The sequence below is a fragment of the Heterocephalus glaber genome, unplaced genomic scaffold (genome assembly GCF_053883595.1).
Source record: "Heterocephalus glaber isolate CG9 unplaced genomic scaffold, H.glaber_assembly_v1.0 deba00001538, whole genome shotgun sequence".
Lineage (NCBI taxonomy): Eukaryota > Metazoa > Chordata > Mammalia > Rodentia > Bathyergidae > Heterocephalus > Heterocephalus glaber.
In genome coordinates this window covers 22,584,730-22,728,908 of record NW_028258333.1, presented here as the reverse complement: position 1 = coordinate 22,728,908, position 144,179 = coordinate 22,584,730, and the positions used below count along the sequence as shown (strand labels likewise).

The 144,179-nt window shown below is 36.9% G+C and overlaps 2 protein-coding genes, 1 long non-coding RNA gene and 1 pseudogene across 5 annotated transcripts; 3 read left to right on the top strand and 1 right to left on the bottom strand.

Moving 5' to 3' along the window:
• Nucleotides 1–53,799: 53,799 nt before the first annotated feature.
• On the bottom strand, nt 53,800–59,360 carry LOC101704092 (cAMP-dependent protein kinase type II-alpha regulatory subunit). The gene has a single exon (XM_013073527.3). The coding sequence runs from the start codon at nt 59,137–59,139 to the stop codon at nt 57,952–57,954; it is 1,188 nt and encodes a 395-aa protein (XP_012928981.1). The 5' UTR covers nt 59,140–59,360; the 3' UTR covers nt 53,800–57,951.
• A 22,006-nt stretch (nt 59,361–81,366) lies between these two features.
• Ranbp3l (RAN binding protein 3 like) lies at nt 81,367–140,434 on the top strand. Of its 2 annotated transcripts, XM_004848609.4 has the most exons (15): nt 81,369–81,958; nt 113,475–113,533; nt 114,409–114,448; nt 114,935–115,012; nt 115,803–115,877; nt 123,634–123,705; nt 124,034–124,173; nt 126,868–126,956; nt 129,175–129,259; nt 131,738–131,840; nt 132,256–132,380; nt 133,700–133,820; nt 135,554–135,696; nt 137,945–138,137; nt 139,684–140,434. In XM_004848609.4, the coding sequence occupies exons 1-15, from the start codon at nt 81,868–81,870 to the stop codon at nt 139,725–139,727; spliced, it is 1,458 nt and encodes a 485-aa protein (XP_004848666.2). In that variant the 5' UTR covers nt 81,369–81,867; the 3' UTR covers nt 139,728–140,434. The 2 variants fall into 2 exon arrangements, with proteins under 2 accessions (XP_087045422.1, XP_004848666.2); XM_087189296.1 differs by lacking the exons at nt 132,256–132,380; nt 133,700–133,820 and having other exon boundaries at nt 81,367–81,958.
• LOC147824509 (uncharacterized) lies at nt 81,965–90,788 on the top strand. The gene is made up of 2 exons (XR_015442236.1): nt 81,965–87,689; nt 90,528–90,788. It is a non-coding gene; the product is annotated as an uncharacterized LOC147824509 (long non-coding RNA).
• Nucleotides 91,433–115,012, top strand: LOC147824508 (mitotic spindle assembly checkpoint protein MAD2A pseudogene; annotated as a pseudogene). The gene is made up of 5 exons (XR_015442235.1): nt 91,433–108,005; nt 108,543–108,651; nt 113,475–113,533; nt 114,409–114,448; nt 114,935–115,012. The product of XR_015442235.1 is annotated as a mitotic spindle assembly checkpoint protein MAD2A pseudogene (transcript).
• Nucleotides 140,435–144,179: the final 3,745 nt, after the last annotated feature.

The window sequence follows — 144,179 nt, the reverse complement described above, 5'->3', positions numbered from 1 at the left end:
GACAAAGATGTGTTCCTGCTCTTCCCAGCTACATCCTGCTTCTATTTTCTCCTCTCCTGTCCCACAACAGCTGATCTGATAGACTCTTTAATAACAAGGTGGTAAGAGCTGTCCTGAGCAGAAACAGAACAAAAATTAAAATAAAGCCCCAAACACTGGCATACAGTTGAAAAATCCTCATTCAGGTACTGATTCTTTCACTGTGTGCCTAACCTGTCAGAGTTTCAGGTTTTGTCCTGTTTTGTTTTGTTTTGTTTTGTTTTGTTTTGTGGACAATTGAGATAAACCTACTCCAAGAAAATGAGTCTAAAGGGGAAGGAATTTCAGGAACTTCCCTGATGTTGTTATTGGTGGTGGGCAATTATTCTTCTCTTGCAAAGGGGGGTGGTGGTCTGGGGCTGTCTTGAAAAGGTTAATAAACAGGCTCATTTGTAATTCCAAACCATACCCATTCCTTGTCTCACACCTCCTAATTCTGCCTTGATTTGGAAGGAAACATGAAAGCTTCTGGCTGGAGGCAGAATCTGGAGCACTCATCCTGGGCCATTTCTATACAGAGCCAGCCTGACCACCCCCCTGCCCCTCACCCTGAAAGCACTATCCTGAAGGTGGTGCAAGGTTGGGTTTCCCAGGAAAGCTTCCGGCCTCCTCTCCAACTTCAGGGAGCCATGGTACCAGAGCAATGTGAAAAGGTCCACAAGATACTTCATGAAACAAGCGCCCAGAGAGAAAAGGAGAAAATGTCCTGACAATTCAAGAATTTTCCCAAAGACCAAAATGGCAGCACCAGCAGAGCTAGCAGGCATGTTCTGGCCTCTTTTCCTGTGCAATTCTTCTCCCTTTAGCCAAACTTCCACTCCACAATTCTGATCTTGGCATCAGTCCCAGCCAGACCAACCCCTTTCAAACAGTTTCAGGATGCACCATTGTCCAGTTCTCAGCCACACTCATACCCTTGTGATTCAGCTGTGACACTTTCAAAGTTAGACACAAAAGAGACAACATGATCCTTTTTGACTATAATATGTTGACATTTAAATTCTGCAATGCGTGTTTTAGTGGTGCTGCTTCACAAATAGAATTTAAATATGTGATATTTTTGTTTCCCAAACTTAATTCTCTAAGGAAAATGCCATGCTGTTTGTTAGTTTCTGGGCCATGATGACAGTGGGTAACCAGTCTATTTCTATTCTTTATGTGGTTGGCCACAGATTCTTAGTCCAAAAGCCAGTCTTTCTAACTAGCTTTGTGACTTTGGGAACATTGGTTTGTTTTTTTTCCTCTGTACTTCAATTCCATCATTTATAATTTTAAAAAAGGAACTGGCTCAAGTACTATCTTGCATCCCTAAGAGTTTGAACTTTTATCTTTCTTCGTAAACTGTCAAATGACCTGAATTTAATATATCCTTTGTTTACATAAGTCAATAAATATTTTATTAGTCTTTTCTAAACAGCTACTTTGTTAACAATTATCATTAGGGCTTTTGCAATGGAGATCAGATAAAGAGAACAGGCCATGTGTATCAGGTCATTGATTAAACAATAAGCAAGCCAGGAGAGGGCTCCCTAATGACTCTAGAGAAGTTGGAAGAAAAAGAAAGCTGGAAGGAAAACAGAATGGCACACAGCATTGGGAAGGGTTGATGTGGAGGCAACACACACACACACACACACACACACACAAGTACAGAGTGTAGTGGAAATTCCCAGCACTACTGACAAGGAATTTCCAGTTGTTAACTCTCTGCTTTCCAAACATTGCCAAGGACTTATTGTGTTTGCAGACTACCTAGAAACTTTGCTTTAGAAATTAAAAATTTTCCATATCCTTCTGTTATCTGAGTGCTCTTTCTACTTGGTTCATGTTGGAAAACCTCCCAGTAAAGATATGGCCAGAGTGGAAGCAGACAGAAAAGTTTGGGCAACCCTTGGGGCTTCACAGGGCAGGAGGGAACCTGGGTATATTGTCTGCTATTCACATGTGTCTTTTGGCCCAGCTCCACCTCCAGAACTCAGGGCTAAATCTTCAGGAGAAGTGACTATAAGTAAAGAGAAGGTGGGTCAAAAATGTATTGACAGTGAGACACAAGAAACTTTTCTTAGGATTCCATAAATAACGTATCAAACAAAAGGAGAAGAGAACAATTTAGGACAAATTTTTCATTTAATATCCCAGTGTGGTGGCATTTCAAGGACTTTAAGCCACCCATGGGGCCAGTTTCTTAAGAAAAGAGTGGTAACTAGTAGAGATTGTGGTAGTGCCCATTGGGAAGGGATGCCAGGTAAATACAGACTTCCCAGGTAAATGTGAATTTCAAGTAAACACCAAATAAATTTTTAATATAAATCTCACACAACATTTGGGCATACTTATATTAAAATTTATTTGTCATTTATCTGAAATTCACATTTAACTATGTCCTATAGTTTTATGTGTAAATGTAGCAACTCTGCCATAAGGGACAGTGGTGATTGAAAGAAGACAGAGTGTCCAGTAGGGTTCAACTATGCTTGGAACATGGGGTCCCAATGTGACATTTAGGCAGTTGGCATTCTCCCTTTCTGAACAAAAGACAATGCACTGAGAAGCAAAAATCTTTGGACCCTATCATATGCTTTGTGTCTCTGAGTCATTCATTATCCCGGGAGTCATGACAGCCATCTAGAGGCTGTGAACTATGAGTAGGAAGATGAAAAGCCAAGATACTAAGGATGGGAAAGCAAAAGATCAAGAAGAACCTAAGTTCTAAGGATGTTGTTAAGCTCCTTGCAGGGAGGACACAGCTGCCCAAGGTTGGCCAATATCTGATTAACATTCAAGTCCTATTAGGAAGGAAGAAGGAAAGAATGTTGGCTGAGCTGGCCATGAACAATGGCATTGACAACCATTTAACCAGCAGCCACGTGGATTAACAGTGCATTTGTGAACACTGTTTCTTTAAAGCCTCAATTATTGACCACAGAACCCTGCTTTTAAAAATATACATAGGTATTAAAAGTCTAGAGAAAAAGAAGGTAGGAAAGTATAATGCAGTAAAAGTACTAATATTTCTCTTTATTTTTGTTTTAAATTGACTACCATTGTGGTAGAATGTGAAGCATAGAAGAAATGTTAAAAAACAAAGTATCAAATGAAGTATTTTACTATAAGATCTCTGCCTATATAATCCTCTGTATCCACAGTTAAGTCACTTCATCCCTTTATTTTCCATTTTCCTCCTTCATGTATATCCCTGTCTCAGCCACTGGAATAGCCTTTCAGTAGTAAGAGATAATTTAAGAACACATAACTCCATAGTCCAAGGATGTAGTCAACCTAATCATTTATCAGTTGTTCTCTGAACCTACACTAAGGTTTACCTCCATTCATCACCACATTTCTCATGTGAACCATTGAGTGTTTTTATTGCTTAAGATATTGGCAGGTGCTCTATTACTTACAACTGAAAGCATCCCAACTGTTAGAGAAGCTGCCATGAAAGAATGTAAGACATTCTTTTCCAACTTTCAGAAATGTTTAGGGAAACTTTAGGAAACTGGAGGCCTAAGATGCTGGGTCATGGAGTGAGCCAACTGAACATGGGTCATACTTAGGAGTTATGTGAGGGAACATCCAACTTACATCTGGATTTCAGTACCCAGAACTCAGAGACCTTCCTTTATACTTAACCCCCCACAGTATTTTTATTGACTACTTAAAGGATTTAGTTGATTCAAGGAGGATATCCTCCTTGCTAAATCTGGAAGAGAAGAGGTGAAAAATGGTATGGTGAAAGAACATTGTGGTTTAGGAGACGATGTAAGAACAGAGATTTTGCTATATGTCAGCAGCACAGCAGGTTTGGTGTGTAGGAACTGGGTCACCTGAAGAGCACTGGTAAGGGTTTATTCTGGGAGGAGTATATGCTAAATACATTGCTAGGAGTTTAGGCCAGTCCACTGGGAATTATTGTGGTCCTTAAATATATAGGAGCACAAAGACAGAAATAGCATAAGGAAATTTACTAACCAACAGCCTGTAGACATATTTAAATTAAAATGAAGATATTGAAGACACAGAAACTAGTTATGAAGTGCTTACAATAATAGGGGAATGAGTAAGGGTCATGCTAGAAACACAGGAAGGAAAGAAATGAATCCTAGAAATAGTTCAATTAAATAATTGACAGAGGGCAAGGGAAGAGAAAAGCTAATGTCTATGTGATGTCTATCTACAGTAGATTTAACTAATGATCAACCTAGAACACCCAGCTGAACTGAGTCAGCATGGTTCTAGGCGTGGAAGACCCACCTGAGAGTTGTTGCCAACAACATAAAAGGAGAACTAGAGGGGATTGTGTGCTGTTTATTTTCCTAGAGAAGCTTGCTGTGGCTAGTTTTCTTGATACAAACTTGGCTGTTCTCATTGTCAAAGGAGCTTGGGTCCTCGCTGTCGCTGGGCATGGCTGCTATTCTCCTCAGGGGATCTCTGGTCTTTACCTTGAGCATTGCTTCCTGACTCCAGGGCAGATCTCTCAGCCTGGTAGCACAGATCCTTCACCCCATAGGCATAGATTTTCTAGCTTCCACCACTGGCCTTTGGGCCTTCCTAGTTTAGATCTTTGATACAGACTTGCATGAGACATTGCTGTGGGCTCTAGGCCTCTGGCTGGACTTGTGCAGGACATTGCCATGGGATCCAGATCCTTGGTGGGATTCTTTGGGTCTCTTGTGTGTAGACAGATCTTACACTCCTCTGCATTTACCTTTTTTGATGAATATTATAAAATAATCCTATAAATTATGTGTCTTGTGTTAAATCTATTCCCTTGGAAACCCTGACTACAACATTATTTTACACCACATATTGCCCCACATAGTCCTTGTGGGTTATACTAGTTTACTCATCACTGGGGGGCCCAAACTCTAAACATATACTGACATCATAGGGTGAAGAGTTCTTGTAGAGATATCTATAGGAAAGCCATCAGAGATATTCAGAAAGAGGCACAAGTCTGAAGAAGGTCTTGGTCTTGAAATACAATTCAAAATGTAACAGAAAAGTCAGGGAAAAACATCCCAGAGTATAGGTGGCATATATATATTGGCATTTCTTTGGCAAAATCCTTGATGTGGTGTTGTCTAGAGAATTCATCAATACAAAGGAGTCCCTTTAATGATGAGCTATTTGTGGGATGGGGGCTGCCTTTTTGTTGCCTTTAATTAATGCTATGTATTTAACTGCAAATTTGGCACCTTAGAGAAACTGTAGCTCATAGACAGATGTGGGAACATCTTTGGAGATTCCTGTTGAGAGTAATGCATTGTGATGTGGTGATGGGGAAAAAATGGAAGAGTATATAAGTTTTTCCCAGTCCCTCTTCTCTCCATTCTTACCAGGTTTCTTCAGGGCCAACTCACTGTCACCTTGCCCCACATCTGCCTGTTCTCTTGCCCATACCAGAGGCTGTGCATGTTCTATTTTCTCTTGATGCTGACTGTGATCTGGATCACATGGGAGCAGAAAATAAAGCCTTCACCTTGGATGCCTTTCTGAAGAGCAGAGACAACTTTCTTATAACTCTCTGGAACCCCTGGATCACAACAATAGGTCCTACATAACTTTCCCATAACTGTCCAGTGCTCAGAATAATGTTTGCTTGCTTGTTTGCCTTCTTCAGAAGCTTTGGAGATAGGTAGGGCTCTCAGATATTTGTGATCCTGGGAGGGATCATCTCAGTCTCAGAGAGAAAATGCTCAAGTTGTTGGATGCATAGGCTGGGTGGCAATGCAATCCTTGTGACATCCCCTTGCCCCATCTATTAGAATCTTGCTCTGTGGAATTTGGAGAGAACAAAGCCTACTATGACCTTATCTTCTACAATTTGTACAAGGAATTAGCACAGGTTTCTAAGTCTCTACTCTGATTCTGCTGCCACCTCCAATCTCTTCCAAGCATCACAAATACTAACATTTGCTTCATATTTCTTTTCCTTAAAAAGAAATCCTAAGCAATGTGCCCAAATGATACAGGAAATTCAGAAAAACCAGGAGCCTGCAGACCTGCCTTTTGATCTGGATTGTGCCTCTGGCCATTCACTGTGTGCCCTGGAACAAGGCACCGCTTTTCTGAGCCTCAATTTCCCCAATTGTTAGAGTGAAACCTTAGAGTGCTTCCTCTTCCTTAGCATTTCCATAAGGATTGAAGGAAGATATATATTTTAGGGTGACATACATGAATATAATATGATAGAGGTATATTATTGTCAGGCATCAGAACAAAATAATTTGTTTAAATACTGGAGCCAAGCTGCCATTTCTATCCTCTGGAAAATGATGATAAGGATGGAGATTGAGAGCTCTGAAATCCTGAAAACTCAGAAAACCAAACATTTTTTCATAAGTGGGGTGCCCAAACTTGTTTGATACCAAGATCAATGTGAAAGTTTTGATGGTCTCTGAAGAATCCTACTACCTGGTCTCAGATACCCAACTCACCCTGCTATGGGAGGCATGTCTGGGACCCCACATGTGTGGGTGCAGCTCTGCCTCCTTTAGAGTTACCTTTCTGGACCTCACTTTTAAAAAGCCCATCACTCATCCTACATGATAACAGGGTGCCTTCTAGTTCCCCCAAATCCCACCTCCTATGCTGCTGCCGTGCAGCTGTTATGCTGGTGTTGTGGAACCACACACTGGGTGCTCCTGGGCAGTCAGGCAATGTGAAAAGGAGAGCCTGCCTCTATTCAGCTCTGGGTATAATACAGCCAGTCCAAAGGGGACCAAGTACAAAATGTTCTGGGACTTTGTGACCCCAGGAAATATGATCTGCTTTCTTGACTCCTGGGTACTGAAACTATCCTGACAGTAGGAACAGGCTCTGGGTCATCCCCTGGACAAGTTCTGATATGACTGGGACAGTGTCGAGTCCAAGGAGGGCTAGCCTGCAAACTAGAGGACCACGGGCAAGGATGCCACAAATTGGTAAAATTCTGAGGACAAAGCAGCACAGTGACCAATACTAGAATTTTGGTTCATGGACAAAGAGATCCTGGTAGTGGCAAAAAGGACTGATGTAGGTGTAGGAGAGGAACATTGGGGAATGACTGGAGTTCAGGGCAGGACTCTAGTGCAGGAGGGAGAACAGAATGAGGAAGGGTGATGAGAAGAGGGGAAACAGCATAGAAACCTGGTGCTATGGACTGGCCTGCCAGGGCCGGGGACTTAGCTTGGTTCCACTGCCTGCCTTGCAAATACAAGGTCCTGAGTTCAATCCCCGGTACCAAAAAACAAAACAAAACAAAACAGACTGGCCTGCCAGAGGCAGGGTGGAAGCACCACAATCCTAAAATCATGGGCACCTAGGACTTTTCCTTGAAGCACCAATTGTTGCCATGCTGGCAAGACAGCTGGTCTCACCCCAATTTTGTTTTAGAAGCAGTGTAACTGATTAAAAACACTCATGTGCCCAGAGTTCCAGGTATTTTTCATAAGATGTAGGCAGATGTTGCTGGAAGGGGGGCTGTAGGAAAAGTTGTCACAAGGTCAGTTCAGCTGGCATATGCTTTTGCTCGCCATCTTTTCCCAATGTTTCTGCCTGCAGTGCAAGAATTTTGAAAGAGAAATAGCCATCTAGTGAGCTTGAAGCCTAATGCCACACACCGAGCTTGGTGGCACTGAAAACCAAATGAGGTCTAAGACTCTGCTGGCATGAAGTTACAGGACATCCCTGACTGCTACTGCAGCTTCTTGTCACATGAGAAAGATAAAACTTTTTTGGTTAATTGATTATAGTGGTGTTTCTGTTTTATGAACATGAATCTAATCATAACAGGCACACATGTCTACCTTACAAGACTGTTGCAAGGATTAGATGTTTTGGGAGACTCAGAGGGTTGATTTGAGCCCAGCAAGTATAGCTAGATTCCTCCTTTGGAGACCTTGTCCCATTTTAAGCCTCCATGGGTGGTGGAGACTTAAGCCACTGATACACTTCCTGTTCCAACCTGATTAACTTAGGACTTAGAGGGGATGAGAGTAATCCTGGTAGCACAATGGGGATGTGCCAGTAAATCCAGCTGCAAGGAAGCTGTTTAGAAAAAACAGGATAAGCAAGGCAGAGGATGACATCATGGCTCACTGAAAATCCATCCTTACTCCTAGGAAATATTCCTCTTCTTCTGTCCTAACAGTGGTGGGGATGTAGGGCACCTTCTTTACATTCCAAGTACACACTTCATTCACTGATTTTTTTCATCCATCCATCCATCCATCCACTGAATACTTTCTGCATGCCTGTAATGTGTCAGGCACTGTATTAGGTGATGGAGAAACAAAGATAGATAAAATGTAGTCCTTAGATTTAAGCACCTTTTATGGATCCCACATTTTTAGGAACCAGAGGTCAAAAGATGATGAATATATTTGATTTTAATATGAAGGAGAGAAAATCTTTGAAAACTGAACTTAACTATCATTTTACATCCTCTTATGCTGCAAAAATAATATTAACCAGATTTTGGGGAGATGGGGTATATTTCCAATCCAGAATGAAATGGAAAGTTACTGGTATACTCAGAAATAAGCTTACATAATTATGGGCTGAGGTCAGACAAACTATAAGGGTTCTTAATTTCTAGCATTTCCCTGGGCTGTGAGTAAGCTACCATTTGACCCAGGTCAAATATGCTGTCTCCTAGAGTGGAAAAATACCCAGATGGTGGAAATTTTATATTATTTGCCAGCAGTAAGGTGGGACTTCCTGTATCACTTTCTGGCCAGCTGGCTAAGAAGTTTTCTCAGCCCACCATTTTTTCAAGTAACTGCTCCTGAGTGAATGGTTTTATGGTATGTAATATAGACCATGCTTTGGAGTTCAGGTGCTGGCATCAGAGCACCTGCTTTTGAATCCTAACTGCTGTTTACCAGCTTGAGAGAAACCAGTAATTCTTAGGCATCTTTGAGTCTCAGGTTCATCAATAAAGTGGATGTAATAATTCCTACCACATAGGATTAGGAAGATTACAAATGGTATATAATGCAAAGGATGATCCGTGTTGGCTGTATAGTTAGAGCTGAGAACATGTTAATTGTGGGGAAAGTAGAAGGGGGAAATAGGAAATCTTTTCTTGGAGGGCAGACCTCTTCATGTTATCTCTTTCCTGACTTGTTGTCATCATCAATTGACCCCAGAGGTAGTTTAGCCTCTTTTCTCTGTTATTCTACCCTCATCTCCTGCAAGCTGCCTGAGATGTGGAGAACTACAATTATTTACCCAGAAGGCTGAATTTCAGTGCTCCTGAATGTACAGAGCTGAGGGTGAACATGTGGGGAGTTCTGGAGGATCTTCAGAATGAGCAGGCCCAATGCCCTGTAAGAGAAACCTGCTTTGTGAAGGAATGTGATGATTTTCACAAGAGCCCTCTCTGTCTCGTAGCATCACTTCCTCATCTATTCAAGAGAGATGATTATACTGATCTCATCTGATGATGGTGGGAATGAATGAATGAAAAGCACCTAACATGATGATGGAGGGTAAGTTGGAGCTCCATAACTACTGTTTCATCCTTTTCCATGACCCTACCCTGGTCTCACACTGCCTTAAACCAAACGTAGCACCGTCAGTGTACTGAAAACAGATAGTAGGAGAAATACAGGAGTCCACTCTTAGCTACAGTTGAAGTTAGTTTATCAGGAATTGATAATTGAAATTAACTTGTCACATATTTGTTTGTTAGGTCACAGGTCATTGTTTCCTGGAATAGTTCTTCTCAGCCATGGTTCACATTAGAATCACTGGGCAGTGTTTTAAAAACTACTCTTGTCCAGCATGCACCTCCAGGTCCCCTAAGAAAATCCGATTTTAATTAATAACACCTTGAGAGAATGAGCACCTCTTTGGGATTGTTTGTTTCTCTGGAAATTAAGAAGCAGAGAAGTAGAGTAATGTACTATATATTGCACATCTAGAGAAGGCTCCAGATTTGCTGAAGTCCAGACAAGGGCATTTATTTCAGTGGATGCTATCTTTAATTACAATTATGATATTATGTCCATTATAGATTTTTGACATTAATCTTGATTTTAAAAATATTTCATTAAATGTTATTTATTTTGATCACTGGAGCTTTTGGCAGCCCCTGAAATTTTGCCCTCAAAGCCATAGTCAAGTTTAGGAGAAAATCTCACTCCATTTGCCTATCTGGGAATTGCATTTTAAAAGCAATGGGACAGGACATCCTGTCCTTTTTCTTGGAAGGTCATGCTAAGCTCTTCCTTCACTTTTGTACTGTTTTCAGGAATGGTGATGTCCTGGCACAAGAATGAGGCTGAGCTGCTGGTCTGTGGCTGAGCTGGACTCAGGTCCAGTAAATTTCTCTGCAAGAAATCTTTTGACACCAAATTTAATACTTATTAGACTTTGGCTGTGTCTCTGTAGCAGCCTAGGTAGCAGACAAGATTCCTTCTAACAGGTGTGTTTGTTCTTGAACCTGCCACTTGTTTATAGTTAAGCTTTCCATGTTTGCCAGCTGGAAGTTATCAGCCCACACTAACCTGAACTGGGAAGTAAATGAATGGCAACACCAGGAGCATTCCTCAGATATTATTATATCACCAGCCATTGATTTGCCTAGGAGGAATACCATGTTTATCAGGTCAGGAAACAAGTGCACAATTTGTAAAGAAATATTCAGACAGAGTGGAGTCAGGTGAAACCTCTTTCTGGGAGAGTAGATAGGTATCACATACTGGAACCTGCAAGTAGACTTCATCTACCTCAGAAAGTGTCTCAGTTATCCCAAGGGAATCACTAAATTCTCAACAATTTTTCTAAACTCAACTTTACTTTATTAAAATTTCACTTCCCACTGGAGCATAAATTCCTTAAGGACAAAGATGTGAATTTTTCTCAGTGCTACATTCTTAGCAGGTAGAATGATGCTACATCCTAAATAAGTGCGAAGGATCACATTACCTTTCTGCTTACCATGCTTCAATGTCTTCCCACTTCCCTCAGGGTTAATACCGAAGTCCTTATATAACCTGAAGACCTACAACCTCTGCCTTGCTAATGCAATATCAAGTCTCTCTCTCTCTCTCTCTCTCTCTCTCTCTCTCTCTCTCTCTCTCTCTCTCTCTTTTCTTTTGCAGTACTGGAAATTGAATCTAGAGCCTTTGTACTGAGCTACATTCAATTCCAAGCCCTTTAAAAAATTTTTATTTTCAGAAAGTCTTGTTAAGTCACTAAATTGCCCAGGCTGGGTTAGACCTGCAATCCTCCTGCCTCAGCCTTTCAGTGTTGGGATTATAGCTGTGTACCACCATGTCACCTTTTCTTTTCTTTTCTTTTCTTTTTTCAGTACCGGAGATTGAGCTCAGGACCTTGTGCTTGTGAGGCAGGCATGGTGCCACTAAGCTAAATCCCAGACCTTTTTTAGACATTTTTTTTTTCAAAAATTACTTTTGTTTTTCTCCTGTTACTGGGGATCAAACTCAGGACCTTGTGCTTGAAAGGCAGGTGTGGTGCCACTGAGCTAAATCCCTGGACCTCCAGTTACCTTTTCTTCATTCACTGTGTTCCAAGCTTTGCCCTACTAGGCCTTTTCAAATGGTTTCTCCAGCCAGTGTTTTGTCCTTCCCTACATATATGTGCATGTCTGGGTGTATCAGAAACACACACATGCCCACATATGTGCATTTGTATACACACACATCAGGATTCTCTGCTTTTAAACATTTTGTCTCTTGCATTAAAGAGTCTATCTTCACAGAAACTTTTTTGTCTACCTAATTCATTCTTGTCCTCTTTAGTTTCATCTCTATCTCTTATTTCCATCATTGTACTTTCCCAACTTGGTAATTGAATATTTTTATTTGTTACTCTATTTATTTTATTTTTATATTGTACCCTAAAATTTACCAAGGAGAGAATATGATTATGTTAATCTCAAAGGCCCTGACATAGAGTAGGTGCTTACAAATGACTTAATGAATACATGAATGAATGAGCTTCTTTAGTGCATGTGACCCTATTGTAGACTCAAATATGAAGATGATGCTCTCCATTCCTGTGCTGCACTTAGGTGTGCTTTGCCCCAGTGGTCACCTAGCACTGTCCACAAGCTGTCCAGGCCTCTTCAAATGACCAACCTCAGATCCAACAGTCTAGATAGCATCCCCCTTAAGATACTACCAACTGAATAAGAGGTGCTGCACATATTAGTTTTTAACAGAAATGCATCATTCTAAGTACTATGGGAATTTAGGGCATCTTAGATAATTTATGGAGAAGAGATTTACATGAGGGTAGGAGTGGCCGTTAACCCCACAAGAGCAGCCACTAGGCCTGTCATTTATGGAGGTGACCAATTCTGACTTATCTATTATCTTTTAAACCACATTCATCTGGGATTTTCATGATATTTCTCTTTACCTTTCTTATCATATATTGATCATCTCAGACTTTTACTTCTTACATAAAATGGAAGTGAAGTAATTGTAAAGACACATTACATTACTAGCACTACATATTTACATTTAAGTGTCTCTGTATTACTTTTATAATTTTAGACTACTTAAAAGGTTATTTCACATGCTCTGTTCTGAATTTATATATTTCAATTGTATAGAGCTTTGCTCTCTGATGTGGTAGCCACTAATGTTATGCCAATATTTAAAATTAAATACATCAAAATTAAATTTAATGAATAATTCAGTTCTTCTGTCACACTTGCCATATTTCAAATGCTCAGTAGTCACAGTGGCTACCATTTTGGACAGTGCAGAGTAGAACCGCAGAAAGTTCCATTGAAAGATGCTGGTGTAAAGGAAAGGAGGGAAAGGAAAAACTATGAGAAAAGAAAAAAAATGGAAATGATGTCTATGTAAATAGGGAATGGCAGAGGGGGTGAAGGGCACACAGGTAATGGGGAAAAAATAAGAACATCATGTACAGGTACAAACACCCAATGATAAATGTAAATGAATTGTATACCTAAAATGTACCAATAAAAGAAAAAAAAGAAAGAAAGATGCTGGTGTAGAGTATGTAGGTTTAAAACATTTGAATGTAAAAACAGTGACCAACAGGGGTTAAGGAATTATGTTTATGCAATAAAGTTTTGAAAAGAACACTGTTGGGCTGTTATTCAAATATTGATTCCTCACTGGGGGAAAACTTTATTATGCTCACCAAGGCCTTTGGAAAATAGGTCTATGGAAGAAATATGTCCTTGAAATTTTATAGCTGTGAAGGCTGATAACTGAATTTGGCCACCTGGGACTTTTTAAAAAGCAACTAAAGAGATGGGCAAAATGCCCACTACGATATGTCAGCATCTGGGGCTATTTCTAAGACTTACCTTCCTATAGGAAATTTCCATAGACTTAACTCAAACCTGATTTCCTTTTTCCTTAATACCCATTCTCATTAAAAGGATTTTAGAATCTGGTCTTGGATAACTCCTGTTTGATGAACCACAGATAACTTAATACTAAAGCAAATATATTATGTAACCAGCCGAGGAGGTCATACTCAGCAACTGTTCTTTGAAAGACTTAGGGACTAAGTGATCTTTGTTACAACAGAGCATGATGTGAGCAGTTACATTTCTCTGCAATTATTAAATGTGTCCGGTATCAAGGTGGATCTTCAAATCCACATTCCTGTTGACCTACGGAGTGTGTCAACTTTGTCTTAACCATTATGAGCAAAGAATATCTGGGTTATTGGCTGAGAAGTGTAAGAATATAGTTATTTATGGTTTTTTTTAAGCAAATGCTTAGTGAGCACCTACCATGTGCTAGGTAATGGGATAAAGCAGTGAATAAGATAAGGAGACTGCCTTATGGAATACCACCTCAAATTATAGCCTTATCAACTAAAAGGTATAATAGATAATGTGAAATAGGAAGAAAAGGGACAAAGGGGAAGGGGAAGGGGAAATGGGAGGGGTAGGGGAAAGGAAAGGGAATGGAATTAATATGAGAAAATGGAAAAATGGAAACAAAGTCTTTGTAAATAGGGAGGGATGGAGGGGTTGAAGGGAGGGCAGGGGAAGGGGGAAAAATAAGAACCAAGAGAGATTATGTAAAGGTGCAAATTTCCAATGATGAGTGTCATTCTATTGTATACCTAAAATGTGCCAATGATTAGAATGAATAATTGATAATGTGAAATAGGAAGAAAAGGTCCAAAGGGGTAGAGGAAGTGGGAAGGATAGGGGAAAGGAAAGAAGGGAAAGGAAAAATTATGAGAAATGGAAACAAAGTCTTTCTAACTAGGGAAGGGAGGACTGGAAATGGGGAAAAAATAAGAACCAAGCTACATCATGTTAAGGTACAAGTTCCCAATGAGAAATGTAAATGTATTGTATACCTAAAATGTACCAATAAAATAATTTAAGGGGAAAAATTATAGCCTTATCTATGTTAAGAACAGACTTAACCAAAAATGAGTTGACATCCAAGGACCTTTTTAATAACAAGAATCAGCAGTGTCTCCAACAAGTAGTAAAGATAAATCCTTAACTGCATATTTAAAGCAGTAAAGATAAGAACATATGGCTGTGTTTTATATTAATTGGAGCTTCTCAAGAGAGCCCTTTAATGTCATTTAGGTCTGTGTAAAAGGAAAGAGGTAAAATATTTCTGTAACAGGATTCCTATAGGGGGCATTAATCACCACGTGAGCATATTGTCTTTGTTTCATGTTGCAATGACAAAATATCCAAGGCTGAGTAGTTAAACAATAAAGACATTTATCTGCTGATGACTCAGGTAGCTAGAGGGTCCTAACAGCATGGCACTGGAGTTCTGGTGAGGACCCCTTGGGTGCACAAGGAAGGGGCACATGTGCAAATAAAGAAGCAAGAGAGAGTCAGGAGAGGCACCAGTTTCACTTATAACCATTCTTGAAATTTCTCGAGACAGTGAAGTGAGAATGCCCTCTGGTAGACAGTATTATCCATTCATGAGGATGGAGTCCCCGTGATCTAATTACCCTCCTTAGGTCTCACCTCTTAAAGGTCTACCGCAACACTGCACACTGGGGATCAAGCTTCAAGCACATGAACCCTTAGGGACAAATCATATCTGAACCACAGCCAATGTAACTGCGGAGACCCACAATGTGCCTTCCCCCAAGCACCCAATAACATGGCACTGGGAAGACCTATCAAAATCTTGATCAAAGTTCACAGTGAAAGGGCAAGTTCACACAAATAAGTAAGACTATAGTTGCTGCAAACATGAACAGAAAGGGTGGACTAGTAAATCTTATTATAAATCTCTCTTTTTTATTGTATAAGCTTTCAAATGACACACTGAGATGTCATAATGATGTCCTGGTGCATAGACAGAAGGAGGAGCAAAGGTCCCACAAACTTTCCCATGCTCCTTAAATAAAACTAATTTAGGAAAGGAAGTGTATCCACTGATGGTCAGAAGTCAATGTAAGGAATGGTGATACAGGGTTTTAGTACAGCATGCGGATTTTGCTCAATGCTTCTACAAATCCATCCACACCAGCTCAGTTTATATTTTAGAAAATATCTGTTAAGTACAATGATATGTAACACTGAGCCCAAGTGTGGGGTACCCTCCTGCCTGGGGAGAGGCTAGAAATCATAATAGTTGTTAATAGTTAAAACAAAGACTGTGACTGAAAGTCATGGAAAGGTATAACATGAGAAGAATGGACTCAAGCATGCATACTTGAGTACCCCTAAAGTTTAAGGGCAGGACAAAAACAGATGTAGCAAGAGAACCAGCAGTGGTTTTTGCCAGAGAAGACAAGGAAGTAAAGAATTTAGAGGAGCGAGGGCTGGTTAAGACAGAGGAGGAACACAGCCAGCTAAAGACCTTCAACTATCCATTTAATTGGCAAGGGCTGAATAAAGTGATGTGAAAAGAACCTAGATTGCAAGAGAGTATGTAGAGAGGAGGAAATGAGGAAATGTGGATGGGATCAATGACTGCTTTTCAGGATCCCTAAAATGAAGTCCCATGTGGGCTTTGATAACAAGCTTTTACTCCTGGTTTGCTAAATTGTTGATGTGTGTCTTCAGACCTGACCTGCCTGGGCCGTAAGGATGGGAAACAACTACATCTGACCCTTTGATCTGAGGAAAGGTCCAAATAAACAAACATTCTAATCTTGATTCTTCTTTGGTTATTCAAACTCTTAAAGAAATAATGTTTTTGAAACCTTTCTCCATAGCAATTCTTGCCCATAAGAATTATGTCTACAGAGTGCAAGAAAATGAGTTGACATCTCTTCCTTTGAAAAGAATACTTTAGGGGTAGTCAGACATTGAGCCTTGCAAAGTAACCACCACAGAGGCAGGGAAAAGATTTCCTGGTCTGCCATACACTGGCATTGTTGCCCTTTGGGTAAATAAAGAAGATAATTAATGCACTCCAGATCTGCAGTATGGTCAGATGCTTTGCACAAACAGAGAAACACCCTGGAGATGTTGAAAGGAACATCTTGCGTCTTATTAAACAATTACAACCTCCAAGTTGTTCATGCAGATCAGCCACAAAAATGCCAAGAAAAATATCTCAATGATTATTTGTTCTATTTCACAAAGCCAAGAGTCCTAGGCTATCACAACACCCTAGTGTTTTCAAATATTTTATCAGCATTAGAGTCTTTTTGTGGCTTAAATTACATATAGATAGATAGATAGATAGATAGATAGACAGACAGACAGACTGCTGTGGTTGAAGCTGGGTAAGTTGGAGCTAAACTTGCCTCCTTGAAATGGAACACACAGTTTAAAAGAATGAGCCCTAAAAAAGTAGCTCACAACCCAGTCAATACATTAGAACAACCTAAGGAAAATCTTAATGCATTTAAGGATTATGCTTTAATTAGTCTAGGTGGAAGGTCTGTGGGATGATGTTTTTTAAAAAGCATCCAGTATTATTCTACTATGCAGTAAAAGAAAGAACTGTTGCCCTAGAGGAAAATTTTATTCATGAAAAATCTCCACTTTACTAAAGATTCTCTATTTATAGTAAAATACCTGTCAAGCCAACAATTAGAAGAAATACTGCTGTTGGCTAATCAAATATCTTAGTTAATTAGAGTTTGCAGGCTTAGCAAGAATGGAAATCCACTCTATATGGAATGAGAATATGCTGTGGATTAGATCTGAAATCCCCCCCCCCCCCCACTGCCAAGTCTCATGTATTCAGAGGTTGGACTTTTGGAACATGATGGGATCATGGGGGTGCTATACCCATCAATGGATTAATCCATAGCTAAACGTGCTGTTAGGAGGTGGGGCCTGATCAAAAGAGGTAGGTCACTTAGGCATGACCTGGAAGGGTGTACTCTTGTCTCTGGCTCCTCCTTTCTCTCTGCTTCCTGGTTGCCATGGGTGGAGCAGCTTTCCTGCGTTATGCCCTTCCATCCTGCCATTTCTGCCTTGGAGCCAGCCAACTATGGACTAAATCCTTTGAAACTGTGAGCCAAATAAAACTCTCCTCCTTTAAGTTGCAGGTATCAGATATTTTGTTCTGGTGACAGGAAGTGAGTGACTAATACAGAACAACAATATATACATCTCAAAAGACTATTTCTTTTTGGCAACATTTTAAGGAATCACTTTATGGATACATATTATGTGGCACACTCTGTACAAAGTGCTAATAGGGAAAAACAAATGATTCTTCTCCAGTCATTTGTTTTAAAGAGATATTTAGTGTTCTTGAAAGGTAGATATATATATAATATAAAACAAAATATAAGAACCAAAACACATTGGAGGAGCTTTGTCTTGTGGTCATTGTCATTTGGGTCAATTAAAGATGACCCGCAAATTGTAGCTACTCCTTTTATCAAAAATAGGATAGCTGTTTTCCTTTTGCCTCAAATCTGTACTGGCCTTGTGACCTTCTTTGACCAATAAACACAGTGGGTATGATTGTAGACCTAGGTTTTAAACCTGGGCTTAAAACAATTCAGTAAATTCTGTCTTTGTTCTCTTGTAGGATTCAGCCACCGTGTGAACTGGTCCAGATACCTCGGTGGTGATAGGGAAAAGTTTTAGATAACTTAATAGATTGAATATTAAGGTAGTTGTAGAAGCAGAATAAGTAATGTGTTCTTTTAAGATTTGCTTTTCCCATAACTCCTTGTTTAAGGTGACTCTGACTCTTTAACCAGTAACTTCATTAACCTAACAAAGTTACCATGCCAAGGTGAATTTACAATATATATGTGCTATCTTGTGTCTGTGACTTGTAAATGGGAACTGGAATTGTATTTACACATCAAAGACCACTAGAGATGAGATAATGGCTAAAACGTATATAAAAAGGGAAACGCTGAACAAAGGGCGCGGGGATACTAACCAGACCTGTTTTTGGCATTCCTGCCCACTCGCAAGAAGAAATGTTATTATTTTATCTGAATTCTATGTCTCCGTGTATTTGTTTCCAAGATTTCTGCAACAGTGGTGAGATGTGTGGCTGTTCCAGCCATCCTGAACAAAGTGCTATATATGTGAATAAAGCCACTTTAAAAAAGTAGACTTTAGACCATTATGTGAAGAAGCCCAAGTTGGTTGTGTGGAGCAGCAATACAGAACTAAGACATCCTGGCCATATGCTAGACCAGCTGCCAAGTGCCAGCTGCTAGGGAAATACAGACCTTTGACTCTATTCCAGAGACCAGTTTAAGAACTATTCCGTTAGCCAGAGTATCATGACTTTTTATTTTAAGTCACTAAGATTTATCATTGTTTGTTACACAGCAAACATAACTGATGCAGAAATTGGCCCTAAGCAGAGCTATCCCATCAAAAAAACCCTAAAATATGTGCATTGGTTTTGGGTTAGAGGTAGGCAGAGTTTGAAAGAGTTACAAGGAGGCTACTCATGGGGATTGGAAAAGCAGTGAAGTATTCACTATTGGAAACTGGAGAAATAAAGACACATTATGTAGCGCTGAGTCATTTGGCACCACTGTTGCCTATAGTAGCCTGAAAGATGTAAAACACATCAAAAATGTGTATGTCTGGCTAAGAGATGTTAAAAAAGTGTTGAAAGTGAAACTTGGCTTCTTTTACCCATCTATGATAAAAAGCATGGGAAAACAGAAATGAGCTGTTTTTTAAAAACAGAATTGGAAGGAAATGTTTCCATCCATGGACCTACTAGGTTAGAAATTTTATTAGTGACCTTTCTCTTGCTGAGGCAAAATACCCAACACTCAAAGTTAAAGAAGGAAAGGTTTATTTGGTTTACAGTTTGTAGAGCTTTCAGTCCATAATCAGCTGGCTCCAAGGCAGGATGGCAGAAGGAAAACAGTTCATGGCAGCAGAAGTAGCAAAAACAACAAGAGACCTTAACAGAGTATTTTTGCCCCTTCTATCTGATCCAGACGACTGGGATTAGGGCAGTGCCAAACTAATCACTCATGTGGTTTAGTAATCACATGCCCTTAATTCCAGTATCACACACTCTAGATTTAGCCACCTCAGAAAAAGCATGAGGCTTTGGGGGGACATCTTAACACAAGTCATAAAAAAAACTACAACTTTTTCATTCCCCATGAGGCAAAAGATTCTCAAAATAAGAAATGGTCTCAAGGTAAAGATTAAATCCAAGGCACTGACAATAAAACAGGGTTTCAGAATAACAATCAAATCAAGGATGCATGATCTTGATTTGTGATGTCCAACCTTTTGTTAGACCTCAGAAAGATAAAAATATTTAGAGCATTTCTCTATAGCATTCTAACTTCTCCTTTTTAAAAAAAGGAACCTGTCTCCCACCCACACCTCCCAGCCAGGAGCTGTCAGGTAAGGAGAGGAACGGCGGGCACCTGCAGCACCACCCCAGGGTGCCCCCCTCTGGCCTCCAGACTGCGCTTGGACCTGGATCCACACCTCAGAGGCACAGTGGCTCATAAAGGCCATTGTCCTGAGCTCCAGAAGATACAGCAGAAGAGAACAACAGAAAGAGGGCCTCTCTCAGGCTCCTTGATTAAAATTGAAGCCCACTGAAAAAGTGAAGAGAATCTCTCCAATAAAGGTGCATCAGACCACTGCAGTTGGTAAACTGGAGGGATTACCACCTCCCATCGGAGCCTGAACTATCTTCAGGGGAAGGGGAGCTAGAACCTGCAGTAGAACCTTGCAGAGTTCAACCCTGCAGGAGGTGAGGGAGCTCAACTTGGCCCTTGCAGCCAGAAATCAGCCTGAATTTCAAGGGTCTGCTACTGGTGTGCTGAGACTAATTGACTTCAATCTGCACACTGCAGCCCATGTTGTCTACTGTGACAGCAGAGACATACCACAAAGGAGGCCTTTCATTTTTATTTTTTTATTTTCAAAATTATTATTTTATCTTACTTTCAATTTTTATTTTTCATTTTTTTCTCTACTCTTCAATTTTTTTCTCTTTCTTCTTTTTCTTTTTTTAACTTTTCTTTCTCTCTTCTTCTCACTCTTGCTCTCTTGCTCTCCCACATAGTTCTTCATTTCCCTTTTTGTTACAGTTTCTAGCTTCCCTATTGCTGTTAGGTTGTTCTGTTCTTGTCTTTGTTCTTTCATTCTGTCTTTTCCTCTTGTCTTCAATAGTTTCCTGGAGTTTGCGTGATCTTCCTTACTTCTATATCACGTGCACTCTCTTGTGTTTCTTCATTGACTCCAATCAGTCTTATGTTATTCTTCTTTGCATCATCTAGCAGCTGCTGGATGGATTTCTCGTGTTCCTTTACAATGTTAAAGCAATTTTTCTTTTCCTGGTCACTAATTGCAATCTTTTCTTCTATATCTGAAATTCTATTCTCACATTGGTTCATTGTGCTGCACAGACTTTTGATGGAGTTTTTAATCTCCTGGAAATCTGTTGGCATCTGTTTTATGGATTCCATTTGTTTCCTATGTTGGGATTCCATCATGTTCCTCAGATCCTCAATTTTTTCATCTGTGTCCTCTCTAGATTTATTAATCATGTCTTGCACCATGAGCACAATTTTTGCTGTTATCTGAGTAATTATTTCTGATTTCATTTTTCCCAGATCCTCTTTTTTTTCCAGTTCAGAGAGTCCAGGTGGTTGAGTATCAGATTGTTCCATCTCATTTCCCTTTGGGGGTGCTGCAGGTGATCCAGAAGTCTGTTTTTGAGGCTTGTTTACATGTCTTCTCATTTCCACAGTGGGGGCGGTTCTGGTGCCCACGAGGCTCACCTTCTCTGCCCTAGAAGCTTGGGATGGCGGCAGGGGAGCTTCCTTCCGGGTGCTGGGACTGGCTCAGCTTCTCTGCCCTAGGAGCATGGGATGGTGGCCTCTTCCTCACTTCTAACCTTTTCCTATCCTTCTACCTATCTAGCCCTCCCTCCCCAACTCCTTCTAAGTCCCCATCTGAAGGGTAAAGTTGCTATATTGAAGAATTTATTCACTATAAACATATTTTGGGCTGGTCCTTGATTTTGATTTAATTCACATGGTTAACAGTAATACATTAATAACTACCACAAATTGTCATTTTCTAAACTGTGCTTGATACTACTATTGTTAATAATTGTATCACTTGGGCTAAGCTGTTGTGATTCACCTACTCAGTTATCCTTCCTAGTATAATGAAAATGAGATTGCCCCAGAGTCATTAGAGACTCAAAACCTAAAGGCCAGCTATATCTGGTAGACACTTCTGAAAAGCAATCATTCCATAAGGGTTCTAAATACAAGCAACAAAGATACTTATAATAAGCATTATCGAAGTATCAACCCAAGAATTTAACCAAGGACAGTACCACCAACAAAAATAGAAATGAGAAGACATCTAAGCAAGGCACAATCCCAGACTTCCAGCTCACCAAAGGCAAATTCTGGGAGAAACAAGGTGGAAAAGTCTGATAATCGACCACCTGGACATCCTGAACTGAAAGCACAGGAAATAACAAAACAGATGAATAGGGCTCTAGAAAAATTCAAAACAGAAATAATTTCCCAGATGACTACAGAGATGGTGAGCAGAATGAAAGACATGATTAGAGACTCTAGAACAGAAACATATATATATATAAAAAAAAGATGAGTTCAGGACTATGATGGAAGCCATGAATGCCTAGCATAGGAAAGAAATGGAATCCATGAAACAAATTCAAATTGATATCCAGGAGATTAAAACTCTATCAAAAGTATAGATAGCAGACTGAGCCAATCTGAAGACAGGATATCAGATATAGAAGACAGGATGGCAGTCAGTGACCATGAAAAGAGAGATCTCTTAAAAATAGTAAGAGACCATGAGAAATCAATCCAGCAGCTCCTAGATGATGCAAAGAAGAATAATATAAGACTGATAGGAATCCACAAAAAAGCAGGAGAAAGTACAAATGACATAAAAAAACTGTTCACTGACTTAATGACAGAAAACTTCCCAAACAGAGCAAGAGAATTTGACATACAGATAAGTGAGGCATATAGGACTCCAACTAGCCATGATCAAAAAAAAAAAAACAAAAAACTGTACCTAGACATATAATAATCAAGATTCCAGAAACTGAACAGAAGAACAAAATACTACAAGCAGTTACAGAAAAAAAAATCACAGGCAAAGGAAAGTCCATCACAATCACAGCAGACTTTTCAGAGAAGGACCCATGTGTAGCTGAAAAGAATATGTATTCTGATTTTGTGGGGTGGGACACTCTGTAAACATCTATTAAGTTCATGTGTTCAAGAGTTTGATTGAGTTCTAGTATTTTGTGGCTTGTTTTTTGTCTAGTTGATCTATCTATTTGTGACAGTGGGGTATTGAGTTCCCCCAGTACTATTGTATTAGTGCTTATATGATTTTTCACATCTGTTAGTATTTGTTTTATATAGCTGGGTGCACTAGTGTTTGGTGCATAAATATTTATGATTGTCATCTCTTTCTGTTGTATTGTTCCCTTTACGAGGATGTAGTGTCCTTCTTTGTCTCTCTTAATCAGTGTTGGTTTGAAATACACTTGATCTGCAAAGAGGATAGCTACTCCTGCTTTTTTGGGGGGTTCCTGACACATGTAGTATAGTTTTCCACCCTTTATCTTTCAGTCTATGAGTTTCTTTTTGAATTAAGTTTGTTTCTTGTATGCTACATATTGTTGGATTTTGCTTCTTGACCCATCCTGCTAGTCTATTTCTTTTGATTGGTGAGTTGAGACCATTATCATTGATGGTTATAAGTGATATGTATTGACTTATCATTGTCATGTCTTTTCTTTTTGTTGGAGTCTCCCCCTTTGCTTTTAATTTCTTGTTGTGCCCAATGGATTCATTCTGCTGGGCTTCCTGGTGTTGTGATCCTTGTTGTCTTTTCCTAGGATTTTGTCTAAAATTTTTTGGAGTGCTAGTTTGGTATCCATAAAGTTCCTAAGGTGCTCTTTGTCATGAAAGTATCTTAATTCTCCACCAATTTTGAAAGATAATTTTTCTGGATTGGAGGCTGTTTTCCTTTAGGGCTTGGAATACATCCCTCCAAACTCTTCTTGCCTTGAGGGTTTGCACTGAGAAATCTGCTGTGATTCTGATGGGCTTTCCTTTGTATGTGATTTGTTTCTTTTCTCTCACTACTTGGAGAACTTTGTTCTTCTGTTGGGTTTCTGGAATCTTGGCAATTATATGCCTATGTGTAGATTTTTTTGATCAAGGCTAGTTGGATACCTATATGCCTCCCTTGTCTGTATATCAAGTTCTTTTCCCCTCCTTGGGAAGTTTTCTGCCATCACTTCTGTGAACAGTTTTTTTATGTCATCTGCACTCTCTCCTTTTTCTTCATTGACTCCAATCAGTCTTATGTTATTCTTCTTTGTCTCATCTAGCAGCTGCTGGATTGATTTCTCATGGTCTCTTACAATTTTAAAGCAATTTTTCTTTTCCTGGTTACTAATTGCAATCTTATCTGCTATATCTGAAATTCTGTCCTCACATTGGCTCATTCTGCTGCATAAACTTTCAGTGGAGTTTTTAGTCTCCTGGAAATCTGTTTGCATCTGTTGTATGGATTCCATTTGTTTCCTATGTTGGGATTCCATCACGTTCCTCAGCTCCTCTGGTTTTTTAAATCTGTGTCCTCTCTAGATTTATTAATCATGTCTTGCACTATGGGCACAATCTCTGCTGTTGTGTGAGAAATTATTTCTGATTTAACTTTTTACAGATTGTCTTTTGTTGCTAGTTTAGGGAGTCCAGGTGGTTGAGTATCAGAGTGTTTCATCTCGTTTCCCTTTGGGGTTGCTGTAGGTGATCTGGAAGTCTGGTTCTGAGGCATGTTTACATGTCTTCTCATTTCAATGGGGCGAGGGTGCTGGTGCCCATGCGGCTCACCTCCTCTGTACTGGGAGTGGTGGAACATCAACCCAGAAGCCTCCTCTGTGCTGGGAGTGGTGGTAGGTTGGCCCAGAAGCCTCCTACTCTGCACTGGGAGCTGTGGCACGTCAACCTGGAAGGATCCTCTGAGCTGGGTGCCCACAGCAGACTTTTCAACACAAACCATCAAGTCAAGGAGAGCCTCAGGTGAGGTATATCAAGCCCTAAAAGAAAACAACCTCCAACCTAGACTGATGTATCCTGCAAAACTATCTTTCAAAATTGATGGGGAAATAAGATACTTCCATGACAAAGAACAGTTGAGAAACTTCAGGAATACTAAACCAGCACTCCAAACAATTTTTTTAAATTTCCTAGAAAAAGACAACGAAGGTCACAACTCCATGAGGCCCAACAGAGCAAATGCATCAGGCAAAACAAGAAACTAAAGGGAAAGGGGGAAAAATAAAAATGAGTCAACAACAGAAAAATAACATGACAATGATAACTCAATATATATATATCAGTTATAACCATCAATGTTAATGGCCTCAATTCAGCAACCAAAAGAAACAGACTGGCAGAATGGATCAAGAAGCAAGATCCAACAATATTCTGTATACAAGAAATGCACCTAGTTTGAAAAGAAACTCAGACTGAAAGTAAAAGAATGGAAAACAGTTCTCCATGTGACAGGAACCTGGAAAAAAGTGGGGATAGCTATCTTATTTACAGAAAAAGTAAATTTCAAACAAAAACTAATTAAGAGATAGAAAGAAGGTCACTACATCCTTGTAAGGGGAACAATCCAAGAGGAAGAGATGACAATAATAAATATTTATATACCAAATACTAATGCCCCCAACTATACAAAACAAATATTAAGGGATATGAAAAACCAAATGAGCATTAATGTAATTGTAGTGGGGGACCTCAATACTCCACTGTCACAAATAGACAGATCATCTAGAAAAAAAATGAACAATAAAATAATAGGACTGACCATGCTTTGGAACAAATGGACTTAATAGATGTCTACAGAATGTACCACCCCACTAAATCAGAATATACATTATTTTTGGCTGCACATGGGTCATTCTCAAAATAGACCACATACCAGTGCATAGAACATGTTTAAATAAATGCAAAAGATTTGCAGTTATCCCCTGTATATTATCAGACCATAGTGCAATTAAACTGGAGATCAATACCATAAGAAACCGCATGAACTTCACAAACACATGGAAATCGAATATCACTCTCCTGAACAACCAATGGGTCACAGAGGAAATTGAAGAAGAAATTAGACAGTTTTTACAATTAAATGATAATGACAGTGCAACACACAGGAATCTATGGGACACAATGAAAGGAGTTCTACGAGGGAAATTCATAACAGTGAATCCCTACACTAGGAAAACAAAATGAGCCCAATTAAACAATCTAATGCTGAACCTTAAGCTCATAGAAAAAGAAGAGCAAGACAAACCCAAAGGTCATACAAGGGAGGAAATTATAAAGATCAGAGCAGAAATCAATGCAATGGAGACTAAGAGAACAATACAGAAAACTCAACAAATCAAAGAGTTGGTTTTTCAAAAGAATAAATAAAATTGATAAATCCTTAGCCAACCTTATCAAAAAAAGGAAAGAAAAGGCTCAAATCCATGCAATTAGGAATGAAAAAGTTAAAGTCACAACAGATCCAGCAGAATTCCAGAGGACCATCAATACCTACTTCGAGAACCTGTACTCTAATAAAATGGAAAACACAGAAGAAATGGACAGATTTCTAGATACATATGAATTACCAAAGTTGAATGAAGATATAAAAATTCTAAAAACCCCAATTGCAATCAGTGAAATTTAAAATGTAATTAAAAATTTACCAACAAAGAAAAGCCCAGGTTCTGATGGCTTCACTGCTTAATTCTACAAGATATTTAGAGAAGGACTATTGCCATTACTCTTTCAACTTTTCAGTGAAGTTGAAAGGGAAGCAATACTTCAAAATTCATTCCTGGAAGCAAGTGTTACTTTAATTCCAAAACAAGGAAAAGACCCAACAAAATAAGAGAACTACAGGCCAATCTCCCTAATGAATATAGATGCAAAAATCCTCAACAAGATACTGGCAAACAGAATGCAAAGGTCATCAAGAAGATCATACACCCTGACCAAGTCAGATTTATTCCAGGGATGCAAGCATGGTTCAACATACATAAATCAATAAATGTATACACTATATATTAGTAGTCAAGGACAAAAACCATATGATCATCTCAATAGATGCAGAAAAAGCATTTGACAAAATTCAACACCCATTCATGAAAAAACCCTGCAGAAAATTGGAATAGATGATCTTTATCTCAACTTGATAAAGGGTATCTTTGAAAAACCAACAGCCAACATCATACTAAATGGTCAAAAACTGAAAACCTTCATGCTAAAATCAGGAACAAGACAAGGATGTCCACTAACACCACTCCTGTTCAATATAGTCTTGGAAACATTAGCCACAGCAATTAGACAAGAGAAAGAAATAAAATGAATAAAGACAGGAAAAGAAAAGGTTAAACTGTCATTATTTTCTCACAGTATGATACTCTACATAGAAGACCCAAAAAACTCCTCCAAAAGACTTCCAGACTTAATTGACAGATTCAGTAGAGTAGCTGGATACAAAGTAAACACTCAAAAATCAATAGCCTTCTTGTACACAAATAATAGACTCACTGAGACAGAAATTAGGGAAACAATCTTTTTCAAAATAGCATCCAAAAAAATGAAATAACTAGGAATCAATCTAACGAAGGAAGCAAAAGACCTCTACATCTTATTAAAAAGCTTCTGCACTGCAAGAGAAGCCACTAACAGAGCTAAGAGACAACCTACAATGTGGGAAATAATTTTTACCAGCTGCTCCTCAGACAAAGGCGTACTATCTAGAATATACAAAGAACTCAAAAAAATCAGACCCCCCAAAATATAAAGACCCAATTAAAAAATGGGCATCTGAAATGAAGAGACATTTCTCAGACAAAGAAGTAAAAACAGCAAATAAACATGAAAAAATGTTCAACATCACTGGTCATTCGAGAGATGCAGATGAAAACAACGCCAAGATTCCACCTCACCCCAGAAAGAATGGCTGCTATCAACAAATCAACCAATAAGAAATGCTGGCTGTGTTGTGGGGAGAAAGGAGCCCTTCTCAATTTTTGGTGGGAGTGCAGACTGGCGCAACCACTGTGGAAATCAATTTGGAGACACCTCAAACAACTAGGATTGGAAATCCCATTTGACCTAGCATTTCCTCTGCTGGGTATCTTCCCAAAAGAATTAACAGAATCATACCACAGTGATATATGCTCACCCATGTTTACAGTGGCACAGTTTGTAATAGCTAAAACTTGGAAACAGCCCAATTGCCCATCAAGTGAAGACTGGATAAAGAAGATGTGTTTTTTTTTTTTATAAAATGGAGTACCACTCAGCCATAAAGAATGAGAAACTAGAGACATTTATAGCTAAGTAGATGCACATTGAGGCCATACTCTTAGGTGAAATAAGAAGGACACACATGTGTAAATACCAAACAGTTTCTCTGGTGTGAAAAGCTAAAAGTATAAATAAGGATCAAAATGTATAATTGATATTGTGAAATAGGAAGAAAAGATCTAAAGGAATAGGGAAAATGCAAGGGGTAGGGGAAAGGAAAGAAGGGAAAAGGAAAAATATGAGAAAAGGAAAAAAATGGAAACAAATTATTCGTAAACAGGGAAGGTTGGATGGGGTGACAGGAGGGGCGAGGAATGGGGAAAAAATAAGAACCAAAATACATCATGTAAAGGTACAAGACCCCAATGATGAATGCAACTATATTGTATACCTAAAATGTACCAATAAATAAACTTAATAAAAAAATAGAAAAGGAGCCTGTCATGGAGAAGAAGTTTATGGATATGATTTATTTAATGAAGTGAATTTGTAACTTGATGTATCAAAAACATGCAAAATGTAAAAGGAATTGTATTGGTAAAGCAGCACAAGTTTGGACTAAAAGAGATAGGGCAGCACAAAATAAACTATGTGTAGGTAAAAACAAAGCCAAGAAATCTGCTCAAGCTATAAACATGACCTTTAATTAATGGAAATGAAAGAGGTTCTTGGAAGATAGAGCCAAGATCTAGAAAGCAGAGCCCAAAGTCATCAAGAACAGTGGATTCTGGGGAAAATGGAGCCAAACAGTCAAGTGAGAAATGGGAGAGTGGAATTGGACCTAATCAAGGAACACCCACTTCAGTAGGAGACCCTGAGAACTTATGTTCAAGTGAGATTAAAAATTACCATGGAACAAGGACTGCGATGGGCTGAACTTCCTTCTCTTTTTGAATGGAATATCCATCACTATTATCCTTCCCCTGAGTCACCTCTGTATTTTGGGTATATGATGAGGCAGATAATTCACTTTTTTATTCAAGAGTCTTTGGATGGAGAGGAAACACAATGAATGACTGTACCCAGGGTGCTATACCTTAGGAGCTTCACTCACATTTGGATCTGATTTAGGTGACAAAATCTTCTATCTTAAGTCTAAGCCTGGTCCCATAATAAGATAGTAGTTTTGAGGATTTGGGGAAGGGATAGAGTATTTTGTATGTCGGGGGGGGGTATAAATAACTTAGAGCTATAGTGTATTAAAGATAGCCGCAGATTTTATACTTTCTTTCCATCAAGTAATGGTACTTACTTTTTCACCCCCTTTCCTCTGGGCTGACATTGTAAGTTTGTTTGCTAGAATGTGGCAGATATAATGCTAGACTCCTCTAGCCTAGGCTAGATCTTAAGAATTGCCTTTATCAGAGTCTTGGCCCACTCTGTAAAGAAGTACAGCTATCTTGCTGGAGAGACCCTGGCCAGCCCCAGCTAGTCCTGCCAGATATGTGACAAAGCCCTTTTGGAATATTGCCTTGAGACCACTGTGTTGAGAGGAAGCCCAAGCATGTCATACTGAGAAGCTGCATGGAGGAGACTGCAAGTATTGCATCCAATGACCTCAGACTGGCAGGCAATGGAATGCAGTTATGCAGCTGATCCTGAATAATATTTTAACTATTATTTATGCAATACACAAAATCATGAGAAATAATAAATTATTGTTTTAAGTGACTAAACTTTGGGAAGATTTGTTTTATAGAAATGGGTAACTAACACAATTGTGAACTGTAATTACAGCATTCTAGATATGCAGAAGAGCCTTCAAACAGGTAGTCTTAGTTGAGAGTCTAAAGTAGATTTTCTGGTTTTGTATTAAAAGTTTTTCCCCTTGCATCTCAGGATAGCATCAACAAAAACAATACTAGGATTCTGAGAAAAATAAAGCACAAAGTAATGCAGCCTAGAGAGAAAACCTTGATTCCACTTATTATGTAAGTATGTCTAGATAGGTACAGTTATGGGGCAATATGCTTCATAGGTGTTTATCATGCACCTATGAGGAGTGGCAGGATAACCTAAGCAGAAGAAATCCTGTCACTAGTTTCTAAAAAGAGATGTGAAGATACCTAAATGACACAAATAATACTCAATTTCAGAGTATGTCCAGAAATATTAGGGACATATTCTTCCTCTTCTATTTTCTGGAAGAGGTTGTAATTCTTTTTAATATTTGGTAGAATTCTCTAGTGAAACTGTCTGGCCACAAATATTCCGGGGGGGGGGGGGCGTGTGTTGAAGTGCTTACTTCAATTTTCTTAATACTTATAAGACCTTTCATATTATGTCTTTCATTTTAGGTAAGTTATGGTAACCTTTGGATTTCAAAAATTGAAATTCCATTTCATCTAAGTTGTCAAATTGGTGTGAAGAGTTGTTCATAGTATTTCCATTTTATCCTTTTTAATGCCTGAAGGTCTTTAGTAATATCCCCTCCTTTATTTCTGGTATGAGTAATTTATATCTTTTTTTTCAGTTTTTCTAGAGTTTGACAATTTTATTGGTCTTTTCAGAGCACTGATTTTTTGATTCAATGATTTTTTTGCTATTGTTTTTCTGTTTTTAATTTTTTTGATTTCTGCTTTTATTTTCTTCCTTCTGCTTATTTGGGGATTATTCTAATCTTATTTTTATAGTGTCTTGAAGCTTTTTATTTTGTAGGAAGATACTATTTCAGTTAATATATGTTTGAGTTTTACTAAACACAGTATTAAATATCTAAAAATAACTATGATTATTTAATAACTATGTACTTTTACACAGCACATAAAACAGCTTCTTCCATATTCATAAGAAACCACAGAAGTACACCTAACAATAATCATAGAACTTATAAAATGTGTGTCTATATAAAAAGGTCAATCATACTAGCAGATATAACTAGCTATATCACTAGCTGCTAGTGTGCTGAAAGATGCAATTCAACATGGCTTATATCAGTAACATGAGAAAACCATCAATTTTTTTCCTGCTGCTCTAAAAATTTCCCCTAAGAGGTAACCCAGCAGTGGAAAATCCCCAGCATGAAGGTTCACAGAGTAAGTGTGGTAAACATATTCTGGTCACTAGATTTATCATTCAGTGATGTATAGCCAATAATAAATGGCTCTTTGAAAAACAAAGAATTTGAATGTATAAAGACTCAAGTTAGCTGTCCAGCTACATAAATAACAAAATGTGTTTCAAAAGGAATGATTGGCATATTTTCTTCTAATATTTGTAGTGGTGTTTATTTGAAATAACTTAGTATATTTTTAAGAGACAAACAACAGTCCACCTGATTAAATTTTAAAATCATACAATTATATTTTGGAGATGTATAGATTCCAAGAGCAAACTGGCACACAGAGTGATGAAAGCGTTTGTCTGGGTCTCAGCAGAGCCCGAGCTCCAACTGCCCAATCCTTCTCTACCAGTTTGTCAACAAATATTTGTTGATTTTTTTTACAGTATCCAGGAACTATTCCACATGCTAGGAGTCAATTACTCTGTTACTAGCACATATTAGGAATTTCCTACAGGAAAGTGTAGGCAGCACAGCTGGCCACCTCCAAATCCAGGCAATGAGTCAGAAGCATGGAATATCTACCCAGATACTCAGAGCAATGCCCTAAAGACTGGAGGCTCTTGGGACCACCCAATGGCCTAACTTTTTCCAGGACCATGGTATAAAATCCATGGAGCCATTTCGACAAATAATAGAAGTAATTTCCATTACTGGGTACCACATGTGAGCTGAGCTCTGCATATATAATGCCCAACACAATGAAGCCTTGGTTAAATTTTCCCTCTAAACATGTGCTAATAAATTTAAAATTTAAAAAAAGATTTCCCTCTAACAAGTAGCCAGCATTGTAAAGATAGAATTAGTAACAATCATTCCAACCCTCCTCTTCTCTCCAAACTATCTATAATCATCTCAGTTCTTCTTTTCATTGGGAAAATTTTCAAAATCAATAAAGTAAGGCTAAATTTAGGAAAGATTAAATCAACCCTTGTAAAATCTCTTGGTATAAACAGGCATAGCAAAACTAGTCATGCTTACATATCAACGCTGGGTTTTAAAATTCATTTCAAACTTTCCATGCAGTGTGTATGAATTGGAAGGTCACCAAGTAGTGAAGTACAAATATGAGTCTCATTATAATTTGTGCTTTCTGTACAGATTATTTTGACTAGCCCCCCATATCTTCCCAGCAACACAAGAACTGAATTCAGGACAATTTTGAAAATTCAGACTAATCCTAAAGTTGTTGTTTTAGTCCCTTTTAACTGAAATATAATCTCTCTCTAGTATGTATTCAGTCAAATGTGGGTATTATTATTATTATTGCCATTGTTATCAGTGTTCATCCAGTTCAGTATTCCTTGAGGTTTCTGCTTGGCCTTCCTTCTGTCTGACCTTTGAGCTTCTAGAGGTCCTTACTGGGACCATTCCTAGCAGTCAGCCGCAGAAAGGGAAAGCAGAAGCCTCAGGGCACTTGCTGAATGTTGGTGATGGGGATATTCTGCATCAGGCTTGCAACTGGTTCCAGCCTCTGTGTCCTTGTGTTTTGTGAGCTGTAAATCCTGAGGCATTTGACATGTGCCTCTGCATAGATTTGGGGTGTGGACACCTCAAATGTTCTTCTCCCCTTTACGCCAGAAACCTAGTCTTTGATCATTCTATGACTCTGACCTTTCATCAGGCCAATTCAGTCTGGGAATCAAGCCAGCTCCTACATCCTGCCAACTTTCAGAGCTCCTGCTGAGCTCACGGAAAGCTCACAAGCCTTTGCCACACACACCCCCACCCCCTGCCACAGTGGGAACTTGGGCTGTCTCCAGCCACTTTTTTCCTGTTTCTCGGCTGTACTTACTGACAGAGAGCACCTCTGAGAATCACCAGCCCTCCAGAAGGCTCCAAATAAGAAACACACCAGGTCTACCTTCCAGAATGTCCTCTTCAAAGCTTGTTGATGGGTTCTTTTAGTGCTCCTAATTTGAGGTTGCAGTGCTCTCCTTCTTCTCTATCACTGGAAGGCTCTACAAGCTCTCACCTCTCCCAGCCTCTTTTTATAAATCTTGGTGACAAAAATAACAAATCAGAGACTTTGGTTTGCTCCAATCAATGTTGTCCAGCACCTGGCAAGGTTTCCACAGAGCCTGGCCATGTACTGCTAGATTCTTTGTTCTTGGCAGTCATGATGGGATGGCAGGAAAGGGCGGGAGCCTTGATTGCCATATGTAAATGGTTAGTGTGCCTTTCTCTTCCACACACCTCCACTCTCCTTGAGACAGATTGCTATGCTGCTCGTCGTAGTTATGGACTCAAAAATAATTATTGTATCTGAGCAGATCTTAGAGATAATTTAATCCAATTCTCTTAATTCATAGGTAAGGGAATTGAAATCTACATTCAACCGAATACAAAATTTTATTTTCTTCTATATCTGGTTCCATTCTACCAAAAATTCTGGAGCACTTTAAGTAAAAAGAAGTAAGTGTCTGCTACTTCAGTACCACCTACAAATACAAGATAATCAGAATTACAGACTGAAATACTACATGTTATTATACACACAGTGTATATGAATGGGTTATTTCCAAGTTCCTGGAAAAAAAATCTTAAATATAAACACAATTTTCTTACCACTACATTTCCTTTTGCGGAAAATCTTAATTCAGCTGATAGAAATAAGAAAATGTAGATGCTCCTTGACTTATAATGGGTTTATTCCCTGATAAACTCATCATGTGTTGAAAGTATTGTAAGTCAATAGTACATTTAATACACTAACCTACTGAACACTATAGCTAAGCAAAACAGTGCACTGTAGGGTATATTGGTGTTTTCATTTTGAGACTATACACCTGACTGGGAGATATGACTGCTACCATTATAAAAACTAAACAAAAAATCATTACGCTAGACCATCTGTACCTGAAAAGTCAGACAGTTCCTTAGCAACACTGCTGTCCTCCTGGTTGGAGAGGCCTGGAAAGAAAGGGGTGTGGTTTATTATAAGGGGCCATAATGATTAACTCTATGAGTCAATTTGGCTGAGTTATATAGTAACTGAGTTATATAGTAACTATATAATAACTCAGTCAAGTTGACTCACAGAATGTATATACATTCTGTGTTTGGTTTTCCTGCAGAACCTTAACTGACTGTGGGAGAGCCATAGTAGCTTGATTAATTTTTCAGTGACTTGGAATGAGCCTGAAAATAGTCTGAAGCAGTGATGGCAAACCTATGGCATGGGTGCCACAGCTGGCTGTTTGTTATCACTGAAAGCTCTAAAAGGTTTGCCATCACTGGCCTAAAGAATGGTTCAACCACATCTCTTATCTCCCCCTGGAGAAACTCTGGCCTTCTTCCACAAGGCCAGGAACAAGAGATCCAAGTTACCAAGACAGATTGATTACTGGCTAGGGTACCTTAGGCAGTGCAAGATTGCCAAGAAATCCTTTGGAGCCAGTGGTAACAGAGCTTTCCCTCCCAAATCACTAGCTCTGGAAAGGAAAATCCAGGGAGACAATAATGATAGGTTCAGGGCTAGATGTGTTTTTGTTGGCTGTGCATTCCTTGATATCCTCTCTAGCTCCTCCTGACTGCCATTCTACCTTTATTATTTATTTTTTTCACACACTGTTCTTCATCCCGTCTCTTGAACCTGGGAAAATAGCCACAGAACACAACCTTCTGTTCTCTCTTCTCTTGTGATTTCCCCTCCTCCTTTAGCTTAAATCTTTCCCATGGATAGAATTATCATCAACTTCATGCTAATGATTCTACTATTATATGTTCCATTCTGATCTCTCACTCCTGGTCTTGGAAAGAGAGGGTACTCCACCCTTGAAAATCTTGATTTTAGCTTATCTAAAATGAGATGAATCACTTCCTCCACTTAAACGGGTTTTCCCTACCAAGTTTTTTATCCCTGTAAATAAGAAAACAGCTCTTCCAGTGACTATTGTGGGAATTATCAAAGCCATCTTCCCTTCAAGATATCCTGACATCCTGCTCAAAGAGCAGTCCCATAGCATGCAACCGAGAGTAGCGCCTGTCTGGCATGTGCCCTGCCCTCTACTAGGGTGAAGTCAACTGAGAGAGCAGGGATCTACCATTCTCTTTTTTCTCAACTAGGCTAAAGCTGAGCTTCTGAAATTTATTTCTTTGAAGAAAACTTTATTTTTAAAGTTCTATGCATGGAATACTTATTTTTTAATGAGAAAATGATCATTTTTATTCCTTTAAATAATTATTTTCAAAATTTAAAATGATGTTGAAAAGCATAAAACATGTAAATTATTACACTACAGTTAAACTATTTGGTAATCTATCTGAAGAGCCATACCATTTATACCATTTGACATAAGTATGAAAAGACTAGAATACAGAAGAGTTCATTACAGATCAATGAAAAAATAAAAAGCAATATTTAAACAACAGGAGAATGGTTTGGTAAATTATGCTTAAAAAATTGTCTATTTCACTAGATATTATGTAGCTATTATGAAAATTGATGCAGAAACCTAAAAATCTACAGAAAAAACCCAGAATATAAATTTCATTTATTTTGTGATCATGGCTGTATTAAAATTAGGCATGCATTTTATAAGAAGTAGAATGAAATAGGGAAAATTAATTTATTTAAGATTATAGAATATTAATCTTTTTTTAGTTTTTTTCTTTTATTATTAGTACATGTTTGCAGTACATAATGTTTTTATTCCTTGTATGGAGTTGGTAAATGTACGTAACACATCTTAATTCCCTTTTTCATCTTCTTTCCTTCTCCTATCTCTTTTTAAAATTTAATTTATTTTATTTTTATTAGCGTATGTATGCAGCACATAATGTTTACATTCCTTGTGTGTATGTAGTTGAAACATGCACATAACACCTCTTTTTTTCCATTAAGTTTATTGGTATATTTTAGGTATAAAATACAGTTACATTCATCATTGGGATTTTGTACCTTTACATGAGTATCTTGGTTCTTATTTTTTTCCCCTTCCCCTGCCTTCCCTTCCCTATTTGCAAAGGTTTTGTTTCCATTTTTTCCTTTTCTCATATTTTTTCTTTTCCCTTCTTTCCTTTCCCCTACCCCTCCACTTCCTCTACTCCTTTAGACCTTTTCTTCCTGTTACACAATATCAATTATACATTTTAAAAATTACAATATCAAGATCTAGAAGACACTACCACAGATTTTACAGAATTTAAAAGGATATAGAAAGCACAATACAAAAATCTTTTTTGAAATAAATTTGACAAATTCTAAGAAGTACCTTGAAAGGCAAATTCATGAAACTAACTCTGGAGGAAATATAAAATTTGAATAGCTCCTATTAGAGAAAGTATATCCCTAGCTTGAAAACCTACCTATATGACAACAACAGACTCATATACATTTTAACAGATAAATTATATCAAACATTTAAAGCAGAAAAAAGAAGGAACACTTCTCCCCTCATTTTAGGAACTCAACATTATGCTAATCTTAAAACTGGATAAAGATAATAGAAGAAAAAGGTATGAACATAGATAGAAATTTGTTTAACAAAACAAACTCTTAGAAGTCAGATCTGGCAGTATGTAGAAAGTAGTTTTATTATACGGATGGCAGTGTTGGTTCAGCATTGGAAGATCCACCCCCAACAGTCATCATTTTAACAGAGGAAAGGAAAAAGCCCTATGATCCTGTCACTAGCTGGAGAAAAAATATCAAACTAAATTCTACAGCTCTTTATGGTAAAAGTTATCAGAAGACTAGAAGTAGAACAGAAACTTCTCAACAGATTAAAAACATGTACTCCATACTTCCAGCAAAAACATCTTATATGAATGGAGAAGATACAATGCTTTCTCCCTAAGGTGGGGAACAGGGGCAGATATGCCTACTCTTCATCTGTCCATTAAACTTTGAAACATAGCCCCAAACCAAAATAGTTAGACACAATTAGGATAGGATTGGCAAGGTAGAAGTAAAATCTTTATATGTAGATGAAATGATCATCTACAGAGAAAATACTAAGAAATCTCTAGGAGCCCCTAGAACTTGTATTTGAATTTAACAGGATTAGAAAACACAAGGTATATATAAAAATTCAGGTCTATGTATACTTGCTATAAATGAAGAATTGGATATTGAAAGTTAAAAGGTTAGTAGGAGTACAAACGACCTAGAAAAGTAAAAAGAAATAAAAAACAGTGTTGGAAGACATTTAGTACATAATTTTAAGACTTCTTCTAAAGCTACAGTAATCAAGGCAGTGTTGGTCTAAGGAAAGATATATAGATCATTGGAATAAAACAGAGAATCTAGAAATAGAACCACGCATATATGGTCCACTGAGTTTTGAGAGATTATTTAACATTAACACTTTATAGAACATAAACTCAATTCAAGAGCAGAGGAAAAGATAGTGTTTTCATCAAATGGCACTAGAACACCTGTTGTCCATATATAAAAAGTTAACCTCAACCCTTTATTTCCATACATAAAAATAACTTGAAAGGATCTATGAACCTCAATATGAAAGACTAAAGCTATAAATCTTTAAGAAGAAATTATAAGAGGAAATGTTTATGAATTTAGGGTAGGCAAGAATTTCCTAGGATATAAAAACCATGATGTTTAAAAGAAAAAAATTGATAAATGAGATTCCATCAAAATTTAGAACTTTAAATGACATCATTAAGAAAGTGAAAAGTAGTCCTTAAAGTAGTGGCCATATTTATAATGCAGATAACCCATGACCAGAATATATAAAGAACTTTTACAGCTCATTAATAGGCAACCCAATTAAAAAGTAGACACAAGAAGATGATAAATAGCCAGTACAGCACAAGGAAAGGTGTGCAACACTAGAATCAGAAAAATACTAATCAGTACAATAACAAGATTGAATTATACATTCATTAGGGAGATGAAGTTAAAAGTTTTAAAGAACAAATGTCAACTTAGGTGTGAACCAGTTAGAACTTTCTAATACTGCTAATGTGAATGTAAAATGATAAAACCATTTTGAAAAACAATATGGAAATTTCTTGTATTATTGTTAAGACCCAACAGCCCTGTTCTTAAGTTTTTACTTGAGAGGAATGAAAACACATGTTCACAATAGATTTGTACATACAAGTTGAGTATTCCTTATCTGAAATTCTTGGGACCAGGGTGTTTCAGATTTTCATTTGAAATTCACTTGATCTGCAAAGAGGATAGCTACTCCTGCTTTTTGGGGGGTTCCTGTCACATGGAGTATTGTTTTCCACCCTTGAACTTTCAGACTATGAGTTTCTTTTTTAGTTAAATGTGTTTCTTGTATGTAGCATATTGTTGGATTTTGCTTCTTGACCCATTCTGACAGTCTATTTCTTTTGATTGGTGGGTTGAGACCATTAACATTGATGGTTATAACTCATACATATTGACTTATCATTGTCATGACTTTTTCTTTTTGTTGGATTCTCCCCCTTTGCATCTATTTACTTGTCATGCCCAATGGATTCATTCTGCTGGGCTTCCTGGGGTTGTGATCCTCATTGTCTTTTCTTAGAATATTGTCTAAAATATTTGGAGTGCTGGTTTGGTGTTCATGAAGTTCCTAAGTTGCTCTTTGTCATGAAAGTATCTTATTTCTCCATCAATTTGAAAAAATTTTTCAGGGTCCATCAATCTGGGTTGGAAGCTGTTTTCTTTTAGGGCTTGAAATACATCACTCCAAGCTCTTCTTGCCTTGAGGGTTTGCATTGAGAAGTCTGCTGTGATTCTGATGGGCTTTCCTTTGCATGTGATGTTTGTTTTCTCTCACTGTCTGTAGAAATTTATTCTTCTGTTGAGTTTCTGGAATCTTAACAATTATATGCCTATGTGTAGATTTTTTTGATCAAGGCTAGTTGGAGTCCTATATGCCTCCCTTATCTGTATGTCAAGTTCTTTTCCCCTGCTTGGGAAGTTTTCTGCCATCACTTCTGTGAACAGTTTTTTTAATGTCATCTGCACCCTCTCCTCTTTCCTCTTTGACTCCAATCAGTCTTATGTTATTCTTCTTTGCATCATTTAGCAGCTGCTGGATTGATTTCTCATGGTCCCTTACAATTTTAAAGCAATTTTTCTTTTCCTGGTCACTAATTGCAATCTTATCTTCTATATCTGAAATATTGTCCTCACATTGGCTCATTCTGCTGTGTAGACTTTCAATGGAGTTTTTAATCTCCTGGAAATCTGTTTGCATCTGTTTTATGGATTCCATTTGTTTCCTATGTTGGGATTCCATCATGTTCCTCAGCTCCTCTATTTTTTTTATCTGTGTCCTTTCTAGATTTATTAATCATGTCTTGCACTATGAGCACAATCTCTGCTGTTATGTGAGAAATTATTTGTGATTTCATTTTTTCCAGATCCTCTTTTGTTGCCAGTTCAGGGAGTCCACATGGTTAAGTATCAGAGTGTTCCATCTCGTTTCCCTTTGGGGTTGCTATAGGTGATCTAGAAGTCTGGTTTTGAGACTTATTTACATGTCTTTTCATTTTGACGGGGGTGGGGGGCGGGTGGTACTGCTGGCGCCCACATGGCTCACCTCCTGTGTGCTTGCAGGAGTGGTATGGTGGCCTGGAAGCCTTCTCTTGTGCACTGGGAGTGGCTCACCTGCTCTGTCCATAACACATCTTAATTGCTTTTTCATCTCCTTCCCCTCCTTCCCCTCCCTCCTCCCTCCATCTCTTGATCTCCTTTCCATTTAAGAAAAAATCTATCTCCCTTTTCCTATTATCTATCTTACATTTTGCTCTTTATTTTTAATTTGGCTTCTCATAAAAGAGAAAATATGCAATATTTAAGCTTAGGTGTCTGATTTATTTCCACTTAACATTATGATTTCAAGTTGTATGCATTTTCCTGCAGATGACTCAGGTTTGTTTTTCTTTATGGTAGAGTAGTACTCCATGGTGAGTAAATACCACATTTTCTTCATCCATTCATCTGTTGATGGACATACAGTCTGATTCCAAGATTTAGCTATTATGAATTGTGCTGCTATAAACATGAGTATATATGTATCATTAGAATATGATGTCTTTAATTCTTTGAGGAAGATAGTAGTAGGTGAAACCTGGGTCAAATGGAATTTCTATTTTTAGTTTTTTGCAGAATCTCTATACTGATTTCCATAATGGTTATAGTAGTTTACATTCCCACCAGCAATGTAGAAGGGTTCCTTCCTCCCTGCATCCTCATCAGTCAGCATTTGTTATTTGATTCCTTGATGATGGCCATTCTTTCTGGGATAAAATGGAATCACAGGGTTATGTTAATTTGTATTCTTTCTGTATTTCAAAATTCAGCATTATACAAGCAAAAGTTTTGAAAATTTTTTGACTATATTCATGGTAGAAAACATGATTTATACCATCAACTGACACACATGCATACACACAGACTCATGCATCAAATATGTACACACAGAGACCATGAATACAAACTATATTTCATTATATGATCATTCTAAGATACATACTTTTTCACATTTTAACATTTCTAAATTGATATGTGCCTTATGATGGATGTACTATAACTGTCAGCATTTTCTTTCTTAGTGATACATATATTGATGGGATGTTAGATAATCAGTGGTTTTAGATTTGATCAAATAGGACAACCCGAAAGTTTCAAAACACAATTACTACGTGTAATGTGTGGTGACATTTTCCCATCTTTTTGGCTTTGTTTTATGTCACTTTTATTTTAAATTCTAAAATAACTCATTAAATTGAGTTGGACAACACATAAATTTCAAAATTAGCAAACTATGGCCATATTTCTTGTATGGACCATGATTTAAGATTGTTTTTACATTCTTGAATGCTTGAGAAAAAGAAGAAGAGTATTCTGTGACTTGCAACAATTAAAAAATGTTTAAATTTCAGTTTCATAAATGTTTGTTGGAAGCCAGACACTCATTTGTCTACATATTGTGTACGGCTATTTTCTTGTTCCAAGTGTTAATTTCACACAGACTATTTGGCCACAAAATATGAAATATTCTTTGGTCATTTGCAGAGAAAATTTCCACCTCCTATAATAATACATTGTTATTCACTGCTTAAAAACATTTGAAGTAGTGACCAGAGCACACAGATCAAAAGTCTGGATGCAAATTCTGGCCCCACCATTGCTGCTACCTTTGCATTTGTAAAATGGATACAATGTTGGCCTCAGAGTGCTGCTATTAACGTTGTGTAGTCATTCATCTAAAATATATAGCCTATGGTAGTGCTTGATGAATGTTTGTTTAAGCTATGCTTCCCACTCTAAACCATATGTTTAGTGATGATTACTACCACCATGGAATCACTGCAGCCCAAGAAAGTCTTGAGGGCAATGTCAAAACTGGCCTCCTTTTCCTTCCTTCCTTCCTTCCTTCCTTCCTTCCTTCCTTCCTTCCTTCCTTCTTCCTTCCTTTTGTTTTGGTGCTGCTTTAGATCAAACTCAAGGCTTTGCACATGGTAGGGAAGGTCTCTACCACTAAACTACATTCCCATCTTGAAAAGTGTGAAGTATTTTATAGTTCACATTATACCTAAAAAGACACAAGCCCCCCCCATTTTATTACAAAGAATATCTATCCATGTTTGTTTCTTTCAATATAATAGTAATTTTCATTTCAACTAAAGTAATATTCTTGGATGATTTACCAATTTTCTTGAGACTTTGCGTATGTTCTTGCAAACTGTCACACATCTGCCTTTCCCAGTTTGAGAAGCATAGGTTATGCAATGATAGTTTTTTATGTTGTCACTGTTTTAAAAACTTTCTTTTGTGGAATCCATCTCTGTCATCTGGTTGTAATTAAGTGGGAGTGAAGAGAACCTCTTTTTTTAAAAGTGGCCACTCAAGCAGGGCCTCAGAATGAAAGATCTAAGTACCTACAAAAGCGTCATTGAAATATAAGCTCAGTCCTTAGTTGGCACCTCCAAAGCTGATTTTTCCAGAGTTACCAAAGTGATTAAGATTAGTTGGATTTACTGGGCTGATCAAGCTAATAAGGGCTCATGATAGAGGTCTATTTAAGAATTTGCAAAGATTGATTATCAAGTGCAATGAAACAGTATCATTGCTTTTCCTGCCTAGAATTAGCTTATGAGAGTAGGAATCCAGATTGCTCAGGTGGTGGTTGCTGCCCTGAGAGGTAAAAATGATGTTGTAGAAAGTGAGACATCAACTGAAGTCTAGCTTAACATGGGTTTATCTGCCAGATTCCAAAGAAATATGGATTTTCACTTTATAAGGGTCCTTCCTAGGGACTGATTGTGTGTGTGTCCCTCCAAAATTCATATGTTGAAACTTGATCTCCAAAGTGATGGTATTTGGGAGTGGTGCTTTTGGTAATAAGTCATGAAGTGGAATCCTCATGAATGGGATCAATGCCCTTATAACAAGAGACACAAGAGATAGGGTTTCTTCTCTCTGCTCTGTGAAAACTCAGTGGGCCAGAGGAAGGGGCTTCCCAGTCACCATCCCTCCAGCTGCTCCCAGCCCAGAGGGAAGGGTTTTTGGGCCACCTTCTGTCCCGATGCTCCTGGCCCAGAGGAAGGGGCTTCCTGGCCACCATCCCTCCCACTGCTCCCAGCCCAGAGGTAGGGGCTTCTGAGCTGCCATCCCACTGCTCCTGGTCCAGAGGAAGGGGCTTCCCAGCCACCATCCCTCCCGCTGCCCCAAGCCCACAGGAAAGGGCTTTTGGGATACCATCCCTACCGCTGCTCCTGGCCACTGTCCCACCTCTCCCAGCTCAGAGGAGGTAATCTGTGCAGGTGCTAACAGCCCCCCACCCCAGTTGAAAGGAGAAAACACATAAATAAGTCTCAAAACCAGACTTCCAGATCACCTACAGCAACCCCAAAGGGAAATGAGATGGAACACTCTGATACTCAACCACCTGGACCCACTGAACTGGCAACAAAAGGGGATCTGGAAAAAATGAAATCAGAAATAATTTCTCAGATAACAGGAGAAACCGTGCCCCTAGTGCAAGACATAATTAATAAATCTAGAGAGGAGCTCAGGAACATGATGGAATCCCAACATAAGAAACAAATGGAATCTATAAAACAGATGCAAATAGATTTCCAGGACATGAAAAACTCCACTGAAAGTCTACACAGCAGAATGAGCCAGTGTGAGGACAGAATTTCAGATATAGAAGATAAGATTGCAATTACTGACCAGGAAAAGCAAAATTGCTTCAAAATTATAAGGGGACATGAGAAATCAATCCAGCAGCTGCTAGATGATGCAAAGAAGAATAACATAAGACTGATTGGGCTCAATGAAGAAACAAGAGAGAGTGGAGATGACAGAAAAAAATCTCTTCACAGAAATAATAGCAGAAAACTTCCCAAGCAGGGGAAAAGAGCTTGACATACAGATAAGTGAGGCATATAGGACTCCAAATGGCCTTGATCAAAAAAAATCTATACATAGGCATATAATTGTTAAGATTCCAGAAACTCAACAGAAGAACAAAGTTCTCCAAGCAGTCAGAGAAAAGAAACAAATCACATACAAAGGAAAGCCCATTAGAATCACAGCAGACTTCTCAACACAAACCATCAAGGCAAGAAGAGCTTGGAGTGACATATTTCAAGCCCTAAAAGAAAACAGCCTCCAACCCAGATTGATGTACCCTGCAAAACTATCTTTCAAAATGGATGGAGAAATAAGATACTTTCATGACAAAGAGCACCTTAGGAACTTCGTGAATACCAAACCAGCACTCCAAAGAATTTTACACAATATCCTAGGAACAGACATTGAGGATCACAACCCCAGGAAGCAAAGCAGAATGAACCCATCTGGCATGACAAGAAATTAAATGTAAAGGGGGAGAACCCAACAAAAAGAAAAAGTCATGGCAATGACAAGTCAATACGTTTCCGTTATAACCATCATTGTTAATGGTCTCAATTCACCAATCAAAAGAAATAGACTGGCAGAATGGGTCAAGAAGCAAAATCCAACAATATGCTGCATACAAGAAATACACTTAATTCAAAAGGAAACTCATAGATTGAAAGTTAAAGGGTGGAAAACAATACTCCATGTGACAGGAACCCGACAAAAAGCAGGAGTAGCTATCCTCTTTGCAGATCAAGTAGATTTCAAACCAACACTGATTAAGAGAGATGAAGAAGGACACTACATTCTTGTAAAGGGAAGAATCCAAGAGGAAGAGATGACAATCAGAAATATCTATGCACCAAACACTAGTGCACCCAACGATATAAAACAAATACTAACGGACATGAAAAGTCATATACGCACTACTACAGTTGTAGTGGGGGACCCCAACACTCCACTGTCACAAATAGATAGATCAACTAGACTAAAAATAAGCAATGAAATACTAGAACTCAATCGAACTCTTGAACAAATTAACTTAACAGATGTTTACAGAGTGTTCCACCCCACAAAATCAGAATACACATTCTTCTCAGCTGCACATGGGTCATTCTCCAAAATAGACCACATACTCACACATAGAACATGTTTAAGTAAGTGCAAAGGAATTGAAGTTATGCCCTGTATATTATCAGACCATAGTGCAATGAAATTGGAGATCCATAGCAAAAGAAACTCAAAAAATTTCATAAACATGTGGAAATTGAACAACACACTTCTGAATAACCAATGGATCACAGAGGAAATTAAAGAAGAAATCAGACAGTTCCTTCAATTAAATGACAATGACAATACAACATATCAGAATCTATGGGACACAGTGAAAGCAGTCTTATGAGGGAAATTCATAGCAGTGAATACGCATATTAGGAAAACAGAATGAGCCCAATTAAACAACCTGATGCTGAACCTCAAGCTTCTAGAAAAAGAAGAGCAGGACAACCCCAAAGCTCATACAAGAGAGGAAATTATAAAAATCAGAGCAGAAATCAATGCAATGGAGACTAAGAGAACAATACAAAAAAAATCAATGAAGCCAAGAGTTGGTTCTTCGAAAGAATCTACAAAATTGACAAACCTTTAGCGAACCTCGTCAGAAAAAGGAAAGAAAAGGCCCAAATCCATGCAATTAGGAATGAAAAGGGTGAAATGACAACAGACCCAGCAGAAATCCAGGGGATCATCAATACCTACTTCCAAAACCTATATGCCAATAAGATGGACAACACAGAAGAAATGGACAGATTCCTAGATACATATGAATTACCAAAGTTGAACGAAGAAGGCCTAAAAATTCTGAACAACCCAATATCAACCAAGGAAATTGAAAGCATAATTAAAAACTTATCAACTAAGAAAAGCCTGGGCCCTGATGGCTTCACTGCTGAATTCTACAAGACATTTAGAGAGGAACTGCTGCCACTACTATTTAAACTCTTCAGTGAAATTGAAAGGGAAGCAATATTCCCAAATTCATTCCTGGAAGCAAGCATCACCTTGATCCCCAAAGCAGAGAAAGACCCAACTGAAAAAGAGAACTATATTCCAATCTCACTAATGAACATAGATGCAAAAATCCTTGATAAGATACTGGCAAACAGAATGCAGAAGATCATCAAGAAGATCCTATGCCCTGATCAAGTAGGACTCATCCCAGGGATGCAGGGACGTTTCAATATATGCAAATCAATCAATGTAATACACTATATCAATAGAGTCAAGGACAAAAAGCATATGATTATCTCCATAGATGCAGAAAAAGCATTTGACAAAATCCAACATGCATTTATGATAAAAACCCTACAAAAAATGGGAATAGATGGTCTCTACCTCAAACTGATAGAAGCCATCTATGAAAAACCAATAGCCAATATCATACTAAATGGTCAAAACCTGAAATCCTTCTCACTAAAATCAGGAAAAAGACAAGGATGTCCACTATCAACACTCTTGTTCAATACAGTTCTGGAAACATTAGCCACGGCAATTAGACAAGAGAAAGAAATAAAAGCAATAAAGATAGGTAATGAAGAAGTCAAATTGTCATTCTTTGCAGATGACATGATACTCTATATAGAAGACCTCAAGAACTCCACCAAAAGTCTTCTAGACTTAATAACCAAATTCAGTCAAGTAGCTGGTTACAAGGTCAACACACAAACATCAATAGCTTTCCTCTACACAAATGACCGACTCACTGAGAGAGAAATAGGGCAAATCATTCCTTTCACAATAGCATCCAAAAAACTGAAATACCTAGGAATCAACCTAACGAAAGAAATCAAAGACCTCTTCTCTGAAAACTATGGCATGCTGAAAAGGGGGATTGAAGATGATATCAGAAAATGGACAGACATCCCCTGCTACTGGGTAGGAAGGATTAATATAGTGAAAATGGCCATACTTCCAAAACTGCTATATAGATTTAATGCAATTGCAATTGAAATCCCAGCAGCATACTTCATGGACCTTGAGAAAACAATCCAAAAATTCATTTGGAGCAAGAAGAGATCCAGAATAGCAAAAGCAATTCTAGGTAACAGAGACATGGCAGGGGGCATCACAATCCCCAACCTGCAACTCTACTACAAAGCTACTGTGATAAAAACAACATGGTACTGGCAAAGAAACAGACCTGAGGACCAGTGGAACAGATTAGAAGATGCAGAAACAATGCCAGACACACTCAGCCATCTCATCTTCACTAAAAGAGCCAAACACCCTCACTGGAGGAAAGATAGCCTCTTAATAAATGGTGCTGGAAAAATTGGGTTTCAACTTGCCAAAGATTAAAACTAGACCTATATCTCTCACCATACACTAAACTAAAATCAAAATGGATTAAAGATCTAAATTTTAAAATAGAAACTCTGAACCAGTTGGAACAGAGGTTAGGTAGAACCCTTGAAGACATCAGTGTAGGAAAAGATTTTATGAACAAATCCTCAGTTGCCCATGAACTAGCACAAACAATCAACAAGTGGGATCTCTTCTTATTAAAAGGCTTCTGCACAGCAAGAGAAACCACCAGCAGTGTGAAGAGGCAATCCACAATGTGGGAAAAAAATCTTCACCTGTTTTTCCTCAGACAAAGGTCTACTATCTCAAATCTATAAAGAACTTAAAAAAATCAGTCCGCCCAAATTTAAAGACCCAATCCAAAAGTGGGCATCTGAAATGAACAGACATTTCTCAGACAAAGAAGTAGAAATAGCAAATAAATACATGAAAAAATGTTCAACATCACTGGTCATTCGAGAGATGCAAATGAAAACAACGCTGAGATTCCACTTCACTCCAGAAAGAATGGCTGCTATCATGCAATCAACCAATAACAAATGCTGGCGGGGCTGTGGGGAAAGAGGAACACTGCTCCACTGCTGGTGGGAGTGTAGACTGGTGTAACCACTATGGAAATCATTCTGGAGATACCTCAAAGAACTAGGACTGGAAGTCCCATTTGACCCCACTATTCCACTGTTGGGATCTTCCCCAAAGAATTTAATGAATCATACCACAGTGATATACGTGCACCCATGTTCATAGCAGCACAGTTTGTAATAGCTAAAACTTGGAAACAGCCCAAATGCCCATCAACTGGAGACTGGATAAAGAAAATGTGGATTTTTTATAAAATGGAGTACTACTCAGCCAGAAAAAATGAGAAATTAGACATTTATAGCTAAGTGGATGCACATTGAGGCAATACTCACAAATAATAATAATAAGTCACACAAATAGGACACACATGTACAAATACCAAATAGTTTCTCTGGTGTGAGAAACTGAAAGTGTAAATAAGGACTAAATGTATAATAGGTAATGTGAAATAGGAAGAAAAGGGGCAAAGGGGAAGGAAGTGGGAGGGCTAGGGCAAAGGATAGAAGGGAATGGGATTAATATGAGAAAATGGAAAACTAGGAACAAAATCTTTGTAAATAGGAATGGAGGGGTTGAAGGGAGGGCTGGACAAGGGTGAAAAATAAGAACCAAGAGAGATTATGTAAAGGTGCAAATTTCCAATGATGAATGTCATTATATTGTATACCTAAAATGTACCAATGATTAGAATGAATAATCGATAATGCAAAATAGGAAGGAAAGGTCCAAAGGGGTAGGGGTAGTGGGAGGGGCAGGGGAAAGGAAAGAAGGGAAAGGAAAAATGATGAGAAATGGAAAAAATGGAAATAAAGTCTTTGTAAATAGGGAAGTGTGGAGGGCATGAAGGGAGGGCTAGGAATGGGGGAAAAATAAGAACCAAGATGCATTATGTAAAGGTACAGTTCCCAATGAGAAATGTAATTGTGTTGTTTACCTTCAATGTACCAATAAAATAATTTAATTTTAAAAAAAAAGAAAACTCAGTGGGAAGACAGTTATTTGCAAACTAGAAAGATGCCTGCACCAGACACCAGATTTGTTAACACTTTATATTAGGCTTCCCAGCTTCCAGAACTACATATAAGAAATAAATGTTATTTAAGACACCCCATCTATGGCATATTTGTTACAGCAGCCCAAGCTAACTAATACATGGCCCAACACAAAAATCACTTCCTAACCTATGGATTATTATTGATGCTTTCATCTCACAGTCATCCTGTAGTAAACCTCCAAAGAGCAAGTGTTTTGTTTGACTCATTGCTATATCCTCAACTTTCCTAATTGCCCAAAAATGTATTTCTTGATGTTTTGGAAAAAAATATTATATAAACAAACACCAAATCTAACATCTCAGAATCCCCCAGCCTGGAAAGATGTTGTTCCAAGCAACAGGCAGCTAGTTCTAAGAGAGACAGCTGGAAAAATATTTAAAAGACCATAGTTTTCTATTAAGTTTTATTTTCTCATTCTTGGTATGATCACACTTCATTTGATAGGAACTTAATTCTGATAAATATAGATAAATTATATATTCATATATAAGTTTAAAGAGACAAAAATTATTGGAACATATGTAAAGGCAGAGAAAAATAGCAAATAACTTTATTAGAATGTCTTTATAACTTTGAATTTGGACAAGGTGCATCAGTGTAATAATATTTTTTGAAAAGTTATGACAGCAATGATTAATCCAAATCCTTCACGTTAGGAGATTATTTATAATTGAGTCTGTTGACATTTCCTTTTCAAGAGTGGGTTTTTGATACTGAGAAAGTGTTTGAGAAACCTTTTCAGATGAAATGAGAATTCATTTGATAAAAAATATTTTCAGGGTATGAAAATCCCATTTGTGTAGTCCTTTTACTTTATCACTAACAATTATTAATTTCTTTATTTTCATGTATCTGTGTACTTCCTGGTTCTGGTCAGTAGCCAGAGAAAAATGAAGAAAAGGCTTGGCTCCAGCCCAAGCAGAGAGCAAGCAGTGGGTATTTGAAGCATGTGAAATTCATGCTCTGCCTTATAGTCTTAGTTTATTATTTTGAATCCAGTTCATTGAATTTTTCCTAATATGGACAGCAAATCTTTAATTTTGGCTTAATCTTATTAAAATGAGGCAAAGATCAACAATGTACTTATTTTTCCAGGAAAATAAAATCTGGAGGAAGTCTAGGGAGCTCTATTTCAAAGGGATGGGGGAACAAGAAAGAGGTGGAGGGAGGAGGGATGGAAGAAAAAAAGAATTGAAGGGAAAAATGATGAAAATGGAACTTTTGCAAATGGTAGGAGATCAAGAGTTAGAAGGAGCGAGGTGGGAGGGGAAGGGTAAGGGATAAAAAAACAAAAGAAGAATTAAGATGTGTTATGTACATGTGCTACTCCCATAAATGTACTTATTATGTACTTCAACATGCACTAATTAAAGTAAAAAGATGCTAAGTATGTAATAAAAAAGCATTAAATAAAAGCAGTTGTTCATCAAAATTTGGCAGGTAACATTAAGGTATGACAGGCGCATTTGTTTTATAAAGGGGAAAAAGGATTGAAATATTTTTCAAAGTATTTTTTCCATTAGAATCAACAATGTAAATTTCTTGCTTTCATGGATTTATTGTTTTGTCATACAAACAAGCTGTACAAAGTATTGTTCAAGATGTTGCTTCTGGAACATTTAAAATTTCCATTTCATCTATTGGGAGAATTTAGCCCTGGTTCATCCAATAATGCTTCCATAGTGATGAGTCCAATAAGTTACCTGGACCCATGTAGCTCCTGCTGAGAGCCCCAGGCATGTGTAAGAATCCCCAGAAGCTTTGTCAATAAAACGTTGTGTAGGAAGCTTAAAAGGTTCTTGTGTCATTTAAGATCAGAGTAGGAATAAGACTTAGATCACTTACTCCATTAATTAAAAGTTACAACTCATTATAGATGCACTTGTAGAGCGAGAGGTAGGCTTTTAGTTCATAGTATTTTTTTTCATTGTCCTAGAATTTTTCTTCTTAATATCTGTGATCCTCATAAAGTAATGTAAAACTATGAGCTATAGAAGACTAGGAATCTCGGAATAGACCTTCCCTTGAAGCCATGGGCTTTGGTTTTTTTTTTTTTAATCATATTTTACTCCTTTAAGAACTTATTAGCAATAGTGAACACATCTTCCCCCTCCTTCCCATTGAGAAGTGGAAGAACAAGAGTGAGGGTGAAATAGAGAACATTCTATCCACAAGATAATAATCAAAAAGGATTTTACCTTTCACCTCTTGGTGAAAGAGCCTATTTGGAAGATATGACTCAGATGTCAAAAAAGTACAAGTTTAAGAATATTCTTATTGGTTTAAGAAGATTGGGTCAAAGGGACCCCAGACAACTCTCTTGCCCTCTTTCTACCATCTCTGGTTACAATAAGATGGCAGTCTGCAACCTAAAAGAGGGCATTAATGAAAACCTGATGATGTTGGTATGCTCATCTTGGACTTCCAACCTCCAGAACTGTAAAAAATAAATTTCATATAGATTTATCTGTTACCAGTCTATAGTAATTCGCTATTGCAGACCAAACTGACCAAGACACTAATCTTTCCCTCAATGAATTGTCTTTGCATCTCTGTTAAGTCAGTCTATTGGTTTATTCTATTTCATGACACTTTATTTCATTATTCTATGTATTTATATTGATACCAATATCTCACTGTCTTGATTTTTGTAGCTTTACAGTGAACCTTGATATCAAGTAATGTTAGTACTCTAGTTTTGTTCTGTCTCAAAATATTTTGGTTATTCTATTCCTGCTCAATTCCACATATCATAGTTAATTTGCCCATTTCTATCAATATGCTTGCTGAAATTTTGATTGGAATTGTGTTGAACCTATACTACAATTTGGACAAGAATGAGATAACAACAATATTGAGTCTTACTGTTCACGGACATAGTATATATCTCTGTAATTCAGGTTTTCAATTTTTCTAAGCAATGTTTTTTAGTCTTCAGTGTATAGGTCTTTGATATATTTTGTCGTATTTATCCATGAATGTTTCATATTTCTTGATGTTATTGTAAACAGTATGGTTGTCTTTTTTCACTTTATGATTTTGTTGCTATTATATGAAAATACAATGTAATTTGTATTCAATCTTATATTCTGCCACCTTGCTAAACTCACTCAACTTTTTTTATAGATTCCATTGTATTTTCTACATAAATGGCTATATCATCTGAAAAAAAAAGTTGATGTCTACCTTTTCAATCTGGAATATCTTACTCCTTTTTCTTGACTTAGTTCATTGACTAGAGCATCCAATACAGTGTTAAATTGAAGTGCTGAGAATGGACTTGCTTTTTGGGTTCCTGATTTTATAGGAAAAACATTTAGCCTTTCATAATTAGGTATGAGGTTAGATGGAGGTTTTTCATTGATTCCCTTTATACAGTATAGGAAGTTCCTTGAATTTATAATTTGTTGAGGATTTAAAAATCATTGTAAATGAAAATTGTCTTCTCATCTGCATCTGTTGGGCATATGGAATCTATTACCTTAATTTTTGTTTCAGTATAATGTGTTTTATCCTTACCGCTTTTAAGATTTTTTTCCTTTATCATTTTTTTGAACAATTTGATTTTGATGTGTCTTGGTATGGCTTTATGTTTCTTATGCTTGGATTTATGTATTTATAATTTTATCAAACTTGGAAAATTTGGGGCATTATTTCTTCAAATATTTTTTCTGCTCTCCTACTCTTAGTGACTACTATAAACATACATAAATCCATTTGAAGTCACTCAACAAGTCACCGATGCTCTGTTCATTTTTAAATACATAATTCATGAGGTCTCCCGTGTGATTTCTGAGTATAGCCATCCTTCTGAACCTGTGTGAGGCTTACCTCTACTCCTCTGGGTGATTCTGTTTCTGGCTATAGGTAGTTTCATGTGCATGTGCTTAACATTACTCAGCTGAAACTCAGGGGAAACTGCAGATCTTCAGAACTCTATCTATATATCTTTCTTCCTCAGTATTCCTGCCTGTATTCTAGCCACCTTATTCACTCCAAACTTTTAACTCCATCTCAAGTCAGGAAGTCTTCCAGACCCACCTGGGTTGCCCCACCTGCACTATGGATTTGATTATTGAGACAGTAAGCTTACCTAGGGCTTACCTCATTTGTCTCCCATCTTTCAGGAATCACGATTCTTCATTTTGTAGAAAAATCATTGTTTCATATATTTTCTTCATTTATTAGTTGTTTAAGGGTATGGGGTGGGGTAAATCTGGTTGTTCCTCCATTCTGGCTGGAAGTGTGATTTGGTCATAGCATATTTATTTGGAGAATAGGGCAGACATTGCTCATTAGAAAGAAAGAGAGAAGGCAAAAAGGAAGGAGAAAGTCTGGAAGGAAGGGAAGGAAGGATGGAAGAAGAAAATAATCTGATTTTAATGACATTGGGAAACAGCAAAAAAATTTTAAAAGTGTGTAGTTTTTCATGAAGCTAAATGTTTCATTTAAATGGCAATTCCTTGTAATAAGATGATCTACTTGTTACTTTTTAAAACAATATGAAATTCCAAAGTCTGGAAAACAGTGGTTGAAATTTGAGGCTAAGAAATGTTGAACTCCAGGTGGCTAAGAAATTATTGGTTTCTGAGGTGACAAAAAACTGAGAATTCTTTGAAGTTTGGCTGTGTATCACTACTCATCATTTCATTTCCAGTGTCCAGCACATAGTTGATGCTCAGTACAGGTTTATTGAATGAATAAAATAATTTTGTGCCTACCACATAGTTCCCAAGACTGCTGGTATTGCAGGTCCAGGAATTTTCCAGTGCAGCCCTCTTCTTAATTGATCTCCTTCATTAAAGTGGAAAGAGTGCAGCTAATTGGCTTTGATACAGGTTATTTCCCCAGCACTCCTCTGTAAAAAAGCTGTCATGCAAGGCACCTGAGACAAAGAGCCTAGTTGGTTTGCAGGGTCTTAGGCCATAACTCTAAGTAAAACTAAGAAAAAAAAAAAAAAAAGAGTAAAGCATGTACTGGTGAATCTGCTAAAGACTGAAACCACAGAACTGGCAAAAAATTGACCATGCAGATACCTGCCCTGTGGGTTACAACTCTGGTTGTTTACTACAATTACCTGAGTTGTTTTTAAAGCATATGGATGCTGAGCTTATATTCAGTGTTTCAGTCTCAATTAGGAGGTGTAGGGAAATTATAATTTTTTTAAAGCTTTAGATAATTTTATTGTGTAGAAACTGCAAATCACTGCATAAAGCCAATGCATAAATAATCCCTTTCTTCCTTTGCTGATCTCTCTGATTCAAAAGATGCTCTATTTTCTGCTAAGGTAATACCAATAAGAAGTATTCATTAGAGAAGCCCAAATCAAGACCACAATGTTAAGTGAAATAAATAGACACACAACCTTAAATATCACATCGTTTCTCATATGAGAAACCCAAAGTAAAAGTAATTTAAAAAGCAAAACAAAAGACAGATAGTAGGAATTAGCAAGATTGATCTTTTGCAAATGGAAAGGGATCTAGAGATGGAGGAGGGAGGGGAAGGGAGAGAAGGGGAAAGAAAAATAAAAAGAATTAAGATTATTAGGTACATGTATCAACTCCCTACAATAATGTACTGTAAACGTGTACTAATAAAAAAGAAAAGCAAATCAGATATCAGTAAAAATGTCATATCTTTATTTTGGCATCAATATCCATTTCACTTTTACAAGTCCTATTTCTGTTTTACAGCTGGAAAATAAAAGTTGGTAAGCATTGGCCTACTTTAGTACACCTACAGTCAAACTCAAGTATTACTATTTCAATCACAATCTAGGTCAAAACCTTTTCAAACTGCCTTCAATCCAAATTCTTATTGAATTTCCAGGGAAGAAATTTCATTCTTGACACTTTAAAGGCAGCGGGGGGGGGGGGGGGGGATAGGACTTGTGAACAGGAGGAAGTGTGAAAGCTGATTTCAGTCATTTCTCTCCCAATTCCAGCTGCCAGTGTCACCATCTAGTCTGGTCTCCTTAAGGACTCAGTACTCCCTGGGTACCTCTGGTGTTCTGAGATTCACCTCTGCTTCATTCATCCACACGATATTGGCCTACCTGGAGCCTCTGCTACTGGGACTCCTTTATGCCTATCCAAACTTTGTAAGCCCTGGAACAAATGGAGATTACACATCTAAAGTCTATAGTTCAGGGTTTTTTTAATGATTTGTCAGCCTTTATTAACCGAGAGTGAAGCCAAGCTCTAGAGTTTCCTTTTTAAAAATTCCAACTTTGTTTATGGCAAATAATGATTTAATTCTTAATGACTTTTAATTATAAATATGTTCAATACCATAAAACAAAAACTGCTTTCCAATCATTCTTCTGAGATTAAAATACAAGTTAAAACAGGTTAAAACAAGATTCACCCCAATGACTTAAAAAATAACTCCAATTGAAAGACATTTCAAACACTGTATGTAGAACTTAGGACCAAAATAACCTTAAAACATTTTTACCCTTGAGGTAGCACAATAATGCTGAATTAGGTATCATTTATTACAAGCTTTAAAAAACAATGAAGGCTCTACCCTTCAATCACAGTGGGCTAAATGATTTTCTGCAAATCCGCCATGAAGTTAGTGACAGTTATCTTACTATTTTTTTAAGTATAAAGATAGCCCTGCCAGTGTGTAAAGGAAACCCATGGAAAGGCTGCTTCCCATAAAATCGACATTACAATCACTAAGGAACATCAGCAGTCAAGACAGGAGGAAGAAGAGGTAATAATAGTGAAAAATCAAAACAACTTGTATCTTGGTAAGATTGATTTTACAAATACATGTCAAAAACAAAAATTCCAACATCAGCCCATTGAAAACAAAAGATAAAAGATGACATTTGTGGGTCCCTTTCCTTTGTCTCTATGCAAAATGCTTCCACTTTTTCTAAGCAGATTGTACTCTGTGACACAACACAACACGCTGTGTCCATTGTGCCCTGCCCAGAATCTGGGCACTTGGGACAAACACCATCTCTCCTGGCTGGTGGACTACTTCCCACTTTGCTGCTGAATTCACTCACTAAGCTGCTCAAAGAAAAGCTCTCTTCCGGTTTCTGAGACTATATAGCAATTATATACAATATAATTCTATATGACGACTATGAACCAAGAGGACAAGAACACACAAAACTTTCCTTCAGAAAATTCAGCCAAGAGAGTGTAAGAAAAACAGGGCCAAAAGGAAGGAAAACACTACAGGTTGGACCTTAAGCCTAAGCCTATCAGAAACATTGTGCCATCCAAAATCAACAACAAAGATAGGAAGGAGGGCATAAAGCTCCAACCCTTAGAAGAAAACATGAAACAACAAAGGAATCTCTTTCCAACATGCATTCCTCCCTGCAAGGCTCAGCTGTCAGTGCCAGGCTCGCTTGGCACAATGGGGATACCTCAGGCCTCAGTCAAACTCAGTCTGTTACCTCTGATTCTCCAAGCTGCAAAGGGAACTGGAACACTATGGTAATGGGTTTGCTCTTTCCCATTCATGCTGCTCCCTTTAATGCTTCCTTCAAGCTTGGGGGCCACTCTCTCACTCCTCTGACCCAGGGGACTCACATGCAGTGAGGGTCTGAACTGATAAGCCTATGTCCATTGGAGTTGGAGCAGCAGGACATGAACATGATGAATTCTAACCTGTAAAATGGTAACCATCAGTGTGTCAGGGTGTCAAGGATGGCTTTGTGAAAGGAAAGACATAGTGGGACTTGTGAGAAGGTCCCTACCTACCAGTAACTGGCACAGGATTCAGACCACCCTAACCAATGCTGGCATGAAGAAGTGGCAAGGGGCATCTTCTCAGCATTCAAACACAGTCCTAACAAGGTCTGAGGTTGGACTTCTGGGTCACTCTTGAATCCTAGTGCACCTGCTATCTTTGCAAGAAACAGGTGTGGTTCTTATCTTTTAAAGTACAAGACCTGCTTTCTCAATTTACTTGATAATAAAGCAACACCATAGAAAAGAAGAACCTTAGGAAAATGTGAGATCACCACATGTGCTTTCCCAGTGCCAGCTCCCTGTTTTGGAGTATTAGTTACATACAACCTTTCATGATTCTGAGAATTCCAACACAGGTTACCCAGGGTAGTCTGAAAGAGTCTTACTTCATGGATCTCTTGTAGCATCTCATTCTAAATCATTCTGAAGAAAAAAATCATTCTGAAATACAGCTAATTAGGACAATTCATTAAATTTTACCTGCTAAAATTAAAAGTTTACAAATGTTTTAAATGCAGGTTAAATTACTGTCTTTGCAGATGAGCAATTAGAGCCCCACATGTCCCAACATTTAATTAAAAAGATCTTCACAGTAATTCTATGAAACTGTAAATGATGCCTTTTGTTTTCTTTTGTGTGGTGCTGAGAACTGAATCCAGGGCCTCACGCTTGCTGGGTCAGTACACTACCACTGAGCTATATCCCCAGTTCCAATGATGTCAATTTTTAGAAACTAACACAGAGTTGAACTTTAGAATGAATGGCTGAGGCAGCTGACAAGCTCCATATAGATAAATACATCCCAAGGGGCATTCCCCAACAGAGAAAAAAAATTTTTTTTTTTTTTAAGACAGGGTCTCACTCTGTAGTTCAGGCTGGCCTTGAATTCACAGAAATCTTGCCTTAGGCTCCTGAGTGCTGGGACTACAGGTGTCCTCCACTACACCCAGCCAAGAAATACTTTCTTAAAAGAGAAGAGCAAAGCAAAGCTTCTAAAGAATTCAAAAATTGATAGTTCAACAACCAAACTATGCAACAACTCAAGGAGAAGGAATGGGCTATCTGTGCAGTACTTTTCTGCATACTGCCATTAGCTAGTAGAAGCAACTGGCAACAAGAAATAGCTGAACCTACTGAGGAAAGTACTTAGCTCAGATAAAGTAATGGCACCTCCAGACCCGGGCTACTTCTACTGGCACCATGCTCTAACCAAATGAACTAAATGGCCACCCCTGGCTCCTTATAAATGGATGACCATTCATTTATACAAACTGCAGAGGTTAAACAAAACATTCACCAAAAGAAAAAAACCTCTAACCCAGAAAACCTTTCCTTGCTCTCTACCACTAGTAAAATGTGCTGAATTCAATTATTTTTGCTCTAACATGGGTTCTACTAACCTCAGTCTGCTTTGGAATACTAACCTGCCATGCCTTTCCGTAAGCATCACCGTGGATTTGAAAACAGCCATAATGTGTGAAGCTGTTAGCAGGCCGAATAATGCCAGTGGACCGAGAGCTCCATCACATCTGATACCATTTTCTACTACAAAACCAAAGGCAGCAATTGTGAACACATTGTGGACTTTCTCAAAGGACAGATGAAGAGACTGAAGGCTACATTTCTTCCCTTGAAAAAGACGGGAGAAGGGTGTCTACAGTTATACAACAGGTTTCTGAAGACTTTATGGTAAATTCCAAAAGCAAGAGTAGCAGCAAGAGAGGAAAGGAGGATGTTTACACTTTGGACTTTATATCAGGCACTTAAATTGTTGGAAAGACATGCCATTCTAAACCAAAGATGCGAAAACTGGGTTGGAGTAATCATTACAAGTGGTTTAATAATGGGCTTTCCAAAGCAAAGTGGAGGTGTGGGTCAAACCTCTGCTCATCCTTTAATGCTGACCTTCAAATTTTCTAAATGCCCCAAACCACAGCAATCAAAGCAGTGGTGGCAACAGCAGGAACAGTTCTGTCGTGTCTATTTTCTGTATGTGTTCTGTGGCTGACCAGAAGGCTCTGGTCACTGAGACGGCTCTGGGATGCGGCATATCTATTGTCCAGGGTCAGTCAGATCCAAGCTGGACCCAAACAGCTTTACGAGCTGTTCTTCATAGTGTGAGATGTTCCTCTTCATAATGTCCATGCAGGGCCCCAGAAGTCTCTCAAATGCTTGAACATCCATAACTAAGCAGGTGACATTTCCAACTGCATATACTGAAGCAGCTCTAGGTTTGTTGGTGACCAGTGCAAGCTCTCCAAAGTACTGCCCCTTGTGGCAGCGGGCAATCTCAACCTCCTGGCTTCCAGCATCCTTGTTTATTTTAGTCTTGCTCCTAATCATGATGCGCACTTCACCAGACTCCATAATGTAAAAGCTGCCAGCCTTATCACCCTGAGTGATTATACACTCTCCATCCTTATAGTTCTTTTCTCCTATCACATCCACGATCTTCATTCGTTCTGACACCTCTAACGATTTAAGAAGTGGCACAGACTCAATAAATAATTCGAACATCTTCCTCTTTTTTGCATTGTTTTTCACTATGATTCTTCTGAAAGTCACCCGGTCCAATCCCCACAGGGAGCCTTCAGAGGTGGCGACAATGGTAGCAGCCCTCGGAGTATTGTACATCAGAGCTAGTTCTCCAAAACTACCACGGTTGTCATACTGACCAACAGAACGCGTTTGATTATTTTTTGTTACTAAAATGTCATACGTTCCCCTTTCTACGACATAAAAGTTGTCTCCATCATCTCCTTGATCAATCACATGCTCATCCACTTTGACTGTCCTTTCAAACATGGCATCCAGGACTTGAGAAAGCTGTTCCTGATCAAGATTTTTGAAAAGAAGAATATCTTTGCAAGCTTCCTGAAGTCTGCATCTCTGTTCATCAGTTTTAGGATGAATCACCCGAGGGTCAGTATCTTCTTCTTCCTCATCAGGGTTAAAAGCCTCTGCACAGACTGATACGCGTCTGTTAAATCTGCTGGGAACCGGAACTTCCAGGTCCTCCTCGACCTCCGAGTCGCTGCTCTCTTGGGCGTCAGGGGCCGCGTCAGGCTCGGGCTCGGAGTCACCTGAGGGGGCGGCGGCGGCCGGGGTGCGAACATCGCGCAGGCGGGTGAAGTAGTCCACTGCAAACTCCACGAGGTCGGGCGGCTGCCGTCGCAGCACCTCCACAGTGTAGCCCTGAAGCAGCTCCGTGAGCCCTGGCGGGATCCGGAAGTGGCTCATGCCGGCGGTAGCTTGGGGACAGGCCGCAACCTCTCCTTTCTCACGGCCCCGTGGGCGCCCGCGGCTCGGCACACGCGGCTCGTTCAGGCCTCCTCGCGTCACGCCCGCGTCGGCCGCGGCTGCGGTTCCGGTTCACGCCACCCTACGTTCTTACAGCCAGCCGGCCACTTCCGCCGCTGTCACCAGGCCGCTCCCGCTGCCGCGGGGAGGGCGGGGTGCGCCCCGGCTTTGTGACGCAGCCGCACGCGGACGTGCGCGGCCCCGCCTATATTTCAGAGTTTTAAATCCAGCCCACAAATTGCTACCGTGAAATGTGTCATTTCCTCCTAACTTGACAAGAATACCTGCATAAGAATAAATTAGAAAAAATATATAAAACCAAGTCTTAACAAACTATCAGAAATAATTGAGTTTAGCTTATATTTTATGACCCTGGGCATTCTCTTGAAGGGATGCCAATGTTTGGGTGATTAATAATTATTTTAAAAATATATATTTGCATCTTAAAATCTAAATGTTGGATCATTTCAAAGTCCTTAATTATGCAGATATAATCTATTTTTTAACAAATCAGTTATATTCTTGTGTCAGAATGGTCAAATGGATTAAAAAATAAAAGTAATATAAAACAAATGCATTTTGAGGAAAATTCAAAATACAGTAAATGTAAATGTATAAAAATACAGTTATTTTTCCTACATTTAAAAATGAGATTCATTTAAAGTATTCAAAATTGTTTATTAAAATTAAAAGACCTATTTTTATAAAAATAAAATCTTTTGATATACTTGTATTTAATGTCTATCAAATTTCCAATGAAAAAGACAAGACTAATGCTCCAAGCATGTTAAAACTAGGCCTACATATACATAAGGATCAGATGAATAGCTGTCATTTTAGCTGTTGAAAATAGTGGGCAGATTGATGAACATCTACAGATACACAAACCAGAAGAAGAAGAGAAAGAAGAAAGTGAGTAGGTTGGAGTATGGGAAAACTGGTATTTCATTATGAAAGAATCTTCTGTATTCAAGCTATTTGAGAGGTAGCCTTTACAAACTTCTTAGTCCTTTTCCCCTAAGTGATTCCAAGGATTTTCCAGCTGAAACTCTCTCTCCATGACAAAGCAGCACAGCCAGAAGACCCTCTGAGCTTTGGACACATTAATGCCTTTTGTTTAGAGGAAAAAGCAAGTGAAAATCTTTCCCTGGGTCCTAATGTCCACAGGAGAGGAGATGTTACAGGTTGTTGAATATTCTGTGCACTCTCAGCCTTGCTCTCAGATGTAAAGTGGTAGCAATATCACCTGTTCTGTAGTAGGCTATATTTATTGACAAATGCATGCCCCTGTAAAGACTGGTGTCCAGGATAGGGACCCTGTGACTAAGGCTTGTATCTGGTCCCTTTGCTTCTTGTGTGTCCAGGGAATGGAGGTTAGCTTAGTAAATTATCCTCCATCCATCCATTCAAATTATGAGATTTCTGGGGCCCTATTCAGATTCCCTGCTGCAATCACCTTGGCTCCATGAGAAACTGGGCATAATTTGTGTCTTCTCCTGACTAGCTTTGCCCTTTTCTGATGCTCCCTGCCTGTGTCCAAAGCACTCTGGTAGCCTTTGACTGGTCCTAGGCAGCCCTAGACATGTGAATAGGTTCTACCTGCCGCTTAGCACACTACAAAGAAGCTGATGCCAGTCCCCATGTTCACTCGTACCCCTGTGCTTCAGAGTATTGTCTGAGAATCCTTTTCATGAGGAGCCAAGGCAAGTGCATCCCTTTCTAAAGTGACTGAGAATGTGAAAGTAATGGCTGATGCTCCAAAATCTCTTCAGGAAGTCTCTCCAGCATCCCTCCCAAATCTCTTTATAAATCTTCCTCTGGCAGGTGGGAAGAAAGCACATCAGTTCTTCTGGTTCTCTCTAGTATTTCTGTATAATCCTTGCTGCAGTCCTCCCAGAACCCACACATCTATATTTCTGTCTATCCTGGTGACCCAGGAATGAGTTTGTAGCGAGACTAAGAATGTCAGTCTTGTAGACTAATGTCTTGAGTTATTGTCCCAGTTAACTCATTAACTTCTCCAGTTCTGTCTTTGGTGCAAAGATGAGGTGAAGCAAATGAGTAGTTCCAGCTTCTTAAAATGCCTTTCAGAAGTTACTACAAGTGGCTCGACAATTGGTCTAAATCAATATGTAATATCTGTGATATCATTAAAAATAATCCTTACAGAAAACCTTTAGAAAAAGGCTGGGGATGAAGCTCAGCAGCAGAGTGCTTGCCTAGCATGAACTCCCAACCCACACCAACCCTGAAGAATGCTTTACATGTGTGGTTCTTCTTTATCTTGTTTGTTTAGTTTAGAGGGACGACAAAAATAAAATAAAATCCTAGGAACTTTGTTCTCTATTTTGCGATCTTGGCTCTTTTAAGGGAATCTTCTTTGGATTTACCACAGATGAGTAAGCCCAGAAACTAAAAGGATTCGAAGAGAAACCCTCACATTAAACCATTCTTCTTTTAAATACTAAAAATCTTCAGAAAAGCCAGAAGTTTTAAAATCTTCATTTTTCCTAAGCATCTACTTGACAGAATTAAAGATATAAATAACTGAATAAAATTTTTATCAGTATGACATTAAGTTTGTGTCTGCTTTGAAAACAAGAGGCTTTAAATTTTTTAGGAGATGAAAATGTTAATATATTGTATACATGTAGCAAATTATCACACTGTACTCTATAAATATGTACAATTATAATATGTCCCTAAAATGTTTCCTGCTACTAAAATGTTTCCTGGAAAAAACCCAAGGTTGGGAAATTGTACTTTTTAAATTCCACAGTGACTTCAGTATTGGGAACATATTAGGATTGTAGGAATTTCTGTCTGTCAAATCTTTCTCATCTTTGTTTTCTGTTTTGATGTAAGGAATCACTAGATGCAGTCCCATACACAGCGAGGAAAGTAAGCTTACCGTGTCTGGTGGAAGTGAGACTCCAAGCGCCATTCATAGCTGTTCTCCCCACTCCCAAGAGCATCTTTCTGCTCCCTCAGAGGAGATCACTTCAGCAGCTGATGCCAGGATTTGGAAGTCAAAAGCACTGTGAGTAGGGTATATGACAGAAATTTTATCCCTTCCAAACATTTTGCATTAAAATTATTTTAATCTCCCTGAGAATATATGTGGAGTGTGATGCCTCTGGATGTATCACTCCCTCTCCATAAAACTCCTTCTATATTGTTTGTTCTATGAAACAAAGTTTGCATCTCAGAAGCCTGACTAAAAACCAAGAGAATTTGTGTATTGAATGCCTCAAATACTGTAACTGGAGTCCCTGACAGGTTGATTTTGAACAATGACTGCCATCTCAATTGAAGTTCAGTCCAGATTTTGTGCCACTGCCTAAAAATCAGCCAAAATCAAGTATATGAGGATTTGGGTGAAGAATGAGGTGCTCAAAACTTCAGACCAAGGCAGAGGCAGGCAGGCGTACTTCTCAAGGTGGATGTACTTCATTATCTTTCTATGTGTGAAGCCTTCCTCTCATTCTTGGTTGGACCAGTGTCTCTGGAACTGCTCTCTCCAAAGCTTCCCTTTCTGGGGCTGGGAATTTAGCTCAGTAGTTTCACCACCTGCTGCGCAAGCTCAAGGACCTGAGTTTGATCCCCGGTACCAAAAAAAATAAACAAAGCTTCCCTTTCTGTGTAGGCAACCCGTGCAATCTCCCCCATCCTCTGTTCTCTTCCACTCAATTCTAAGTTGTTCTATTCCTTTTATCCCTCTGGCCCATTGGTATCCTCTTTGTTTTGTCTGAATCAAAGATTTTGGTCAATTTTAAGGAAGCTTCCGTGTCTATGTTCATAGCTCTTGATATTTTAAGATCAAGGGTCTTTTTGACAACTTACAATACTGTTCAAAAGAAATAAAAGGTGGACCACAAATACAAACTACGTAATTGGATATTTTCTAATAGCCACATTCAAAAAGTTGAAAGAAGCAGGTGAAATTAACCTTGGCAATACATTTGATTTAATTTAAACCTATTCAAAATCTTATTTCAACATTTAATCCATATAAAAATTATGAACAAAGATAAATTTCCCAAGAAAGATTAGTCTTCTGAGCTTTTAAAAGGTTGTGATTTCTACCCTCCTTGACGTTTTTTAAATTTATTAGGTTTTCATTGAGAAGACAAGAAAAAGAATGGAGAAGACTTCTTTTAATGTCTACTTTTTAAATTTCTTGGTCCTTTACAGACACTTAGACATTTTCTTATGGTACATTTACAAGAATTCTGACAGAAATGCTTTTCTAAATAAAGATGCCCTTGTAGATAAGGTAGTCAACTGCTTTAACTAATTTGGTCTCATAAATCTTCTTGGAGTGTTTCTCCAGGAAACAAGTTTTTCTGGTGAGGAATCTTCTTAGTGAAGGAACACTCACATGTTCATCTCTAAGAAAATTAAGTATCAATATTCCAGAGGTAGAGATACCCTACGAGTATAGCAAGTCCAGGCAAATATTTTTTTGTGTGTGAACCATGTTCATGTAAAGAATTTGAGTGACTCAAACCTGGCATATCAGAACCATTCTGGAGGTCCAATCTCACATGATCTCAGAAAGAAACACAGCCACGGGAGCAGCCCACTCCCCAGGCTCTTGGAAACAGCCAGTCTCCATGGAACAGGGCCTGGGATGACTTGGTAGATCTATATTAACTGCTATGAGACCTAGTTAAATAAACACATGTACATGTGCATTCAGGTGGGTGGACAAACAGAAGGGCAGGCAGCAAGATGAAAGATCCCAGTTTAGAAAAGATCTCTTTGCTTGTATTCTATTTTGTTCACTCCGCAAATATTTCTCAGATACCATGTATCAGGAAGTATAGTAAATGCTGAGATGAGCAGCAGTGGATAAATGTGTCCTCTGGATGACCCCACACTAGTGGGGAATTCTCAAGCCTAACTTTAAATCAGAATCATTTTGGGGCTCTTTTTAAAAATGTTTGCTCCCAAGCCCCAGCCTAAAGCAATTCATTCACATTTCCCTTATATGAGAAACAACCAAAATAAATAATTTAAAGAGCAAAATAAAAGACAGGGGTTGAGAATGTAGGTCAATAGTATGCATGCTTAACTGCATGAGTCCCTGGGTTCAATCCCCAGTACCAAAAAAGAAAAAGTAAAATGACAAAAGATGATGGAAACAAGAAGATAGACTTTGAGGAGATAGGAAGGAAAAGATAGATAGATCATAGATAGATAGATAGATAGATAGATAGATAGCAATATTCTTCCCTAAGCCAGGCACAGAAAGACAAATACTACATGTTCTTACTTGCATATGGAGGGTATAAAAATCTGATTTTGTAGGAATAGAGAGAACAGTGGTCACGAGAGACTAGGAAGGGTATGAGGAGGGAGATAGAGGAAGGTAGACTAAAAGGTTCCAAAATACAATTAGACAAGAGGAATAAGCACTAGTGTTCTGCAATGTAGAAGGGTGGCTACAATTATTATCTATTTTCATAAAATCAGAAAAGAAGAGCTTGAAAGTTCCAAACACAAAGAAATGCTAATTGTTTATGTATAGGGGACCACCTTATTGATTAAGCCCAAAGCAGGCTGTAAGCAGTGCAGGCTGTAAGGAGTTAACTGCACAATTGGCTTGTTTTGAGAAGCCAGTCCGACCAAAGGCTATGTTCTGAGGTCAGAGTAACTCACACCCAAATTCCATTCCCATGACTAAAACCTTAACTAGAAAGACAAGGTTCTAATTACAGCCCTATATTTTGTCTGTTCCATTCCTAACTTGAGAATTCTTTGTCTTTTCCTTTACAAGCCTTACCTGCATTGGTATCCATAGCAACTGCACAACTGCATGTCCTCCCACATAGTTACCCTTTTCTCCAATTTGATTGCCAATAAAAATCAGTGACTTGGATTGATCAGGGCCTTTGCTGGTTGCTCAGCACTGGCTGTCCTGGCTCCCCACTTTTTTGTTTAATTCTGTCTTTGAGTCTTTCTTGAGCCCTGCGTCATACACTGGGCAGGAGACTGGAACTTACTGCAGAGGTCTCCAGTATTTAAAAAGACAGAAATGCTAATTTCCCTGATTTGATCATTATACATTGTGTGAATCTATTGAAATAGCATATTGTACAATACAAATATTTACAATTTTTGAAAAATATGATAATTTTGAAAAAAGTTATTTCTCATGCCAAGCATGGATGATGACTCTCTGAAATTCACTGCAGATAATTCTACTTGTTATTGACTACGTTTGTGATTTGCTGGGTGTGATACTGACTACACAACTTATGATGGTCAGCTCCTAATGGAGTTTCTCCTCCAGTTCAGACAGCTATCTTGATATTTCTTTTGTATTTATGTACTAACTTTTGTGTTTTGTACGATTTATAATACATCATATTTTATTTAGAATTTTATAAATTATAAAGATGACATAAATTTAAAAACACAGTTAATAATTTATAAAAATTGAGTCAAGGAAAAGACTTTACTTTGGAAACAGCACACACTTTGGTAACAGCAATGCACTATTTATTCAATTCTGACCTTCCTATGTCTCCCTGGTGCCTCCTAATATTGCATATAATGGCCCCTGGTATAGGAATTTGTAGCCACCAGTTGCCTCTGAGATTTTCATGCTCTGTGCTCTTTCTCTTGTTAAATCACTCTTTTTCTTGCTGACTTATCTTACTTACTTCAATATTTAGATCAAGCATCTTCTCTATGTATGATGCAGGGTAATCACACTTTCTACTAGACTAGAACTATATTTTGAGCATGCAATTGCCCCTTTGCCCCTCTGTGTCCGCAGATTTTGCACCTGTCAATTCAACCAAGTGAAGATTGAAAATATTCAAAAAATAGATATGTACTGAATATGTACATATTGTTTTCTTATTTCCTTTTAAGCAACAACATAGTATATATAATTACATAGCATTTACATTGTATTAGCTGTTATAAGTTACCTAGAGATTATTGAAAGTATAAGGTAGGATGTGTGTACCTTATATGAAAATATTATGCCATTTTATAGAAGAGACTTAAACATCTATGGATTTGGTACCCTGAGGGGTTCTGGAACTAATTCCTCATGAACACCAAGGGATGGTTGTATTGCTTGCACTAGAAATAATAATTAAACTAACTGTGATTAATAGGTTCAATATCTAGAATCACAGTCTTTTTAAGTATACAGAAAACATTATCCAAACTGTCCATATTCCTTGCTTAAAATCCCCAAAACTTTCTAAGATTTAAAGTCACACACTGCATATTCTCTTAGTCATTTTCTTGTCACTGGGTCATGATGTTTGACACACATGACTTCAAGTAGGAGAGGTTTATTTTGGCTCACAGTTTCAGGAATTTCTGTCCATGGTTGGCAGGCTCAAATGCAGAAATGGCATCATAGAAGGGCCTGGCAGAGGAAAGCTGCTTATGTCATGGCTGCCAGGAAGCAGAGAGTGAAGGTGGGAGCCACGGAGGGAGATACACACTTCTCAGTGACTCACCTCTTCCAGCCACATCCCACCTCCTAACAGCACATTCAACTATGAAAGAATCAGTGGATTAATTGATTACGAGTACAGTGCTCCCATAATCCATTTACTGTCCAAAAGCCCTGATCTCTGAACACATGAGACTACTTGGGAACATTCTAGATCAAAACCCATAACACTGATCACAGTATAATTAAGCCAAAAATTAATAACACAGAGCTAACTTGAAATTCTCCAACACTGGAAGTTAAGTAATACAGTTCTAAATAAGCTATGAATAAAAAAATCAATACCTTAAATCCAATAATCAGGAGGAAAAAAACCCTCTTATCTACTTTACCTCAATAGTTTACCAAGTCATGGAGGGTCTCTTTTCAAAACAGATTTTGTTTCATCATTCTATTTTTATTCTGTTCTTACCGACATTATCATTCCATGTCACATATATATACATATATATATTTAGATATTGTTGTGCACTAAACACTGTGCTATCTTATTTAATCCTACAAATATATAAGGTAAGTAATATTATTACCTACTCCCATTTTTAATATGATGAAATAGTTTCACAGATGTTAAATAACTTTCCTAAGGTCATATAGTCCAAAGGTGCAGAGCTTAGACTTGAACCCAATGTGAGACCCAAAGCCTATAGCCAAAGGAGCAATACAGGATGTGTGCCTGTACTGCTCACACTGGATCCCCAGTGTCTTGAATATAGAAGAGCCTTGCATCAGTTTGAATGTTTTTGTCTAAATATAACAGAGTTTTCACCAATAAGAGTTTATTATCTCATATTAGGATTCCAGAGCTAGGTGATATCAAGATAGTTTCAGTGGTTTAATACTCTTACCAAAAACCCACCACTCTGCCTCACTGTCCTCAGCATACACTTTATAAGATTACATAATGGCCATACCAGCTCAACATCACATTCTTATACAACCTCATTCAAACCCAGACAAATTTTAGAGGAATCCTTCTCATTTCTTCTCCTCCTCCCCCTTTTCCTCCTTCTTTCTTTCCCTCTCCTCCACTTCCTCCTCTTTTTCTTCTTTCTTCTCTTCCTATCATGGTAAAAATATTTCCTGAAGTTCCCTGAGTAGTGTTCCTCTACATTTAAATGCCTAAAGTGTTTCATGGCCTCCCTTTCACCAATCACTTACAAAAATGAAATAGAATTATCATTACTGGTGTTGATTGGCTGGTATATCTCCCCTGAGGACATTTCCAATCAACAGTATAGATTCTCTTAGCAAGAATAAAGAAGGCATGGATGTTGGATAGGCCATCTATGAGGTGTGATTGAAATATATGGTGAATATATGAATTTTTAAAAAATTATTACAGTATAAGATATGTTGCCATTAATTCTCCTCAAAATACTCCTCCTCATTTTGAACACACTTACCCCATCATCCTTGCCACTTTCTGAATCAGTTCTGGAAGTCCTTTTTGTCTTTACTTGCACTGCCATGACTGCCTCGCTGTCCTAAAACAATTCAAAATGTTTACCTTTCATGGCCATTTTGACTTTGGAGAAGAGCCAGAAGTTCCCTGGTGCCAGATCTGTTGAGTAAGGTGGATGAAGACACACTAATGTTTTTATGAGCCTGTCTTTCCTTTGGATGGCACTCTGTAGAAACATTCACTATATTTTTTATCATACCTCATAAAGGCACCTCTGAAAAAGGACTTCCAGAACTGATTCAGAAAATGGCAAGAATGATGGGATAAGTGTGTTTGCAGTGAGTAGAATACTTGGGGGAGGATTAATAGTATAGTGTCTTTCACAGTAATAAGTATTTTAAATTTAAACATTTATTATACGTACCCTGATAGCTTGGTTGCCAAATGGCTCCAAGCTTGACTTTCCACTACTCGAACAGCAAAGTTCAAAAAAAAATCTACTTGGTGTTCATAACTTTGCTTGATAATTGAACCAAAAATCTGACTTGAAAAAAACCTGTACAGGCCAAGAGTAAGCCACACATGGGGTCTCACCATGGACTTAAGGGGTGACACTTCAGTCTAAGGGCCACTCTTGCCCAGACAACATATAGTGCTTGTGTTAGTGAATTATAAAACATTCATCATTGGGCTTTTTTTGGTTTATTTTGCACTGTATTTGTGTAAAATATCATAACCAAAGCTCCAAAGAAAGTTAATGATACCAGCAGTAAAGCCAAAAGGAAAACTGTGAGAACCATGATAGAGTTAAAGAAAGAAATCATTGTGAAATTTATTAAAGATTTCAAAAATTGAATTAAAGATCTGAAAAATTGAATTTATAAGTGCAATATTTGGGCCTCAGAACCAATTATTAGGTTTTTCCATTTATTTATTTTGGGAAAGATATGTTTAGTTCTTGATCTTTTCTGTGTTTGAACACAAATTTGGAATGAATTGAGTTTGACAACAGAGAAATTATTGTATTTTGATCAACTCTTGTATTGTGTCTATCACAGTGATCAATCAATTCTTACTGAACAAGGATAGAAGACTTTACCTCTGAGATACATAATATTCTGGAATAACTGAAAGGGTGTCTGACCTGTCTCCCTGCCCCACACCAGGACTTAAGCACCAATAGGCCACACCGGGTCAGTCAAAATCCCACTGGGACACTCAGTTTGGGAGAGATGGGCCTGGCAGATGTCTTCATTCAGGTGGTGCACTGGCCATTTCCTCCAGAAAAGAGGAGGAAGGGGAAAACTATAGTCTATTACCAGAAAACTGCTTGCCATCTGTAGACCACTTCATATCTCCAGGACTCTCTTTCATATCTGCAGGACTTTGTCAGCATGCCCGTTCTTTCCCCTACACAACCCATTTCACAAACTTAATGTGTGTCTGAGTGTGTGTGTGTGTGCGTGTGTGTGTGTGTGTATATGTATGTGTGTGGTATCAGGAATTAAACCCAGGACCTTCACACTGAGGTACATCCTCAGCCTATAACAAAATTTTTTTTTAAATTTTGAGACAGTATGTCTTTAAGATGCTAAATTGTCCAAGCTGGGACTTGAACTTCCCATTCTCCTGCCTCAGCGTCCTACAGTACTAGGATTAGATGCATGCACCAGAACTCCCAGCTACAAATTTACTTTTTTAGACCCAGGTTCTGTGAAGCCTTCCTTGACAACTAGTAGAAATCTCTGGGTTCTGTAGTACTCTGTACTTCACAATTTACCATATTACTCCCTCAAAATAGTCCCCTTCATTTTGAACACACGTATCCCATCATTCTTTTTAGACCTAGCCTCTGAGAAGTCTTCCTTATAGTAGAAACCTCTGTGCTCTGTTGTACTTTCTCTCTATGGTATAAATTATGGTATAAAAATGCTCTTTTCCTTAGGTTTATAGCAAAAAAAATGAGCTGTATTATCTTAGAAAAAGAAAATGTATGAGAATAAGAACCTATAACACATTTTAAAATTTTTTAATTGTGAAAAAAATAGCAAGTTTAGTATAAATATATTAACAGCAAAACTAAGGTGTGGTTAGAACTAATATTTTTTTCTGTCAGTTCTTGGAGGAGGTTTAGCATTTCTTGATATTTTTTATTTGTGGCTGAATCATTCTAATTTCTGCCTTTGTTGTCACATTTTTTCATCCTCTTCTGTCAGCTCTCGAGAGAGTCTTGTGGCCCTTGAGATTCTACAAAGTAGAATATTGTATGGAGATACCTGTCGCTGGATTTAGGACCCACTCATATAATCCAGAGTGATCTCATCTCTATATCTTTAAATTAATTACATCCACAAAAACCTTTTTCCAAATAAGATGACATTCACAGGTTCCTGGGAAATAGCATATGAGCATTTTTTTTCTTAAATTCTTTTATTGGTACATTGTAGGTATACAACACGATTACATTTCTCATTGGGAACTTGTACCTTTACATAATGCATCTTGGTTCTTATTTTTTCCCCATTCCTACCCTCACTTCACCCCCTCCACCTTTCCCTCTTTACAAAGACTTTATTTCCATTTTTTCCATTTCTCATCATTTTTCCTTTCCCTTCTTTCCTTACCCCTGTCCCTCCCACTACCCCTACCCCTTTGGACCTTTTCTTCCTATTTTGCATTATCGATTATTCATTCTAATCATTGGTACATTTTAGGTATACAATATAATGACATTCATCATTGGAAATTTGCACCTTTACATAGTCTCTCTTGATTCTTATTTTTCACCCTTGCCCAGCCCTCCCTTCAACCCCTCCAGTCCTCCCTATTTACAAAGATTTTGTTCCTAGTTTTCAATTTTCTCATATTAATTCCATACCCTTCTTTCCTTTCCCTTACCCCTCCCACTTCCTTCTCCTTTGCCCCTTTTCTTCCTCTTTCACATTACCTATTATACATTTAGTCCTTATTTACACTTTCAGTTTCTCACACCAGAGAAACTATTCGGTATTTATACATGTGTGTCCTATTTAGTTCACTTAAGAGTATCGCCTCAATGTGTATCCATTTACCTATAAATGTCTCTAATTTCTCATTTTTTATGGCTGAGTAGTACTCCATTTTATAAAAAATCCACATTTTCTTTATCCAGTCTCCAGTTGATGGGCATTTGGGCTGTTTCCAAGTTTTAGCTATCACAAACTGTGCTGCTATGAACATGGGTGCACATATATCACTGTGGTGTGATTCTTTTAATTCTTTGGGGAAGATGCCAGCAGTGGAATAGCTGGGTCAAATGGGACTTCCAGTCCTAGTTCTTTGAGGTATCTCCATACTGATTTCCACAGTGGTTGCACCAGTGTACACTCCCACCAGCAGTGGAACAGGGTTCCTCTTTCCCCACAGCCCCGCCAGCATTTGTTATTCGTTGATTGCATGATAGCAGCCATTCTTTCTGGGGTGAGGTGGAATGTCAACATTGTTTTCATTTGCATCTCTCGAATGAGCAGTAATGTTGAACATTTTTTCTTGTACTTATTTCCTATTTCTACTTCCTAGTCTGAGAAATGTTTGTTCATTTCAGATGCCCATTTTTGGATTGGGTCTTTAAATTTGGGAGGTCTGATCTTTTTAAGTTCTTTATAGATTCGAGATAGTAGACCTTTGTCTGAGGAAGAGCAGGTGAAGATTTTTTCCCACATTGTGGGTTGCCTCTTCACACTGCTGGTGATTTCTCTTCCTGTACAGAAGCTTTTTAATGAGAAGAGATCCCACTTGTTGATTGTGCTAGTTCACGGGAAACTGAGATTTTGTTCATAAAATCTTTTCCTACACTGATATCTTCAAGAGTTCTACCTAACCTCTGTTCCAGCTGGTTCAGAGTTTCTATTTTAAAATTTAGATCTTTAATCCATTTTGATTTTAGTTTAGTGTATGGCAAGAGATATAGGTCTAGTTTTAGTCTTTGGCAAGTTGAAGCCCAATTTTTCCAGCACCATTTATTAAAGAGGCTATCTTTCCTACGGTGAGGGTGTTTGGCTCCTTTGTCAAAGATGAGGTGGCCGAGTGTATCTGGAGTTGATTGTGCATCTTCTAATTTGTTCCACTGGTCCTCAGGTCTGTTTCTTTGCCAGTACCATGCTGTTTTTATCACAGTAGCTTTGCAGTAGAGTTGCAGGTTGGGGATTGTGATAGCCCCTGCCATGTCTCTGTTACCTAGAATTGCTTTTGCTATTCTGGGTCTCTTCTTGCTCCAAATGAATTTTTGGATTGTTTTCTCGAGGTCTATGAAGTATGCTGCTGGGATCTCAATTGAAATTGCATTGAATCTATATAGCAGTTTTGGAAGTATGGCCATTTTCACTATATTAATCCTTCCTACCCAGTAGCAGGGGATGTCTGTCCATTTTCTGATATCATCTTCAATCTCCCTTTTCAGCATGCCATAGTTTTCAGAGAAGAGGTCTTTGATTTCTTTCGTTAGGTTGATTCCTAGGTATTTCAGTTTTTTGGATGCTATTGTGAAAGGAATGATTTGCCCTATTTCTCTCTCAGTGAGTCTGTCGTTGATGTAGAGGAAAGCTATTGATTTTTGTGTGTTGACCTTGTAACCAGCTACTTGACTGAATTTGGTTATTAAGTCTAGAAGACTTTTGGTGGAGTTCTTGGGGTCTTCTATATAGAGTATCATGTCATCTGCAAATAATGAAAATTTGACTTCTTCATTTCCTATCTTTAATCCTTTTATTTCTTTCTCTTGTCTAATTGCCATGGCTAATGTTTCCACAACTATATTGAACAAGAGTGGTGATAGTGGACATCCTTGTCTTTTTCCTGATTTTAGTGTGAAGGATTTCAGTTTTTGACCATTTAGCACGATATTGGCAGTTGGTTTTTCATAGATGGTTTTTATCAGTTTGAGGTAGAGACCATCTATTCCAATTTTTTTGTAGGGTTTTTATCATAAATGCATGTTGGATTTTGTCAAATGCTTTTTCTGCATCTATGGAGATAATCATATGGGTTTTGTCTTTGGCTCTATTGATATAGTGTATTACATTGATTGATTTGGGTATGTTGAACCATCCCTGCATCCCTGGGATGAATCCCACTTGATCAGGGTGTCTGATCTTCTTGATGACCTTCTGCATTGTATTTGCCAGTATCTTATTAAGGATTTTTGCATCTATGCGCATTAGTGAGATTGGCCTATAGTTCTCCTTTTCGGTTGGGTCTTTCTCTGCTTTGGGAATCAAGGTGATGCTTGCTTCCAGGAATGAATTTGGGAGTATTCCTTCCCTTTCAATTTCATTGAAGAGTTTAAATAGTAGTGGCAGCAGTTCCTCTCTAAATGTCTTGTAGAATTCAGCAGTGAAGCCATCAGGGCCCAGGATTTTCTTAGTTGATAAGTTTTTAATTATATTTTCAATTTCATTGGTTGGTATTGGGTTGTTCAGAAATTTTAGGTCTTCTTTGTTCAACTTTGGTAATTCATATGTATCTAGGAATCTGTCCATTTCTTCTGCGTTGTCCATCTTATTGGCGTATAGGTTCTGGAAGTAGGTATTGATGATCTTCTGTATTTCTCCTGGGTCTGTTGTAATTTCATCCTTTTCATTGCTAATTGCATGGATTTGGGCCTTTTCTTTCCTTTTTCTGATGAGGTTGGCTAAAGGTTTGTCAATTTTGTTGATTCTTTTGAAGAACCAACTCTTGGCTTCATTGATTTTTTGTATCATTCTCTTAGTCTCCATTGCATTGATTTCTCCTCTGATCTTTATAATTTCCTCTCGTGTATGAGCTTTGGGTTTTTCCTGCCCTTCTTTTTCCAGAAGCTTGAGGTTGAGCATCAGGTTGCTTAATTGGGCTCATTCTGTTTTCCTAATATGCATATTCACTGCTATGAATTTCCCTCATAAGACTGCTTTCACTGTGTCCCATAGATTCCGATATTTTGTATTGTCATTGTCATTTGATTGAAGGAACTGTCTGATTTCTTCTTTAATGTCCTCTGTGACCCATTGGTTATTCAGAAATGTGTTGTTCAATTTCCACGTGTTTATGAAATTTTTTGAGTTTCTTTTGCTATGGATCTCCAATTTCATTGCACTATGGTCTGATAATATACAGGGGATAACTTCAATTCCTTTGCACTTCCTTAAACATGTTCTATGTGTGAGTATGTGGTCTATTTTGGAGAATGACCCATGTGCAGCTGAGAAGAATGTGTATTCTGATTTTGTGGGGTGGAAGACTCTGTAAACATCTGTTAAGTTCATTTGTTCAAGAGTTTGATTGAGTTCTAGTATTTCATTGCTTATTTTTTGTCTAGTTGATCTATCTATTTGTGACAGCGGGGTGTTGAGGTCCCCCACTACAATTATATTAGTGCATATATGACTTTTCATGTCCATTAGTATTTGTTTTATATAGTTGGGTGCACTAGTGTTTGGTGCATAGATATTTATGATTGTCATCTCTTCCCCTTGGATTCTTCCCTTTACAAGGATGTAGTGTCCTTCTTCATCTCTCTTAATCAGTGTTGGTTTGAAATCTACTTGATCTGCCAAGAGGATAGCTACTCCTGGTTTTCTTTGGGTTCCTGTCGCATGGAGTATTGTTTTCCACCCTTTAACTTTCAGTCTATGAATTTCCTTTTGAATTAAGTGTGTTTCTTGTATGCAGCATATTGTTGGATTTTGCTTCTTGACCCATTCTGCCAGTCTGTTTCTTTTGGTTGGTGAATTGAGACCATTAACCTTGATGGTTATAACTGAAATGTATTGACTTATCATTGCCATGACTTTTTCTTTTTGTTGGGTTCTCCCCCTTTACATTTAATTTCTTGTCATGCCAGATGGGTTCATTCTACTTTGCTTCCTGGGGTTGTGATCCTCAATGTCTGTTCCTAGGATATTGTGTAAAATTCTTTGGAGTACCGGTTTGGTATTCATGAAATTCTTAAGGTGCTCTTTGTCTTGAAAGTATCTTATTTCTCCATCCGTTTTGAAAGATAGTTTTGCAGGGTACATCAATCTGGGTTGGAGGCTGTTTTCTTTTAGGGCTTGAAATATGTCACTCCAAGCTCTTCTTGCCTTGATGGTTTGTGTTGAGAAGTCTGCTGGGATTCTGATGGGCTTTCCTTTGTATGTGATTTGTTTCTTTTCTCTGACTGCTTGGAGAACTTTGTTCTTCTGTTGAGTTTCTGGAATCTGAACAATTACATGCCTATGTATAGATTTTTTTTGATCAAGGCTATTTGGAGTCCTATGTGCCTCACTTATCTGTTTGTCAAGTTCTTTTCCCCTGCTTGGGAAGTTTTCTGCCATTACTTCTGTGAAGAGTTTTTTTATGTTTTCTGTACTCTCTCCTGTTTCTTCATTGACTCCAATCAGTCTTATGTTATTCTTCTTTGCCTTGTCTGGATTGATTTCTCATGTTCCCTTATAATTTTGAAACAATTTTTCTTTTCCTGGTCATTAATTGCAATCTTATCTTCTATATCTGAAATTCTGTCCTCACATTGGCTCATTCTACTGTATAGACTTTCAGTGGAGTTTTTCATGTCCTGGAAATGTATTTGCATCTGTTTTATGGATTCCATTTGTTTCCTATGTTGGGATTCCATCATGTTCCTGAGCTCCTCTCTAGATTTATTAATCATGTCTTGCACTAGGAGCACAATTTCTCCTGCTATCTGAGAAATTATTTCTGATTTCATTTTTTTCCAGATCCCCTTTTGTTGCCAGTTCAGTGGGTCCAGGTGGTTGACTATCAGAGTGTTCCATCTCATTTCCTTTTGGAGTTGCTGTAGGTGATCTGGAAGTCTGGTTTTGAGACTTATTTACGTGTCTTCTCATTTTGACTGGGGGGGCAGGGGGGTTCTGTTGGCATCTGTGAGGCTCACCTCCTCTGATCTGGGAGAGGTGGGCCAGGGGCCGGGAGCAGCAGTACAGTTGGTGGCCTGGAAGCCCCTTCCTCTGCACCAGGAGCAATGGCACGGTGGCTCAGAAGCCCCTACCTCTGGTCTGGGAGCGGCGGGAGGGATGGCAGCCCAAAAGCCTTTTCCTCTGGGCTGGGAGTGGTGGAAGGCATGGTGGCTGGGCAGCCCCTTCCTCTGGACCAGGAGCAGTGGGACTGTGGCTCAGAAGCCCCTACCTCTGGGCAGGAATTCTTTAAATGCTGAGAACTTGATTAGCTCCAGTACAGTGGTCTGGTGGTCTGGTGTCCTGTGTGTCTTTGTAGTGTGGAACCAGGTGGCTGTACAGAGAAGAGGCCAAAGGAGCAGGGGGGTCCAGTGAATTGCTGCCGGGGCGCTGGCTGATTTGGTGTTTTCAGGGAGACTGGCAACCTTGGGACCACGTCTGCAGACCTGCCTGTCTGCAGCAGGCTGATTCAGTGTTTTCCGCATGACTGGCAACCTCGGGACCACGTTCACAGACCTGCCTGTTTGCAGCAGGCTGATTTGGTGCTTTCAGCATGACTGGCGACCTTGGGACCGCATCCACAGACCTGCCTGTCTCTATATGAGCATATCTTTTAGGGGGACTATCATGAAATCCATTAGATTTTGATAATGAGCAGGTAAAGTTAATGGATATAGAACATTTAAAGAAACTAATAAAGAAATATGTGTCAGGATGTTCTTGATGATAGACAAAGGAAACTTCAACTTAAACCCAAAGGAATAAAGCTGTTAATCATTTTTTGTCACAAGAATTTCAGAAGTGAGGTTGGTTAAGTTTCATTAATTTAGTGACTCACTAGTGTCATTAGACCTGGGAACTTCTACCTTGTCTTCAGCCTAGACTCCTGACACCCATTTTAATGTATCTTGTGCTAATGATGACCAGGTGCAGACCTAGAAAAGAGGATCCATTTCTTCCCATGTATCTCTTTTTATACTTGATCTTAGCCAAAAGGCTGAGAAACGAGTCCATATATCTCTTTTTAACAATGAGAAAAAGCTTTGCCAGAACACCCTCACTCAGTCCAGTAGATTTTCTTCCCATCTCATTGGTCTGATAGCAGCCCATGTCCTGCCTAAGCCAATAACTGCAAAGAGAATTGGGTTTTCATAATGAGCTGGACCAGTCAATCCATGATAATGGGGATGAGACCCACTCTCCTGAAGCACATGGCTGCAAAAGATCGAAGTTCTGTCAACAAAGAGCAAGGAGGAAGTGAATGTTGGCAGGCATTCATCAATATCTGCTTCAGAATGAGATTACATAAGGAATATTGGATAGACATTGTAGTTAGTACAAACGAAGCGTTTGTGTTCAGAGAAGTAGGAGCACCACTTATTGTTTCTCTTTATTAACAGGTTATTATATGTCCCATGCAATATCTTGCATGGACTTGCACATAGGAGCTTAGAAAAGTGCCTAACAAATAACAAACACACACTTAGCGCTGGATATTTATACCATGCAACTTCCAACAGCCCACCCAGTCAGTGCAGAAATAGGCCTTCTCAAATGATCTTCTGTGCTTTTCCTTGTTCACACACTTTCCCCTGCCTCTCCCTTCGGCATTTGGTGAGATTTTCTTGATTTTTTTATATGACTGATTTTATCTTTAATCATATTCATTATTCAGCTCAATGTTTTAGCAAATGTTTAAAAATTTTGGCCTTCTCATCTTTATCCAAGAGCTTTCTAATGTTCTGATGGCTCATTTTTCATAGCAGTATTTTCTTATATTATAGAAACAATATTCTCTCTCTTTTAACTAAAAATTATTGTTTAAAATTTCTCTCCACTTTCTTACTCACTCCAGGATCATCTGATATGTTTGTTCCTCTGATCATTTTCCTTTTTGCTATTAGTTTTCCTCAAAAATTTGATGCTCTTGCATGGACCATTCATGTTTCTGAGTAAGAATTTAGATTGATTAGTGTGCGAAATTAGAACAATTTTTCACTGCAGCTGTGTGGGTCCTTTTTCCCAGCAGTCTTCTGAGGGTTGACTGTGTACTTGTGTGAGGCTATGTTGACAGATTTCACTTTTGGATTCATGAGCCTGGAACAGACAGATGCCCTGAAGGGATCCTCCACAAAAAATAATTCAATTTTATTGGAGAATTTAGAGAATATTGGCATTAGATCTTCCTTGAAGTTCTGGTAGAATTCTACAGTGAATTCATCAGGTCCTGAACTGTTCTTTGTTGGCAGAATTTTTATTTTTTTAAAATTTTAATTAATTTTATTGGTACATTTTAGGTACATAATATAATAACATTTATCATTGGAAATTTGCACCTTTACATACTCTCTCTTGGTTCCTATTTTTTTCCTCATTCCCCTGCCCTTCCTTCAACCCCTCCACCTGGCAGTATTTTTATTACTGCCTCTATTTTGATGCCTGTTATTGGCCTATTCAGAGCTTTTATATTTTCTTGGTTCAATTTTGGTAATTCATATGTGTCTAGCATTTTCTCCATTTTTTCCTACATTCTCCAATTAAAATATCAGTTTTCAATGATTTTTTAGAATCTCTGGATTTTGTCAGTGTTTATTGTAGTTTTGGCTTTTTCATTTCTAATTGCATTGATGTGGGTTTTCTCTTTCCTTTATTTAAAAGTAAATTTGGCTAAGGGTATATTAATCTTGTTTATCCTTTCAAGGAACCAAATGGTTGATTTGTTGATCTTTCATATTTTTTTAGTTTCAATTTCATTAATTTCTGCTCTGAAATTTATACTTTTTTCCTTGTATTAATTTCTGATTTGGACTCCTCTTGTTTTCTAAAACCTTGAGCTGCATCATTAGGTTATTTGAGACTGCTTTATTCTCTTAATGTGTACATTCATAGCTATGAACTTCTGTCTTAGAACTGCTTTCATTGTGTCCATATCTTTTGGCATGTTGTGCTTCCATTGTCATTTGACTTGTAGGAAATTTTTAAATTTCTTTCCTGATTTCTTCTTTGATTCATTGATTATGCAGTACTGTATTGCTTACTCTCCATATATTTGCATAATTTCTATGGGTTCTTTTGCTGTTGATTTATAGCTTCATTCCACTAGCATTCAGTAGTATGCAGTGAATTGCCTCAATTATTTTGTATTTATTTATACATGCTTCATGGTCTCCTAATATAGGTCTACTTTGGAAAAAGTTTTGTGTACTGCTGAGAAAAAAATATGTATTCCGTGGTTTCTGGATGAAATACTATGTAGCAATCTGCTAAATTCATTTGCTCAGTGGTGTGGTTTAACCCTTATATTTCTTTGTTAATTTTTTGTCTGGTTGACCAAATTGTGAGAATAGGGTTTAAAGACCGCCACTATGATCATATTGGTGTCTGTCCTTTTGTGTCCAGTAGTTTTATTTTTATGAAGTTGGGTGAGCCAATATTTGGTGCATGCATATTTATAGTTGCTATCTCTTCTTGTTGAATTGTTCTTTTTACCAGTATGTAGTGGCCATCACTGTGTCTTCTAACCAGTTTTGGCTTGAAGTCTGCTCTGCTTGAAGATAAGATAGCTACTCCTTCTTGCTTTCAGTCTCTGGTTGCATGGAATATCATTTTTTATCCTTTCATTTAGTCTAGGAGCTTCCTTTTGGATGAGGCATGCATGTCTCTCCTGTAGGCAATATTTTCTTGCATTTTGTTTTTTGATCCAGTATTCCAGTCTGTGTCTTTTCATTGAGGACTTAAGACTATCGACATTCACAGTTATTATTGTTTAATGAATCCTGTCATTGCATTATGTTCACAGTGCTGAATCCTTGGTTTTTGCTTGTTCATTTGTTTGTTTTTGTTTTTGTCCTTTTGTTTAACTACTCTCCTAGTTAGATATACATTTTCTGGGCTCTTTGTTGCTGGTGGCCTTCCCTAGTCAGAGGACTAGGATTGCCTCGAGAATTTTCTGCAATGCTGATTAGTAGTCATGTATTTCTTTTGGATTTCTTAGTCATGAAAAGTCTTTAGTTCATCAATTTTGAAGACTAATTTTGCAGCATATAGAAGAAAACACCTCAGCTTTCCACCATGAGTAAGAAAAATGAAAGCACCAACAAAAGCCTTCTACCATGGCTTTTGTAGAGGATGAGATGAATACCAGACATTTAAAACAGAAACTATGGTTCTCTAATAATAGAACTCTTCCAAACTGTCATACTGTGATGGCCCTAAAATTGCAGTAGGTAGACTATTAAAACAATAAAAGTATTTAATAAATCATAAGAATTATAAAAGAGCAATCACATTGATTGATAGATTGTGCTGGGATTAAATCCAAGGCCTCACTGAGCTGCATCCCCAGACTGTCTTTCTTTCTTTCTTTCTTTCTTTCTTTCTTTCTTTCTTTCTTTCTTTCTTTCTTTCTTTCTTTCTTTCTTTTCTATTTTGTTACAGGGTCTTGATAAATTGCTTAAGCCAGTCTGGGACTTGCAATCCTCCTGCCTCAGTCTGCTAGAGTGCTGGGATTTCAGGCGTGTGCTACCATACCTATTACAATCATACATTTTAGAGATGTTTCAGAAATGAAAGTATGCTTGGGAATTGTTCATTTTCTCAAAGTAAAATGTGAGAACTTTCCCAGATCTGGCTAGGAGATAACCTCATCAGGGTGTTAAGTTTAGCACCAATTTCCAAATATACACAGGAAGATGTAGGATCCATATTTTGAGGCTAAACAGCTCTGCCTTTCTTCTTAGTCCTGATACTCCCTTTCTGACTCTATAAAGAACTGTGAATCTTGAAATTCATGATCTACTAGCTTTGATTTTAGTTAAAGGTATTTTGGATTTATATTTTTTGACAGAAGTAAAATAGCAAGCAGAAGAAAATACTAGAAATAGCCTTGTTTTATCACTTAGAAATAGAAATAAAGAATCTAATGGGAAAACTGAGATAAGTTTCTGGCAAGGTAGTGTTTTGTGTGTTTTTCTTCCAGAACTCTAAATAGTTGCATTGGCAGAGTGACTGCCTTGTAACTGCTCCCTCCTGAAGTCTCAGAGGTGTTTACAGAAATCGAAAGTTCAGCAGTACATTTCCATGAGCTCATTACCAGCTCCAGTCCTACCTTGTAGACTATACATGCACAAATGAGTATACACATAGGATAAAGCTTTCAAGTTGTATTCTAATTACAAATAAAGGAGCTGAAGTCAGATATTTAATTACCGTAACAGCAGGGTATCTTTAGAATCCCTGCTTAGGTCACTATTATTCAAAGCAACTCTAAGGCCATTTCTTGCCTGCCTCTTTATGCTAATCACCCTAGTCTGCTTCGCTCCTCCTCCTTCCAGCCTCCCCTAAGGACTATATGTGTCCAGCTGTCAGAGTAACTGAGACCAGGAGAAGAGAAGAAATTACTTGATTTATCCCCACAGTTCTTGTTTTCCTTTGTGTATGTATTACTGTAGCAGTCCTCTCTAAATACTAGAGGAATTGGATTTCACATCAGTGGAAGGAACTGTACATTGCCAAAACTGTAATCTGTTAGAAATAGTTACTTTAGGGGATCTTACGTGATAAGAGAAGACAGTTTCAGTTTGCTTTGAAATGAAAGAAGAACTAAATCTTGTTTTTTCCATGTGAATTGGCATCTTTATATGTAGGGGAGGTAACATTGGTAAATATTTATTTCAGGAATTATGTCTAGGAAAAACTTGGAAGTTTGCTAGAGTAGTAAATGTTTTACATGCAAAGCAGGATCTGTGTGTGAGTATGTGGTTCTGCATGCCTCCTGAGAACTATTTTGGGTGACTGGCTGAAGGAAGGAAATGTCCTTATAATCCGCAAGGCACAGCCAGGCTGCTAGTACCATGTCTGCTACTCAAAGAAAAGGCAGCAGTCACCTGTTCACCAGTTTGCACACATGTCAACTGGAGCTGCAAGAGAACCAGCAACAGCAAGGTGAGTCAGTCTGAGTCTTGTGTTCTGTGACCTTCTGTCCATTTGCATATCCAGAAGAATTGTGGGCCAGTAAAGTATCTGAGGGAACCTCTGATTATAAAACACTGTAATCTTCCATTTTTATGACAACGGATATAATAGGGAGGCATAAGGATGGGTTAACTTGGATTCACTATTGATTTTTAAAAGATTATCAAGAACTGAAAGACTATCAAGAAAGCATATTCTTTGGAAACTTTTGAGTTTAAACTTCTAGACACTGTTAGTATTTTAGTCTGCTAGATTTTGTGTCATTTAAAACATGTGTCTGAGCAGAGCTGCATTGGCTACAGGAAGGATTTAGCTGAGAGTAGCTTTAACTTAGCCTGGAGCTGTCCCTTTTTCTTAACACTAGAGTAGGGTTTTGGGCCTAGTTTAAGCCTAATTTTGTCTAGATTTCTGGTTCATTAATTTTTGGGAAATATAAATATGTTCCTGACTTTTGTTTTTATGGTCCAGAGGCAACACATTTCACTTGATGGGCACTCATTCAGAGCTAAACTACCCCACCTCACAGCCATTTTCATAAACAGTCTTTTAAATTTTTAAAATCTGCTACCTAGTCAGCTGCATCAATTAGTGACAGATGGATAACATGAAGAGATAAGATGATTTCTCCAATCCACTAAGTTAGGAATGGCAAAGGACACTTGTGAGAAAGACTGGGTACCACCATAGATGATGTCATCACCTTCCAGATGTTAAGGAGCTTACTGGGCATTTCTAATGTCTCAGGCTTCAGTCATCTGTGATAGATCTGTTTATGTATGGATCTAGGCTATGAGCTACTTATTTATTTTTCTGTAGACACTGTTTTAGATTTCAGTGGCATGGACAGTGGTAGCTAATGGATCAAAACCTTCCATTTGTGTGAATGTGTCAAGCCATCTCCCTGAATGAGTCCCAGAGCTGTGCGAAGTGAATTCAAGGCTTAAGCATAGTGTAGGTAGAAAATGCTTTTCATTAAATGTAAACCTTTTAGACCACACTGCACTATCAAAGCTCAAATAAATCATTTTGAGCCCACAGCCTTAGAATATAAAGTCCTAGGATGCAGGAGGGTTTAGGCACAACACTTCAAAATGCTCTTCCTCCTCTACTAGTACACAATCCTAGTTCATTGCTTGCTGTTCATTTTGTTTATAATATTTAAAGCAGGTATAATATTTGGAGAGAGGAGCATAAAGTAGATGGTAAAATAATCACCTATAACCCCATAACCCAAAGACAGTTGCTATTAATATTTTAATGGACGGGCCGGGGATTTAGCTCAATGGTTCCCCCACCTGCCTGGCAAGCACAAGGTCCTGAATTCGATCCTCAGTACCAAAAAAATAAAAAAAATTTTAATGAATAGTCTTTTAGTAGCCTTTTCTTCAACACACATGTACAAGATTTTTTGCTTGATTTTTAAATGAAAATAGACATTCTGTATATAGTGTTTTGTAAACTTTTTCAGTCAACAACAAATGATGACGAAATTCCTATGCCATTATGTGCAAGAACACGACCTTATTTTTAATGATTCTTTCATATGGACTCAGCAAAATTCCCTACTGGTAGAAATTTTAATTATTTCTATTTTTTTGCTATCATTATTATTAAAATGCTAAACCTAAACTAATGGGTAGTTCTGTGCAGAGGAATACATACAATTGTATGTTCAAGGATTATACATTTTTTACTTTTTAGGTTTTTTTTCTTTTGAAGTGATTCTCCAATTATCAGTGAAGGATATTTCTCAATAATACTGTTTTCAAAAATTCTTTCACAATTTTATAAGTGGAAAATAATATCCCACTGTTATTTTAATTTAAGGCAGGCTGTCTCAATCATCTGTTCTTTACTGGCCATATTCAGAGAAGCCTGGAAATATTATGATGACATTTCCCAAAATACCAACAAGACTAGAGGTCTGGTCTTTTTTCTCACACTGAAGCTTTTTGCCTAGAATATTTTGAAAGCAACCATATTCTTCCATGGCTGAGTCTCAAAATAACTGCCCACATAAACCACAATCCTCGCAGCAGTGAAGCATGCTAATGCAGACTGGCCATGTCTGCTATAAGAAATGTCCTCAAGAGATTTGAGTTGACAAAAGACACTAGTAATGTTTGTTATGTTGTTAAATAGCATTCAAATTACTGGAATTTAAAAGTTTGCATTTACTCCACTTCTGGAATTTAAAAGTACACATTCAGTGCAGTGGTTAGATTTTTCCTCTCTGCTATATTTGCACCTTGGAATTATACAAAGTTCAGCAAAGGTCCAAGGAGGCAGAGCCATTTGTTTTAGAGAGTGAGGTCTGGCTGTGGATTTGTTCACAGAGGTACACTGAGTTCATGGCTTTGGCCTCGCTCCAGACAGACTAATCTTGCAGTTCTCTTATTTAGCTACATGTGGACTACAATTAATTGACATTTAACTCTTCTGAGACCATGAACAGCTTCATCACATACACATATTCTAATTCCTCATGCCTCATTCTAAAGTGCTTTATGTTGACTCTGATGTATTTGACTCCACCTAGTCTCTCACAAGATACACGTTTTTGGTTAATCACATAGATTAAACTCATGTGTTCTTCAACAGTCATTTGGGCAAAACTATGTACAAGGTATTGTGTCAAATGCTAGGTGTGTAAATTAAACTAAGTCAACTAAGTCATGATTTCCTGTCTACATAAAATCCTCCTTCACTATCTGTTGCTGATGGTAGCTTCTGCTATGATATTTTCAATCTATTTATCTATAATATTGATCCTGTGATCACAATCATAAGTGTTAATTTATATTCCTACTCCTATATTCCTTCTCAGCAAAGCTCATTACACATTTCATGTATTAGGCAGACAACCATGTATGTTTTATAGGGCTTTAAATTTACAAATGGTTTCATTTTCATTTTTACATTTCCTCATTTAATTCTTGCAACAATTGGTGAAATAGTGTATTAGTGGGGGGAGGGGATCAGCAAGCTGAAGACCCAGGCAAAGAGCTAATATTACAGAACTCTGTTCCCTGTTGCTCTGGGAGCGTCAACCTTTTGTTCTCTTCAGGGCCTCAACTGACTGGACAAGGCCTGCTCACATGGTGGAAGGCAATCTGCTTGCCTCAAAGCTCATCAATTTAAATGTCATCTGATTCTGAAACCCTCTCACAGAAACATGCAAAATGTTGACCAACTATCTGTGTCCTGTGGCTCAACTAAGTTGACACATGAAATTAATCATTACAGATAAATATGATTAACCTCCTATTTAAAGTTGTGAAAGCTAAGAATCCTCAAGGTCAAGTGCCTGTTCCAAGGTTATGCAGCTATTAATGGCTCATTTCAATGTTCATTCTTCTCTATATAGTTTTCCATAAAATCTATGATCCTAGTGTTACAATGTTTATTTTTTTTCATTGATCCATATCAGAGACACTTCTTCCCAGATACTCAGATACTCAGGAATTCCTCCTTGTTTTCTTTGTATGTTCTGACACCAATTTTGGAGTATCCTATAAATGAATGTAATTCTGACATTATCTAAAATTAATGAAGTCCCCACGAACTAAGGACTCAGTCTTAAAGGATGCTCCATTTCAGACAACAGTCACAAATTTCAGGTGTTCTCAAGCCACTCCCATTTCTGCCACACCAACCACAAATTCAAGGCTTCTCACAACTTCTTTAGATTTGATAATGTGCTAAAACAATTCACAGAATTCAGGAAAGCTCTTTACTTACAGACTGCCATCTTATTATCTATTATTAAACAACCTGATAAAGATATACATAGCACAAGGTCTGTGAGGATCATGGCCCAAGAGCTGTGACTTTCTGGATATATTTGATTTTCAATGTACTTTTTCAAGTCAGTTTCCTAAATTTCAAGAACTTGCAAAAAAAAAAATCCACACAGATTAACACCCTCAATCATTCATTTATTCAACACCTTTTTATTACATATGGTATTCTACAAGCCGAGAATGCAAAGATAGTTTTTTCCAAGGTTGTTTTCTAACATTTTTGCTAAGGAATTCCGTAATAAAAGGTATATTAATAATACTTTTTCAACTCTTTAAGGGGAAGAAAATTTCATTCAATTACATAAAACTCTGACTTTGCATTTTTTGTCATTCTTTATACTTTAGTCAGACTGCTCTTGAGGTGTTTGGAAGGCACTAAATCTACATGGCTGAGAACAATGTAGAGATGAATTATTCTTCAAAAGATACCATTAAGAAAAAAACAGAAAATTATATATATGTAATATATATATTTACACACATATACTGTATATGTATAATCATGGTATCATATATGTCATATATATGTGACTTGCAATCAGAATATGTTAAGAACTCTTTTAAGTCAAGCAAAATAATTTTATTTAAAAATTGGCAAATAATATTGCCTATATATATATATATATATATATATGACACTTCTAAAGAAGATGCCCAATAAGCACATCAAAAGATGCTCAACACTGTTAGTCTTTGAGGAAAGACAAAATAAAATGACCATGAAATATCATTTTATATTCACTAGTGCTAAATTTGGACCTGAAATATCCCCAAAGGTCCACATGCTAAAGGCTTACTTCTCAGTTTGGCACTCTTAGCAAATGAGGCCTAGTGAGAGGTCTTCTATTGTTGGAGCTGAGCTCTTAAAGGGAACAGTGGAACTCCAGCTCCTACATGTGTCTTTTTTTCTTTCTACACCATACACTCCTGGCATAATATGTTGTCACAAGCCCAAAAACAACAAGACCAACTGACCATAGACTGAAATCTCTAAAACTATGTGCCTGAATAAAACCTTCTTTATTTGTTATCTAAGATATTCTGTTACAGTAATAAAAAGCCAACTAACATAACTAGAATGGCTAAAATATTGACATATGATGTTTGGAGGAAGATGTGGACTAAGCAGAACTTCTATTCCTTGCTGTAACGTGGTATGATCACTTGGAAAATGCCTTGGCAGTTTCTTATATAGTTAAACCTATACCAACCCTATGAACCAGCAGTTCCATTCTAAAGTATTTTCCCAAGAGAAATGAAAATATGTACATAAAAACTTTCACAAGAATATTCATAGTAGATTTTATTCACATGAGCCCTGTATGAACAACCCAAATACTCAAGCAGGTGAATGGATAAGCAAATTGGGGGGTATTTAATTTGCTGGAATACTACTCAGTAGTAGGAAAGAAGGAATTAGAGATACATGTACCCATGCAGATGAATCTCAAAAAAATGTTATTCTGGGCAAAATAAACCAAACACAAAGGAATATGTTATGTATTACTCTATTTACATGAAATACTAGAACAGATAAAACTAGGCAATGGTGATAGAAATCAGAACAGTTGTTCATGGTGGGAGAGGAAATGGAATAGAAAACTAAGGAGCTCACTAGAATAATGAAATATTCTATGACTTGAGAGAAGTTTTGGTCACACAAGCATATACACATATCTGTCAAAATTCATCTGTACACTTTATGTTGTGTAATCTGTTCTTCATTTTTTAAAACATGGGATTACCTGGGAGGTCTCATACTCCAAAGCTGCCTCTAGGATTCTGAATATGAAGAAATTGGGAGGTCTCAATGAATTTTAACAACTTGCTCAAGAACATAACAGCACCTTGCTGGCAGAAAGCCTATAGCTGAACTCAGAAAATCTCAACCATTCAAGGTGAAATATTAGTCATTATCTCAGATAAACTTAATAATTTAATTAGTAGTATCTTATTACTTCACTTATTTGTGAAACTTAAGACTTCCATATTGAAATACAGTAACCTAAAATTACCAAATCAGTGACATTAACACAGGATAAATTGAAGTATAATAACAATAAGTATCGAATAGCTAGGGTCAGGGTATAACTCGGTGGCAGGGAATTAGCATGCACAGAGCCCTGCCTTTGATTCCCACCACCAAAGTAGTAGTAGTAGTAGTAATAACAATAATAATAATAATAATTATTATTATTATTATAATAACAGCTTAGACAAGGCTTCAATATCACTTTTTTTTCAGGGATCTGTCCTTGTTGAATGTCCTTTTGAATCAATGAATTCTCTTAGTTTTCTTCAGAATTCAGTAATAAACACCTAAATGGAAGTATTTAATAAAGATTTATCTTGCCCAACTTCTTCTTCATTTTGTTTGAACTTAGTGTTTCATTCATTCCATTCAACAAATATCCACTGTATCAGGCACTGTTCTAGGCCCTAGTGAACAAAGGATTCTGAACTTCCTGCCCATATGGAGCTTACTTTCTCACAGGTACAAAGGCAGACAATAAAGAAGGTAAATAAGCAGAATATACTGTGTGGATTGTCATAGTGGACATGGCAAGTGTGGAGAAAAATGAAATAGGACGAATAGAAAGTATCACAGTGGAGGTCCCATTTAAACTGGATGCTCAGAGAGGACCTTATTAAGGAGAAGTTTGTGATCACAGACCTGTAGGGAGTGAAGGAATGAATTGTGAAATCTGGAGGAAAAGCAGTTCCAGTATGCTAAAAGTACACAGATTGAGGTTGAGAATTCAGTCTACATGTAAGTTTGTTTTGACATGATCTCAACTCGCTTGCATTACTGCAATAGTACTATACTTGCCCCCTACCTCCTTTCTCTGCAGGAAATACATTCCAAGACCCCAGAGGATGCCTGAATCTGCAGATAATACTGAACTCTAAATGTGCCATTTTTTCCTACGTAGCCAGGGTCCTGGGACAAATCCCCAGTAGCCACCAAGGGAAGATTGTACATACCTATGATAGAGTTTAATTTATAAATTAGGCATAGTAAGATATTGACATCCATAATAAAATAGAACAATTATGATAATATTTTATAATAAAAGTTATTAGAATTTGTGAATTATTCATTTCTGGAATTTCCCATTTAATATTTTTGGACTGTTGTTTACCATTGATAACATGGAAAGCGTGAAACCATGGAAAACAAAATTGGACAAAGGAGACTACGGTATAATAGTTATCTAGGTCAATGGTTCCCAAACTAATGTTACCTGGAAAGTCACCTGGAGAGCTTATGAAAGCACAATTGCTGGGTTCCATTCTGACTTTCTGATTCAGAAGGTCTGGAGGGAGAAGAGGGAAGAGCTAAGAAGTATTTTTTTATTATTATTATTTTCTCTGTTGTATGGGGGATTGAACCCTGAGCCTAGCACATGCTAGACAAGTACTCTTACTACTGAGCTACAGCCTTAGTCGTTTTTATTTTGTTTTGAAACAGGGTCCAGCTAAATTGCCCAGGCTGGCTTCAAACATCTTATCTTCCTGTTTTAGCCTCCTGAGTAGCTTAGATTATAGGCATGTGCCATTACTCCTGGCTGAGAATTTTCATTTCTAACAAATTGGATGCTGCAGAGATCACAATTTAAGAACTGCTATGTTGAAGGGACAAAAGGAGACCAGTGCAGTGACTTGCTTAAGTGAGCATCAGGAACTTGAGAGATAAGGAGAAGTGGAAGGAAAGGGCATTTATGTAAGGTATTGGCCACCATAGCAAGCTCTTTCAGTTTTGACTGTGAGAGAGATAGCAAGTATCACATATCAATTCGAGCTAATTTGATTATTTACAACTAGATTCTTTTTGGGTGGCAGTAATAGCATCCAAAAAATTAGAGACATTAAAAGTAAGAAAGTATTCTACAACTTCATTATCATGATAAAATAAAAGCAAGTCTTAGGCTAAATTATTTCAAATGCACACATTAAATAAACATTTTCAAGCATGAACTAATTCATATGATATTGCAAACTTTCTGTTCTTTAGGTAATCTGATACTCATCTAAAAGGTTTGTTCAGACATAACAACATTCCACAGGCAGTATTCTGTAGAATCAGTCAGTACCAGGTATTCTTCCACTCATTAGTGGACACTGGTGTGTTCCATATAAATCTCTGGGCACCGTACTTAAAGAGTACAGGATACAGGCCTTTCCAGATTCTTCTCTCCAGTTTGTTCAACACTAGAAGTATTTCTAAAACACTTTTGGCAATCTGAAGGTCTTGGATGCCATAGATTTCATCATGAAATCATGAAAATGTATATCTGATGTTCATTATGCTAATTTACGCAGCCTCGGATATTGATTGAGATGGAAAAACAATGGGCTAATAATAAGAAGCCTCTGAGATGTGGATTTCCTGGCATTAGCAATCACCCTGGAATACAAATTCCCTAGTAGGTCAACAGACACCACCATTTCATGTACCATGTACATGCATGTATAGTATCTTTGCTGGTATTTTCTAAAGTCAGAATACAACTGTCATGACAAGAAGCAGGGCATACTTCACAATAAGGCATACCTAAAAAATGATGAAAATGCGTACAGCACTTTGAGGTAGAATCTGGAGGCCGACTTATGGAATGGAGAGCCATGATGTTGGCATACATGCAGCCCACACACCAGGGTGCTGCCATACATGGGTGCACAAATACTGGTACTAGCATAATTGTAACCCTTATTGCTATTCTGTTTTATGGAAGGTCCATCTACTGAGGATGCCCTAGACAAGTTAGGAGCCAATAAAATCCTTTCAAAATGAAGATTCTGTGATTTGAGGAGACAACACCAACATGAATGAAGTACTTCTGCTGTACAAGCCAGAAAAATAGGTTTATACCTTAGGCCATACTACAGTGTTAACATGACTTATAAACAAATCAGATGCATGGAATGTTTGTTATATGCTAGCATTGTTTTAATCTCTGTTCACATAGACACTCATTTCTTTTCAAATGCTCCAGTAGGCCAATAACATCAAGACCTCAGAGTTGGATCTTGAGCCATGTTCCTAACCCAAGAATTTTGACTCCAGTGCCTGAATTTTAACGCTTTGTCACTGCTTTTTATGCTGTCACACAGTATATACTCAGCTAAGCACCTGGGAAGAGCCTGGCTTGTGGCCTTTGAACGTGATCTGTGGTTTGGTTGTTTAAAATGGACATTATTAAATCACCAGCTAAATTTTATATGAATTATGAACCATCATCAACTGTCACTTGAAATGTTATACTTGACTGTAAGAGAAACAAATGAGAAGATTCAACTGTATGTATTAGTGCAATATATCAACACAGAGCAAGTGGCTTGCTCACAAGTCTAGTTGTTTCTGCTTAAATCTAAGTAACCACAAAGCCCATGTCTTTTACACTACATGATGCGTGAAAGATGGAAATGTATTATATTTGGAACTGGGTTGATAAGTGGCTTGCTTTTAACAAAATAAACAGGCAGTATAAAAACTACAAATTAAAAGAGATGAAATATTATTCTTTATTATAATTTATTTTTTATTTAAATTCAGGACTCCATTTCAAGTGTTGGCTCAACTATTACATTAAATCATTAACTTGACTTGAAATTTAATCAACATTTAGGCAAGGTAAGTTTCACACCTGAGTTGTTTTTTAATGAAGACTGTTGGAAAATCTAGCAAAATATTCAAAAGTCAGGATTTAAAATGCAACAGACACTTGTATTTAGTTAGAAGCTGCATTCTTTTAGCCAGTGATCAGATGTGTCAGTGCTGTGGATGGCGGTAAACAAGCAAAAGGTCATAGGAATAAGATCTAGACTTTCAACAGGGCATGATAGTCTGAAGATATTTGCATAATGACTATTCAACTAATTGGCATCAAATCTTTCTTGTTCTGATAAAATTCATTAGAAGGAGGGATCATCATTTAGAAAGAGTAAAGAAAGGACAAAATCTCTTAACTCTGGGAATAGACAATTTAGGTTTTATGTGGTCTGTGTTAAAATTTAGTTGTCTGCAAAGAAATGAAGCTACAGATGAAGTGTGTGTGTGTGTGTGTGTGTGTGTGTTTCTATTTTTTTATAAGCTGAGTATGGGCAAGACACTTACCAGTGCTGCAGATTTTGGAGTACTATTTTTTAAATAAGACCAACTTTGATTCTAAGAAGCTTCATTCTCAAATATGTATTTAAAAAATTGATGTTTTTCTTTTTAAAAACTAAATAAGCTGAAATTCATTAGTGGAAATGATTTTCTTCATAATGGGATGAAGAAAAATAGGTTTTGAGAGACTTTTAGAAAACAATCCTAGCTACAGACTTAAGATGAGAAAAAGTATAAAGAAAACAAATCTTAAAAACAATGTTGCAAGGACCCGAGTTCGATCCCCAACACTAAAAAAGAAAAAAAAAAACCAATGTAATAGATTTGCCAAATTTCATTTTATTTTTGTGAACAATTCCCATATTTTAAGCTTTACATTTGAGGTATTATGCACTACCTTGCTCATAGCAGGCAATTAATATTCATTAAATGAATCAATACTTTTCTTCAAATATTCATCCAAGTAAACTCATAAATCACTAAACTTTAGGGCTTCAAAGACTAGCTCAGTTCAACTGACTTTATATATTAAAAAACTGAAAATAGCAGAGAGAGATAGTGCTCAACGTTAATGGTTAGTATGAAGAGATGGTGCTCTACTTCCATTTACTTCCACAAGTTATATGACATAAGTATATTATAATAAAGAGTATTGGAAATGGATAGAAAAATTAAGAGAGTAACTTAAGTTTTATGTAATTTTCAAATACTCGTGAGTATTTACTTGCTATGTAATAATCCTAATATTAGTAATGTAGACAAGGAAAAGGAGAAGTAAGGAGAAGAGTGGATAAGAAATATGTGTGCAGAGGTGAATAGTAGAAATGTGGAGCAAATGAAGCAGAGAATGAAAATGGAGATTTGTTAAAGTCCTTTCGTTGACAAATAATGTAATATTAGTCAGCCTTTAAAAGTAATGAAATTCTGATAACATGCTGTCAAGTAGATGAAGACATTCTGCTAAGTGGAATATGTCCTATACAAAAAGACAAATATTGCATATTACACTTATAGTAAGTTCAAAGTCAGAAATAGAATAGTGGTTTCCAACAGTTGTGGGGAGAATAGAACAAGGAGTTACTGTTTAATGGGTACAAAGTTTCAGTTTGGGATGATAAAAAAGTTCTAGAGGGCCGGGGATTTAGCTCAGTGGTTTCGCCGCCTGCTGTGCAAGCACAAGGACCCGAGTTCAATTCCCGGTACCAAACAAAATAAAACAAAGCAAAAATGTTCTGGAGATAGAAAGTGGGCTTGTTGCACAAAAATGAGTATGTACTTAAGGCTATTTGGCACACTTGAAAATAAAATGGCAAATATCTTGTTATGTCTGTCATTACTATTTTAAATAATGGTAAAAGGACTTTATATAATTAAAATATATTCCCCAATTTTTTATCTTGATTTGTCATAATACTCCAATGATCACGAAAGCTGGAAGGAACTGGCAGATTTGAAGAATTGTTTTCAGTTTTCCTGAGAATTTTTAAGTCATGAATTTTATAAGTGAAAGATTATATGTGACTTAAGTCACACAGATAGAAGTGTGAAAAATTTTTCTCTTGTAGCTTTCTTTAGCATGATGAGCAAAATGTGTCTGGTAAGTGTGCAAGTTACTCCCTGACCTTCACTTTTCCCAAACTAGTTCTACTCCAGTGCAACAAGATACCTGAACAGAACCATCTGCAGCAAGCATCACAATATTCCTCCTCCATACCTGTACCTTACAGAGGATGAGTAACACCTGTCAGTCTTCAAACCAAGGAGCAGTTGAGTGCTGGCCTCCTAGGGCTCTGCCTATCACAGGAAGAGAAGGTGTATAGGCCTTCTGGACTTAGGAGGCCTTAGTTAGCAACTTGGTTCCTTCCCTTCTGACTAGGCCCCCAATTATTTGTTCTCAGTAGAATAACATCCATTTATTCCTTTATTACTCGAAGGCTCAGGACTAAGAGGATTAAGTTTAAGGAAAACAGTTTTGGAATTGGAAGAAGTCGCAATCATTTCTCTGTCTGCCCTTCTGTTTTGGAATTCATGAAGGAATTTTAAAACACCTCATTTTTTCACTGAAGTCAAAAAGTTTAAATTGATCTGAATTCAATATATGAAGCTATATTAATGTATTATTAGTTTTTTAAATAGAGATTTAATTTCTACTAATGATATTTTGTTCATAATCGCTATTCAGATTTAGCAGTAAATACTACTAAAGAATTATTAAAATTAACTTTAAGAAGTTACAATTTTGACTCTGTTGCATGTGCCTGCTCAACAGATACCTTCAATGTCCCTGGAAACTAGACTTTATTTCTATTTCCCACTCCCTCAGCAAAATGGAAAGAGCCATTTCTAACATATGGGAGCATTTTCACACTGTGAGTTATTCTGAGGGGAAAATATCTGATTTTCAAATGCTGTCAAATGAAATATGTATTTCCAAATGGTACTGGTTGACCAAGCCCATCCTAGGACACATTCTGAATCTTTATTAGCCCTTGGTCCCAAATCAGGTAATGATGTAGACAAAGAGCAAGCAGATTTTTCTAATACTATTATTCCAGAAACCCCACATTCGTTCTAATAAACTTATTTGAGTAAAGATTAAAAGTATCCTTAACACAAAAGCATGCAGTGATCTTATTTATGGACAAAATAACACCTTCAATTATAGAGAAATGAGTGTGTTCAGTCAAAGGTAATACATTCTTCTATTATTTTTGCCTGAAAATAATATTGACACTGAGATTTAAAATCGTTAAGATCACCATGTCACATTCATGAACAATCATCTTTTGAGTCAGCATACAAACAAATAATGGTGAGAAAAATGAGAGGATCTTAAATATTTATAGATGGCAAAACAAAAGTACAGGAAGATACATGCAACAAGGGATCACATCTTCACCAGGTCTGTACAGGACCATGGAAGCTGGAGAGAGTTGTTATGAACTTGCCAAGTCACCTTTCAGAAAAGAAGAAGCCATAAGAGCCACTGAACTCTTAATAGATACTGGGAGGGAAGCTGATTTTCAGAAAAACCCATGAGATTCAGCTCTCATATGTTTTAGTCCCAGATCTCTAAATACTGCCTGTGTGACTTTGGATACATCTTGTCATTTTAGAGCCTTAGTTTTCTCACAGGTGAAAAGGTTTAATAACTTATCCCTTTAGAATCATATGATAATAAGAGCTGCAGCTTACTAAGCATTATTACAAGCCAGACACTGTGCTAAACATTTAACATGTGACCTTGCTTAATCATTACAACTCTATGCCATAGGTCTTGTGATTCCCATTTCACAGATGAGAAAACCTGGGCTCAGAGGGCTCAAAAGACCTGCCTTAGCTCACACAGTGAATTAAAAAGGGGGAACCTGAACCTGTGCCTGCTTTCTCCAAAGTGTAGGTGTTTAAAATAATATATTCTGGTTCCTAGCAGCTGTTCATTTATTCACATAAATTAATATATTTAAATATGTTTTATAATAGACAAAATATGATGCAAATAAGTTTTTATATTATTCCAGTGCATAAAAGAAGCATTCTGGGAAATCAATAAGGTCTAACTTTTCACAGCACTTGTTAATGCCAAAGACTAGTCATGGCTTTCATAAGAATTTCATATGATAGCTGCTGTCTTTAAGAAGGAAGAGAAAAGAAGTAAAAGAAAAAAGAAATAATTCAAAGATTAATGTTTCAACAATGAAATTTAATGGAGCATGTTGTAATATCCATTGAAAATGGTCCAGTGAAAAATGAAAAAGTACTTATGAAATCATATCAGTCTCTGATCATTTTTAATATAGGTCACATGCACATGATGGCCATGAATCCTCTCAAAAAAATAAAAAGTCAGGTTTTTTTCAGCCACCACCATATTTGATCAATAGGGTAATTTTGCCACATGTCCTATATGAAAAGATTTAATTAAAATTATCTATTCTTGAGGAACTACAAACTTAACCATAAAATATCAATAAAGAAAATTATTCTAAGAAATGGGAATAATTTTTCTTTGATTAAACTATAGCTGCTGCAAATATCTATGTTGAAAAATTCAGATGAAATTAAGTCAGTGGCTGCAGGACCCTACCATATATGATTGGATGGTAAACAAGGCAACACAGTTTGGTGTTAGGGCTGGTGTAAGAGGACTTCAACACAGAACTTTCAAGGCTTTGGTCCTGCTTGCAGGAGGCTTACAAAGTCTACATCTGACACAACCTTTGATGCTTTTTTGGTATTTGCTCATATCAGATATTTTCTTATCTTTGTCCTTGATTTTTTAAAAACAGTTTGTGTCTAGATCTAGGCCAATGTGTAAACCAGTATGGAAAGAGTTGAAAGTCTTTTTAGCCTACCATGAACTAGTCCCTTGATGACTGTGAACTGAAGAAGTAGGTGAGTTTGAAAAATAGGATGGACTAGACAAAGCACTGTGTGGTGATGGTTGTATTCAGAGCAGCTGAGAGAGTTTTCTCATCTTCTCTCCAATTTCCTATGGTGAGATGACTCCCATTCTAAAATGAGTGCTTTCTTCATCAGCTTAGTTTTGATGGGAAGAGATTTGATTCTTTTTTCTCTAAAAGGTGCTCTTCATAAATGAATCTAAATTAAGAAATGCTACATTTCTCAAAGAAGGCAGTTTACAGCTTCATTTTTGGTAAAAATTTAGTGCAGTCTTTGCAATCACAGAATTAGATTGAAAGAAGGAAGCCCTCCCCACCCCACACCTTTATTTTGTATCGTTCTGTATTTCTTACAAGCAGCTGGTATTTACAGTACACAAAATTGGTTATAACTAGCAGAAATGACTGAGGGTCATCCTTGCAGGAGAGCCCATTTGTCTTCTGCCTCATATTGTGCCTATGCTTTGTGAGTCCATCTGGAAACTTTCTGTGTGAACTGCTGTTTTTTCTCTAGGCTTCTGGTCATTTTATCTTCAAATCAGTAAAAGGAAATGTACAAAAGAGAATCCAGAGTGTCCCATCACAGTTACTGATGTCACTTTGTGGTTCTACTATTTTCTTCTCTAAAGACACTTTAAAAAATATGTTTCTGTTGGTAACTTGTTGTTCATTTTATTCCTTTTTGTATTTTTACAGAGTTCCCCCATCTATGCATTGAAATAAGTACAGAATGTCTTGTGCTTGTAGTTCATTTGAATTGGCATGGATCCTCTTTTTTCTTGGGCTACATTTTACCCTTTCTCAAAACATCTTTAGAATATTTTAATATAGTCTGGGAGATTTTCTTTTTTAATGAGACTTTCATTCAGACCCTATGGTCTCCTCTTTCTGTACAGAGATTGAATTCACTTGTTCTGATTTACCTATTTTTCCTATAAATAATACCATTTTTCACACTTGAGAATTCAGATATTTCCAATACTTACAAAGAGTCTTAGAAATATGACAAGTGCTTTTGATGTAATTTATGCTTCCACACTTGAACAATTAAACATTAATTAATATTAAATAATCTTATGCAGTGACATTTCAGATGTATAGAAACAGAAAACAAGCTTTTCCACCTTTGAGAAAATCATTCATTGCTTCAAGCAGAATATCTGAATGACTAGTTTCAATACCAATATCAATATCCTTACAACAGTTTCTTTCAGTCATCTGACTAGCCTTTGAGTTTAACTTACATAGAATCATAATATAGTATTTGGTTTGAATATGGTAGTAATTAAATTGCCAGGCTACTCAGAACAACTGCAGCTGTAGTCACTAACTTCAGGAATCACCACTACCATCTTCCTGAATTTGACCTCGTTTGACAGAAACCTGCTCTTAAGGACTTTTTTGAACCTTAATACACATACAACTTACAGAGCTTGTAGACTATAGCTTCTGACTCAGTAGGTCTAGGTTGGGGCCCAAAATCTGCATTCTAACAGCCTCTCTATCAATGCTGCTCATCTATACTGACTATACTTTGAGGAGCAAAGATCTCTAAGACTATTTATGGGCCATAGACTGAATTCAGAAACTTCAAAAATTTTTTTAAAAAGAAAAGCAAGATAACATGAAGGAGATGTGAGAATAAAACTAGGGATATGATTAAGGTACCAAATGAACAGAAAAGGAAATTTTTGAGAAACATTAGGGCATTTCCACCAGAGATATTATAGAGTAGCTACATGAGTGTATATGACATAGGATTGGTGAAAAGGAGGGAAGGAAATTCAAATTTTATTGGATGTCTTCTATGCAACCAGAAGCTTGACATATTGCTATATATTTATGCATGTGTATATATACAGAGATTTCATATCTGAATATGTATCTGGATATGTGTGCATACATGGAGGATGGTGAGATGCAGAGATGATAGATAGATAGATGATTGAGATAGACAAATATTCTATTTTGTTCCTGAAAGGTTTGAAAATGAAGCTGTTCTCACATGCATACATTGTTTCAATCCTCATAATTACTCTTTAAAAATATATGCAGAGTGGAACATAATAGAAGATACAGAAACAACTTAAAGCACATAGCCACTGTATCTTTGACAAAGGGGCCAAATACCTATATTGGAAGAAAGATAGCCTCTTTAATAAATGGTGCTGAAAAAACTGGTTTCTACATGCCAATGATTAAGCCTATACCCATATCTCTTACCATGCACTAAACGAAAATCAAAATGCATCAAAGATCTAAATATTAAAACAAAACACTAATCCACTGGAAGATAGAATAGATAAAACTCTTGAAGACTTAGGTCTAGGCAGAGACTTGATGAATAAAACCCAGATTTCTCATAACAAAGAATCAACAACTAAGATCACATCAAATTAAAAAGCTTTTATACAGCAGAAGAAATCACCAACAGAGTGCAGAGATAACCCACAGAATGGGAAAACGTTTTTATCAGCTACTCCTCAGACAAAGGACTAATATCTAGAATATATAAACAACTTAAACAAACCAGACCCTCCAAATTTAAAGACTTAATCAAAAAATGAGCATCTAAAATGAATAAACACTTCTCAGATGAAGGAGTACAAAGAGCAAATAAATATATTTTTAAAAGTTTAACATCATTGGTGATTTGAGAAATACAAATTAAAACAGCACTGAGATTCCATCTCCCTCCAGAAAGAATGGCTGTTATCAAGAAACCAATAACAAATTCTGGTGAGGCTATGAGGAAAAAAAGAAATCCTCACTGTTGTTAGTGGGAGTGTAAATTGGTACAACCACCATGAAAATCAGTATGGAAATTCCTCAAAAAACTAAGACTAGAGGTTCCATTTGACCCAGCTATTCCACCTTCCAGATACATATCTTCCTGGAAGAGTTAAAAGCAACATACCTCAGTGATAAATGCATACCCATGTTTATACCTCATAATTTATAATAGCTAAATCTCCAAAACAGCCCATATGCCTATCAACAAATGAATGTATAAAGGAAATTTGGTATTATATACAATGATACTATTCTGCCATGAAGAAGGATAAACTAGAGACAGTTTTGGGTAAATGGATGCATCTGAAGACCATAATTTTAAGTCAAGTAAATCAGACACACAAGTTTAAACATCACATTATTACTCTTGTGTAAGAAACTCAAAAGGTAAATAAGGAAAAAAATAAAGGACAGATATTAGGAAGGAGGAAGAACTTGTTCAAATGGGAAGGGGAACAAGGGAAGGAGAGGAGAGGGATGGAAAGGAAAAGGCATTTTTTAAAAGAATAGAAGGAAAAATGGAAACAAAGTTTTCGTAAATGGGAAAGGGAAGAAAGGTTGAAGGAAAGGGAGGAGAATGGGGAAAAAAGAATTAAGATATATGATGTACAGGTACAAATTTTCCCTGATGAATGTGATCATTATGTATGGCAAATCTACTAATAAAAATTTTTAAAAGATATAGAGAGACAGAAATTAAAAGTCTGAAGCTAAAGTAAATTTGTAAAATGCACAGCTCTTGGACTATCTGACTTCAAAGATCCAAAATCCATGCTCTCACCAACCAAAGAGCCAGACACAAGTGACAGGTTTAAGAGGTCAGGAACATAAAGGAATAGTATTCAAGAACAAAATGAAACAGTGTCCAAGGAGAAAAAATTAGAGAAGAGGATAAGACAGAGATACATGGAAAAGTCCAGGAAGAAAGGGAAAGGCCATCCAGAGTCTTCCAGGGCAATAGTCGAAGGGGATAATTCTAGTCCTGGTAGCATTTAGAAGTGATTCATCTTCCAATATCCACCCCACTCCAGAGGGCTTTCTGCCACCATCTTTCGTGCAAGGACTCTTTTCGTATCCTTTTTTGGACCTGTCTAGGACATCCTAGTTCTATGCAATATGGAGAACTCATTTTCCACCTCCCCTAAACTACCAGGCAGCAAGAAAGTATCCAAGTGGTAGAATCTATGGAGTAGAAAAATGGGAGTCTCTAAAAGTTGCCTGTCGCTGTGCCCACTTGGACTCTGAGCCAAAGGTATTCCTCTCTCAGTCTCTTATTCAGCTTTGCAGACCATCTTTGGTTCAGTAGATCTTTGCAAACCCTCTTCTCTGATATGATTCATCAACAAAATCCTCCATTTATTTTCCTAGTTGAAAAATGTTTGTCTGAGACCAAGTGTCAACTAAACATATAAAAATAGATCAGCAACAACATCTTAAAACTTACTCAAAATTTTGCAGGGACAGAGGACTTATGGCATACATTAATATAGGGAAAGAATAAATTTATATTTATGTGAACTCTGACTGTGGTGGCATTTGGGAGTCCTAAAGAATAAAGCTATCACATAAATGCATAGTATTCCAGCTAACTTCTTATTGGGGGATTCAGATTAGTGTTCTGAGTAAAGATGAAGGCCAAAACGTAAAATGCATTTCCAGGGTTTGGATGGCATTATAAAGAGCAAGTCTACAATTATGCAGAGTAAGTTCCAGTTGTTCTCTGAACTCAGTGAGTCCATTTTTCTCACACTTTGTTCCATATATATTTAATCCAAGAACAGCTAAACCTAAGAAATGCTTGCCAGACAGTATAACTCAAAAAGAGATCTATCCTTGATAAAGAGTATGAGGGGTTTTTTTCTTCTAATTATAAGCATTATGGTAGAAAAGGAATTTTTCAAATTTTTTTTTAGTTTTAAAAGTTACACATATATGTGTGGTTTAGGAAATCAAATGGTTCCACAAGGCTTTCCTGGAAAAATTGCAGTCTACTCATTGTCCCTTCTTTTCCTCTCTCTTTTCTTGATTCTCAGAGGCAAGAGCATCCAGCTTTCCCAGGTCATCCTTTTGCTGTTCACCTACATCTCTCCAAATATCATGAATATAGTTCTATTGTTTTATTTTTATTTTTAAAGAATAAATTTATTCTTGTGACTATGAAACAATTTAGCACCCTTTCATAGATTCCCCTGGAACCTACAACCTTTACTACCACACATGTGTATACTTTCTACTCCTTCATCTTCTCAAAATTGTTGTCTCACTGGGCATGGTGGCACATACCTTCAATCCCAACACTCAGGAGGCTGAGGCAAGAGGATCACTGCGAATTCGAGGCCAGCCTGGCATATATAGTAAGTTCAAGGCCAGCCTGAGCTACATAGTGAGGCTTTGTCTAAAAAAAGTGTTGTATCATAAGTTTGAGCAGGACAATATTTTGTATTGACATCATTGTGACTATGTAAATATCATTGCAATTGAGCCATGTAAATGTACTGTGATTACTTTTCCTTTCTTGACCACCTTTTTGTTTTCTCTGGAGTTGATGATTGTGTCATATTTTTCATTGTTGTATTCTTAGTTCTTTAATATATATCACCAGGTGATCCCAAAAATCTTCTTCCACTTTTCTAAGTAGCCTTCCAAAATGTTGAACCACTTGAGAAAAGCAATTGGTTTCTGTCCAATCTTCTTGTGAATTCCTTCTCCTGAAGTCTTCTCAGGGGCCTCTCCCATTGTGCCTTGGTTGCCTATGATTGTATACTGCTGTCATTCGGGAAAATTCTCTTACCATTACCTGGGAGACTACATTCATCTCTCTTGAATCAGCTCCCCTATGTCTTTGATCCTTAGTTTACCAGCTCTCTTGGTAAAGCATATTTTCCAGAGGCAGCCTGACAATGGTGGATGTGTGATACATGCTTGAGAACTCTCAGCCTGGAAATGTTTTTATGATATCATCACATTTAATCAAAGCTTTATTGGCTTATTTATTTTTTATTTATTTAGAGATAAGTCCTTGCTTTTGTAGTTTAGGCTGGCCTCGAATTCACTATGTACCCAGGCTGGAATTGAACTCATGGTGATCCTCCTGCCTCAGCCTCCCCAACTGCTGAGATTTTAGGTATGCACCACCACCCCTGACAACTAGTTTATAATTTTAGAGTAGAAATCATTTCCCCTCAGAGTACTGAAAAACTTGTGGCTTTTATTTCTAATTTCCAGTGTTGTTGAGAAAGCTAAAGCCATTCTGATTTCTGATCTCTTTGTATGTGACCTTTTTTATTCCTGTTAGGACCTTTCCTTTCTCCATGGTGTCCTAGGATGTGCATCAGTATTTTCATGCCCTAAGAATTCTGGGCACTTATGATCTGGAAAGTTATGTACTTCAACTTGGGAAAACCTTAATAATTTGTTGATAATTTTATTCCCTCCATTTTCTATATTCTCTTTTTCTTAGAGAATAGAATTCTTAGAGAAAGAATTTCTTTTCTTTCATATTAGATTTCTAAGGGAGTCAAACTAATTATCAAAGTTTTCTTATATTTTTCTCCTATTTTCCATTTCTGTTCATTTGCTCTGGTTTATAGATTATTCAACTTTATTTTCAAATCTTTTATTAATTGTTTTGATCAACAATGATTCTTTTATTGATTTTACATCATATTTTAAAGTCTGATTTCTAAAAGCTCATGCTTTCTAAAAGTTCTCTGCTCTCTTAACAAGTAGTGTTCTGGTTTGTTTTGTGGCTGTTTAACATTTATGAAGATATTAATGACATATCTGTAACTATATGCCTAAAATTTTCTATATTGCCTTTTTCATCCAATTTATTTTTCTCCTGCTTACCTGCTTGCTCCTGTGTTTTATGTCTGGTGATCCTTGACAGCCTGATTGGCAGGTATCTGCCCATGAACTGGGGTCTCATCATGTGGCTTGACCATTCATTATGGAATCCTTCTATCAATATCTTAAAGTCTTTTTGTTTGAGTCGGTCAGACTGTCCAGAGAAAAATCTAATTTCCTTCCTGGATGAAATAGGCCTAGATGCTAGCATTCTGTGAACCAAGTAAAATGGGGATTTCACATTGTATATACATGGTTGATGCAATGATATCTCCCTTGAGATGTTCACATCCTAAAATCCAAAACTTGTCAAAATGCACACTTACATGGCAAAAGAAACCCTATAGAAGTGATTGACTTGAAGGTCTTTTGATGGGAAGATTATTAGATTATGTAGATGGCCTGGGGGGTGATCAAAAGTGTTACTCTAAAACCAGGAGAAAGCCAGAGAATCAGTCAAAGAGGCTGTGACAGCGGGAGCAGAGGTTAGAAATATGAAGAGCCACAAGTCAAAGAGTGAGAATAGCCTTTAGATGCTGAAAAAGCCGAGGATTCTACCCGAGAGCCGCTGGGGGAATGTAGTCCTGCTAATTCATTTTATGTTAGACTTTTGGCCTCTAGAACTGTAATATGATTAATTGTATTGTTTTAAGTCACTAAACTTGGAGTACTCTGTTATAGCAACAATGCAGAACTATTACAGCATGTGAATTTTCACCTAACCCCATTCTTCATTACAGAATATCCATTTTAAATTATGCCATCTATTTTTTCTTTCTGCTAGGGAATAACCCTCCAGACTTCTGCTAGGTTAGGAGAGAGTAGTTGCTTTGCTGTTGAATAGATGGGACATCTTCCTATTTTCAACTAAACTTCATCTTTCCTGGAAGTCCTTAATGATACCAATTCCTGAACATTGGTATATCTATGGAGGATAAACCAGGTTGCTTTTTAGCATTCCCACTGCTATTTTTGAACTTGCAGTTCAGCTTTCCTGGCCTGCTAAATCAGTTACTCATCCTTTCATTTTCTGGCTTCCAGAATTTTATTGTTATTATTTTTCTTTAGTTTTTCTTGTCTTGGTGGTTGTTCCCCCTATTCCCCAAAATATGTTAATATTGTATGATTTCTGATTTCAGGAGGGAATAGAAGTACATGTATGTGGTCAATCAACTTTGAAAAAATTGCAAAATACATTTGCCTTTATTATATACTGATTTTTACCCTTGGTATGATGGTGGATTGTGCATATTATTCATTTAGAACTTGATTCATGCTGGCAAATTTGTGTTAGATGTATGTCAGGGCTATGGTTTGGATCTTGAATATTCCCCAAAGCTTGTGTGTTAGAAGCTTGGTTACTGAGGAGGTTAAGCAAGATGAATGAAAGCCCTTGACTCAGTGTACCTCTATTATAGAACAGAATTACAGGTAAATCATGGCTGATTTACATAGTACAGCACTTTGTATCCTTTGTATCCAGATACTCAATCGTTTTGGTTACTTTCTCATCGCTGGGACAAAATATCTGACAGCCACAAGTTAAAGGAGGAAAGGTTTATTTTAGCTTACAGTTTGTAAAAGTTTCAGTCTATAGTCAGCTGGCTCCAAGGCAGGGTGGCATGGTAGATGTGCATGGCATAGGAGAAAGAGACTATGGGAGGGCAGGTAGAAAATAGCAAGCGGGGAATCTTCTTTGCCTTTTGATTCCATCCAGGCTACAAGCCTCTCAGTTGATGCCACCCACACCCAGGGTGAAGCTTCTCTCTTCAGTAATCCTAGCATCTAGAACTATGATAAACTGATCAGTGGGCTAATCCAGTTATCACACTTCCATAATTCACTATCACACACCCATGATGCAATCACCTCCCAAAAGACCCAGCTCTGAGATATGAGGTTTTGGGGGGACATAACTCTCAATGAAATCTTTGTAGGACAAATCAATGTCATCTCTTAAATATTCAAGAAGTAACCATGAATATAGGATTTCATTAAATGCTACATGAACCTTAAAAGAGGCAAAACATCAAAATTAATCTGCCAGTGTGAAAGTATTTCTTTCCTAGCCCCTCATTTTTATTCCTTGTAACAGAAGACTATATTTTAAACTTTTAAAAATTCTAGTTTCTGCAAAAAAAAAAACTATAGATGCAAGATTTTAAATAAATAAATAGCAACCTTATCAGGTTTTTAAAAAAAATTTAGGCTAGCCTCTAAATTAGATTCCTTATTTCCTCTCTCTCAGTCCATTCCTCTGATTCATTTTCCACACAGCAGGCAGAATGATCTTTTTTTTAAAAAAAAAATTATATTAGAGTAAATACTCCCTCATTGTTTTCTCATTTTTCTTGAATAAAATGAAACTCAGCAGAACTTTCAAGTCCTTACAAAGCTCCAGCTTCATCTCTGCACCTGTCCTCTTTTCTCTTGGAGGACCAGCCCCACCGGTCCCTACATTATTAGAATCTGCAGAGCTCCATCCTTCCTCAGAGACATTCCTCTGGTGCGGATGCCTTTCCGCTTCTGATTGCCTGGCTAATTCTACTCACTCTACAAGTCTATCTAAATGTCACCTCTCCTGGGAACACTACCATAACACCCAAAACTAGACATGTATTCCTGCTTGTCACTTGCGAAGAACCCGGTACTTCTCTTTTGTAACCCCTTTCCCAGTTGAATTTAAGTAATTTTGTAATTGATAGCTTTGTTTTGTTTCTACTCCTCAGTATCAGTGGGATGAGGCCTGAAATAATGGTTCTTTACTTTATAGCTTTCTTCATAATACCTTGAAAATGTATTGTACATAGTAGTTACCCTTCGATAAATATCTGTTGAAAAATTAATAAGATCATTAGAAAGAAGACAGGCTAAATTTTAAAATATTAAAATTTTCCCAATGGGTCAGCTAAGAAGTCTGCTATGGATCCATTGGTTTTATAAATATTTGTTTTAACTCTGTCTTTGGAGCCAAGAGAAATGCTAAGAAGAAGGGGCCAGAATCTGGGTTAAAGAGGAGGTATGGAGATTTTCTGCTTTCTAACCTGTCAATGTGCTGAGCAGGGTCAAGGAGAGAAGGTGGCTGCACTGACATTAATATTCCTTCAATTAGATCATGTATTCCTACCCCCTAGCACAGTACACACACACACACACACACACACACACACACACACACGCAGAATAAATGCTCAATAAATGTTTGTTAAATTAACAAAAAAGTGATCTTCTTAGATTACTATATACACTATCCAGGCTACAAGCAGCCTTAATGATTTCTTCCTTAATGTTACCATTGAAGGTCATTTTTGCATATTTTAGTTCTATGTTTTGACAGAACAAAAGTCAACGTATTATTTGTCTAGGCTTACCTCAAGCCATACTATTTTAAGAATGGCTATTGTAAGCCAAGTTCATTAAAGCTTCTTTAATAATTCTAATTCAGAAACATTCCACTACACATTCACAAAATCTATTTCCTACATATGCATATTTCTTAGCTTTGGTTCTACCCCAGTAGGAATCTCATTGCTTAAATCTAATGTAATTACTAGAGAAGGAGTTAGTTCTGAGAAAGAACAAAGAATTATTCAGATGGATGGGAATGCCAGTATGTAATTGGGAATTATTTTATGAGGCTTACAGGGTCCAAAAGCAGATTGCACAAGAAGCACTTGAGTAAGAACTGAGCAGCTTATTTATTTCACTGAACTGGAAGAAGGCACTCAAGTTCACATGATTCCTAGAGAGTCACAAAGGGTGTTCTGGCAGAGTTTATAACACTCTCTTATAGAATAAGATTGTAGGGAAATGGGAAACTTCTTTCTGCATGTGACAGATGTAATTGTCTGGTGGTTTCTAGAAATTCCTCAGCTAGAGATTTATTTATTTTTCTCAGGGTTGGCAAATTACCTCACTGTGTGTCAAGATAATATGTTGGCAGTGGTTGCTATAATGAGAAAAGTTATGAGGTCTTATTTAGACTAATTAAGAATATGTCTGTTGCCATCATTTAGTGAGGTCAGGTATGAGTTTTAGGATTGGAATTAGGGGCTGGGAATGCAGCTCAGTGGAAGAGCACTTGCCTATTATGTGTAAGACACTGGGTTCAATCTCTAGCATTGCAAAAACAAACAGTTTGCTGAGTGAAACCATGCACCTTAATCTGTGGGCCTAGCCATGGAGCTTCAGCTTGCCTGGGAGCAAGGCATCACCTTGCGCGGGAGCGCCAAAATTGTGGCCGAGTTCTTCTCATTTGGCATCAACAGCATTTTATATCAGCGTGGTATACATCTATCTGAAACCTTTACTCGAGTGCAGAAATATGGACTCACGTTGCTTGTAACTACTGATCCTGAGCTCATAAAATACCTCAATAACGTGGTGCAACGACTAAAAGATTGGCTGTACAAGTGTTCTGTTCAGAAACTTGTAGTAGTCATCTCAAATATTGAAAGCGGTGAAGTCCTTGAAAGATGGCAGTTTGATATTGAGTGTGACAAGACTGCAAAAGATGATAGTGCTCCCAGAGAAAAGTCTCAGAAAGCTATTCAGGATGAAATTCATTCGGTAATCAGACAGATCACAGCTACAGTGACATTTCTTCCATTATTAGAAGTTTCTTGTTCATTTAACCTCCTGATTTATACAGAGATTTGGTTGTACCTGAAAAATGGAAAGAGTAGGGACCACAGTTCATTACCAATTCTGAGGAAGTCCGTCTTCATTCATTTACTACCACAATCCACAAAGTAAATAGCATGGTGGCCTACAAAATTCCTGTCAATGACTGAGGATGAGATAAGGGAAGCAACGTAATGGAAAAAAATTCTCAAATGTGGTTTTCCTGAAACCAAGTCAACTATAGTTGATGTTTTATTTCATTGGTTAATTTTTAGATGGGAAAAACCAACATTATACTTTAATGAACTGTGCATAATTGTTCCATTTTTTTAAGTGCCTGTTTGACTTACCATTGGGCTAACATAATGAGGATACTGTACATTGTTCATGAGGAACCAGCAGATTTCATCTATATTGTAATGGGAATTCCTTTGAAGGTAGTGATTGTAGATGGAGAATCTTTTTCTAAAAAGCTACTTTGCTATAAAGCTACTCATTTTTTTTTTTTTTTTTTTTTTTGGTACTGGGGATTAAACTCAGGTCCTTGCACTTTCGAGGCAGGCAGCAGAACCACTGAGCTAAATCCCCAGCCCCAGAAGCTACTCATTTTGGTTAAATGATTAAGCTGGATAGAGAGATATGTGAATATAAAACAGCAAGGAAAGTGAAAATTCAGAACCTTTTTTTAGATCCTGAAAGTAATGAAATGTTGCTTTATTGGGTCTTTTTGTCATTTTATTGTATAGTTCCAATATTGAAAAAATTTATAATTATTTGATTTTAATTTATATAACTTGAACTCATAAAGCAATGGATGTTTGTATTGTTTAATTCCTATAATACAGAATTTTAAAATTTTTAAAAATGTTTTTTTTAACAAAATCAAGCTTTAAATGATAATGATGAAATAAAGTTAAATCTGTTATGTGTTAAATTTGTCTTAAAATATTTTGATATTTTTATGGTATTAATAGGTAAATGGTAGAATGGATTCAGTATAGCAAATGATTTCTTATGCCTACTAAGTTTTAGAGCCTACGGTTATACAAAGTTGCAAGTTATGAGGTACTTTCAGTCTACTGGGTAAGTTTTGATTATACTTTCTTCATCTCATAAAGTAGATGTAAAATCAGCATCATTGTACTAGTTTGCTGTTAGTTCATTTTAGCAAATGTTGGGTTGTATTTTTCTATACACTTAGATTCACTGTCAGCCTCATTTTCCTTATGTAGTTAAGCACAAGACTTATTTTCTTTGTCTTCATTAATACTCTTTGTTTTGTTTTGTTTTTGTTTTTGTTTTTTGGTACTGGGGATCAAACTCGGGACCTTGCGCTTGTGAGGCAGGCGGTGGAACAACTGAGCTAAATCCCCTGCCCTTTCATTAATATTCTTTATCAGTATATCCTTTCTACTCAGTTCTCATTCTTCCAAAGTCATTTTAAGACAAACTTCTAAAAACTTTTTCCTATTCTAAATCTTACTTATTTTGTAATAATTTAAAACACTCCCATTAAAAACTATCCTAAGATCTTTATATTTGTTATATAACCTTCATTGCTAGGTACATGTACATAATCTGTATCCACTTATGCAACATTACATATTTAGCATCTATTAATGTGCAGGATACTATATGCAAAGTGCTAAGATGAAACAAATAAGGTCTTGGCCTTTCTGAAACTTCAGGAGGTTTTTTTCCAGTTTGTATTTTTAAAAAGATATTTTGTGGGGGGTTTTTTGGTACCGGAGATCGAGCTCAGGACCTTGCGAGGCAGGTGCCAGAACCACTGAGCTAAATCCCCAGCCCGGGTTTTTTTGTTTTGTTTTGTTTTGAAACAGGGTTTTGCTATATAGAGTTCAAGCTGACCTTGAATTTACTATGTAGCCCAGGCTGGCCTTGAACTTGCAGCAATCCTCCCAAATACCAGGATTGTAGTCGTGTACCACTCTTGCTTGTTGAAAACAAAAACTGGCTATAGAAAGATCTCCCCAAGGTAGAATATTAGTGGCATAGAGAATCAAAGGAAAGGCTGAACACCTAAGAATAAGGACAGCTTGCAAGGTTCTCAGTGACAAATTTGTAGACCCTGAGTATCTTTCTGAAGAAAATGGATTACTGATGTTTAGCTTGATTTCAAGAAAATGACACTAAAAAGGTTTACATTCTAACAATTTGAGATGTAAGATTAAATTCTGTGAAATTATGTTTTTAAAAGTTGAGCATGTATTTTGATCACCTCCCCACTGTCATTTACATGTTAACTATTGGTTAATATATTAACTCTTGTGAAGTTTCTGAGGAGCCATTATTTCTCTTACTCCTTAAGGGATACACATTTTGCAATTGAGTAAAGAGTCCAATTGTGAACTTCATGTGCAAAGCTAGATTGGAAAAGCTTTAGTCTGTGACCCCAGTTGCCCTTGTCCCTCCCTCTTTGAGGCTCAGCTTAGGAAGAAGACATTTAAACAGCACCCCAAAAAACTGACAGGCTCTCATACCATGTTAAACATAGGAAAGGTAAGATTCTGAGACAGTCTAGTGGATCTCTAGGTTAGGCTTGATTGTGACTCAGTTTTGCTTATCATAGGTAGAGAAAGGAAATGTTCTAATTGATCTGATTAAAGTTTGAAATAGCCTAGAAGGGACTAAACCACACCTTTTCAGGATTTTTCCAGTATCTTCAGTTAGAGCAGTTAAACCTCCATGGGAGTATAGAGTTTGCCAAGAAGTGTATACACAGTTTAGGAAAAGAATAACTTGTATAAATATTTTAATACTAACTTTATCGAGACATCATGAGATTAATACAAGTTACCTTTGGCCTCTACAATTACAAGAGGTGCTCAAAGCAGTGGCCATTAGCTTCCAGACATTTATTAGCACAATGAACTGCTGCTTGGGTAGTCTTGGTCAAAGTGTCCATTGAGATTGCTGCACAGGCATTTTCAGTTTCATCTCTAATGGCTGGCAGTGTAATGGATTTCTGCAATATACAGTAGCCTTTAAGATCCCTCATAGATGAAAATATTAAAATATTTATACAAATTTTTCTGAAGTGTGTATACATTTTTTTGGCAGTATCTATTTTAGGCAGAAGTTTTAACAACCTTTTGTATTTGTTGGTTTTTGCTGCATAGCAAAAAACCATAGAATATCAACAATATACCCCCCCTTTTTTTCTCATCCAAGTCCCAATCAACTACAGTGGTTCTGTGCTCATTTTATGTTTGAAGGGGCAGTGGCTAGCCAAAAACGTAGGTTTAGCTTGAAAACTTACACTATATTTATGCAGTATTCCACTGGTCAAGTCTATGGCCACATCAAAACATCCATGAGCCCAAATAGTCTCTGGTTCTCTAAGTATCCTCAGGGGATTGGATACCAGAATCTGGGGCTGCTCAAGTCCCTTCTATAAAATGTTGTAGTATTTGCATATAACACACATGTCCTTTCATCCACTTTAAATCTCTAGATTACTTATGTCTAATACAAAAAAAATCCTTTGTAGTTTTTATACTGTATTGTTTAGGGGAAAATGACAAGACAAGTTTACCTGTTCAGTACAGATACCAATTATTAAAATACAATCTAAAATTGGTTCAATCTAAGGATGCACAATTGCAGATATGGAAGTTTAACCATATTCTCCTGTGGTGATAAGGGATAAGGGGCATCTGAATGTTTGATGAGAGAAATCTTATAGACTAAGGATTGGAAGCTGTACATGGTCAGATGGCACATAGTTCAGGCTTTTCAGGCATATCAAATCTTCTCCTGCATTTACTTAAGTCAGTCATTGTAGCTTGAAAGGAACCAGAGACAATATGTCCATGACTGAGCACTGAAAGCAACTACAGACATTATGTCAAGGAATGAACATGGCTCTGTTTCAGCAACAAAAACCAGATGGCTTGGATTAGGCCCAAGAATTTTAGTTTTCAAACCATGTACAGTATTATTAGATCACAGTATGCTCTTCTGGTCACAAATATTCAAGCCCATCCCTACCTAGCTTATAGCATTTTATTTTGTACCTTTTCAGGCTCACAAAGTGTCATCATTATTGCACGGTATCTCCATTTTATCTGCAGTACAGCTGGCTACTTCTAGGTAGTATGTAGGACACCACATAGTTAATTATGATCTAAAAGCTTGAGAAGGAAGGCTCTTTGGCATGTAATGAATAAAAAGAGACTTAAAACAGTATAAAGTATCCATAAATTCTTTTGCTTATTTTTCACCTTCTAAACATATATGTTGAATAAATATTTTTTTATTATTGGAATGGACTAGTTTCCTGTGTTCATTAACCTATGCATTTTGGAACATAGACTAAAAAATTGTTAATGAACTAAAATATTCTTCTAGGCATTCTTTTCTTCACCTTCCATTTTAGTTTAGTTGCTTAGTATGTAAAATTTATGTTAAAATTTACTCTACATAAAAGATCAGAATAGCTATCTAATGCCACTTTATAACTCCTGTATTTTCCACCAGATGTCACTAGAGCTATAATGTGAAAGGTGAAATTCTTTTAAAAAACAAAGAAACAAAAAACCCCAAACAAACAAAGCAAAAATACCCATTACTATATACAGAATGGGGGACTGGTGGTGTGTCAAATATTCATTTTTCTTTCTTTAAGGCTTTTCTTTGTCTTATCAAAGTCTAAGTAATTACAAGTTTAAAATCTCATTTAATCTTCACACAAACTCTATGAAATAAGTACTGTTATATGTTTTATTTGTGTTCAGATGAAATCAAGGTACAGACATATTAAGTTTCCCAACATTTTCAGTCAATTAATAATAGAACTTATACTTGAACACATCTTGAGCCTGAGTTTTAACCCCCATATAATATTCCCCAAGAATTGTAGAATGCTGATATTTAAAGCTGTTATATTTATGATAAAATTAATGAATTTCTACCTATTGTCTTACCTACAATAGGAAAATACAAAAGATTAATAAGATTGGCAGGACCAAATGTAACTGAGAGGTTAAAATAGATCCCTAAAGATTAGGATTAAAAAAAAAGATAAACTTTTCTCCAACTTCCTCATGCTGAGAGTAGGAACTACCACCTGCAGCCCTGGTGCCAAGAAGCATTCAACAATTCCTGGGCACCTCTGGTGGGCCAAAACCTGGCTAAATCTATGTCAGCATACTTCCTGGCTTTTATTCTACCCCATCTATAAACTGGAGTAGTCCTGTGCCTTCAAGAGGGGCCAAACCCAGTTTGTCTAAATTATAAATAAACTCATTTTTCCATTTCTACAGCCTTTTCTCCTACTCCAGATGGTGGGAAGACAATGAATCCAGATAGCCCAGGTCCAGATTCAGGCCTTTGACCAAGCCGTACAGCAATATGAAGAAAAATTTTATGTACTTTACAACATTGTGTAATATAGATCCTTAATGTAAATATGCACTGCAAATATAGTTTAGAAACAACTACACTAGTGAAGGAAGGAGAATTTATTTTGATTATTTTAAGGATGAGAGGTAATGCATCTATGCCATTATAGCTTAAGCTCCAATTCCAAGTAGAACTACACTCAGCTGAGGTTTTCACTCATTAAAACTTTTTATTCCTAAAGTAATGGTGTTAATGTCTATGTCTTGATGAAGTTCTAAATGTAGGCATTTTTGTTTTCTTTAAACAGTTAAAGTGTGTTCTTTTAATGAGATTACCTATTTATGGAAGCATAATACTATTATTTCCCTCAGTATTATTCCTGTAATTAATTGTTAAATTTTTAATAAATATGCAATTTAATAGTATCCATATAAAATAGGATTTTACCCAAAGGCAAAGAAAATACAAAATAAAAAAAATTCTTCAAATATTTGTGAGATGTCAGTGTACACTTTGACTGCTTGCCTGTTCATCTTTTATAGAAAAATCTGTCATTGCTCAACCAACATTTATTTTTGAAAGGGGAGAACAAACTTTTAAGGTAAGCTCAAACTACTTTTCTTTGTTTTTACCTTGTTTTCTTTAATTTTACCTTGACAAAGAAAATTATATTTCAAGAAGGTGGCTCTACTAAGGTATCACTGCTGCCTAGGTTTATCCTGTTGTTCGTCACTATCAAAGCAGAGCCTCCAAACCATTATTTGAACTAGCATTTGTAGAAGTCAATTTGGCTGAAATGAGAATACAGAGGCCTGGTCTGGAAGCTATGGATAACATGCTTCTTTTATTAAAAGAACATGTTTATTTGGAGTGACTTGAAAAGGGGTGGGGGCTGGAAGAGAGTGGGGGTCCTCATGGATCCCCACCAGTGACCTAGCCTAAAACTGGGTATAAGATAAACTCTAAATTGTGACATTTGTTTAAAAGGATCTTATGGACCCTATTTGCTTTTTGAGCATCGCACTGAAATCATCTTTGTAAGACATACAAAATTAACAGCATTATCACATTAACTTATTGTTATCTTGGTATTCATTCTTGCTTACGGCTATCATTTACCTCAGTCCCCATAAAACAAACTAAAATAAAAGGAAAACTCAACTTCTAAGCCTTGTTAAATAAAAAGAAGATTCTTACTCCAGACCAGCCGCTTCAGAATCTTGGAAGTGGATGGCTCCAAAATCTGCATTTTAGACACACTCCCACAAGTAATTCTGTAGTGACTGAAATACAAAAGTGCTATATTTGATTTCTTTTTTTCTTCACTACATGCCTGGTGAATAAAGATGAGTTGTTTTGTCCAGGCAAGGCTGAATAGCGCTGGTTTTTGAGAACTGTGTCATAAAGTGGCAGGTGGAAATCTGATGCAAAAATAGCAAATGCTCAACTCTCATTGGCAGCTTTGTGTCCTTTCAGAGACCCGCGGAAGATATCCTGCAGGAAGTAGCAGAACATGGTAATGATTCACATTCTGTATTGCAAAGTCAGTCTTTATACAAAGAAAAACAAGCAGGCACTAGCATTTTGGCATGTGGCAGACTCTGTAAAACTTAATATGTTTCTTGTTCTTATATACACATATAGATTGGCCTTTGTTTTGAAAGATTATATTCAGGTCCCTGAAAATGCTGATGTAAATGAATAAAAGTCCACAATTCTCCACTGCTTGTCTCTTAACCTCCCCAAAATATTTTCTTTAGAACCTCAGAATGGGTATATAATATTCTGCTGAAGCCATTCATTTGTTTTATGCTAATGTAACTATAGGTTTATAATTGCCAACCCATCAACCCCAATATTTAAAACTGACCTTCAAAGGTTAACATGTGGCAAATGATGACCTATGTAGACAAAAGGAAGTTCTATTTATGCTATCGTACTACAGGCTGAGGATAATTTGTCCTTGCAAGTGATTTTACCTCTTCCCTTGAATTTCTTGCAGAATGTGATGATTTCTCAAGAAAGGGTATACGGTCTTCATCTTTTACTCTTCACCATACAGATTCTGGGTTCCATGGAGGTAGGTCTAGCCCTGACTGTTGGTTGTTCATTGCTGTGTTTATTCTGAATGTGAAATTACTAAGAAACTTTCTGAAAGGGTAATGTTAAAAGTCTACCCATTGGACAATGTTTATGAAAATAAGCTATAATGTGAATTGTATAGTGAGTCTGTATTTAAGAATTCAATTTATCAGCACTGAAAAAAGAATACTGAAAGGACATAAGCCACAATGTTAGCAGTGATTATCTTAGGTTTGCTAATAGAATTCCAATTGATTTGCTTCCCTCTTCCCCCCTTTATATTTTGCTGTGTTTCCAAAGTTTCTACACTGAGCATGTATTATCTTTGTAATGGGAGAAATGGCCATTTTTTAAAGTGACCATCTAAATAAATGAATATATATTCTTAAAAAAACTTTTCCATACACTGTATTCTGAGTCAGTAACTTAGTTTGTCCCTCATCTATATCAAAGCATTTTACTGATACCCCGAGGGATTGGTTGTCCTCCCTTCAGCCTTACAGTATAGCTATTTGTATGTATCTATCTCTATTGTGAGTCCCTTGAGGATATCTTCATACCTGATAGAGTGTCTTGTATATAGTGAGGACAGAAGAAATATTTAGTGAATGGAAAGGAAATTATTTTATAATCTTCACCAGAGGCACTTTTCATTCATTTTTATTGATAAAAAAACATGGATTTTTCTAAACTGGTGATCTAGAGTTTTTGCCAAATAGCAAAAACCCAAATCAAAAGAAACACTCCCCTTACTTCCTTATTAATTTGAGTTTGCAATCTATTTTTAGTGTCAGCCTTGTCTCAGAAGCGCCTGAGATCCTCATCCTTCACTGACCTCCCAACCTTTCCTCCTTCTGGGCCAGGTAATAAAGAGTTTCTGGAACTTCAAGCCTGACACTCTGCTTTTCAAAATCACACTTATGAATGATAAGTTTATGTCCTCAGGTATCATAAAACGTTAATATTAGCAACAAATCAAATAGAGGCCTTGGCAAAGTATGCAGAGAAGTATACTTGATGAATACTAACTACAAATCCAGATAGTATATGTTTTGTTTTGTTGGTAGGAAGTTTGACCTTGACATTTTTAGGACTTCATATTTATGATAGCATTATTTTATATAAGGCAGCCCTATAAAATTAAAGCAACTTACTTAATTTTATTTATAGTCCCTCTACGTAGGTTATATAGTACTTGAAATATATAACCATGCCTTAGACTTATATTTTAATGTTTAGAATGTGATTCCTGTAGTGATTTTCACTAATTGAGACACTACTTCTCTTTATTTGAAATTTATAATGTTTTTAAAGTAAAGCTATTAATCATAACAAAATATTAGAAATGATTGGCACTTTCTTCTCATTAAAATGATAATTTTTATTCTTGTTCCGGTTTCTACCAAACTACCAAATGCTTTTCCCAAATTAAGTTTGCTACTAAAAAATAAAATTATTCACTTCTTTTTAACCATTCCTCCTCCACCTGCTAACTAGAGTTTGCAAATGAATAGATCCATATTTTTATTAATAAGTACAAGCAAAAGTGAACATTCTGTCAGGCAGTTTTTCAGATACTTAAGAGTCCTTCCTAGTCAATAGACTCCTTCCTAACCCACTAGCAAGCTACAGACATTAGGAGAAATAGGGAGCTTAATCCTAGAAGCAAAATGTTCTGTTTTATTGTATTCGTGCATAAAGCAAAGTGATGGCTTTAAGTTATCTACAGAGCTACTTCAGTTTATTTAAATGCATTTTCTAAAACCAGACAGGAGAAGAAAGAATAGGAACAATAACATCAGTAAGCACTATTACATTTTATGTTGTACAGAATGTTGATGATGTTGGAAATGAGAAAAACAGTACTGTTTTATATGGATGATTTATTGTTGGTTTTCAATAATAAAGATCATAAAATCATTAAATTTTAATTCGAGAAGCAATACTATTTCAACATGTGTAATATGTTATAATACCTTGAAGAAGCAATTCTTATTCTTTTTTTTGTATTAAATTCTTTTATTGGTACATTGTAGGTATACAACACAATTACTTTTCTCATTGGGAATTGTACCTTTATATAATGCATCTTGGTTCTTATTTTTTCCCCATTCCTAGCCCTCCCTTCATGCCCTCCACACTTCCCTATTTACAAAGACTTTATTTCTATTTTTTCCATTTCTCAGCATTTTTTCCTTTCCCTTCTTTCCTTTCCCCTGCCCCTCCCACTACCCCTACCCCTTTGGACCTTTTCTTCCTATTTTACATTATCGATTATTCATTCTAATCATTGGTACATTTTAGGTATACAATATAAGGACATTCATCATTGGAAATTTGCACCTTTACATAGTCTGTCTTGGTTCTTATTTTTCACCCTTGCCCAGCCCTCCCCCTTCAACCTCTCCAGTCCTTCCTATTTACAAACATTTTGTTCCTATTTTTCCATTTTCTCATATTAATCCCATTCCCTTCTATCCTTTCCCCTAGCCCTCCCTCTTCCTTCCCCTTTGCCCCTTTTCTTCCTATTTCACATTACCTATTATACATTTAGTCCTTATTTACACTTTCAGTTTCTCACACCAGAGAAACTATTCGGTATTTACACATGTGTGCCCTATTTATTTCACTTAAGAGTATCACCTCAATGTGCATCCACTTAGCTATAAATGTCTAATTTCTCATTTTTTATGGCTGAGTAGTACTCCATTTTATTAAAAAACCACATTTTCTTTATCCAGTCTCCAGTTGATGGGCATTTGGGCTGTTTCCAAGTTTTAGCTATTACAAACTGTGCCGCTATGAACATGGGTGCACATATATCACTGTGGTATGATTCTTTTAATTCTTTGGGGAAGATCCCCAGCAGTGGAATAGCAGGGTCAAATGGGACCTCCAGTCCTAGTTCTTTGAGGTATCTCCATGCTGATTTCCACAGTGGTTGCACCAGTCTACACTCCCACCAGCAGTGGAGAAGGTTCCTCTTTCCCCACAGCGCCGCCAGCATTTGTTATTGGTTGATTTCATGATAGCAGCCATTCTTTCTGGAGTGAAGTGGAATCTCAGTGTTGTTTTCATTTGCATCTCTCGAATGACCAGTGATGTTGAACATTTTTTCATGTATTTATTTGCTGTTTCTATTTCTTTGTCTGAGAAATGTCTGTTCATTTGAGATGCCCATTTTTCGACTGGGTCTTTAAATTTGGGAGGTCTGATCTTTTTAAGTTCTTTATAGATTCGAGATAGTAGACCTTTGTCTGAGGAAGAGCAGGTGAAGATGTTTTCCCACATTGTGGGTTGTCTCTTCACATTGCTGGTGGTTTCTCTTGCTGTGCAGAAGCCTTTTAATAAGAAGAGATCCCACCTGTGGATTGTTTGTGCTAGTTCACAGACAACTGAGGTTTTGTTCATAAAATGTTTTCCTACACTGATGTCTTCAAGGGTTCTACCTAACCTCTGTTCCAACTGGTTCAGAGTTTCTATTTTAATATTCAGATCTTTAATCCATTTTGATTTTAGTTTAGTGCATGGTGAGAAATACAGGTCTAGTTTTAATCTTTGGCAAGATGAAGCCCAATTTTTCCAGCACCATTTATTAAAGAGGCTATCTTTCCTCCAGTGAGGGTGTTTGGCTCCTTTATCAAAGATGAGACGGCTGAGTGTGTCTGGTGTTGTTTCTACATCTTCTAATCTGTTCCACTGGTCCTCAAGTCTGTTTCTTTGCCAGTACCATGCTGGTTTTATCACAGTAGCTTTGTAGTAGAGTTGCAGGTTGGGGATTGTGATAGCCCCTGCCATGTCTCTGTTACCTAGAATTGCTTTTGCTATTCTGGGTCTCTTCTTGCTCCAAATGAATTTTTGGATTGTTTTCCCGAGGTCTATGAAATATGCTGCTGGAATCTCAATTGGAATTGCATTAAATCTATACAGCAGTTTTGGAAGTATGGCCATTTTCACTATATTAATCCTTCCTACCCAGGAGCAGGGGATGTCTTTCCATTTTCTGATATCATCTTCAATCTCTCTTTTCAGAGTGCCATAGTTTTCAGAGAAGAGGTCTTTGATTTCTTTCATTAGGATGAGTCCTAGGTATTTCGGTTTTTTGGATGCTATTGTGAAAGGAATGATTTGCCCTATTTCTCTCTCAGTGAGTCTGTCACTGGTGTAGAGGAAAGCTATTGATTTTTGTGTGTTGACCTGGTATCCAGCTACTTGACTGAATTTGGTTATTAAGTCCAGAAGACTTTTGGTGGAGTTCTTGGGGTCTTCTATATAGAGTATCAGGTCATCTGCAAATAATGAAAATTTGACTTCTTCATTTCCTATCTTTAATCCTTTTATTTCTTTCTCTTGTCTAATTGCCGTGGCTAATGTTTCCACAACTATATTGAACAAGAGTGGTGATAGTGGACATCCTTGTCTTGTTCCTCATTTTAGTGTGAAGGATTTCAGTTTTTGACCATTTAGCACAATATTGGCAGTTGGTTTTTCATAGATGGCTTTTATCAGTTTGAGGTAGAGACCATCTATTCCAATTTTTTTGTAGGGTTTTTATCATAAATGCATGTTGGATTTTGTCAAATGCTTTTTCTGCATCTATGGAGATAATCATATGGGTTTTGTCTTTGGCTCTATTGATATAGTGTATTACATTGATTGATTTGCGTATGTTGAACCATCCCTGCATCCCTGGGATGAATCCCAGTTGATCAGGGTGTATGATCTTCTTGATGACCTTCTGCATTGTATTTGCCAGTATCTTATTAAGGATTTTCGCATCTATGTTCATTAGTGAGATTGGCCTATAGTTCTCCTTTTTGGTTGGGTCTTTCTCTGCTTTGGGGATCAAGGTGATGCTTGCTTCCAGGAATGAATTTGGGAGTATTGCTTCCCTTTCAATTTCATTGAAGAGTTTAAATAGTAGTGGCAGCAGTTCCTCTCTAAATGTCTTGTAGAATTCAGCAGTGAAGCCATCAGGGCCCAGGCTTTTCTTAGTTGATAAGTTTTTAATTATATTTTCAATTTCATTGGTTGATATTGGGTTGTTCAGAATTTTTAGGTCTTCTTCGTTCAACTTTAGTAATTCATATGTATCTAGGAATCTGTCCATTTCTTCTGTGTTGTCCATCTTATTGGCGTATAGGTTCTGGAAGTAGGTATTGATGATCCTCTGTATTTCTCCTGGGTCTGTTGTAATTTCACCCTTTTCTTTCCTAAGTGCATGGATTTGGGCCTTTTCTTTCCTTTTTCTGATGAGGTTGGCTAAAGGTTTGTCAATTTTGTTGATTCTTTTGAAGAACCAACTCTTGGCTTCATTGATTTTTTGTATTGTTCTCTTAGTCTCCATTGTATTGATTTCTCCTCTGATCTTTATAATTTCCTCTCTTGTATGAGCTTTGGGGTTGTCCTGCTCTTCTTTTTCTAGAAGCTTGAGGTTCAGCATCAGGTTGTTTAATTGGGCTCGTTCTGTTTTCCTAATATGCATACTCACTGCTATGAATTTCCCTCGTAAGACTGCTTTCACTGTGTCCCATAGATTCTGATATGTTGTATTGTCATTGTCATTTAATTGAAGGAACTGTCTGATTTCTTTAATGTCCTCTGTGACCCATTGGTTATTCAGAAGTGTGTTGTTCAATTTCCACGTGTTTATGAAAGTTTTTGAGTTTCTTTTGCTATGGATGTCCAATTTCATCGCACTATGGTCTGATAATATACAGGGGATAACTTCAATTCCTTTGCACTTACTTAAACATGTTCTATGTGTGAGTATGTGGTCTATTTTGGAGAATGACCCATGTGTAGCTGAGAAGAATGTGTATTCTGATTTTGTGGGGTGGAACACTCTGTAAACATCTGTTAAGTTCATTTGTTCAAGAGTTCAATTGAGTTCTAGTATTTCATTACTTATTTTTTGTCTAGTTGATCTATCTATTTGTGATAGTGGGGTGTTGAGGTTGCCCACTACAATTGTATTAGTGCATATATGACTTTTCATGTCCATTAGTATTTGTTTTATATAGTTGGGTGCACTAGTGTTTGGTGCATAGATATTTATGATTGTCATCTCTTCCTGTTGGATTCTTCCCTTTACAAGGATGGAGTGTCCTTCTTTGTCTCTCTTAATCAGTGTTGGTTTGAAATCTACTTGATCTGCCAAGAGGATAGCTACTCCTGGTTTTTTTCGGGTTCCTGTCGCATGGAGTATTGTTTTCCACCCTTTAACTTTCAGTCTATGAGTTTCCTTTTGAATTAAGTGTGTTTCTTGTATGCAGCATATTGTTGGATTTTGCTTCTTGACCCATTCTGCCAGTCTATTTCTTTTGATTGGTGAATTGAGACCATTAACATTGATGATTCTAACTGAAACGTATTGACTTGTCATTGCCCTGACTTTTTCTTTTTGTTGGGTTCTCCCCCTTTACATTTAATTTCTTGTCATGCCAGATGGGTTCATTCTGCTTTGCTTCCTGGGGTTGTGATCCTCAATGTGTGTTCCTAGGATATTGTGTAAAATTCTTTGGAGGGCTGGTTTGGTATTCACGAAGTTCCTAAGGTGCTCTTTGTCATGAAAGTATCTTATTTCTCCATCCATTTTGAAAGACAGTTTTGCAGGGTACATCAATCTGGGTTGGAGGCTGTTTTCTTTTAGGGCTTGCAATATGTCACTCCAAGCTCTTCTTGCCTTGATGGTTTGTGTTGAGAAGTCTGCTGGGATTCTGATGGGCTTTCCTTTGTATGTGATTTGTTTCTTTTCTCTGACTGCTTGGAGAACTTTGTTCTTCTGTTGTGTTTCTGGAATCTTAACAATTATACACCTATGTGTAGATTTTTTTTGATCAAGGTTATTTGGAGTCCTACATGCCTCACTTATCTGTATGTCAAGCTCTTTTCCCCTGCTTGGGAAATTTTCTGCCATTATTTCTGTGAAGAGATTTTTCATGTCATGTGTACTCTCTCCTGTTTCTTCCTTGAGCCCAATCAGTCTTATGTTATTCTTTTTTGCATCATCTAGCTGCTGCTGGATTGATTTCTCATGTTCCCTTATAATTTTGAAGCAATTTTTCTTTTCCTGGTCACTAATTGCAATCTTATCTTCTGTATCTGAAATTCTGTCCTCACATTGGCTCATTCTGCTGTGTAGACTTTCAGTGGAGTTTTTCATGTCCTGGAAATCTATTTGCATCTGTTTTATAGATTCCATTTGTTTCTTATGTTGGGATTCCATCATGTTCCTGAGCTCCTCTCTAGATTTATTAATTATGTCTTGCACTAGGGGCACGGTTTCTCCTGTTATCTGAGAAATTATTTCTGATTTCATTTTTTCCAGATCCCCTTTTGTTGCCAGTTCAGTGGGTCCAGGTGGTTGACTATCAGAGTGTTCCATCTCATTTCCCTTTGGAGTTGCTGTAGGTGATCTGGAAGTCTGGTTTTGAGACTTATTTATGTGTTTTCTCATTTTGACTGGGGCAGGGAGCTGTTAGCGCCTGCACGGATTATCTCCTCCGAGCTGGGTGAGGTGGGACAGGGGCCGGGAGCAGTGGTAGGGCTGGTGACCCAAAAGCCCTTTCCTGTGGGCTGGGAGCAGCCAGAAGGATGGTGGCCAGGAAACCCCCTTCCTCTGGACCAGGAGCAGTGGGATGATGGCTCAGAAGCCCCTCCCTCTGGGCCAGGAGCAGCGGGACAGAAGGTGGCCCAAAAGCCCTTTCCTCTGGGCTGGGAGCAGCGGGAGAGACAGTGACTGGGAAGCCCCTTCCTCTGGACCAGGAGCAGTGGGACGACGGCTCAGAAGACCCTACCTCTGGGCCGGGAACAGTGGGACTCAGTACCTTGGTCTGGTGGTCTGGTGTCCTCTGCGTCTTTGTAGTATGGAATCAGGTGGCTGCCTGTCTGCAGTGGGGTGATTCGGAGTCTTCCGCGCGACTCAGGACCTCGTTAGGGCGTGCACAGACCTGCCTGTCTGCAGGGGGCTGATTCAGCGTGTTCTGTGTGACACAGGACCTCGGTAGGGCATGAGGAGACCTGCCCGTCTGCAGCGGGGTGATTCAGTGTCTCAATTCTTATTGTTTTGTCATCTCCATTAACTAGTTGCTGTTTCTGTAATTTGTTATAAGAGGATATCCCCACCCTTTGAAATGTATACAAATTTTATGCTGGCAGCCATGCCCACTCTTATCCCACCTGCATACTTACAGAAAAATAATTTAGTGTAACGGTTGTCTTTACTTTTGTCTTCAGGTATACTCATTAAAGAGTGATTGGAGGGGAGACTTTGCTAATAGTTTTATAACATTCTATAAAAGTTTTGCAGTAATGCACACAGGGTCCATTACCAATTCACATTTTGTAATCTGCAGCTTCCTACAGCATACTAGTTCATGATTATAAAGACTACCTTTTCTCTCTGTGACTTAATTTTCATTTAGATTTCTGAGAGTAAACAGTATAATGTAGCAAAAATCTGGCAATCCCATTTTTACCTGAAGCAGCCCAGTAAGGGGCACTCCTATTACTGTTAGCGCCAATAGTGACATCTATTGGTGAGTTCAGAACAGTACTTTTTAGCCTCCACTAGTGTAAAATTGACACACTTGCACTGATTTAATTTTTTTCTTGCAGTGAAAAAAAACAATGTTTTTATGACATCAACTCTAGTGCAAAAGAATGTTGATATGAGCAGTGCAGAACAAGGTATGTAGCTTCTTTTTCAAGAACCTCAGAAATTTTGCATTTACTATCTATATTTTAATCTGCATATATGTATGTTTTGGTTATATGGAGGTAGGGCAGAATGATATAACATGAATGATAAAAACATTTGGTAATCCAGGCTCTGTGGTCAAAATAAAAACTTGTAGGGCAAAAACTAGACAGGGAGGGAGTGGTTGGTAATTTGATTAGTTAACATTAGTCCCTCATTTAATCATGATGCTAGAAAATAGCATGATATTAGTTAAAAGTAGGGAGAGAAGATGATTTTATTAAAAATATATTGACTCTTTAATTCTATTCTTTTAAGGTCCTATGAAACACTCAGAATATGTTCTAAGACCTGCTGTTTTGCAGCCACCTCAAGCTCAAAGCTGTGAAAATGTAAGAAAAACATTTTGGCACAGTGCAACAGAATCCTGCAAGATTAAAGAAAAAATAAAACACGAGGTAAGAAAAACCCCTATGGTACTACTGACCCCAATCCCTCATCTTTTTCTATAGAAGGTTGTTTTAGGGTCCCCACTTCCAACATTAGGGGCTACCTGAGATTTAAGAACTGCCACCCAGGCTGGACAGCAAAAAGCTCTTGGTAATCTTGTTAAATTTTGCCTCTTAAATTACAGTTGTTGCACTCTGGGAAGCTGAGGCAGGAGGATGACAAGTTCAAGTGCAGCCTGGGCAAAGTAATGATTTAAGGAGACTTTCAACTAAAGGACTAGGGAGGTAGCTCAGTGCTAGAGCCCTTGGTTCAATCCCCAGTAATGGGGAAAAAAAAGAGAATTGCTCCCTGGAACAAATCTTGTGGCTACTCCTAAGTGGTAAAGCTGAGTACTGGGCAGTGAAAACCTCTGAGACTTATTCCAGATAAGGGAGGGGGAACGTTTTGCCTCCCAGCTGTTCAACATTGTAGCGTGGCTTTGGCCATTTAGGTCACACCAGAGCTCCACTCCAGACCTATCTTCCTAGACACAGGGGCAGGGAACGCTCTACATGATATAACTGGGAGGGCCTAGGCAGCCTCTAAAGACAGACAAGAATTCTCCTTACTAATTAGTAAAGTGTGTGGATCATTCACCCTAAACTTTTCTAAGCAGATACTCATTTTGCTCAGGTGTTGTGGATATGGGTTCAGGCATCATTTGTTGCTGCATGCAGCTCTAGCTGTGCCTTCCAACAGAAACAGACACTTAGGAGGAATGGAGCATAAGATAGGTGCTGCAGTTGGAACTGGAGTTGTTATTCCATCAGCCATTTGTTTTCTGCCAAGCCTCCGAGGGTTGATCATCTGGTTTCATTTTGTTTGTTTTCCCTATTCTGAACATAAAGACAACACAAATGAAAAACATATCAGCCCTTTTGATTCAATTAAAAATCAGAATGAAACTTAACTCTACCTCTGTAACTGCCTATATTTATCCAAAGCACCTAACATTCTCTTTTTATCAATAAAATGAGGGAGATGAATTTGGCCAGCATTTACCAACACTTTTGTATTTCCAAATCCTTTCTTTGGTAAGCTATAAATTAATGAAACACATTATGATTTTAAAAAATCATTTAATTATGCATATTACATGATAAGTAATTTTAAAGTAGAATATATCTTTAATTTTGATCAATTAGTAGTAAAAGTTTGCATTAAAATATAATTTAAAAATTATCACCATGTCACATAAGTTATTACTTGTATCTGTTTAGGGAAAGGTATATGTTAATTTATTTTAAATTATGTAAGAAAAAGTATGATAAGTTGACTAATATAAAAAATATTATACTGCATTTGATTTGGAATAGCATCAAAATTTTGATTATATGTTTTGAAATCAAAATTAGATCAATATTTCTTTCTTGGCATGAATTTTATAAATCTTTAATTGCATACTTTAAAAATAAAATTTATTAATATGTTTCTTGCACTTGTTGACTAAATAACACTTGTTTTACAAGCATTTCCTCTTGAGTAATTTATATGTCTTAATGAGTAGACATTATTCCTGGACACTGAATAGCCCAACTGGATATTCCCATTATTGAATTTTCAAATTTATGAAAATTATTTGAAGATCTATAGACACTACATATAAAATTCTATGCAAGAATTTTTACCAAATGAATGTAATTTGCCCCTAGTGAAAATTATCCCTAGTTATATTTTGTAGAATCATTATTTTTGTTTCTTATTAATATATATGACTATCAGATGTTATTATTCATCCTGTTATTAGTCAGTGACCACTCATTGTGGATACATTAAATAATATATACCTAAAGAACTATGTTAAGCAACATAAGAGTAAATACTAACATTCTGGCAGAGAGATAAATTGAGTGACTGGGTCATGAATACGTACTTTGATCTTTGCTAACCACCCACATGTTCTCCTGGTACATATTTGTCAATTTTCAAATTCCTGTTATAAAAGAGAAAATACAAAAATTTATTTTTATTGATTGATAGAAAAATTTAAGTGGAAACAGATACCACCTGCCTTTAAAAACATGAACCCCCAGAACATCTTTGCAAATTGTTAAGATGGGGACAGAGAGGTGTCTACAAATTACCAGATAATTTATATGTCTCTTTCTGGTTCTAAAATTTCTTACTTTTACATTTATATATTAGTACAGGTAATGTGCATGCGTATATGCTTCTAAGACAGAACGACTCATTTATTAAGTGACTGGTAGAAATGTTGTGATGAAGAGATGAGTTTCTTCTCAAATTAGTGAAACAATTAGGGTATTTTCAAGGATTAAACAGCCTAACTAAACTAGAAATAAGAATTAACTTCATTTGGCTAAAAAGGTAAAAGTTACAAAAGACAACATCATTTCTGAATGTTATAGCAAAGTCTATAGCCCAGTGTCTGACAGACCTGTGTTTGAATTCAGCTGCATTCTGTTGTGTGTGACTTAAGGAAATTATTTAAGCTTTTTATGTCAGTTCATTCATCTGTAATATGTGGATGACAAAAATACAAAGTATGTGGAGTTGTGAGGAGTAAATGAGAAAATTTACATAAAAAGATCAGGCAATACTTGAATGTAGTGAGCTTTCAACATAACTATTGTTTCCTTGTCTGATGTTCCTAGAGTAAGGCAATTCTAATGAACTTTTCTGGTGGATTTCTTTTCTTTCAGATTTCTGAGGGGAGCTCCAATTTATTAAATGAAACTTCACCAACTTCCAGAATTTCAGTCCAACATTTTTTAGGTGCAACATTAGTAGGGTAAGTTAGTGTAGAGTCCATGTCCCATAAGCAAAATATTTGGGACTAGAACTGTTTCAGATTTTGGATTTTTTTCAAATTTTTAAAATACTTGAATATGCATAATAAAATAAATCTTTAAAAAATTCATTTATATTTCATATATTCCTTAGACACATAACCTAAAGGCAGTTTTACACAATATTTTTAATAAAACTTTGTTCATTTTGATGACTTGTCACATGAGGCTAGGAATTTTCCACTTGTGATATTATGTCAGTGCTCAAAAAGTTTTGGATTTTAGATTTCAGATTTTTGGATTACGGATGCTCAACCTTATGAGAAGGAAACAGAAATGTTTTCCTTTATTTTATTATTATAAACATTCTTGGAAAATAATTTTCTGACATTGTATGGAATTGAGAAGAATTCCATTTGAAAGGACTTTCTTTTGTAACCTCCTTTTTCATTAGAATATATTTGCATTGCAATTACATTCATCTTGGGGAATTGTTACATATAGTATCACATCTTAATCATTTTTACTTCCTCTTCCCCTCCCAGCCTTTCATCTCCACCCATTCCCAGATCCCCTTCCCATTCCTAAATGGCTACTTCTCTATTTTCTATCAACTATCTTTTATTTTGCACTTTATTTATATTTGGGGTTTCTCATACAAGAAAAAGTATGCGATTTTAACTTTCTGTTTTATTTATTTAGCATTGTGCTCACAAGGTGCATCCATTTTTCCACAAATGACTCAAGTTTATCCTTCTTTATGGCTGAGTAGTAATCCATTGTGTACATATATCACATTTTTTATCTGTTCACCTGGTGGTAGGCATGTAGGGTATTTCTGAGACTTAGCTGTTATGAGTTGTGCTGCTATAAACATGGGTATACATGTAGTATGTCTTTAACTCTTTGGAGAAGATATCCAGAAGAGGTAGAGACAGCATCTTGCTGTGTTACTCAGGCTGTTCCTGAGCTGTTGAGCTTCGATGTGTCTGAGTGCCCTCTACAGTCCTCCTCCTTCAGTCTCCTGAATGCTGGGATTACAGGCCTGTATCATCACACTAGTCTTGAAAGAACATTTTATAAGAATACAAGTTTAAAATGCTTTTCAAAATCTCTCCAATGTTTCAAATATCACATTAGTATTGGGTTGGCTTTACCATCTCATTGATTTGGGTTACAATGTTTCAAAGGGTATGATGAATCTTTAGTTGGGCATTAATGATCTGCTCATTAGATTAGTTTTTTCTCCTCTTTCTCTGACATTTTTCCCTCTTTTATATTATTTTTTATCTATTATTTATTGACATAAGCTGTATAGACATAATGAAAAGTAATATAAATCTACAAGATAAAAAGTTAACCCAGACATGATGGTGCATGCCTGTAGTTCCAACACTTGGGAAGCTGAACAGTTGGGTAAAAAATTCAAGTCCTATCTAGGCCACTTAGCCAGTTCCTGTCTCAAAATAAAACTAAAAAGGGCAAGTGCAAAGTCTCTGGGTTCAATTTTTAGTATAGCAAATTTTAAAAAAGTAATTTCTTAGTGATTAATATTAATATTTCTGGTGATTCTCTGTTTGATCAGAGAGAACATTAAGACTAGCTTTGGACATACAGTGAGTTATAGGAGTAGGCTCCATCAGTAGCACTGGCCTACTGTGCATATTAGAGATGCAATGGAGAACCCTAAGCACACGAAGAGAGGGTTGCCTGTTTTCAAGGTTCTCATTATGGAAAATCACCATTTTTTAAAAAAAGTTTCTGGCAGGAAAAATATTAAATTAATGCACACTCAGTTATAATTGAGGAGATAGATCAGCTTTGCTTTTGTCCTGATGATCTCTGATTGGTAAAAGCATCATCAGCCACTTGGGGCAGAGAAGAAGGCAAACAGTGGGAGAGACTGTGCTGGAAAAGCAGAAAGGCAAGAATGGGGCAGCCCTCCAAGCCGATCACACAGTCAGCATAGACATGGGCACAAAATGGTTTGCATGAGGCAATGCCAATGCTCTAGCAGTTGGCAAATATTTTGAATATCACCTCTGGAAGTACCTATCTCATTTTTTCCTTCATTTCTCATTAACTTCAGACAGCAAAAAATGCAGCAGATGTTTATGTTTCATATAAATCCATTAAATCATTTGATTATTTTTGACTGCTAATGCTTAAAATGGTTTATCTATATATCTAAAATAGCAAATGCTTATTTCTTTTTCTCAGATGTCAACCAAATGAAGATAAGTGTTCCAGTAAAAGTTGCAGTTATGACTTTGTTTTTGGAGAAAACATGGTAGAAAGAGTTTTGGTAAGATTTTGGTAAATATTTCTGATAGAGCTGTCACATCAAATTTCTGAAGGCAAATTAATTAAAAGCAGTCTTGAATTACAGGATACTTTTAAACTTCTGGATTCAAAGGCACAGTCTCATTCTTTAACTGGAAAGATTCTCCTGGGAAGCATGTCCCATTTTGTTAGAATAAGAGAAACCCAGAGAGGAAGGGAACTGCATAATTATACCATTATTACTGATGTGAAAAATTAAATAGTTGAGTCATGTTAAAGCAGAGGTACCTGAGGAAATCCAGCATTATCTGCAGTAATTAGATAAGCTCAACTGGTAGTGACATTTTAATATAGTTTTTAATAACATTTTATAACAAGATGCATTCAAAGTCATCTACCAATGTATTCTAATTAATTACAACTCCATCCTTCAAGCTCTTACATCAAAAAACATTATTATAACTTCTTTTGGTAGCTTTAAGGGGAAAATCACAGTGCTTTGTTTACCTAGGGGAATATACTTAACAAGTGAAAATCCCTAACTACTATTACTATCATCCTTATTTAATACTGAGCATTTCCCTGCACAAGGCAGCTGCTGCTCAGCCTTCTGCAGAGCTCTGATTTCTAAGACAGCATAATCTAAGAAGTGAGGAACCGTGAAAGCTGTGGAGCAACTGTGCCTCTGATTACATCTGTCCCTCACAGCTCCATGCTTCTTTCAGCTTTTATTCAGACCAGGATCATGGTAGCAATATGCCCAAGGTAGCTGCTTGTCTTAGAGTTACTAGTTACATGAGGAACTCTAAGGAAGCTGCAGAGCTTTATACATGTGTAAAGGCTCAGATTAATAAAAGGGCTAATTTACAATGTCAGTTTATTCCAAGATTATTAATGTAAATCTGTCATTTTTAAGACCTTGCTTATTCTAGACCTGCCTCAGGCTACCTCTCAATTCCAATAAGTAGTATTGTAGCTTTTTACCTTTAAAGACACCTTTCTGTCATTCCCAAGAAATCTAATCCTAGAGTTGTTGACTCTCATCTTCGGACCTGAGTCAGAATGTATGAAGCCCCAGGGTGACATTCCATGCAATATCTAGGCCCCTTTTTTTGTGTCATTTAAGTTTGACACTAGCTACTGCTTCTGTAAGATTATCAGAAATAATTAAAATGCTTTCCAATCCTCACAGGATCAACTTGAACACTCAACTCAATTCACCAAACATGTATTGAGTTCCCATGATACATAAAGCACTGGTCTCATGTTTCACTGCATATTAGAACCATCTGGTGAGCCGTTAAAGAATTTCTTATGCCTGGGTCTCACCCTAAAGTAGTTATGTCAGAATATCTGTAGGTAAGTCCAGTCATCAAGTGATTAATGTATAGTCAGGTTTGAAATTACCTGGGTAAGTGGTCATATAAAGGTAAAGGACACCCACATTCTAGCGGGATATATAACACAATAAGAGGAGACAGACAGATAACTATCCCAATGAGCTTCAGCCAGGACTACAGAGGTTTGGTGTGAAGGCACTTGAGCACATTTACTATGAGGATTTTAAATTTGGTTTATAAAAGGACCTGAATTTCATATCTCTTTCAGTAAGCAATAAAATAAGGGATAACATGAACTATGGAGATAATTTGTATGTTTCCTCTATAATTTTGTAAACCACTTGCCCTGAAATATGGGTGCCAAGATGCACTTCTGGTTACTGGTTGACCATGTGCTTTTAGAGTGAATTTTAGAGCCTGAGTTTCTATTTTCTTAAAATGAAAATAATTATACTTATCTCTACCAATTTTAAGCGGATATCTTGATGTCTGATTAAATAATTCAAAAGACTCTTGAATTCATAAAGGAAAAGATATAAACAAAAATATAAAAGTATCATTGTGCCATTTCTCCCTGTTCTGCCTATCTATATGCATAAATGGCATGCTAGTTAGTTGTTTTGGTTTTTTTTTTCATGCAGGCTCGTATTACATCAGATGTATACAGCCCCAGGTATTCTGCCTTAAAAGCAATCGTTGGCAAAAATTGTCTTGGGGGAAAAGTTTGGATTCTTTCTACACAGGTGTTCTCTGACACATCTAGGGGGTTTTGAAGTGGATAGCAAGAGTGAATTTTGGGGACTACTGAAATAATTTGAAACTGATTCATGGATTGGATTTCCTGGGTATCAGTCCTGGCTAGTAGAAGCATGGAATGGCCATTATCTTCTTTTGAGCCACTGGTACTTTTTTCATTATTCCTGGGACTATATCCCACCCAAAGTAGGCTAGTGGTAACTAGATTATGATTTTTTTTGACAATTAGAACCAAGACCCTCCAACAATAGGGAAGAGCTCCTTGATTAGCATATAGGGAGCTGGGAACAAAAACATAGCAGCTGGATTTGTGTGCTATGTTGAAATAGAACAACAAAATTATCTTTTGGCTTACTGCAAGTATACAGGGATAAAATTAAATAATGCATCTATTCCCTACCTAGGGCCCTCAAAAAGTAAGCCAGCCTCAACTTGAAAATGATTCAGATGCCAAGGAAAAAACATTTAAATCCATTCTGAAATTTCCTATCAATTCTCCAAATTCAAGTAAGAATTTTTTATTTATAAACATTTGATATAAATACTTTGTCAGTTGTTTAATATCTTTAAAATTAAAAGCAAAATAATCTAGTATTTAAATAATTTTGGTAAAAGTTAAAACATAAATAATAACAACCAGATATTACAAGGTTTTTTTGTTGTTTTGTTTTTTCTGTTTTTTTGGTACCAGGGATTGAACTTGGGTCCTTACGCTTGAGAGTGATATTACAAGTTTTAAAAACATTTTAATTTAATGTTATGGGGGAGTCAATAATTAGATTTTACCCAAACTCAAGCATTTTGACTTTTTAAATACAAGATAAAGAGAATGCATGTTAACAGTGGCAACAAGGAACATTCACAGCAGAGAAATGAGGCCTCTCATGTGTTCCCCCCCCCCATCATTTTCTCTTACGAACAGACTCTATTAAAAGTACATCTCTAATTGAATCAGCTGCTGCTTTCTCTTCCCAACCATTACAAAAATGCTTGCTGGAGAAAACTGATGTTATAACAGGAGAGGAAGCAGAACACAATGTGTTAAAGGTCTGTATGTTGTGTATTGCTCCTTCTAGTAGCACTTACATATATAAAATAAAGTTATCATCAGCAAGGACATCTTTAAAAATGCTAACAGAAACAGAGTTTTCAGGAAGACTAAGTTGCTTAAATAAACATGTTGGCGGCTTACAAAGCTTAAACCATTTAGTTATTATTTTCTTACATTCGTATGTGCAATTTGCAGGAAAGTGGGTTGTCAAGTTTACAACAATTCCACAGATCCTTATAAAATAACTTCAGACTTATACTTTATATTGCCATGATTGCTTTTAAAATCAGTGCTATTATCACACTATTGATGAACTTCTACTTACACTGAAGGTTTTTAAATGTTTATAACATGACTTGTTTTCAATTTAAGATAAAATTTTTATTCCTTTTAAGATGTTTAGAATTTTGTATAAATCAAGTTTCACAAATGTACTCTACAGTATCATATTTGAGTATTGAGTGGAATCAATCAGGGTACCATAACTTATAATTTTTCAACAAGTCAGAGATTTTCCTTTACTTGTCTCCATCTGCTTTTCTCCCAAACTCTCTCCATTCCTGTTCATATCTTCTGTGATCTAAGGATAATTTTACTCTAAATAAATATGTCTCAAAGCATAATCCTTAGATTAGATAAACCCCAGTCTTACTGAATTAATTGCTAGGTGTGAATCCCTGGGATGCTAGGGCTTTTAATAGGCTGTCTAGATGATTCTTGTGCATAGGAGTGTTTGAGAACCGCTGTTAATCATAAAATTATCAGAGGGGACCCTCTGGTATCACATTATAGTTTTCCAACTTCTCAGGCTATCTGCAAATTTTGAGCCTGCAAATATCTACATGATTCCTTTATTTTCAAATAAAATTATGTAGCACAAACAATACTAAGTTTAATGTAAAAAAGTCAGTGTATACAAACACACATTAAGTGAAAAAGCAGGAAGTACATACCATATTCTACCATATATAAAAAAAGAAAAGAGTATATATACATTGGCATGTATATACATAACAATATACCTGGAAGGATAAATAAAATATAACAGTGGTTACTTGTTACAGGGGTGGAAATTGACAGATGAGGAAGAAAGGTAGTCTTTTTCACTTTGTATGTCTTTTTATCTTTTGAAGTTTGAACTACTCAAAAATTGCATGCTTTTAAAAGTTAAGTATATTTCAAAAGCTGGTTTATAAATCATTAACCAAGGTTATTCTGTTAAAAGTTCAAACAGATATAAATGCTATAACATAGGAAATGATTTACCTTGAAAACAATTTCTGTACATTTGACACTTTAAAAAATTGTCATTTAGATCAACTGCAAGCTTTTTATATTCAACAAAGCAACACAATCCTGGATTGAAAGGGGCAGAGGAACTCTGAGACTGAATGACACAGCAAGCAGTGACTGTGGGACTTTACAGTCAAGACTAAGTAAGGAATCATTTTGTAAAGCAAGCCATAATTTTTCAGGGTAAAACTGCTAAAGTAGGTACACAACAATTTCTAGACATGTGTCAGATCACACCATTAAACCAGACTGTTGAAAACAATATTATTTTCAGTGTATGCTAGGGGGTTCTCATTTCAGGAAGACTCTCTGTAAGGTTGCATGGGTTCCAGTTCTGGTTCCACCACTACCCACTGACACTGGAAAAGTGACCTAACCTCTTCTGGCCCTAGTTGCATCAACTTAAACTAGGGATAATGGTTTTTGAACATTGTGAGAATTCAATGAGATACTATATAAAGCACCTGTGTCAAAGCCCAGCATACACCTAAACTAATCTCAATATTAGTGAATGGAATATGTTGCAAAATATCTTGCAAAGTGAAGTTTTTCAAAAAGAAAATATCCATCCTATAATTTATCTTTCGCACCCCTATATGGTATGGGGGTTGGGATGAAGGCTCAGCATCTAAAGAAATAGGTGCAGCGGGCCAGGGATTTAGCTCAGTGGTGCTACCACCTGCCTTGCAAGCGCAAAGTCCTGAGTTAGATTCCCGGTACCAAAAAAGAAGAAAAAAAAAAGAAATAGGTGTAGGACTATTGAATCCTGTAAGCAAAGTGATGATCAGAAGCTGGAGTTGGTCAAACTGAAAGACCCAAGAGGTTTGGCATCCAAAAGGACACACTGGGCCCATTCAGAATCCCAAACTGAAAGTGAACACAGGCAGAGCTGGGTGCTGTGAATGGTTTGGGCAGGCATTTTTGACAGGTTGAAGCTTAGGGTAGACTATATGTAGGAGCTGGTTCCAAGTACATGGTTATCTGCTGAGTTTCAGATATCATACTCAAGAAACAGGTAAGGAGTAGAATTCAGATTAAAAGAATAAGAACAGTGTTTTCAGTTCTGGAACTGACCAGCATGTTTCCAAATAACACAAACAATATTCCCAAGGCAGTACTAGCTGTTCCTGTTCTGGTTTAATTCCAGTGCCTGCCAAAAAAAAAAAAAATCCTAACCAAACCAAACCAACAAACAAACCTCTGAAACAACTTATTATGCAGGCAATATATACTCACTGTAAGAAACAGAAAGTATGAGTGAAAAAGAAAAAAATAAAATCATCTAAAGCCTATCTTTCTGAGATAATCTGTTAACAAATTATCTTCTTGTGGATCTTGTTTTCTGTATACACATGTGTACACAGACTGCAAAACTTGTGATTCAGTGTTACATTGCTTTGGAATCTTATGTTTTATTTTACATAGTCTATTATGATCGTCTTTCCACATCAATGCCTTCCTTCAGTATTCTTAAGGGGGTCATAATATTCTCTTGAATGGCTGCACTATAATTTATTTAATTCCATTTTTGACACTTAAGGTTTTGTTTCAGTTTTTTTTTCTATTGTAAACAGTTCTTGGATAAATATTCTTCAGACTAGTAGGTCTTAAAAGTAGTTCTGAAATCTTAGCCACTTAAAAATATTATAGTTAAAAATACAATTGTAGCATTTAAGCTAAAAAAAAAACACCTGTCAACATAATAAAGCCCAAATGCAATTTGCAAACTAAGTTATAATCTAGTCAAATTACAATTTAATAGTGAAAATATAGTCTGGCAAACTACAAGATTTACTTTGCTTTCAAAAAAGGTGAGTTTCCTGGAAGTCTAAGGAATCAAGAACTATAATCTGACATATTCACTTTTCTGCTACAGTTATGCGTAATCAAGGCAGTCTGAGGCTGATCCTCAATAGCAAACTATGGGCTCAAATGAAGATCCAAAGAGCAAACCACAAAAATTTACAAATTACAGCTACTGATTTAGAAGACTATTGCATCAAAGTATTTTTAATTCAGGTAAATGATGAATTTCACAGATGAAGGATTATCCTACTAATACAGTATATTAATAGATCTCTACAATTTCTATTTTTTCATGTTGTCATGATAATCTGTACCATTGGCAAGGAAACCAGTCATTTATTATGGTTGTTTTTAGTTTAATATAAGATCTAAATTGTATATGGAATTCAGAAATTACCCCAAGGTCTAATCAATTGGTACCCATTCCAAGACATCTGTATAATATATGCCATCTATTCTGTTGATTACTACTTCAACTATGTTAATAGTCTTACTACGGTATATTACCAAAGTGACCATATTGTCAGGAATGGCTCCCAGGAGGTCCACAGAATCTCAAGCCTCATGGCTTATACTACAAGCTGAGAAGGAGAAAGCTTTGGGATCACTGGAAAAGAGCCAGTGAGAAAATGGAAAAACACAGAACTAGCAAGTTACAAGTCCACCAGCAAATTCCAATTCTGAACATGAGTAAATCTCCAAGGTAACAGAATGGGAGCACAGTTTAGTTCACCCAGGCAGCAGGAATAATTGACCTCAAAGACAAGATCCTGACCCAAGAGAGCTGCCAAGAACAAAGCCCCTCTTCCTTCCTGCTCCAAAAGCTGGGTTTCCCCCATAGGCTGAGACCCAGAAGACTAGAAAAGACTGAGTACCCAAATAATTTAAACAGAATGACAAGTAAATCGGCTCCATAGAATAATGGAGAAAAAAGTTGGTGTGTGCCCAGTGATTAAAAATTCAATGGCTTTAATAACTATAAGTGCACTGTGAGGTGCACTTGACATTATTTTAAAGATGTTAGGACAAGATGATGTTTAAACTCTGTTTGCCATTTAGAGAAAGAATACTTGATACTTGGCCAGGCCAGATCCCTTGGTTTTAAGTGGGTAAGGCCATGTGCCAGAAACTGAGACTGAGACTATTAACCATGATTAGACTTCCAGGCTCAATATTTGACCCATGCTGACTTTTAAAACTTTAAGATATTTACTAGCAATAAGCAACTTAAATGTAAGAGAAATTGCTCAATATTCCACCTTCAGAGATGGTACTTGTTAACATTTTAGTTGAATACTATATAGATTAAGCATTCTCGATTCAAAAATTTGAAATACAAAATGCTTCAAACATTGAGCCTAAAAGCCCCATTATGTTGTCATAAGTGGGAAAATTCTACACCTGATCTTATGTGACAGGTCCCAGTCCAAACACAAGTACACTAAAACTATTGTATAAAATTACTTTTAGACTATGTGTGTAAGGTATATACAAAACATAAATGAATTTCATGTTTGGACCTGGGTCCCATGCCTAAGGTATCTAATTATGTATATGTGAATATTCCAAACTCTAAAAAAATTCCAAATATGTATACATACATATGTAGCATACTGTATATACTATGTGGCCTTCAGGCAAGTTTCTTAGCCTTCCTTAAATTGATTTACTCATGTGCAAAATGAAGGTAACAATAATACATTTTATAAAGCTACTGAGATTAAACAGCTAAAACGATTGTGAAAAAAATCACCTGTAATTTCATTTACTAATGCAAATAAATGTTTTTCATGCCATTAAATAGTTACTTATTCCTCAAAATGTCTTTTAGTAGATGAAAGAATTCTATTTTGGCATACCCCAATTTATTCCATTAATCCTGCTGATCTGAATGACAAAAAACTGAAATTCAAGACCCAGCAACTTGCTGGGTAGCTGTAACTGAGACAACTCATTTTACTTTCTGAGCCCTAATTTTCTTGTTTGTAAAAGGAATTGGGTATATATTGACTACCTGTGCTTCTTGCTTTTGCTAATATAAATGGAATGAATAATGAACCCACATTATAAGAATTATAAGAATGTCACTTGGAAGAATTTGTAAGCAAAGCAATGGAAAGGAAATAGAAGCCTCTTTTCTCTGACCCTACAATTTCCTGTAGTGTAAAATAGTGAAAGAATGGTCATACCACACTTAAATTCAAATAGAAATATCTTAAATTACAAAATTTTATTTTCTCAATTTAAAGTAAATACAAAATTATTCACTGTAGGATGCAGTTTGGTGCAAGATTAATTGGCTTTTTACTCCGTAATTTATAGGAGTGTTAGAACTTATTTACATTCTAGATTTATGCCCTACAATTCTTTCTTTACTAATAGTGAAAGATTAAAAATCTTTAAAATGTGATTAATATTAGTAGGTGATTTGTGTTCATAACATCTTAATTTTTCCTCTCAGGCTGGTGCCAAAGATACACGGTATCTTTATGCAGCAATACATCACCGTCTTATTGCCCTTCGAAGCTTCAATAATAAGCAGAAAGATATCAATCGAGCTGAAAGCCAGTCAGAAACAGTCCTCCAACAACTGAACTGTGAAAGCTGTGATGAGGATGAGGACGATTTTATCCAAGTCACTAAAAATGTATCAGGTAAATAATTAGGTCAGAAGTTTAAAACAGAAATGTTAACCACAATCCCAATATAGATTTTTTAAAAGTAAAAGTAATGTTTAAAGTGAGTGGTGGTTAGAGCCCTGGTTGTTTTGATCTGATTTGCAGGTTGGAAAATCATTGTCTTCCATGAGTAGTCTTCAGTAGGATCTTATCAAATCAGCCTCATTGTAATGTCTGCATGTCATTTACATGCATGTCATTTACATAAAATACTGTATTTATAAGTTAAAGTATTACATTGATAATCACTTATTCCTAGTTCTCTCGTTCTCATTCTATTATTGGCTATAACAGGAGGAATTATAAATACATACAATGGGACTACAGGTAAATATGACAAAACCCTGTTTATTCTCCTTTCAGAATTTGATTATCTCAAAGAATGCCTACATTGTATAAATTCTATCTTTGAGTTCCTTCTTTCCTAGGGCAAATTACTATTTATCTTATTGTGCCGGGATTTAGAAATAGATTAAGGTTGAGGAAGAGCCAGGAATAAACAGACTTTAAGGTTTCAGTGCATACTCTGATTAGTGGATTTAAAAGTATTATTCATCATTATTATTGGGGAAAAAACATTGTCAAAGAACTAGTAAGCTCAACTTTGTTATATATATGTAGCTATTCTAATAAAACCATGCAAGTTTTTTATTTTAGAAAGTCTCACTTAATCCTGAATTCTGTTCTATAGTGTAATACAGTTAAAAAGACAGAGTAGTAACATTTTCAACTTTTAATCATTTTAAAACTTTAAAGCTGCTTTAATTGTACACAATTTAAGAATTTATCAGAGAACATGTATAGAACTGGATGAAAGATCTTTCTTTGCTTATTAATAAAAAATATAATCAAAAGGAAAAATACATAAAACCTGCAGATTAGGATTGCATTCCGTGTGACTCAGTAAACCAGAGAACTAAATGAAAATGAGTTTTTTTGGTACTTTAAACAAATTTGTTAAACAGTTTTTAATTCTCTGAAGAATATGAAATTAATAAATAAAATTACCTTTCATATGTTTATATTGTTAATAATAAAATGGGATCCATTAGAAAATCAGTTGGTAACCACTAAAAATGTCAGTTTGAAATAGCTATTAAAAAGCAAAATTCTCTCATCAATGTATTATATCCTATTTTAGAAAAGAAGTGATATGCAACTTTCTTAATACAAAATGGCAGAAATAATGAAAAGCAAATGTCAGTTACATGAATCTCCCTTCCTCTCTGTCATTTTTTCCCCCCTTTTCACTTAGTATTTTCTCCAGGAAGTATTGCTAAAATGTTATGGAGGCTATAAAGTCTTTTTTTTTTTAACTTTGATGCCATGAATTAAGAAAAGTTTTAATTATCTGAAAATGTTATGGTTAAGATTATTAGCAAGATTTCCAAATGTAACTTATAAAAATGTTGCTTCTGTGTCTTTCATTTCCTTACCAGTGAGTATATTCATGTTCAGTTGGATTTTATATTAAATCTAGTCTAAATATATTACATGATCAAATATTAAATTTATATCACAGATCCTTCTAGGTGGACTCACAGACAATCGGTTGCCTGCTCATGAGTACGAACTCCTGTAAACATGACGACATCTACAAAAAGATTGGTCACCTTGCTGAAAATATGAAATCATTCTAACTTAATGAGAAGATACTGTTCATTCCTTGAAGAATTTTTATAGAAAAGTTTAAGAAATATAATTTTTGCCATTAAATTTTTTCTTTTGTTTTATATTTTGATTCTTGTGAGAAAATGACAGAATTTAATAGATGGACTTCAGAAGTATAAAATTTATAATTTTTGAAGAAGTTAATTTAGAATAGAATTTGATAACTAATCTGGATTATTTATTACATTGATATATTGACTACAAGTATAAACTGCTGGATTTGATAAATATCTGAGGTTCTTTTCAGTCATATATTGAGTGTAAAACAAATATTTTACTAAATTTCCAGTCATTTCTTTAAAAAATATTATAGTTGCATGATAATATTTCATTAAATGATATTTGTCTTCTGGAAAATACATATTTTTATTTAACCTTTGGATTTCCTAGTAATATAAACTTGTATATTCAAGTATAGATTCCTTCACAGGAAGTATCTGTTTTTGGATTTGTATTCATTGTATCTTGTATATGCTTGACTCATGGTCAATGCACAATAGTTTGAATGAATGAGCAAAAATGTAATGCATTACCTATGTATAAAAAAGTCAGTTTACAAAAATCCAAATAAATTAACTTGTTTTCTGCTTTATCTAATTAAATTGTCATCACATTCTAGTGAGTATGGCTATATAAAGCTGTTTTATAAAATTAATATACCAAATGGATTTTTTAAAAATTCATTATTCTACACTACAATCATTTCAACAATTGTGCAACATAATACTGATGCTCTCCTTTTGAGATGTTGCAGAGATGTTTCATGACTCACACAAGAAAATTAGGCTTCTTACTTATAGCCACATTTCATTTTCAATCCAGTTTGATTACCCTAGTCTTCAAAATAACTTCTGACTAAGACCCCTAAACAATTCTCCATTCCGATGTATTCCTTATTTAGGTCAATTCCCAATTTATATCTCTTTATTCTTTTTGTGACTACAGAAAACACATGGTAATAAAATATTTTATAAGTTAATCAAGGACTCAAAAAATACAAAGAGAAGCTAATGTGTTATGGAGAGATGATAAAACAGCAATTTCAGTTTTCTTTCTTTTTCCCAATCCTTCACCCCCTAATCCTCAATGGAAAAAAATTTCATTAGAAGCATAATATAAATAGGGACATATTTTGTTTGTTTGGTTTTTTTTTTTTTGGTACCAGGGATCAAACTCAGGACCCTGCACTTGGAAGGCAGGTGGCAGAACCACTGAGCCAAACCCCCGGCCCAATGTTTGAAGAAGATATTAAAATACTGGTTCTTTTCTTTAAAGGTTTTAGCTATGTGGGAACATTGTGATTGCACCATAATTATTAAAGTGAAGCAGAAAGCAGAGATATTCTTTATCTTCCTAACACCTTCATTCTTAACTCCACACTAGGGTGGAGATACAGCAATATTTTCTCAACGTTCTAAACACTTTAATACAAACTGAATTAATCCTATGAGTTTCTTTGGACCTCCTGCATGGATCAAAGGAAAAAATAGACTAATTTGTGATTTATGTAGAAATGTCAATGCAACACAGCCAAAAATAGACTTAAGACTATCCGGCAGACCTAGAAAGTGTGAACATTCCTGGATTATGAAATAGATACAAAGAGCAGAAATATGGTATTTACCTCACGAGTCTTTCAGCACTTTTTTTTTTTCTTTTGGTACAGGGGATGGAACTCGGATCCTTGAGCTTGCGCAGCAGGCGGCGGAAACCACTGAGCTAAATCCCCGGCCCCTCTTTCAACCTATTTTGATAATAGAAATAGAAACATTTTATAGTTTTTCTTTGTCCTGCATCTTTATCTGGCTGTTTCTGTGTCCTCTGACTTCTTTTTTTTGTTTGTTTTTGGTACCAGGGATCGAACTCAGGACCTTGTGCTTGCGAAGCATGAGCCAGAACCACTGAGCTAAATCCCTGGCCCCCTTTGACTTCATTCATGTGAAGAGATTAATTAACTTACAATGCTTTTTTTAGGTTGAGTATGTGCTTTCAAAGCCTACATTTTGGATTTCCAATAAGCTTTTAAAAAAATTTAAATTTACTTAACTATCCTCCAAATATATGATAGGTATTTAATATTATACCTAATTATATATCTTATATTAAGATAATCTAATTCTCTTTCAGTAGGATTTTACTCTAGTTGTCTAGATTAATTATGGACCATTAACATTCCTCTCTTAAAAATATTATTTTACATTTATTATTACCAATGCAAGGGACCCTTTGTCCTCAGAGAAAAACATCCTGTACAAATTTTAAAGTATGCACTGTCACAAAAAAGGCACAGAAGTCTTCCAGAGTCAGATGTACATGAAATAAGGTAGAGGGGTTCTAGGGATTGGAAAGGATACACCTTAAAGAGCTCTGTAAATTTTTAATTTGTGAATATCACAGTGATATATTTCCCATAAAATGCTGCAAACAAGCTTAAAACATGGCTATTGCATGGTTAGCTAGTAACCATTTTACTTCATTAGTGAAACACACCAGCCTCACAGCAGACAGGGTCCAACGGTGAAACTCAGTAACATTCTAGATTTTTCTAGTTATTGGAATATGTGAAACTGATATTAAATCCTTGATAGTTTTGTTTATTGTTGTTTTGCAATGGTTACATCATAATCACAGTATTAGTTAATTTTTGACATAGGACTTGGAAATACACAAATTGAAATACACAAACACATCTGAAATTGCTAAGATATTTGCAAACTGTGACAATGGAGGAATTACTGAAATGGCTGATCTAGTTAGTATTCTACAATAAAAATTACATTATTACTAATAACTAGATTATTACTAAATTTCTTAATTTCTACCAATCTAGTCAATATAAAACACTATTTAGTAGACATGGTGGCACATACTTACTACAATCCTAGGTATTCAGCAGGCTGAGATGGGAAGATTGCAAATTTGAGGCTAATCTGGGCAATTTAGGGAGACCCTGACTCAAAATTTAAAAGGCTGGGACTATAACTCAGTGGCAGAGGATCTCCCTAGTACGTGCCAGGCTCTAGCTTAGATCCCTAGCACTGCAAAATATAAATAGATTAAATAATAAATAAATAAGTAAATAAATAAATTTTAAAAATACGATTTCACTGGACCTTAATTTGCATTTTTCTGATTTTTACAAGTAAAAAGGCTGAGTATCTTTTCAGGTATTTGTTCACTGCTTGTGTATCTTCCTAGAAACTCCTCTTCATAATGTTTTCAAAGTTAATTGTATCATCTGCTCCTTTTGTTTTGGAGCATATACAGGATATAAATCAAGCTTCTAAGCATGGACATAACACTTTCCATGGTCTTATGTCTATCACTGTAGCCTCACCTGTCAGTATTGGCTACCTGTCTGTAAATTTCCTAGGAATTCAGAACCACTGTTTCATTGCCTCAATGCTTTTTTTTTTTGGTACCAGTGATGGAACTCAGGTCCTTGCACTTGCAAGGCAGGCAGAGGAACCACTGAGCTAAATCCCCAGCCCTCAATGCTTTTGTTTATGCTGTTCCTTCTGCAGAATTTCTTTCTCACTCATGATGAAACTAACACTTTACTCATTCTTGAAGGCTCAGCTCATAACACTTACACAAAGCCTTCCCTAACTCTTCTTAAGCAGAATTAGGACTTGGGGCTTCAAATTCCTAAAACGTGGTGCATAAATGTTATTGGTCAGACTTTAGGCTCAAGAGCAGGGATTTAATCTCCAATACCTAGAAGGGAGCCTGGTACAAATATAATTTATCTCCACTGACAGGTGTTGTATGTGTAAAACTCAAGATAGATTACCTGATAGGAAGCCAGAAATAAAGATGTGAAGCTGAGTAGGAAGATAAGGGCTAAAGATGTTGGTAACAGCTGAAGTCAAGGAAGGGGAAGGGGGCTAATACCTGTCTTTATAACAGACTGAGGGGGTAGTCAATTGTAAATATATTTGCAACTTTATGAGGTAGCTACTATGTTTTATAAATGAAGATGTAGGCTCAGAAAGATTAAGCAACCAGTTCAAGGTTTACAAAGCTAAAAAAAGCTAAAGATGGGATTTGAGCTAAGGCTTTTCTAATTTCAAAGCCAAGCTCATTTCATTACACAACACTGGATGAACTCAGCCAGGACAGTGAGAGGAGGGGGATGGTGAATACGTGAACAAAAAAGGGAGAAGAGAATAGAAGACAGATCCTGGAGATGGGCGTAGGGAAAACTCCAAGAGGGAAGAGAAGGGCCGGGGATTTAGCTCAGTGGTTCCACCACCTGCCTGGAAAGCACAAGGTCCGGAGTTCTATCCCCCCCACACCCCACCAAAAAAAAAAAGAGGGAAGAGACATGAAAGAAGCACCATTAGG

Bases quoted from the DNA above. Each gene is read 5' to 3' on its own strand.
- LOC101704092 (XM_013073527.3), bottom strand. From the start codon at position 59,139: ATGAGCCACTTCCGGATCCCGCCAGGGCTCACGGAGCTGCTTCAGGGC.
- Ranbp3l (XM_004848609.4), top strand. From the start codon at position 81,868: ATGTCTGCTACTCAAAGAAAAGGCAGCAGTCACCTGTTCACCAGTTTG. The intron at 129,260-131,737 runs GTAAGATTTTGG...TTCCCTACCTAG, and splicing joins ACATGGTAGAAAGAGTTTTG to GGCCCTCAAAAAGTAAGCCA. The intron at 131,841-132,255 runs GTAAGAATTTTT...TCTTACGAACAG, and splicing joins TATCAATTCTCCAAATTCAA to ACTCTATTAAAAGTACATCT.